The sequence below is a fragment of the Schistocerca cancellata genome, chromosome 5 (assembly GCF_023864275.1).
Source record: "Schistocerca cancellata isolate TAMUIC-IGC-003103 chromosome 5, iqSchCanc2.1, whole genome shotgun sequence".
Classification (NCBI taxonomy): Eukaryota; Metazoa; Arthropoda; class Insecta; order Orthoptera; family Acrididae; genus Schistocerca; species Schistocerca cancellata.
The window spans coordinates 268,804,986-268,949,164 of NC_064630.1; the positions used below are offsets into that span (position 1 = coordinate 268,804,986).

General features: G+C 43.1%; 1 protein-coding gene across 1 annotated transcript; it reads right to left on the reverse strand.

Annotated features, from left to right (window-relative positions):
- Positions 1–20,324: 20,324 nt before the first annotated feature.
- Positions 20,325–103,395, reverse strand: LOC126188488 (putative serine protease K12H4.7). Its single transcript, XM_049930091.1, has 8 exons — positions 103,156–103,395; positions 81,862–82,043; positions 61,975–62,210; positions 49,414–49,549; positions 37,117–37,394; positions 32,711–32,843; positions 29,311–29,480; positions 20,325–20,470 (listed from the first exon to the last, which is right to left on the reverse strand). The coding sequence occupies exons 1-8, from the start codon at positions 103,393–103,395 to the stop codon at positions 20,364–20,366; spliced, it is 1,482 nt and encodes a 493-aa protein (XP_049786048.1). The 3' UTR covers positions 20,325–20,363.
- Between the last annotated feature and the right edge of the window lie 40,784 nt (positions 103,396–144,179).

Below are 144,179 nucleotides of genomic sequence, written 5' to 3' on the forward strand. Positions count from 1 at the left end.
CAAAATAACTTCCACGTCTTACTCGCCTCCAAAATTAACTATACGTGTTTTCTTAATGCTGTCTTTTATTCTCTCCCATTGTTGTCCTCTGTGATGTGAGCTATAATTTCAACCTACAGTTTCTTCATATCAACACCAAGCCTTGCACCAGCTCTTGTTGCAGAAACTGCAGCGCTAGTATTAATTTTCTCATCAACTGCATGCTCAACCTTCCTTCTCTCAAGATTAAAAATACTCAGCAATATAGCAGTGGCGTAGCGTGGTTGTAAAGGTTGGGGAGACTCTACATTTATTATAGGGAGGCAAAATAGTATAATAAACAACAATTTAAAGAAATGAAACAAAATGCATCAAATAAAACAACAACAACTACTACTATTACTACCACCATTACCGCCGCCACTAGTAATAATAACTAACTTGTTCAAGAAACGATGACAAATTTGTAGAACTCCAGCAGCAAGAGAAGAAGCACTTATATCTTCTTGTACACAAGTGCAATGCGCCTGTCTTTTCTTTCCACGAATGAGTCTATAACTCGGTCTACAAAGATCTGATCACTGGATAGCTCTCCAAGTAGTGTATTTTCTATTGCTAACGTGCTCAAACACGACAGCCGGGTGTTGGACATTGAATTCCTTAAATAATTCTTCACTCGTTTAAGAGTACTCATGCTTCGTTCACTGCTTGCTGTAGTTGCGGGTAGGGTCAAAACCAAACGCAGGAACTTCGTTGTATCTTCATAAACAGAGTCTAGATCATTGTTGACATTAAGAGGATTCTTGGAGATAAGTGTTTTTTCACATCAGCGTATATGTTACACAGTGCATTTTCAAGTTGTTCTTGTTGGAAAAAAGGGTACTGTTCTAATAACTGAAGCAGTTTCAACTGTGGGAATTCTTTTTGATAGTTCGGGAAACACTTTTCGTTCAAAAGTTTACGAACTGAATTTGGAAAACTCTTGAAACGTTCTTTCCATCTGAACAATTTGCAAATCTAGTATCTCGTAAGTTAGTGCCCTGAGAGATGTCTTTTGATTGTCACGGAATGATAAATTGCCATTCAAACACAAACTGCATTTAATGCATTCATCAACGAATGTTTCTATTTTTAGTTGTCGTAAGTTTCTCAAAACAGTTCTTATTTCGTCGTGGCAAGCAGTTATACTGACAGATTTTGACTGAAGAACATTGAAGCCCGCATCTCGTGGTCGTGCGGTAGCGTTCTCGCTTCCCACGCCCGGGTTCCCGGGTTCGATTCCCGGCGGGGTCAGGAATTTTCTCTGCCTCGTGATGGCTGGGTGTTGTGTGATGTCCTTAGGTTAGTTAGGTTTAAGTAGTTCTAAGTTCTAGGGGACTGATGACCATAGATGTTAAGTCCCATAGTGCTCAGAGCCATTTGAACCATTTTGAAGAACATTGAAGAAATGAACAACATAAACAAAGCACCCTCTGTAGAAACAAAGCAAGTAGACAAACGTAGGATCATCCATCCGTCGTTTCATTCTCACAGCGCAGCTCAAAGATTCTGGCTCCCACTGACAGTCTGTATCATCAATTGTATAATTAAAAACACTATATAGCTCTGAGAAATGACTAGATATTGTTGAAACTGCCCTGAAGGGAAAGTTCCAGTGAGTGTCGCTTGCACGTGGCAGTTTATATCCTTTCTCAGTTAGCAATACAGTTCGTTTTGATGATTTGCTGTCAAACGAATGGAATGCAGTAAAATCACTTACAAATATGCATACTTGTCGTATGATTTTGGAGGCATGTAACAGTACCAAATTCAGTTGCTTTACGTAACAACGAATAAAAAGCGCATAGGGACAGAACTGCTTCACCAATTGTTGTTGTCCTCTTTCTCTGCCCACCATTACTGAAGCGCCATCATATGTTTGACTAACCACTTCCCACATTCCGTTCTTTCAATACTGCATGAATAATGTTTGACGAACCTTCAGCAGTTTCATCTCCAGAAACATCGTCAAATCCAACGAATCTTAGCTCAATTTTGTCTGCAATAGAGTATCTGAATATTATACTCATTTGGCTCTTGCATGACACATCTAATACTTCATCAGCTCGAATCGAAATGAAATTGGAGATCTGAATTTCAGATCTTATTTTCTCATTGACTGCCAGAGTTATCATTTCTATTACATCATTCTGTATATCTGGAGAAGTTCCTTTAAAGGTTGAAGATGATGACAGATGGTCTTGGATTAACTGCTCTTCTTGAGCTAGTAAATCCAACAATTCCAGATAGTTACCTTTGTCGCTGGAGGATTCATCTTCTCGATGGCCGCGAAAGGCTAGTTCTTGTTTACAAAGAAATGCAATTACCTGAATAATACAAGGCAATACTCTCCTGTTGGATGCAACTTGTTCGTTGTATTGTATTGCTGTCAGACAAGCGGCTTCAGAAAGGGCATGCTCAATTCTACTTTTGCCCAATAACTGAAATGATTCTTTGTTCTGCAGGTGACGGTTTGATATCTCATGCTCTGGTGCTTTCCTGTCAAATTGTACAAATGCCCTCATTGCACCATTCCTTTTCACCACCAAGCAGAAGACATGTGTAACAATATAATCTGTTATTAAGTGCTTTGGCAGTCAGCCAAGTATACCTTTCGTACCAGGCTGTCTGAAAAGTGAGTTTTTGTTTGGCTTCACTTAAAACTACACTGAGTATAGGAGTAGGTCGTTTGTCATTCAATTCGCACATTTTTTCGTACGGTACGTTAATGTTGAAAAAGGCGTTTTTAATAACAATTCTATAAGGTGTTCAGTTGCTCGCCCACTCATGTTGGCGACGCAACGAAAAAATGCACTAAAATCATACAAGAATGACTATGAACACAAACCGCCTGACTGTTCACTTCCGTGTTAAAAGCCAGCATAGAAGCGGCAGAGACTAGTCTCGATACCTGCTAGCAAGTGTAGCGCACCGGCCTTCGTGGAAGAGGGGAAGTGGAAGGGGCGCAGGCGCACACGGCCAGGTAAGGGAAGGGGGCAGACACTGAGAGCAGTCGAGTCTCAAGCTGGCAGATTCACCAACACTCAGGGTGCGGCTGCGCGAGCTACAAGACTGTCTTCGCACATTTAGAGCTCTTAGCAGAAAGTTATTTATATTTTTGTTATGAATTACTATTGCATCTTTTTTAAGCACGAATACAAGGGAGACTAAGTCTCAAAGTCTCCCCTCACGCTACGTCACTGCAATATAGATATACAAATAGGGTGTTCCCCTTAAGAGCGGTTTGTATTCCATACATTATAGCTTTCTTTTTGATTGAACATTTTTTTCCCTTGATCAGGCCGCCTTCTTTTAGGTTACTAAGCTTCAGTATACCCCATTAAAAATGTGACTCACAGCATCTGTAGTGTTTCAATATCTGTTATTTTCACGTATCATATCATCTTATGATATGCATAATGCTTGACAAAAGTTATCATTATATTTGCACGTGATTTCAGGTTTTGCACTTGCATTATGATTTTAGTAACACTCCGCTTCAGCGTATTTAAAGGTCTTCCACCTTTCCTCGTCTTTTCTATAATATAGGGCACATCGACATATTCATCAGACATATCACAGTTCATTTTAAATGATAGCCATAAAGAAACACGATAGAAAACACAAGAACATGACATGAAATACGAGGGTGGTTCCAAAGTTCTCGGAATCACCATGCCTGGCCTTCTGAACGAAAACGAATTATAAGTAGCTAAAACATAATGAAAATCACCGAAAGTTTCGATTGATCATATGATACCATTTACTAGAAACATATTTGTGATGGTGTTTCGAGGTATAAACAAATTCAGGTTGAATGATTTCATTAAATCACTCAGAACAAAAGTGCGAACATCTAACGAAGAGGTCGCACGCATAATGAATATAGCTCAAAATGCAATTTTCAGAACAAATACCAACCGTTAAAGGATACTTCAGAAACATGCCTCTGTCTTCAAAATTTGGGTGTTTTGACAGACATAGTACATGTACAGTACGATTCTAGCAATCAAATGAAATTACATCAGACCTGTCTAAGTACGTTGAATATTCTGGACGTTACTCTTTGAAAATCAGAGGATAGAAATTATAGAAGGGAAGGCAAAATGTTATCGCTCACCAACAGACGATGTAGGAAGGGATGTAGGAAGGGATGTAGGAATGGAGGAACGCAGTACCTGAGGTTACAGTCAGACAAATATTCCTGGTAACATAGTGTACACAGTTAATACTTTGGAGTCATAACTGTCTGCACACTTCCATGCAGTAACAGAACTGGCAGCAACATTCTCCTGTTGTTGCGGCATAACGTAAGGCCTGTACGGTGTTTCAGAGCACCTTCCTTATCTTCTTGGCGATCCACAGTCAACTTACTTATAGTCGAATGATCGATTCTAGTAGCAGTAGAGACAATTTCGTAACAACATGTTTTCTCATTTTGATTGCGAAATTGCCAGCGTATCCACATTCATCCGCCAAAGAAACGTTATCTCTTTCACTTGATAGTATCTTTATGTTTCGAAATAAGTACTTTACTTTCAGCTGGAGGCCGTCGGTATCAGTGGTTTGAGGGTAAGGTTCAATAACTCTTATTTTCCTTGAAATTTCATTCAGTGCCCTATCACGTACCATCAATAAAATACTAGCTATCACCAGAGCCCATTTATCTTTAGTTTTGGATAGTCAAGGTCTTACACTTAAAACCTAGTAGATCCGAAATAAGAAAGATGTTCTCAGAATAAATATGTATTTCCTTACAGCACCTTCACTGTATCATTACTACCTGTGCCCTCAGTATCTTCTCTTTTTTTGCAATAATAATAGCGGTTTTGTATTACAAATACGTACCAAATTGTGATTCAAACCTATAAATCTCTCACCAGGAAATTCCCATCCAGTTAGGCCCTCCTAGGTAAGTCTCAGGGATACCCTTTGTCTTTAGCCACCGCTGACGTCCTCCCTTCGAAACTCCTCAGTGGCTCCCAAGATGACAGGAGGTGGAATCCTAGGATGGAAGATATTTTACACAGCCACAGGGATGTTAATGAAGTGAAGCTCTTACCTTTGCAAAGTGTTCTCTCACTGGAATATCTTCAATATCGGTCTGCTGGCCGTGCTGCTGAAAACGATAAAAATATTGGAACTTCATATACTTTTTACTGGACGTGGATCGTGTCCATACTATCCATTCAGGATAAGTGAGTCATCTGAGGTCGCAATGTGCAAGAAGGGAATGAACTGTTGAAACACTGTGTTGTGAAGTGCAGTAAACCAAAATTTAGAGTCAATTAATAATACACCAGATCTTTCTATTTCTTAAGTAACACAGAAAAAAGAAAAAGGTTGTGATTTCAGTGAGCGAGGAAAACTGATGTGAGAAGGTGCGGGATCAACCAGTGACGTAATGAACAGAGAGCAACATTGGTGCAGTCGCAGGGACTTCGGATGCGACAGTAATAACAACTTTAGGATGTAAGTACAGTCTGCGCCTTCGCACCAGTGAGTGGTTGAGCGGTTGATACGTGAAGCTCCTGGAGGCTTCAGTGGAGCTGTGTGGGACCCTGTAACTTTTACAGAGTTATTCAGTGTAAGGTTCTGTCGTGAATTTTATTTACTGCGGTAAAATAGCAAAACAGTATTGAGGAATCATAAAAACGCAATAAATGTATACATGGGCCTAAGTTCAGGTTTCAACAATCTATTGTATATGTATCACAGAGCAAAATTCAGTTACTGAGTGTGTCAGTTGGGAAATTAAAGTCCTGTATAAAGTATTGCCCAGCTAACATATCAACAATATCTAAGCGTGAAATTAATTTGCCATCAAGGAAGTAACTCGAGCACCACAGAGTGACCAAATACATTCTGCGTTGTTGCAAAGTCTCAGTTATACTAGCAGCAACGAGAATACCTTTCCGCAGGCAATGTGTTTCTCGAGCAGGCGGAGAAGTGAAGAGTGTTGCTTACATCTCAAAGATGCCAGAGCCGAAATATGAACAGCCTAACCTAATGAATTTTTTTCGCATTTCTGCATTTGGGTTTAGGCGCTGTGGCGTAATTAATAATAAATATTTGCAGTCAGAGGCACCACCTGCAAGCTAAATATCTTAAATCATAACTGTCACAATGTTTTTTGTTCTTCTCTGTTAAGCATATTGCAAACCGAAAAATTCATTTACCAAACGTGATTCACTTTTTTGGAGCGTCATTAGTGATTATACTGAAAACATCATGCGTAAGTAATATTTTTGATCGTTCTAGGCTTTAAAGTTTTGAGTCCAGGAAGGTCGTTCTGCACATAAATTGCAGCTAGTATCGTATACACACCAAAAAAGTTTTGCAAGACCTCGGTTCCGAGAGTTCCGAAACGTGTACAGAAAACTGGAATAAAGATCGAAATAAACACCATTTCCGCCCTTTTTATTGCTCATTAAAACCACACATTGCATGTTGTACCACCATACAGCAAGACCTTCAGAGGTGGTGGTCCAGAGTGCTGTACACACCGGTACCTCTAATACTCAGTAGCACGTCCTCTTGCATTGATGCATGCCTGTATTCGTCGTGGCGTACTATCCACAAGTTCATCAAGGCACTGTTGGTCCAGATTGTCCCACTCCTCAACAGCGATCCGGCGTAGATCCCTCAGAGTGATTGGTGGGTCACGTCGTCCATAAACAGCCCTTTTCAATCTATCCCAGGCACGTTCGATAGGGTTCATGTCTGGAGAAAATGCTGGACGGTCTAGTCAAGCGATGTCGTTATCCTGAAGGAAGTCATTCACAAGATGTGCACGATGGGGACGCGTATTGTCGTCTGTGAAGACGAATGCCTCATTAATCTGCAGCCGATATGGTTGCACTATCGGTCGGAGTATGGCATTCACGTATCGTACAGCCGCTACGGAGCCTTCCAGGACCACCAGCGGCGTACGTCGGCCCCACATAATGCCACCCGAAAACAGCAACACCTTGCTGCACTCGCTGGATAGTGTGTCTAAGGCGTTTAGCCTGACCGGGTTGCCTCCAAACACGTCTCCACCGATTGTCTGGTTGAAGGTATACGCGACACTCATCGGTGAAGAGTACGAGATGCCAATCCAGAGCGGTCCATTCTGCACGTTGTTGGGCACAACTGTACCGCGCTCCATAGTGTCGTGATTGCAAAGATGGACCTCGCCATGGACGTCAGGAGTGATGTTGCGCATATGCGGCCTATTGCTCACAGAGTCGTAACACGACATCTTGTGGCTGCACGAAAAGCATTATTCCACGGTGGCGTTGCTGTCAAGCTTTCTCAGAGCCATAATAGCGGTCATCCACAGAAGTAGTAGCCCTTTGGTGACCTGAGCGTGGAATGCCATTGACAGTTCCTGTCTCTCTGTATCTTCTCCATGTTCGAACAACATTGCTTTGGTTCACTCCGAGACGCCTGGACACTTTCCTTGTTGAGAAACCTTCCTGGCATGACTGGAACTGATGGGCTGTCGGTACCCCCTCCGCTGCTCATGTGTGCTTGTTGACACCTTTGATGGGGGGGGGGGGGGAGGGGTTTAGTGACATCTCTGAACAGTATACAGTCAAAGGGACTGTGTCTGTGATACAATATCAACAGTCAAGGTCTATCTTCAGGAGTTCTGGGAACTGGCGTGATGCAAAACTTTTCTTAATATGTGTATTTTAAGTTGCCAGTTACGTTTCTTAGGCAGCACTGTGCAGTGAGGGAGCTGTAAGGTGAAGGCTGTATTATCTCTCGGTTCCGATCTCGGTAGAGACCAGCCTTTCACCTCTTCTATGACAGAGTTAGAAGCAACCAGATCGAAAATCTGTAAAGAAAATCTTAAAAAACTTCTCTATCGTAATTCTTCTAACTACTTTTATCACTCAGTAATCTAAGGCTAAAAAACTTACGATATGGTATCCTTGACAACACCTGTTTTTTTCTGTTACTGCCAAGGGATTTTTAGATTTTGTGAAGACACAACTATGGAAAGGTAATTTGTTAACTGGATTTCCTTATGCGTCTGCTCCAACTGTCCTATTTCCACACTGCTTGAGTATGACACGGGACGATTGTGAAATGCTCACGTTGTAGATGCCCTGTGTTTTATTAAAATTGACTTCTGTCCTAAAGTTATCATTGTAAGTTCTAATTCTTTTTATTCACAACATACATGTTTTTTCATTGTTTTTCTATTGGTTTATTGCGTATATCGATAAGTATAAGAGATAAATTAATTTTTATGTTAGCTTACAATATTTAAAACACTGACAATTTTCAGAGATTTTTACCGATTCTATACCTGTAGAATCCTACTGTTTCAGAGTTAATGATTTTGCCAATCAGGGTTCTAAACGTATTTCCGTGTAAACATTTGAGGGCGCAAGGTTAAAAGATTAAGTGCATGGAGGGATGACCTTGTAAACAAGACCCTGTATAGCTTCATTTGTGAAATCAGCAGAGTGCAGATGATCATTACTATGCTTTTTTCTTGGTCATTTATCTTACACTGCAACGGAGAACGATCTCAGTTGTTGGTAATAAATGTTAGCTGTGATGAACACACCCCTGGAGATAATTTCGTTGAACACACCAGATGCAGAATATTATCAACTACTTTAGCGCCGGATGCTTCGCTTGTGTCGACTGTATGGTATGGGCAGATTTTTATTTTTCTTTAATCGAATTTGCATGTTGTTACGCCCATTGCTCACACGAAAATCTACAAAATCTATAAAAGAGTTAGTGACCCTTGACATCGCTGTCAGTCTTTGCGTATTTGAAAACATATATTAGGCCTACTGATAAATTAGTGTATTAAATAGACGTTTCTTTTTCTATAGAATTCTCGCAAAGCCATTTTGTTGTGGTGACTGCTAAATACCTTTCTTTGATTTAGTTCACAAATTGCAACATCTTAAAAACTGAACGCAAATTAAGGCCGTAAAAGCTTGATCTTTTCCAAATATACTTCTGACGAAAAAGCGATTCTGCTTTCATAATGAGATAGTTTCATAAAACTTTTCATCCCCTATTTCAATCCCTTACGTGTGGGATTTCCAAAAATACCATTTTTTATGAATGAAGCATTAAAAACGCTTTAGTGGTTTATCAAAAAAACTTTCATGCTCTATATGACCCCTCAAACATACATTTTTTATTTCTGACCAAAAACCCAAACACCAATTTCCGTAGTTCTAGCATCAAAGTTGCCTGAATAGCGACATATTTTCATAAAATATTTCATCCCCTATTCCACCCTCTTAGGAGTGGAGATCCTAAAATTGCCTTTTAAACGATGCCTACAGTATAAACCCAGCACTTTCTCCAAATTTTAAGTTTCTATCCTTTGTGGTTTGGGTTGGGCGATGATGAGTCAGTGAATCAGCAAAAGACATTTTCTTTCATATGTAAAGATTCACCATGTCCTCTTGTTGATAAATGCTTTTGTTAGGGCTTTGCCGTTACCGTTTTTCGAAGTTAACACAGAACCATTAAGCTTATCACCAGAACCAATACTGCACGGGAAGGCTCGATCGAACTGAGAAAGTTCGAACAAATATGCTGATATGATCACCCTTCGATATTTGTTGGTTCCAATTAGAACAAGCAGTATGCCGGACTTCTGCAGCTTCACCAATGAATGAAAATGTCGCATGCAGGTTAAAAGTTCAAATGTTCGCTGTTCAACACGTTCATCAATTTTGCGACATCTTAATGCCGAAAATCATTATTACAAGAACGATGTTTTTGAATAAAGATAACCATTTCCTGGCGTGCTTTCTCCGATAGCACTCGCACAACACAAGGCACACCTAATTCGAGCTGTCTCTGCTGCCTTCACCCATTCATTATCCTGAATCGAACAATACTTCACTAACGTTACAGATTTCTTGAACCTGAAACTCTCTTTCATAACGCTTAAACGACATTCTTGGTATTCAAGTATGCATAATCCAAACTGCAAGTACTAGAGCTTCAACTAAAGACTGAAAATTGTAAACACGCTCATAGGAACCAAAGCCCCAACAAGCCAAACGTAAACGTTACGAACTTATGCACAATCCAGTTTCATTTCAAATAACTTTTAAGTGTGATAGTAGTTTACACACTTCAATGTTCCTTACGTCGAATGCTACGTGAGTAATAGCCGCACACTTCTGTTAAAGCCTGCTGTTCACTCAGTTTGCCGAAATTATCTCGCGTGGAGAATCATATTTAAATAATAAACGGTTTAATGCTTGCCAACGTGAGTTCAGCAACGTGCCCAACGTGTACTGCATGGAGATTAGTTGGACAGCTCCGGCCGGCACCAGACATGGTGGGTTTCTGGTGTTCTGTGGCTGGTAGTCGGTGACCGCTGAACGGTGATGACACTTCTGATCTTGTTGCAGCCGCGAGTTCTTTCGCGGAAAAATATCGGGGAGTTTTTGCTATTACTGATGGATTAGAAAATGGAGCAAATTATCGTCGAGGTTCCACTAGACTAATACTTTTAGCAGACAAGATAAAATGCGGGCTAAAATATAAAGGAGCGGACACGAGGTCCTGACTTTGCGCCTACAGTGCGCGACGTTCATCACTAGAACACGAGCAAATACAACACTACAAGAGCTCTAACCGAAGAAAAACTTCCTCCGGAAACTTCCACATCCTGCAGTGTTGCCCGATCGTAAAGATAGGCGGATCTATAATTCTGAGAGGCAACTAGTTTTATCGGTGTCGTGAGTGAATGAATGAGCCATTCTTTCTGCAGTGGCTGGCGGTGGCCAGAGTGTGTGTCAAATACTGTACTATGAGTTAAGAAATAGGCTTTTTTGCAACAAGACGCGGACAGTGTGACTACGTCCGGAGCACTAGGAACTGTCAACGTGGTCATCATTTTTTGATTTCCCTTGACATAAGAGCAGTGAGAGGCGCACCGTCCGTGGTGTGCGCAACGACGGTGGTCACAGTAGTGACATACTATCGATTATTCAGACGAGTCCTGATTATACGCACAATATCACGATGAACATATCCGTGTGTGGAGTCTCCGAGGAGAACGAATATTTTCACCCTGCATTCATCTTCAGACGACCGCAGCACGTAGCGCGGTGTTGCAGGGTGACACTCCGTTCACAAGAAGATCATCTCCAGTTCGCATAGCAAATAATTTTCACGCGTGCCGTTACATTTCTGACGTCTCATAGCCAGTGGATTACTCCATCTTCGTGGTGTTATCTTTCAACACATGATCCCACGCTGGCCTGATCTACCTCTATCTACAGGGTGTTCGACTGGTGGTTTTGCCAGCAAGTTCTGGAGTTCTCTCACCCATTGAAAACATCTGTTCTTGGGTTGCGTGGGGGCACACTGATGCGTTACCAGTCCCTAGCCTCTACGATTGATGAACTATGACACAAAGCTGACGCAGCAGGAATGACGTAGCCACATCTTAATTACCTGCCACCAAATTTCAATTCGAATCGATGGCCAGCAGGGTCAGAGCAGAACGCATTGCTTGTGTTAAAGAAGAGGTACATGTCAGCAGCTAAGTAATGCGCTCTTGCGAGAGAGTTTCCTCCAAACATTCAGCTGGACCGGCTACTGAGCCTGTTTGTCTTCTCAGGAGATCCAGTGCAAAGTAAGGAGGCAGGACGGAAGACGGTGTATTACTGGACTGAAGATATCTGCCGCTGCTGCAACAATGCTGTGAATCTCGTAATGCTGCGACGATGCTCTGCAAGCCATGACATGATTTAAATGACTGCTCCAAACTTAAGCTACAACCTGAAAGTCACAGAGAAGATTAACACAAGATTAAATTAAAATTCAGAACTGCGTTAGAGTTTTAGACTTGTGATTTTCGTCCGAGATCCAGATTCCCCTCGCTCCGAGCCGATAGTCACTAATTAAACAGGTCCAAGAGTAGGTTGGTTGGTTAATTTTGGGGAGGGTACCAAACAGCGAGATCATCGGTCCCATCGGATTTGGGAAGGGTGGGAGAAACTTTGGCAGTGAAATTTCAAAGGAACCATCGCGGTATTTGAATGAAGCGATTTAGGGAAATCACGGAAAAGCTGAATCAAGGTGCACGAGATCAGGTGTCTAAATTTTGAGACGTAGTGCTCTGACACCACTTTCAATGGCATCAGGTGTATTAACATGCAGAATGGTCACTTCCGCTCCAAAAAATGGCGTGTGCGAGCTCTATGGGAAGGACTCTGTCTATACTACAGCGATTGCCTTCTTAGCTGAGTGGTAACGTGCTTGTCTAACATGCAGTGAGCCTGGGTTCATTTCTTGACCGGCTTGGAGATGTTCTCCAGCTCTGGACTGCGTGTTGTGTTGTCCTCACCATCATCGACACACATGTCACCCCTTGTGGCATCATGCGAAATAAGATTTGCACCTGGCGGCCTCTCGGCCAACAGTGCCACTCGATTACTTCATTTCATTTTTTACAGTGAGTGCAGGCTCAAGAACGCTTACCCAACTACAACATTCTTTATTAATCGTTGCTTCCATGCAGGAGATCGGCAACTGTACTCAGAGATACACGCTGAGAGACTGGAGTGCTACCGCAGCGTAACAGCGGCTGGCGGTGTGCGCGGTTCGTTTCAGATGGCTCCAAGCACAATGGGACTTAACATCTGAGGTCATCAGTCCCCTAGACTTAGAACTACTTAAACCTAATTAACCAAGGACATCACACACAACCATGCCCGAGGCTAAATTTGAACCTGAAACCGTAGCAGCCGCGTGGTTCCGGACTAAAGCGCTCGGCCACAGCGGCCGGCCTCCACAGACCCGGATCCAAGAGAAATACAGGCACCACAACGGTCTTGTGATGTCACACCAGTCGCCTTGTCCGCCATGCTTCGTGAACTGCCGACTACGTGTAGGATACACGGGAAATCAGTGTGTCTGTCAAAACTTACCCACTAACGGTCTTAAATCTGTCGTGTTCTATCGAGAGCTTGCTTGCAGTTGAAATGTACTTATGAATTATTGAACTCGTCTGAAATAGTTACTCGCTCCTCGCCAAAGATGACTGCTGGCACTCACAAGACCTGCAGCGTCACGCACTCCGGCCTGTCTGTCTCGTGGGCCTGGGCGTGGCGCTGCTGACGCAAGACAGTTTTCCACTTTGCAGTAGGTGTGGTGAGACTGCTGAGCGGTGAACTCTCCAAGTGACCCAAGGTGGCCGGCAGGGGCACGCAGACCCCCAGTGTTGAACTCAGGCCTCTAGGAGACTGGCTGGAGTGTCATGCGATGGAACCCAATCGGTGGCCTCACCTTGGCGGTTACCAGTTCTTAGCCCAGAACCATCAATGATAGTTGAAGGGCTGTAGAACAGCGGATTCATCTAGTTGATGACCTAGTTGATGATGCTGCTCGATGAAACTGCAGCTGTTCGGCCACACATTTGACCGATGCCTGACATGGAAATTGGAAGTCGGGGATGCTGCTACCGTTATTTACACCTTTTCTTGCCAGGTGCATTATGACACGAGTCAATAACATACACAATACCTTTGGTACAAAATATTGAAAATGTTGAAAAGAACAGTGCAGTTTTCTGGAAACGAGGATCAACGAAGCTGGCAACAGGAATCTTACATTATGTAGTTCACACGAAAGCCCCACAGTCACTCGCAGATTTACACTTCATTTACACACGCATTCAGTCACATAAATTACACTGAAGCGCCAAAGAAATTGGTATAGGCATGCATATTCAAACACAGAGATACGTAAACAGGCAGCTGCGCTGCGGTTGACAACGCCTATATAAGACAAGTGTCCGAGGTAGTTGTTATATCGGTTACTCCTGCTACAATGGCAGGTTATCAAGATTTAAGTGAGTTTTAACGTGGTGTTACAGCCGGTGCACGAGCGATGGGACACAGCATCACTGAGGTAGCGATGAAGTGGGGATTTTACCGTACGACCATTTCACGAGTATCCGTGAATATCAGGAATCCGGAAAACATCAAACCTCCGATATCGCTGCTGCTGGAAAAAGATCCCGCAAGAAAGGGCCCAACGACGACTGAAGAGAATCGTTCAACGTGACAGAAGTGCAACCCTTCCGCAAATTGCAGCATATTTCAATGCTGAGCCATCAACAAGTGTCAGCGTGCGAACGATTCAACGAAACATCTCGATATGGGCTTTTAGAGCCGAAGACCCACTCGTGTACCGTTGATGGCTGCATGACACAAAGCTTTACACCACGCCTGGGCCCGTCGACACCGACATTGGACTGTTGAAGATTGAAAAAAAAATGTTGCCTGGTCAGACGAGTCTCGTTTCAAATTGTATCGAGCAGATGGACGTGTACGGTTATGGAGACAACCTCGTGAATCCATGGACCCTATAAGTCAGCAGAGATCTGTTCAAGCTGGTGGAGGCTCTGTAATGGTGTGGAGCGTGTGCAGTTAGTGATATGGAACCCCTGATACGTCTAGATACGACTCTGATGGGAGGCACGTACGTAATCATCCTGTATGATCACCTACATCCATTCATGTCCATCGTGCATTCCGACGGACTTCGGCAATTCCAGCAGGACAATGCGACACCCCACAAGTCCAGAATTGCTACAGAGTGGCTCTAGAAACACTCTTCTGAGTTTGAACACTTCCACTGGTCACCAATTTCCCCAGACATGAATACTATTGAGCGTATATTGGATGTCTTGCAGCGTGCTGTTCAGAAGAGATCTCCATCCCCCCTCCCCCCCTCCTACTCTTGCGAATTTATGGACAGCCCTGCTGGATTCATGGAGTCAATTCCTTCCAGCACTACTTCAGGCATTAGTCGAGCCCTTTCCACGTCGTGATGCAGCAATTCTTCGTGCTCGTGGGGGCCCTACACGATATTAGACAGGTGTGCCAGTTTCTTTGGTTCTTCAGCGTATCATTACAACACGACAATTTTTGAACCATGCATCCAATATGTAGCTGCAAAGTATCATCTACACGTGTGGTTGAGTTATAATTAAGCATTCACACATGTTAACAAGTCAAAGCAAGTCTGTTCCCACATGCACCAAGCATTTCTTCTTCGTAAAAATAACGTGGAATTGCACTGTCCAATCGATTCATTTTAGGGTGAATTACTCTTAGGCACCGAGCGAGGTGGCGCAGTGGTTAGCACGCTGGAGTCGAATTCGGGAGGATGACGGTTCAAAGCCGCAAGATTAATGAAATACAAATTCTTGTACTGCAGATTTGTTTACGATACGCCGATCGCCATACTGAGACGCTGAAGCAATTTATCACTAACTTTGCGAAGCCAAACTTGACGTAGTGTTTTCAATAATTTTCGTGCAAGTGGACGTACTAAAAAGGATCAGTGCCTTGCAACATGATCGTATTTTTACCAGAATTTGAGCATATTTCTTTCCTGTCTTTAAAGGAGTACATAATGTACATTTCTTTCACGTATAAAATCCATTGCACTAATGCCTAATGATGGTAAAAGAGATGGAAAGGTGTACATGTAGGCCACTGAAGTCTTGAAGTAAAAAAATATATTATTACGTAACACGTTATTAAGGAAACATGAGAGTAATTTTTTTTTTTTTTTAAGTTTCAACAGCGAGCATTACTCAGTCAGCAGGAAGTATCAATAACCGCCAACCTGGAAGCAGCTTAACGGCGTCAGTCGATCAGGAAGACAGCAACCTCTACACCCTTGTGCGCGACTACGAGCGAGCTCAGAAGGATGATGATGATGTTTCGTTTGTGCGTTGCTCAACGTCATCAGCGCCTGTACAAAGTCCCAGTTGTTACACAGTCCATTTTCTTTTCATAATCCAATCTAGTCACTCTCACAAATGATGACGATGATGATGAAATGATGAGGACAACACACACACACGGTCCTCGGGCAGGGAAAAGCCCAAACCCGGCCGGGAATCGAACACGGAACCCCGTGATCCAGAGACACCAACGCTAGCCCCTACGCCATGAGCTGCGGACAGAAGGAAATGATTCGAAGAGCACAATTCGAACTGCCTTAGTTACGCTCGTAACGTAATGTAAGAGACACTAGGTAGAACGCAACTTCGTCTCGCAAGAGTTTGACTAAACACTAGAGACACTGTAACAAATTCGTTCAGCAAATGTAGCGGAACTGCAGACTGCTGACGACTCGAAAAGAGCGGAACCGATTAGGTCATTACTAATGATGTCGTAGAGTGGAGTTCTCCTCAACCACATACGTCCTCCCCCCTCCCCCCCCCCCTTCCCTAGCCCCAGCCCCACCCCCTACTTGCGTTGAGCACTCGATTACTACTATCGATGGCTTTCATACCATTCGAACTCGATTCTCTGCTTACGGTGTGGTAACATCTTGTGTGTAAGATTGATCTAAAGTTGGTCTTTCACTTGCTGCCTCACAAGAATATCAGCGATAACGGATCACGGATAACGAAGTCCAGCGCCCAGTACTGAAGTCAGCACAGCAGCCAGCACTGATGGGTAGTCCAGGGGTTTACCAACACGGCTGTGGTTCAGGGCAAAAGGTGCCTAAAACGCTAGCCTCACACGAGTCGGAAGATCTACTGTACAAGCGAACCGGATTCAGCATTCAGCATGAAATCATAACATCTGACTTCGCGGTCCACCCGAAGATACAACACGGGCAGTGATCCGTGAGGCATGGAGTACTGCCCGAGATGGTGTCTTTCAAACACACACACTTCGCACTCACAGGGTTGCCGGTGGGGCGCACCAGGACCATCGCACCAGGACGTCATCGACTTCCGCTCCGAGCTGACGCAGTGCTCTTGCCAGCCGTGAGTCCACTGTTCGATTCAGCGAGTTCCGCTTCCGCTAACGTAGAAACCAGAAGTCACAGAAGACACGGCAGCGGCTTGTATCCTGGGTAATAAATCGAATGGTCTTGAATACTCTTTTATTGCGTCTAACGGCGTCACACGGGACCTCAGTCTGCACCCCGGCAAAACAGCAGAGGCTTCCAGCCCGGCAGTGGGCGAACCCTAGCATATGAAACAGCACATTCGCCACTTTCTAAAATAGATTTACATCGTAGTTGATCCAGTAACCCGAAAATAACAAACGTACCAATTGTAGCTTGCGTACCGTGACGGCACTGGTGACGCCTTTTTTCTATCTTCAGCTTGCTGTAAGGTTGGAGTTCGTGCTCTGCACTGCCCGATGGCCTGACAAGGCCGCGTTGCGCCGCCTTGCACTAAAGGGCGGGGTGGCGGGTGGAGCGTGGGGTGACAGCCGGGACAGTTACGAGGTGGACAGCGAACTTAATGTGGATAGCGCAGCGTGCAAGTACTGCTGGTCTCCGGAGTCACGTGCCCAAGCTTGTTGTTTCTTGTTAATGTCAGTTAATGATTAATTTTCTGCTGCTTGTGTGTTTTTCAACTATTTGTGCGTTACTGAGAAAGCTGATGACTGATAACGTTGACGGATCCTTTGGATCTGCTATATCAATGGTTATGTGTTTACATGTTTCTGTATCGGCTCCGATATTCATTCTGATGTATCACTCTGTTCGAGTCCAGTCTGTGTTTCCAAAATGTTGTATTTTATTGCTGTTTTCTTAAAACTGTCTCTATTTGGTACATCTCAATAAATGTATTTCAAAATTGCATCTCAATCCACGTTCATTCAATCGTTCTGCTCCTTTACATTCACCTTTCTGTTACGCTTGCGAAGAGTCTCAAGCCTGGAGGCGGCCTGTATTCGTCAGCGGAATGCAAATTGTGGCTGTTCCTGCTGATAGTGATGATAACCTAGTGTCCATTCCGTTATGGGACTGTACTCACCTTATGAAAAATGCAATGGAAACTATACTAATAGTGCTAAAGATTCCGATAAGTATAAAGTTTTACACGTAAAACTTCATTCTTCTAGTGCGACGTTACAGACAGAAATCCTAGTACTGACCGGTGATCTAATATCAAACCATTGGATCCGTAATCTTTCACCATGTGCTGTAAAATGGAGTTTACAGTAACGATACTAAATTGCAGATAATACATTTAAAATTACCAATGCTTTTATTAATTCCCATTTTACTATCAAAATTTGTTTTGTTAGACGGATATGTCAATAACTGTTTTGCTTGGACCATTTCTGCTTGTTGCTGGATTGCTTTGTTTCAAGACAAAACCTACGTTGCATCGTATGCTGCGCTGTCTCGATCTATGTAGAGAATATTTAAAACAATACTGTTACACAAGATATCAGTATTGTACAGGGTAGATACAGAACTTTGATCTGGACTGTAGTGGCTGATGGTTAAGAAATCTAACTTGGTATTTAAACCACTTGAGAGACACACACTTTTGGCAGTAAATAGTTCCAGGGAAAAATGCACTATGTGATCAAAAGTATCCGGACACCCGTAAAAACATACGTTTTTCATATTAGGTGCATTGTGCTGCCGCCTACTGCCAGGTACTCCATATCAGCGACCTCATTAGACATCGTGAGCGAGCAGAATGGGGCGCTTCGCGGAACTCACAGACTTCGAACGTGGTCACGTGATTGGATGTCACTTGCGTCATATGTCTGTACGCGAGATTTCCACACTCCTAAACATCCTTAGGACCAGTGTTTCCGATGTGATAGTGAAGTGGAAACATAAAGGAACACGTACAGTACAAAAAGCGTATAGGACGACCTCGTCTATTGACTGACAGAGATGCTGACAGTTGAAGAGGTTCGTATTGTGTAAGAGGCAGGCTTCTATCCAGACCATCACACAGGAATTCCAAACTACATCAGGATCCACTGCAGGTACCATGGCAGTTAGGCGTGAGGTGAGAAAACTTGAATTTCATGGTCGAGCGGCTGCTTATAAGCCACACATCACGCCAGTAAATGCCGAACGACGCCTCGCTTTGTGTAAGGAGCGAAAAACATTGGACGATTGAACAGTGGGAAAACGCTGTGGGGAGTGACGAATCACGGAACACAATGTGGCGATCCGATGGAGGGTGTGGGTATGGCGAATGCCCGGTGAACGTCATCTGCCAGCGTCTGTAGTGCCAACAGTAAAATTCGGAGGCGGTGGTGTTATGGTGTGGTCGTGTTTTTCATGGAGAGGGCTTGCACCCCTAGTTGTTTTGCGTGGCACTATCACAGAACAGGCCTACGTTGATGTTTTAAGCACCTTCTTGCTTCCCACTGTTGAAGAGCAACTCCGGGATGGCGATTGCATCTTTCAATCGAGCACTTGTTCATAATGCACGGTCTGTGGCGGAGTGGTTACACGACAGTAACATCGCTTTAGTGGACTGGCCTGCACAGAGTTCTGGCCTGTATCCTATGCTACACCTTTAGGATGTTTTGGAACGCCGACTTCGTGCCAGGCGTCACCGACCTATATCGATACCTCTCCACAGTGCAGCACTCCGTGAAGAATGGGCTGCCATTCCCCAAGAAACCTTCCAACACCTGAATGATCGTATGCCTGCGAGAGTGGAAGCTGTCATCAAGGCTAAGGGCTGGCAAACGCCATATTGAATTCCAGCATTACCGATGCAGGGCGCCACTTACTTGTAAGTCATTTTCAGCCATGAGTCCAGATACTTTTGATCTCATAGTGTATGTGAACAGCGAACTGGATAATCGCAATAAGAATAATTAATGCCATATGTCCGGATATTCTGCCAACTTTGTGTTTTAGTTTCCGCACAATGTTTCGATAACCGTCCCAGTCGTCTTCTTTAGGTGCTGTTATTACGTGTTCGCTGCTTGGACTCCAATCATGGCCAAAAACTACGAAATCACAACTCAAGTAAAGCCCATTAGTACTGCTTTCGAAACTAGGTTTTGTTTCCTGATTGGCATCACGTTAACAGATTATGTCACTATACATCTGCATTGGAAGTAACTGAAACAAGAAACATTGTGCAGCGGGGGTAGCATTCTGTAGACGTAAATCCATTATTCGTATGGGTACATGAAAAGTTCTTTTTTAATAATATCTTGTTTTTAATAATATCCTTTTTTTAATAGCATCCTTTCTTTAACAATTTCTCGATGAGTAATAAAAATAATCCTACATTTACAAAGTACTTTTATTTTCTGGAGAATCATTCACTGACCTTGCATTCAACGACGAATTCGCTGTTTTGTATATCATTTTCATTAATGTAATTACGAAAACTAATATAACCTAGAAAGTCTTCAGGCGCAACTACGAACGATGCGTGTATGCATAACATTTTCCTGGAGGCACCTCTTCTCAGCGCTGCGTTTGACTAGGCCTAGGTGTATAAGGAGTTTTGGAAAGTAATTAAGACTACAGTCTTTTTGTTTCTGGCTTTATTGGTATTAACACTTTTTTCCCCTACTGCTTGGGCCCTAACTGATCCACTGGGCGACCAGCTGCTCGATCCTGTTGTGGGCTGCCGTCAGCTGTGGGATGTCCAGAAGTGACGGGGCGTACAGGTCCGAGCAGTGCGACTCGTCTGTAAACAGGAAACACACCAGGACACCTATACAGTTGCAGCAAAAACACAGGAGTTCTTTGTCGACCGGCAGCATAATTCTTATGGAACACTGGGCCTTCATCGACAATCGCCACTACACTTTGTTGTCTGCTACACTTTTTATCTTCCCAGCTCTCGTTCAAATTTGTCACTTCCTGGTATGCATATATTTCCCATATAACCTGAGATCCACCGCGTTTCTTTTGTCGTAGTCCAAGTAAGGACCACCTTTACTGGTGGTACTGTGCCATGTCTGAGAGTGTCCGATGTATTACATGACATTTTTTGTACCACTATATAGCTAAATGTGCCTGAAAGCGCATGTTTTGTAGCCTAAGAATAAATCTGAAACGTTAATAATTTTGTTTCGAGCTTACTCCACTTGTGTTTGTCAACGAATTACAAGAATTATGTCAAAGCCAACCTGAGCCTTCATGTAATGCTAGTTCTGAAAATACGTAGATCCTTATATAAAAGAAGATAAATAATTATTAATCCAATTGAGGTGTTATTGTATTTAGAGGAGTTGACGTAGCGACTGGATAAACAGTAAGATAAATAAATAAAATGGTAACAATAGGTTGGAATACTTTGGATAAATCAAATAATTTCAAAGTCAAGCTTCCTGTCTGCATCAAACTGAAAGTCCACATTCAGTGTGTAGTATCAGTTCTGACCAGTGGTGGTGATATATGAACTTTCAGCATGAAAAGCACTAAAAATCTTCAATAAGGAAAGGAGAAATGCATATCTGGCTTTACTAGCACAAGCTAAAAAATATAAGAATAAATGAGGAAACAAACTATAGTGGCAGACAAAATTATAGTTTCATTGAAGGAAATGAACGTTGGAAAGGAAGTTGACTAAGATAATGGTTGTTAGATGGAACAAGGAGGTTCATCACTGGATTCTAAGACACAAGGGGAAAAAACCGGAAAAATCAACTTTATGGAAGCGGTAAGATGGTATCAGAAAGCAACCACGGGCAACATCGATGGCTATAGATTAATACCGTAAAGCATACCTTTAAGAAGAGGCCTTTACCCAGCAGTAGATGTCAAATATAGATGGTGATGGTGCTGACGATAAACAATTCACATTTTGTTCTGTAAAGTGGCTCTAACGATTTTACTGTGATTTGAAAGTAATTACACTCATATCAATTTGAGGTTAATGGAAATACTTCTATACACAGCACAGTATTACGGCAGGAAGAGCAAAATAGACGTTCCAGTTACCGATGCACTGTACCTAGACACAGGCCCGTTTCTCGAGTCCTTATACTCCCAATGTCAACGGTCTACAGCGATAGTGTTAATTTGGATATAGCTAAAAGTAGTTCAGTGGAATTTCTTCAATCACGATATGAGACAGTGAATAAAACCAAATTGCCCCAAGGTATAAATTAATTCTTTGTTTCAATCCCAAACAACTGTATACATTCCAAAAGCGCCAGAACTCGGTAATGAGCGAGCATTTATAGCATGAGACTCCCATTGTATCTAGCTCATGACTCGACGCTGTAGGCAGGAGAATGCGGCCGGAGACCTGAGCAGACACACCATTGATGATGCACGCTGAATACATCTTTACTTTATTCACCGTGGTGTCACAGTTTAGCGTCTAGCCAGAAACTATATGTTAACAACTTCGGAGAGTATGAAATTTGGAACATTTTTACATCTGTAGGTGGTGTATCGCAATATTAAAGTAGTAAGCCCAAAGCGTGACGGTACGTTTACTGGTCTCCTTGGTTCTACAGGGAGTGGGCTTTGTTTCAGTACCATACCAAGAGATTTCTACTCCATTTATATCCATTATTCATATCCATTCACAATTTATAAGAAGTCTGTTGTTGTCTTTGTGGTGGTGGTGGTGGTGGTGGTGATGGTGGCGGTGGTGGTCATCTTCGGTCCGAAGACTGGTTTGAAGCAGCTCTACACGCTAGTTTATCCTGTGCAAGCTTCTTCATCTGCGAATAACTACAACAACTTATACCCTTTTGAACCTGCTTACGGTGTTCGCGTCTAGGTGTCCTTCTACAATTTTTATCCCCCCCCCCCTCCTTCCCGATCACCTCCGTCTATTATCAAATGATGCCTCATGATGTGTTCTATTAACAAAACCCTTCTGTTGATCAATTTGTGCGACAAATTTCTTTTTCCACAGTTTGATTCACTGCCTCCGCAGTAGTTGTGCCATCTATCCATTTAATCTTCAGAATTCTTCCGTAGCACCACACTTCAAACATTTCTATTTCCTTCTTTTCTGAACCTCTTATCGTCGATGTTTCACTTCCTTACAAGGATGTACTCCAGCAAAAACCTTCCAAAGAGACTTCCCAACACTTAAATTTCTATTAGCTCTTAACAAATATCTCTTTTTCAGAAACGTTTCTCTTGCCATTGCCAGTGTCAGATGGCATTTTATATCCTCTCCAGTTTGACCATAATAAGTTATTTTGCTGACAAAACAGCAAAACCCACAACCTTTAGTGTCTTGTTTCCCAAACTAACTCTCTCAGAATCGTCTCACTTAATTCAACTACATCCCATTACATCTACATCTACTTCTAAACCGACATGATTATTCTGCAATTCACAACTGTGTGTCTGTCAGAGGATTCATCGAACCACCTCCAAGATATTTCTCTGCCTCACGAACAGCACGTGGACATTTGAATCTCCTTGTGTAGGTGGGTGTCAATGAATATTTGCACGCTCTAAGGAGAGAGTTGGTGACTTAAATGTCATGAGAAGATCCTGTCGCAACGAAAAACCCCTTTGTTTTAATGATTGCCACCCCAATTCGCGTATCATAACCGTAGCACTCTCTCCCCTATGATGCGATAATACAAAACGAGCCGCCCTTCTTTGAACTTTTTCCAGTGTCCTCCGTCAGTCTCATCTGAAGCGTTTCCCACACCATACACTAGTACTCTAGAAGAGGGCGGACATTCGGAATGTGAGCAGTCTCTTCAGTAGACCTGCTGAATTTTCTCGATTCTGAAAGAGTAGTGTAGACAGTCTGTTTAATAGATCTGTTGCATCTTCTAAGTATTCTGACAGTAAATTGCAGTCAGGTTTGCTTTCCTCGCAACCTTATCTGTGTGAACGTTTCAGTTTGAGTTATTGTAATCCCTAAGCGTTTGGTTGTATGAAAAGCCTTTAGATATGTGCGTTTTATCGGAAGATTTCTTTCGCTGCTTGAGTTGATAACTTCACACTTTTCATTATTTAGACTAATTTTCCAGTTTTCGCACCATGCAATGTTTGTCTAAATCGTCTTGCAGGTTGTTTTGATCATCGGAAAACATTGGAAGAAAGTAAATGACAACATTATCTGCAAAGAGCCTCGGGTATTTAGGGGTAATAATAGAAAGAAAAAATCTAGGTAGTGAACCTGAAGTCTATCGCAGACCTTTAGAGGCTGCGCAGGGAAGCCTTCCAAGCATCCCGGCATAGGGAACCCACGGTCATACGCAGCCCGTCACTGAGCCACTGCATTACGTTTCGCGTCTTGCCCCAGTTAGCTCTGCGTCTGTACTGCACCGAAAATAGTGCACAGCGGGGCAAATCCAGACGGTATGCACTGTGCCTATTGTTTCCGTTCGCTCACGGTACCTGCTGTTGCAATAGTAATGCCCTGTTTAACTCGTTGCCTCAAGTTTACCTTTTTCTGACGCTTGTTGATATTCATCGAGAGCTAGCTCACAAATTTTTAAATGGATCACTGATAGCACTGGTATCAACATAATTTTGTTTTTGTGTGTTCATGCTAGATAATAAGGTGATTCAAGCAGCATTCTCATCTGGGAAATAATTTTGTTCATATTCTAAAAGTGATCATGTTGATAGCACCAGTAACGTGCTATTTTCTAATTCTTTCTTTTGGGTGTTTATTTCAAACGAACGTTAATGAAAGATTGTTGAAAATTAAATGTTTAGAAATTGGTAACTATATTCAAACCTAATCGTAATTAGTACAACTCTCTTGAAGATTATCCGTACGACGTACGTACCAAGCCGCAACTATAGATGAAAACAGAGAGAATTTGAACAAAAGGAAACTGGGTTTATGACAATGTTACACTACGAACATGACAAAAAAAAGTTCACACAGAAAATGTTACACTACGAAGATGACAAAAAATAAGTTAACACAGATTTTTGATTATAGGAGGCTGTTGTTTCTTGAATGCTGACCACAAGAAAATGAGGAAACTACACTACTGGCCATTAAAATTGCTACACCAAGAAGAAATGCAGATGATAAACGAGTATTCATTGGACAAATATATTATACTAGAACTGACATGTGATTACATTTTCACGCAATTTGTGTGCATAGATCCTGAGAAATCAGTACCCAGAACAACCACCTCTGGCCGTAATTACGGCCTTGATACGCCTGGGCATTGAGTCAAGCACAGCTTGGATGGCGTGTACAGGTACAGCTGCCCATGCAGCTTCAACACGATACTACAGCTCATCAAGAGTAGTGACTGGCGTATTGCGACGAGCCAGTTGCTCGGCCACCATTGACCAGACGTTTTCAGTTGGTGAGAGATCTGGAGAATGTGCTGGCCAGGGCAGCATTCGAACATTTTCTGTATCCAGAAAGACCCGTACAGGTCCTGCAACATGCGGTCGTGCATTATCCTGCTGAAATGTAGGGTTTCGCAGGGATCGAATAAAGGGTAGAGCCACGGGTCGTAACACATCTTAAATGTAACGTCCACTGTTCAAAGTGCCGTCAATGCGTACAAGAGGTGACAGAGACGTGTAACCAATGGCACCCCATACCATCACCCCGGGTGATACGCCAGTATGGCGATGACGAATACAGGCTTCAAACGTGCGTTCATCACGATGTCGCCAAACATGGATGCGACCATCATGATGCTGTAAACAGAACCTGGATTCATCCGAAAAAATGACTTTTTGCCATTCGTGCACCCAGATTCGTCGTTGAGTACACCATCGCAGGCGCTCCTGTCTGTGATGCAGCGTCAAGGGTAACCACAGCCATGGTCTCCGAGCTGATTGTCCATGCTGTTGCAAACGTCGTCGAACTGTTCGTGCAGATGGTTGTTGTCTTGCAAACGTCCCCATCTGTTGACTCAGGGATCGAGATGTGGCTGCACGATCCGTTACAACCACGCGGATGACATGCCTGTCATCTCGACTGCTAGTGATACGAGGCCGTTGGGATCCAGCACGGCGTTCCGCATTACACTCCTCAACCCACCGATTCCATATTCTGCTAACAGTCATTGGATCTCGCGATACGATAAACTGCAATCGCGATAGGCTACAATCCCACTTTTATCAAAGACGGAATCGTGATGGTACGCATTTCTTCTCCTTACACGAGGCGTCACAACAACATTTCACCAGGCAACGCCGGTCAACTGCTATTTGTGTATGAGAAATCGGTTGGAAACTTTCCTCAAGTCAGCACAGGCGCCAACCTTGTGTGAATGCTCTGAAAAGCTAATCATTGCATATAACAGCATCTTCTTCGTGCCGGTTAAATTTCGCGTCTGTAGGCCGTCATCTTCGTGGTGTAGCAATTTTAGTGGCCAGTATTCCTCTGCAATATTACGGAGCCCACTTTCGAAGTTGCTGTGCATTCAAGGTGTTACCATACGGCATAAATCCTTTACCTCAGTAGAAAATATACGTAACCAGCCCTTAATTCCTTATCACAAAATATTTCTGTTCAATCTGTAGATTTTTCACCTAAAGGTAGTTCGTTACTTATTTGCTTCATCGATAATTCATAATTGTGACCCCTCTGAATGATGTGGAATAGGTCACATCTACTTTCTCAGGGAAAAATTTGGTAACTTATAGACCATTTACGAGATCTCGTAAACTATAATTTTAGATGCATATAGTGATTTATCCGTAACTAAGTTCAGTTCTTTCAGGAAGACTAACGGCCAGATACGTATATTCTCTATTGACCGTACATAATATATTAAACCCATAGCAGCTTTTTTTCCTTTATTGTATTTCAATGCCCCATCTGGGGCAGGCAGGCAGCAGCATATGCGATGCTCTTCTGCTGAAAGACATTAATTACACAATAGAAAACATTTAAAATTACAAAGGAGAAAATATGGCGTACATAAATATGGAAAGGGGGAACATAATGGAAGAGAACAGACAAAAAGGGGGCGACTGTAAAATGGGGATAAAAATTTTAAAAAAGTATTGTGCACAGAAAAGCCTCACATTGGGGCAATTAACAGAAGAACACAAGGCGAAGATTGCGTCGAGCATAAAAGTAGCGATGGACGGCGTAGCATATAACGATCCCTGCAGTAACACTATGTATAAGTCCAGCACAGAATTAAAATCACAGCTCTGGACGCACAGGAGAACAGCACCAAACACAGCATTGACGTAGCACACTGATTACGATGAGCAAACACAGGATCTGCCAGGGGCATGGAGATGAGGGAGAAGGGAAGAAGGGAAGGAGGGGTGGAGAGAGGGGGAGATGAGCAGGGGCGCATCGAGGAAGGCTGGTGAGGTAAGGACGTGGGTGGGATACAGTTGAGGAGGGGGTTCAGGGACTCAAGGTTGGGAAAGGATGAAAATCCTCTCTGGGAGAAGGAGGGGAGAGGTAAAGGGGGGCCCTGGGGAGGGGAGGGAACAAGGCCTGGTTACAGTTGGAAGGAAGGGTAGATGTCACAGTGAAGTTTAACATCTGGAAGGGGAAGGTACTGGAAATTGCCCTGATGAAGGAGGGTGTGGGGGTGGTGGAGAGAGGGAGGGATACAGCGATAGAGGTGCAGCAACAGGCGGGGGGTGGAGAGGAAGGAGGATACCAGGGGTGTGGGGGATCAAGCCAGTGGGCAGTGTAAAGGATGTGGAGATGTTGGAGGGAAAGGAGGAGGTGGGGGAAAGGGATGAGGTCTTGTGGGGGAAGGAAGGTGAATATGGAAGGCAAGGCAGAGCACATGGCGTTCGAGGATTTGGAGGGCCTTGGAAAAGCGGGGGGGGGGGGGGGGCAGAGATCCAGGCAAGGCTGGCATAACGGAAGATAGCATGATGGATGAGGGATCTGTAGGTGTGGAGGATGGGGGAAAGATGCAGTCCCCATGTCGGGCCAGACAGGAGTTTCAGCAGGCAGAGGTGGGAATGGGCTTTCTGCTGGAGGGTCAGGAGGTAAGGGGTCCAGGTGAGGTGACGGTCAAGGGTCGAGGCCAAGGTATCTCAGGGTGGGGGTGAGCTGGACGGGATGACCGTAAATGGTGAGGTAAAAACCGTGGAGACGGGAGGAGCGGGTGGTGCGCCCTACGATGATTCCCTCGGTTTTTGAGGTGTTGAGATGAAGGAACCATTGGTTACAACAAGTGGTGAACTGGTCGAGGTGGGTTTGGAGGGTGTGTTGGGACTGTTGAATGGTTGGATAGAGAGCCAGGAAGACGGTGCAATCACCATATTGTAGAAGGTGGTACATTACAACCAGAAACTTACTTTTTAACATTTTACTAAGGTTGTGGTACACGGTCTCACATGTTACATAGTAATAATAAAGTTTGTGTAACAAGGCTAAAATACGACCCATAAAGTTTGGGCGCTGATAACCACGCAGTTGAGCGCCCCACAAACCAAACATCATCATCACGACACATAAAGTCTCACCAAGAACCCACAGTTGAATCAATTAAAATGTGAAAGAAATGTTTACGTACATACTAGAAGATTGAACTATGATATCTCTCCGTTCTTCAGCGAAAGTAAAGTGTGTGTGTGTCGTCCAGATGGCGCTGAGAACCGAGAATGAAGAGTAGTGTTGTGGTGACGAGGGCAAGATGAGCAATTCTCTGCTAAGCTGAGTCAAATTGTGTTCTAGAGTAAAAACGTCACTCACATGTAGACGAAAGACTTCGCCTAACGTTTCAGTTCCTGAGATGCAATCAACAATTGACATAATCTGTTTACTGTACACTACAATGTTTTGCTAACCTGTAAATATGGCAGTACATTACCCACACCTACATCTACATACACATATAGACTCCGCAAGTCAGAGTAGAGTGCAAGAATGAGCGTATATCGCATCAATATTACAGGTTGTCTGTCGTACCTCTTCCATTCGTCAAAGGCAGAAGGTGATAAATCTAGTGAATATTGTGGCTGCTCCAACGATTCCTGTTCAATATTCCACCGTATTTCCACAGCCAAAGATTGTTTATGGGAAGACGAACAAATCTGGTAATACTATTTTTTTCTTTTGCAGACAGTGAACCTTATACATGTTTGACAATCAGTACAAAGAAGCTGCTTTATATCCTAGAAAACACTGCACTAGTCTACTTGACAGATAAAATCGACTTTTTGTGAACTTTAAATTCCCTTATATAATAGCAGCTTCACATTTCGCCCATAGTACATAATTAAGGCACCCAACCAGTAGCATTTGTTTTAAAACACTCCAAACATTGCATTCATGCCACGCAGAATTACTGTTGAGCACGGTTCCAAGATGCGTGATCGGCGTGTGGAGCAAAACGCAAATCCATTACTGGTGTTTGCTGCGGCAATCCCCCTGACAAGTTTTTTTTTTGGTGTGTAGTGTTCAGCAAGTGGTCATACTATTTTGGCACATGAGTATGTGTTTAACACGGCCACACATAATGTGTTCACATGTCGCACGACCCTCGCTTTAAGATGACATGTACGTCTAAATTGGCGGATAGCACTTTGCTGCAAATATTTGACATCCAGAAGCGGAATGCTCGGATTGAAGGTAAGTTATGGGATGCATATAATGGTATTGTATTGGTGTGAGATACTAACACTCAATGACGATGGCTGGGGATGATTCGTTGATGTCCTCGAGGACTCCGAGCGCGTGCCACGGGTCGAGGCCGCCGTTCACGAAAGCAACGTTGGTGACGTTGGGGCTGCGACCCCCGTACAGCAGGTTGGCGTTACTCACGCCTTCCTCCACTCTCTCCGCCGTGTACCTGAAACAGCGAAACCACGGAAACGCTGCGACAATTTTGCTCCAATGGTACCTACACTGCTTGCCCTGGTCCGCCCAAATTTCGAAAATTCTATAACAATATTATGATATATTTACTTTTTTTATGAATTACAGTGAGCGTATTTTGAGACAGTTGGGTCTTAACTTTTAATGTAAATATGAAATAATAAAATGGTACCGGCAGCTATAGAACTGTGCACATATGGAACGTAAACTCTGATAAAATCCATTGAAACTAAGTTTCGTAAGCGCCGAGTATGAAACAAATGTATGACTAAACAGAAATTGTAATGTGATCCTCAAAACTGGGCACGTATTAATTAAAAAGCATATGGCCAAAACGACTATTTTCTCATATTCCATTCAGTGCCTTGTGGAAGATACTGGGCTCGACGTGTAAAGCAAAATGCAAATTCAGCACTGGTGTTTTCTGCACCGTCCTAAGGTAAGTTTTTCTAGTGTGCAGGATCCTCTACATTCAGCGACTGGTTTTCTTTCTAATATGCGAGCCACTTCCCCCGGACACTGCGATTACATGGACGAGCTTCTTAGGCAAACACAAGACCATGATTCCATGGTTTGTTAAGGTTATTAATTACTTCAAATGGCTCTGAGCACTATGGGACTTATCTTCTGATGTCATCAGTCCCCTAGAACTTAGAACTACATAAACCTAACTAACCTAAGGACATCACACACATCCATGCCCGAGACAAGATTCGAACCTGCGACCGTAGCGGTCGCGCAGTTCCAGACTGTAGCGCCTAGAACCGCTCGGCCACACCGGCCGGCTTAATTACTTCAAAATGTAAATAATTATTAGTACTAGTGGTCTTAGGATAAATCAAATGTCCCAAAGCTATCATACTTTCAGTCTGACTACAACATCCAACAGTGACAAAAATACAGCTTTTTTCGTTTTTCTGGTGAGCTGGGTATCGTTATGAAAGGAGTTAAGACGATGAAATTTGTATTCAACGTGGGGCCAGACTGTGGAAGTGAGTATTAAGGAACGATTGGTTAACCCTTCACAGCCCACGTATCAACATAGGGGAAAAAATATAGCAATTTCTTTCAAACTCTAGTCAGTGGAACAGCTCTTTGTTTTCGTTATATAAAAATTGACATTGTATGTGTTACACACTGACGTTGTGCGACGTAGTTCTTAGCATCACTACAGTGTGCACATCTACTAGGTGCACTGTCAAAGTACGGTTAGGATTTGATGAAGATGCTCCAACTAGACCAACAGCTACTAAGAGTCTGAACTGCTTCAATGATATTTGTTAGTGATTGCACTGTCCTTTATAAATGATGAAGGCATTTACAACAGTGACAACGACAAAGGTGGCAGACAACCCTGTGCCACCACTTCTTGCTTTTCTATGAATCTCATAGATTTATCTTAGCAGAATGTTTTTGTCTAGAAGCTGCATATAGTCCTTATAATCCCTTACAAAATTTCCCCACCGGAACCTTCTTTACATTTCCGAGATACTCTGCTTACGTTTTCAATATTGTGCAATTTAAAAAAAAAACTGTAACTGTTGTGGGTTGGCAGGAGAGCCAACACCGTGTTACTAGAGGAAGCCGAAAACGCACGCGTTTTAGCTCACGCAGGATGGCGTGAGGTCTGGAACAGGACAAGGAAATTAGAATTTAGAAAAAACGGACATAGCTGGTGGAATACTTAACTTTAATCCATTAATGGTGAACGTCGCTCCTTACGGTACATGATTCAGTATCAATAGTGTCTGGTAATGGCGCCTTGCTAGGTCGTAGCAAATGACGTAGCTGAAGACTATGCTAATTATCGTCTCGGCAAATGAGAGCGTATTTTGTCAGTGAACCATAGCTAGCAAAGTCGGTTGTACCACTGCGGCGAGTGCTAGGAAGTCTCTCTACACCTGCCGCGTGGCGGCGTTCGGTCTGCAAACACTGATAGTGGCGACACGCGGGTCCGACGTATAGTAACGGACCGCGGCCGATTTAAAGGCTACCACCTAGCAAGTGTGGTGCCTGGCGGTGACACCACAGTAACGGTTTGCGGTCTATCCACGTATTGGTGCGATTTCTTAGCTGCTAGCCTGCTACATCGAAACTCAAATTTCACCGGGGCTAAATGTAGGTTTATTGTCACAAAAATCAGTAACAGGATCTAAGAATAATAAAATCTTAAATTCATAATAAAACATTTTGGGTGGCTTCAAGGTGAAACGACTCGCACTTTACGACGATTTTAATGGCTGAATAGGTCATTACGTTCCAGTGGTTTCAGAAAGAAACAACCCATAGTTTTGTAAGAAACGAAACTGGTTATCATAATTATTAATGAAAATATCTTCCTAAGTGAAGTATAACAACAAAGGGTTATCTGAAATTCCAAAGGTCTGATACAGAGATGTTACAAATTAAGTGTATAACTAAGTCTGGGTTGCACGTCCCGGTACTCAGTGCCACATTGCGCTGAAAGTGCGGCTAACCTTCAACAGTCACTTTGCTGCTGCAAATAGTTGTCGGTGCTGACGCTAGGTGACACCAGCAACCAGTGTGCGTTGCTGGCCTCAAGATAGGACCAGCGAGCCGGATAAGGAAGCGAAGTAAAAATATGGTATCAGACTGAAACCACTGCGCCGGAAAGGTTAGGATTGCTGGTTCTCTCCCCAAATCCGCTTTATAAATGTTGGCCAGCAACGGATGAAAGAAGGTTTCCCATGCTGATCTAGTTAGTCTTTCGCATACTTTCGTAGTTAAACACCATACACATGGAGGAAAGAGCTTTCCGGAACAAAGCAGCTATGTCCGTCTGAAATTCTGAGAATAAAATGTCCGTGCAAAAACGCTCGAATACACAACATACATCAGAAAATGTTCTTTACTCGACATAAATGATGATCGAAAGAAATCAACGTGTACACATGGAACTATTATTGAAATACTATCTACAAGAAAGATCAATAAGCAGCCTAGGCGCTCTCCAGCCGTACTTACTTGGCTCAAATGGTTCAAATGGCTCTGAGCACTATGGGACTCAACATATTAGGTCATGAGTCCCCTAGAACTTAGAACTACTTAAACCTAACTAACCTAAGGACATCACACACACCCATGCCCGAGGCAGGATTCGAACCTGCGACCGTAGCAGTCCCGCGGTTCCGGACTGCAGCGCCAGAACCGCACGGCCACCGCGGCCGGCATTCCCGTACTTACTCTGAGCCGAAGATGAAGGAGCACATGTCAGTGTAGTAGGGCAGAGTCCTCCAATGGCCGAATGGCTGGTTGTCCGAGTCCGTGGTCTGGTAGTAGCCGAACTCTGTACAGGTCTGCCACAGCCATTGGCGCACTGCAAAACAGTGGGTGTCGCACTGCTTTGAAGGAAACGCCTTGCATAAACGAAGGAATCAACGCAAACCTTAATATAATATTTGAGAGAAACACAGAAGTTAGTTAGGTGCACATGATGTACATTTTACTAGCTGAGTGAGAAAGTGCGACTGCAGGGACTTATCTCTGGCACGCTCACCGTGAGATTCACATTTCCAACTTACTGTCCACACACGACATTTGTAGTGCCCCTGCCCATTATACTCATTACTCGCGTCAGTCGATATACCGATCCCCGTAAGAGTTTGAGTAATGTGAGTGCATCCGCAATGAGGAAGATCATTGGCCGGTAAGCCTTATATATATGAAGATGAACAGATACCATCTTCATATAAATCCTATGAAAGTATCTTAATTTTTCTTAGGTTTTCTTCCATTGTGTTACACCTCAGGATAGTATCCCCGGCAGACACTAAAATTTCGTCCAAATTCTACCTTGGCAACTCACCGAAGCCGAACCGCCCGTGTCAATAACCAGCAGACTGCAACTTGTAGGGAACGCGGCAAACGCGGAAACTGTCTCAGAAAGGGGGCAACGACTGAGCTCCCAGCATAATGATGTCATGGAAGCCGAGAATACCGCCATATCAGTAACTACACTGGGTACAACGCAACTTGGTACCTCACAACCGCACCCCGCCCGGCGACTGTAGGAGTCTGGGACAGGACCCCTATAACTGTTAAGTACGACGTCAGAAATCGCTCTGTCTGCCCTTGCTTCCCCTTGAGCCAAACTAATCGTCCCAAAGAAACAGTTAAAGCTGCAGTATGGGACTGTGATTGGCCACTGGCGAATCTCATATGACTGCCATCAGATGCAGACTTCCCACCTCGTCTACTGTCCGTCCGACCACCTGGCGGTCAGAATGAATTTTTCACTCTGCAGCGGAGTGTGCGCTGATTATGAAACTTCCTGGCAGATTAAAACTGTGTGCCGGACCGAGACTCGAACTCGGGACCTTTGCCTTTCTCGGGCAAGTGCTCTACCAACTGACCTACCACCAGGTGCACTTGCCCGCGAAAGTCAAAGGTCCCGAGTTCGAGTCTCGGTCCGGCACACAGTTTTAATCTGCCAGGAAGTTTCATAATCAGCGCACACTCCGCTGCAGAGTGAAAATTTCATTCTGGAAACATCCCCCAGGCTATGGGACTCAACTGCTGAGGTCATAAGTCCCCTAGAACTTAGAACTACATAAACCTAACTAACCTAAGGACATCACACACATCCATGCCCGAGGCAGGATTCGAACCTGCGACCGTAGCGGTCGCGCGGTTCCAGACTGTAGCGCCTAGAACCGCTCGGCCACTCCGGCCGGCTGGTTCCGATATCCTTAGGACTTTCACCTTTTATTTACTTGTTCTAATGAAAATCGGTTTCCCCACAGTTGATTTTTTAAAATTTTATATTTATCTCATGCACAATACTACCTCATTTTAAATTACTGCTAGACTTGCTTAACGAATCTAAAGGTTTAAGTACTGTAACTGTTGTTTCATCAAGGGAGGTGTCTAGATGAGATAATACTGTCTCGAAAACGATTTTACAACGTGAGATAAAAAAAAAAATTAGCATAGAAGTCCAGCTGCAAGGGAATTGGGTTACATTTAAATAAATCTGTTAGATAAGTCTTATCTACATTGACCTTGCAATTCTTACATAAATTTTAAGGAGATGCACCCTTTCCCAGTTACTTGACACACTCCGTTGATTCAATGATCTATTGTTAACTGACATTAAATGAGGGGCCACTGCCTCTCATATTCTGTATAAAATCTTAAGGGAACGGTACCTTTCCAGTACCGAGTGGCTTAAACTTTTTTTTTAAGTTGCAAAAAAGGCACTCGTGACGATTGGTGTACACCAGGTAGATAAACATTTTCCACATTGTTTTTTTTTTGCTTCTGTACAAAAAAGTATTCGAGGTGGTGATCGTAAATGGAACACTCTGCTTATAGGATGCATCTTCTAAAAGCCGTCAGGCGTATTTTATCTGGTTTTATGGCAGATATTTTAAATTTCGTTCTTGTAATGTGTAGATGGCGTCAGCCCAAACAAATACTGGTCATCATTTGTTTCAAGCGACTCCTAAGGCCAATAGAAAGCGAAGTTTTTTTATCATTACAAACAAAAGATTTTTAAAACGGAATTTTATGTTGCCATTCGATAGGACAGTCCCAAATTAATCTAGGCGATATTCGCTTTATCCATATGCATTATCAGCGACAGTAAAACAGGAGAACACCAGCCTTCCAGCTGAACCAAGCCCCGCACTATATGCTACCGCCATGCAACAGCGCTACTCAGTTGGTGTTGGAGTATTGGTTGTTCTTCCGGTTTTACTCTTTATGTATATACATATCGATGAAATGAATATCGCATCACACTAATTTGAGAAAACTACATCGAATACTTGAAGGTCTCTTGGGCATGCAGCCGGGTTGACTGGTCGTTGCAGAACGAATTTTCGACGGCGTAACGTGCCATCACCATCAGGTTACTACTGTTGACTGACGTCCTAGGCTGGCGGGTGGTGTGGTATATATACCTGTCGCCTCTCCCCTCCACTGACTCCGCGTCTGGACCGAGGGATGTGCAGGCCGCGGTGGTGGGGGTAGTTCGCGTTGACGAGATGACTGATGGGCGTCAGTACGCATGCCGCCTTCGGCGGGTGTGGTGCCCCGTTTCCGCTGCTCCTGCAGAACTTTTATTGCTGGATTCCACGCTTGGTTGAGTTGAAATCCGTTGTCCTTGTTAATAAGGTTCTCGTGCAGCCGGATTTCAATTGCTTTCTTGTATACATGTACACACAGTCCAAAAGCGGGATATGTTGTGCAGGACTTCTGTGTTCTCGTATTTCATACAATGATTTGTGTCGAGGCTATGTTCTGCGACTGCAGATTTTGTAGGCTGTCGGAGATCGGAGTCTTCCGGAAGACAACCCACACGGATCTGTACCTTCACGCCTCCAGCTGTCATCACCCGTCACAAAGGGAAGGAGTACTAAATACATTGGTTCACAGAGCTCGTGTGATCTCCGACGAAGAAAGCTTAAAACCGGAACTAGACCATCTCAAGGATGTGTTCCAGAAGAACGGCTATAGTGACCGCCAAATTCGACGCGCCTTCAAGCAGAAGACCACACCACAGTCGACAACTGATGATGATCCACCGAAAGCGACAGCCTACATACCATACGCGGGCAACGTATCTGGAAAAACAGGCAGGATTCTTGGACGTCATAACATCAAATGCGTCCACCGCCCGCCGCCAAAGATCAAGTTCCTTGTAGGGACAGTGAAGGACGATTTAGGACTCCGGAAATCTGGAGTTTATTTCATACAGTGCGAATGTGGGAAAGCATATGTGGGGCAAACCATTCGCACGATTGAGGAAAGGTGTACTGAACACAAACGGCATACCGATCTCCAACAGCCTACAAAATCTGCAGTCGCAGAACATTGCCTCGCGACAAATTATTGTATGAAATACGAGAACACAGAAGTCCTGCACAACATATCCCGCTTTTGGGACTGTGTATACAAGGAAGCAATTGAAATCCGGCTGCACATCCCTCGGTCCAGACGTTGAGTCAGTGGAGGGGAGAGGCGACAGGTATATATACCACACCACCCGCTGGCCTAGGACGTCAATCAACAGGAGTACCCTGATGATGATGGCACGTTACGCCGTCGAAAATTCGTTCTACAACAGCCAGTCAACCCGGCTGCATGCCCGAGAGACCTTCAAGCATCTCATTCGCCGGGAAAATCTACGAACACACACTACATGGAATGAATATGTAAAATTGATCTTTAAAAATAATTTTCTTTCTGATGAGATATACTGTTGCTTTCTGTGGACAGCAGACGTGGAGTGAATGATGTGATGAGCTGCGTCTGCTCGGGCTCACTCCAGTTACACATTACAAAAACTAAATTGGAAGTATCTGCAAAAACAACAATGAAAGTGCGCCTGACGATCTTCAGGAGGGACACCCAGTAAAACTCATTTTTGCTCCAGCCTTACTGTCGACAAGACTGTTTCGACTTTGTTCTGCATTAGTTTGGTTGTAATTTTTTGTCTTCGTCTGAAACTGCCTTTCAGCTCGCTCTTCCTTCGTTGCAGCTTTTGAAGCATTGACGGCTTAAGCGTTATTGAGAATAAGTTTTGTAGATCACACGACTCCCTAAACATTCTTTCGGAATGTTCAGTAGGAAATACGAATACTCACTGCCATCACCATCCCATCCAGTAGACAAGTATTCCTCGTTCGACGCTTCGTAGTCGGGGTCGAAGCAGGATGTGTCATCGTCAGCCAAGAAGTTGGTGAGCTGCTGGAGGGGCGAGTCGCCACTGGCACTCCGCAGAGCGACGCAGTACTCATGCACGGTGCTGTTTATGCCGACCATGACGTCATTGTACTGTACCGCGCGGGAGAACCTACTGATGACGAGGCTGGTCAGACCCGCCACGTCGTACTCCCGCGACACGTTCAGCGGCGAACAGAGCCTGTGCAGCAGGAGTAAATTTCTATAAACACTGATAACATAAAGTCGTCCTTAACACCATAAAAAGTGCATATTGCTACAGATAATTAGTGAAATTACATGGGGTAGGGGGAGGAGACGTGCATGATGAAATACCTTGTTATATTCCACTAATGCCAAGAAGGTTTCAAAAATGGTCCAAATGGCTCTGAGCACTATGAGACTTAACATCTGTGGTCATCTGTCCCCTAGAACTTAGAACTACTTAAACCTAACTAACCTAAGGACATCACACACAGCCATGCTCGAGGCAGGATTCGAACCTGCGACCGTAGCGGTCACGCGGTTCCAGACTGAAGCGCCTAGAACCGCACGGCCACACCGGCCGGCCAAGAAGGTTTGCATGCTTTGAGAGAGTGCATCGACACATTGAAACACCCCCGTTTAAATTCCTTTATTGGGTTTTGAGCGATTTACCGAAGCCGCCAAACAGTTAATTATTATGATTGTATGACCGTGTGCTTAATGGATGAAGGCTATCGTTTTCCTGCTGTGGTTTCGGGGGTATTTCAACCGAGTGCGACTGTTCTGAGGCGGAATAGTTAACGATTGAGAGTTTGTCTATTAAGGACCACAAAGGTTGCGATGCACAAACTGATATATATTTTCTACTAACACACAGACTCTGAGGCAGTTGCTACCTTCGCCTTAGACGGCTAATTACGGTTATATCTTTCATGGGTTGCTGATTTTAGGTACTTCGTCACACGCAATGACGATGGTTAACATTCACAACAATCCTCACTGCACTCCATGGTTGTTGCTGGCCGGCGCGGTTGACGCGAAACATGTAATTCAGCACTGGTCACTTTGGTTTCATATCACTCGCAAATCGGTATCCATGGGGGTCCACCCCACGACGATCAGGGGAACGCGCTCATTCATCATAGTCCGGTGAATTTGCCGTTTACAACTCACTCGACGCCATTCTTGCCCGTCTCTCCAGTATGGCTGCTCACTCGACACTCTCCAGTACTACTACTCATTCGACACTAGCTTCACTGCCTTCTGCACCGCTCGACAATCGACTCCTGTCTACTATCGAGCTGGGTGTCAAATACTAATATCTATTTTCGTTGGATCGTGGATCCCCTACAACATCAATTGGGGTCATGTAAGTAGAGCTACCTGGGTGATACTGCAGTTTAGTGTAAGGTGAACGATACACTCCCTGCAAATTGTTAGCACTCTCTCCACAGTTCTGGTCTCATTTGTATGGAGGATGCAGATCATGTAGGAGTCACAATTGGTTCTTAACATATCAGATAAGATCGCAGATTTCTATAAGGCGTACTAACCTGATGTCTGCACACCAAGTTGTTTGTCGCATTTCTGTTAGTGGAGAAGTGTTGGTTCTTGTTGTCCAAAATTGCTACCATACGTGGCTTGTATTTTTCAGATTTAGGCAGGCTTTTAAGTGAAGTAGTCCAAATTTTCCAAATTTTCTTTTATTTACGACGTTCAAATTGGATGAAACAACAAAATATCATCAGGAATTCGTGTGATCGTGAAAATCAGTGATCTACAGTCTATACACAACATAACTAATATGTTACCGGAATACTTTCATACACAGAGAGCAATAAATAACTTTCCTAATAATCAGATTCGGGAGGACGATGGTTCAATCCCGCGTCCGGCCATCCTGATTTAGGTTTTCCGTGATTTCCCTAAATCGCTCCAGGCAAATGCCGGGATGGTTTCTGTGAAAGGGCACGGCCGACTTCCTTCGCCGTCCTTCCTTAATCCGATGAGACCGATGACCTCGCTGTCTGGTCTCCTTCCCCAAACAACCAACCAACCAACCTAATAATCAGTCTGCATTGCTCGCAGACTTGCGCCAACACGCAACCACATTGCTGCCGGAAAGGTGCACACCCACGTCTAATTAGCCATCGCAGATCACTGCATTATGATGGCGCGACACAGTTAATGTCCCGACCCGCTTGGCAGAGGGCGTGTGGAGTAGCAAAGCAGCCGAACACAGCTTAACCCTTTGAGTTCCAACGATGTAAAAAAAAATTAATTTTAGTATTTTTCACAAAACTTACCATTATTATCGTAGTAACCACCGAAGTAGTAGTTATCAAAACGTAAATAAATATTGTGAACAGGTGATTTCACTCTAGAAAACAATTTTAAAATTTTTCGCGTAATCTTTATTATCATAGCCAGGCAACGAATAAAATAATAAATTGACAACAAATACAGAGTCAATGTTTTTAAAGTTGTGGTTTCACTTTGGTACCACTGGGACGTACAGTTTTCTACTACCCGTCAATTCATCGGATATACGAGGGGTGTTCAAAAAGTAATGTAACACATTTGTTTTCCGTCTATTTTCGGTCGAAAAAATGCGAATTTTGTTGTCAGACATTAGGAAATGTTCCTGTTTCAGGCCCTGTAGTTTCGTGAAAATTCAATGGGTGACGGCACTAAATGTAGCCTTCAAAATGATGTCTGCAACTGAGGTGCCTTCCAGTCAGAGACCTGTCATTGACTTTCTCTTGGCGGAAAACCAGGGCTCCGCAAATATTCATAGGCCCTGGAAGAATATCTACGGAGACCCGGCAGTGAACAAAAGCCTACCGGCCGCACACAATTGTGACTCCTGCAATGTTGGAACGTGCGGACAGTCTCTTTCGAGGTGATCGACGGATCACAAACACATCGCTGCTCAACTGGACGTCCCAGGTGGTAGTGCTGACTCACTGGTCCAAGAGTTGGGGTACTCAGAGGTGTGTGCCCGCTGCGTTCCTCGCCGCCTAACAGAAGACCAGAAAGGACAATGAAGGACCATCTGTGTGGAATTGCTTGCGCGTTACGAGTCTGATCGTAACAGTTTTTTGTCGAACATCGCCACAGGCGATGAAACTTGGATTCATCACGTTGAACCGGGAGCAAAATGGCAGTCCATAGAGTACCACCATGCCACCCCCCCCCCCCCTCCGAAGAAAAAGTTCAAAGGCAGCACCCTCAGCCAATAAAGTCATTGTGACGAACTTCTGGGAGTCTGATACGGTTATTCTGCTTGATGCTGTACCTCATGGTGCAAAGATCAACTCTGAAATGCGTTGTGCTACACTCAGGAAATGGAAGAAACTACACTGGTGTCCAAACTTACAGCAACAAGCCACTGTTTCCCGGGCCAGTGTCTAATTCACGATATAATCATTCAAACTGTCAAGCAGATGCCCGTACAATCGTGTTCTGCACGGAAGATGGTATTCCGGTCAACGAACAACCACACCTACGATGACGTCAGGGCACCCATGAAACGAGGTAGTGTTTGTTGGGTAGCCAAACATTCACAATCGCTGTGTACACAGTCACAGGCGGCACAGTATGGGACAGAGAAGATACCTAACAGACTCTTTGCAGAGAAGGGCCATAGAAAGAAAGGAAGCACCACAGTCGCAAACTAATGTGGCCTGATGGCTTAATGTGAATCGTTCTGGTATTCCTCGCATGTGGCGACAATTTATAGAGACCGAAGCTGTGTGTCTAAGACTACAGCAAGGCCGACCTCGTGTGATTTGGCTGAAAGGGTACCACAGTACCGCCTCAGTACTGTCCTGCAACTGCCGTGTGAGCTCGCAGCATCTACTGGACGTGTTGTATGAGGCTGAGGGCTTCGAAAGCGTGGCCTTTATTGTTGGAGACCTACTGTATGTATTCACAGAAAGAAACGTCTAGAGCTGAGTCACCAACATGCCTCCTGGAAGGTCGAACAGTGGGCCAATATTCTTCTCACAGATCAGTCCCGATTTAGTCTGCAGAGTGATTCTCGATGGATTCGCATCTGGAGGGACCCAAACATTGTGGAAAGTGACTGATATCGAGGAAGATCCCAAACAGTGTGGGATCCAAATAGTGTGGCCAGGGCACTGTTTACCAGTCAAGTAAGGTCACGTTGAAAAACAGCTTTTTGTAAAGGAAAAAAGAGGGGGAATAATATGGTACATAGGAATCCTGAATAAAACCAATCTGCTTTCAGAAAAGATGCCTTAAATTAAGTACTGAACGTCTCTCGTATTTGAAATAAATGTCGCTTTTTTGCTCGACAAAATTCCACATGTCAAAACATCAGTGAAGTCATAATGCCTAAAACAAATTTTTGTCCTAAATAACAAGTAAAAAGTGGGCTAAAATTTAATAAATTTGTATAAAAAGTACATTTTGCTACAGTGGTTTCATTTTGAAACCACTCATAACAGCTGTAGCACAAACTCAAATTTCATTACAATAACTTTCGATATACTTATTGTCACCGTCAATGATTTTTTCAATATGATCACTATAAAAGAGCCATGTGTCACAGTAACCTACAATCACATCGAATAATCTGCGCTAAGTGTTACTTTTAACGCAGTAAGTGACTGCTACAATGTACCACGTTCATGAAAGTACCACAGTGTACCACTCAATGTCTCTGCCTTATAATAGTATCGGTGGTGCGAAAGGCATCGGTACTTCCCAAATAATTAATAAAATAGTGGTTTCAGGCAGAAACAGCTGGTACTCGGAGGGTTAAGCCAGAGATCTGCGGTCGGCAGCGGATTGTCAAGATATGGTGTGGAGTGCCAGATGCACTAACAGTGTGTCGATTCTTGAGATTGTATCCCCAGTCGTCAGCGAGCACCGGAGTTGCAGTTGGCTGTTCGCAACTTGAGGTAACGGCTCCGTACATGAGGCGGATGGATAGAGCGGCCTTGGCAACCAGGAAGAGTCTTTTGGGGAGCGATGGTGCAGCCTAGTCTGAAAAAGCACGCGTTGGGAGCTGGGTGGTGTTTGGCGGCTGTCGACACGGAGAGAATGGTGCCAAACACAGGAAGAGAGGATTGGATCCCGAGAGGATTGTACGTGGAGACCACGGACGTGGCAGTGATTAGTGCCATGCGCCCCATGCACATTGTTGCTCAAGGAGGTTTTCAAAGCATTGGAGTCTGAAATTACCAAGCTTTGGTGTTTGTTATGAACTTCTTGGTTTATCACGTTAGAGAGGTTTAGTTGTTTGCTTGTTGTATTTTGAAACCGTGCAGTTGATTTGTATTACAGGGGGCTGCAGACATATTATCGTTAGAACAGCGATCTTGCCTATCTTAAGATGCTGCAGTGCCTGTATTATTACTAATTACAATGCAAAGTTCCTTTGGTCAGACATGCATATGTCCAAAGGAACAGGCACTGCGGCGACTACAGCCGTTATGAAATGCATTGAATATATTCGCAGTTGCGAATATATACAATCTTCAGCTGTCTCGAATCCGGATTTCCAGCTTATCGTCAGCGGTCGCCTTACCATTTTTTAAAGTAGGAAACGGGTTAAGTAAACAAAACATCTTTATTTGTAGAAGCATAAATACAACAGAAAGGCCGTCCATCAGGCGGAAACAACATAAGACGTTACAATCGAACAATATGTGCAAAGTGATCCCGTCGGAGGTTCGAGTCCTCCCTCGGGCATGGGTGTGTGTGTGTTTGTCCTTAGGATAATTTAGCTTAAGTAGTGTGTAAGCTTAGAGACTGATGACCTTAGCAGTTAAGTCCCATAAGATTTCACACACTTTCAACATTTTCAATACGTGCAAAAGTGTTTATTAACAAGGTAGGGAGAGAAATAATAACAATAATACTGACATTAAAGCAAAAGGTGTGAGGCGTAGATAAAGAGGGAAGAAGGTTTGGCGATATGATAAGACTTGCAGGCACCCCCTGCTTGGCAGAAGGGGTGTGAAACAGAGTGGGCAGGGGTCAACATGCGAGGCTTGGCCACGTTGTCTGCGGCACCACTAGCAGGAAGGAGCACCCGAAAGGAGGGCAGAAGACAAGGAGGAGGGCACAATAGAATTGGACGAATGATCAGCGTCCTCTGGTACAGTGCATAAAAGGTCCATGCGCCTATTCCACCGTGGGTTACGATATAGAAATGTAGCGCGAGGTGTCTCAGTGTCAGCAGGGGGGGGGGGGGGGGGGGGAGTGTCGTACCAGTGTGGCACCATCCAGCTAAGCGGGGCTGATGTAAAGATCGCGCGAAAGCCATTGGCGAAGAAGGCGCGGTAGCGCGGTCGGTGCTCGACGTCATTGTGGGCGCTTTTGTAAATACTGCCGGAAGTCAAGTCGTGATTTATCACATACAGGTAAGTGATCGGCCACCCCTTGACCCATACACTCGCACAATTTTTGGTGGAGGGTAAATAAGTATCCTCAGGATGGATAAAAGTCCACGGGTCAATAGAGTCGGGCGGAATCGTTGAGATAGCAAGCAACGAACTGTCGAACCAGTTTCCAGACGTCACTGGTGGCAGCACAAGTCAGATGGCGGACATCGTAGTTCACGAGGTGGCAGATTGAACAAAGCGGGGTGTCCGTTAATCCGTTGGCTTGAAGACGTTTATTTGTGGTGTACTTTCACATGCGCCCTCGTTCCCTGTTGTCCGGACGTTGGAGGGAAGGAAACGCTGATGGACATGACGCCAAACCGTGGGCCACCGCATCGATGGACGTTTGAGTTCGATGTTGTTGCTAGATATGTAACGAAGCAATGGGGTGTAGAAATCTTTGGTTCGAGGAAGGTGCGTGCTCGACAAGTGAGTGTGAGCTGTGAGCATAACGATGAAATCAGGTGTGTGATGTGACCTTCTGGTACTGGCGGCGATATGGTCGCGTCCCTAAGAATGCCCAGGAGGTCAAGGTTGTGCAGTATTTAGGTAAGCGACGTTCACGGGTGGCCCCTGTCTCGGTAACGCGTTGAAGACATTCGGAACTGTGGAGGTGGGAGGTGTTTAGCTTCGACGGTGGATGACTGTTCCAGACCACTTGTTGCGGGAGGAGAATATTGCAGATGTAGACACAGTGGTCCGAAAAGGCCAAAGGCGAGAGACGCAAATCCTGTCAAGGCGGTTCGCGGAGTCAGTCGTATGGTAAGTATGTCCAGGTGCACTGCCGTGCCAAACTTCCAAGGTGTCGCGGATCACGGATCACGGAGGACAAGGCGCAGTTATTGGCAGGTGTTGTAGTGGAGCATTTGATCCTTAAGCCGCAGGACACAATTAAAATCACCCCCAAGCAAGCAAAGCACCAAAGAAATAAAGGGGATTTCTTCTGAATAGAAGTGTGCTCTGTGGCACCTGCGGGTGGAACCTGACGGAGCGTAAATGTTGACGAGTCCCCATGATAGTGACTGCCACGCCTCTAGCGGACGGAAGGTGGGTAATATCAGCCACCCGAATACCCACTCGGGCGTAGATGGCTACGCCACGTCGCAGGTGGTCACCAGGAGAAGCGTAAGTGTTATATCCCGCGACGTCCGGAAGTGTGGCCAAGTGGACTTCCTGCAGTAGCGCGATGTCTGTGTCCTATGCCCATATCATTTCTCGTAGCAGTTGAATTTCCACGCGGTAGCTGTTGTTAGTATTGATCGTTATTATTCGGTACGTTTGGAGTCGTGCCTCGCCGTGGAGGGGAACTAAATCAGCTGATGGTGAAGAGGGCCGAGGCAACGGTGAGCCGTGCCGTACGCCACCTAACGGCGTTATCGTCGTCCTAACCAGGTCTTCGTCTACGAGAACTCCGTCCCCAGCGTGTGGTTACGCCGGCGTCTACGTCGTCACTCAGCACTGTCGACGGCGCTGTCGTTGTGGCGTTCTTATGTTCCACCTCGTCCGTAGCAGCGGGGGACCGTCTCGGCAGCAGTCGTAACGGTGGAGTTCATTGGTTCGAGTGCAGCTGGGCGAGCCGGCAGTGTCGGTACCGGCACAACCAGAGCCGGCGGGCGTCTCGTCATTCATATCGTCGTCGTGCAGGTTCTCCGAGGCCTCGTCGGACCGGACGGCCTCTGCAGTCTCACGGGTGGGCTGTCTCGAGACCGCCTCTTGCCCCTTTTAAGTGAACGTTGTTCGCGTGTCCGTCCCTCTGTGCTGGGAGACGGGAGGGAATCGCGGCGTTCTGGGTGGAAGGACGTCGTGGGGGCGATAAGTGAAAGGTACGTCCATGCCATCGGCCGAGAGGGAATCGGAAATCGTCCCTGTCGTTAGTGGTGCCGGAGTAGCGTCAGATTGTGAGAGTGACACGTCGACCCCGGCGGTATCCGTAGCAGCTCGAAGGATCACCGGTACATGGTCCGACGGACGGCGGTTGGCGGAAGGAGAAGAAGCGCCGATGCGTAGGTGATCGATAAAAGAGTCGTCGGGGACGTCACGGTAGCGGCCGGCAATTGGGTGATGCGTCGCTTAAGACACTCAGAGCTGAGGTGGCCTTCTTTGCCGCACCTGGAACAGGGATTGGCCGCCGTATACGACGACCGCGCGGCACCTGCTGATTTGCAGGTAAGATGGCACGTGGCAGCGGAGATCGATGATGATCTGTCGTACACCGTTGAGGACGGGGTATGTTTGGAATTGCGCCCAGTGTTCGGCAGTGTGGCAGTGTACAGTGCCATGAGTGCGGAAAGCTGCGATAACGTCTTCGGCCGGGAGCTCGAAAACTCGTATTGTGCGCGTGCCGAAGCCTGCTTGGTCGACAGTGCCATCGGCGTGGCAAAAGCGTAGTCCATGTTTGGTGTCACGTTCTTTCGTATGCCGCGTCATTGTCGACTTTGACGTACACGGTACTGCTTAAGATGGACAAATAGATGCCCAAAATGTCGAAAACTGGGATCTTAGCTCCGTCGCTTAGGAAGCGTTCCATTTACAAGGCATTTGGTCGGGTGTAATCACAGCAGAAGGTGAATCGTAGTGCTGATTTTCGAAAACGGTTGACCATTATTCTGCAAAACGTAAGCGACACGTAAGTGACGGTCGCTGAAAGTAAACAACAGCGAGCGCTCGCGCTCCGCAGGCGGAAACAACAGCACGTCCGCACTGCACGGCTCGAAAGCCGGACTGTACCATTTGGCTACCTGTGCGCAATTGACGGCCAGGCCGAAACTTTCATATGTCGTTAACCGCCGCGCAGAGTGGCCTTGCGGTTTGAGGCGCCATGTCACGGATTGCGCAGCCCCTCCCGCCGGAGGTTCGAGTCCTCCCTCCTCGGGCATGGGTGTGAGTGTTCTTCTTAGCGTAAATTAGTTTAAGTAGTGTGCAAGTCTAGGGACCGACGATCTCAGTAGTTTGGTCCCTTAGGATTTCACACACACTTGAACATTTTTATTCGTTAATCATACGAGAACTTTCATAGTTTAGTGATTAGGTTTCTAGTAGTATTGTTAATAAATGGTACCGGTGATAATAAACGGTAGCCTTCACAAACTGCAGCCGCCTCCACTCCATGTTCGTGCTGTTGCCAACTGCTCCACTCCATCACTTTCTGGGGCATCGCTCATAATAACTAAATAACTCATGAAGTTATTCGCATTGTTTACATCTTTTCTTATTTTACAAAATGCTATTGTCAGATTATTTTAATAAGCACGCCCCACGCGCTCCATGAAGACTTTTAGTCTTTTTCTCAATTTGTATATGACGTTTTGTTTATTTGATAAACAGTATAATGTAGTTATAGGTTTTAGTATGCAAGCCGTGCCCTTGTAGCCAATCACAGCATAACATGCTCCGCTGGTTACACATCAGCTAAACACAGTAGGTCAACGAACTTAAGTACTGTATGTAAACCTACTACTGGCAACTTTTCTTGGTCGCAAATAACGAAATAATCATGGCTGTAAGACCCAGAAATGTTGCAGTATAGTTGGTGATGTCTGTCGTATTGTGCATGGTAGACTTTCCAATTAAGAGTGTCATAAAATATTAAACTTCCATTTCGTTGACATGGTGGTACCTTTATGTATTTGCATTTAATTTCGTGAAAATAAATCCTTATTAAATTGCTCAGTATTATTTAATCACTCTTTATTTATACTGTAAACTCATATAACATTCTGGTACATATTTGTTCAGAGATTGGGTATGCTTTGTGGAAGTAGTTAAAGGATTTTAGGTGGTAGCAGATGAAGAAGAAAGAAAATTACTAAACAAAAGTAGAAGTGAAAAAGTAGTAATCCTGATGTACAGTTACATAATCATTTGACGGGGAATATTTATATCTCCTGGAATTTGAATACTTTCACAGAGAAAGATCCAGAGCACATACACTGAAGTCATGGGATACCTCCTAATATCGTGTCTGACCTCCTCTTGCACGGTGTGTTGCTGCAATCAACGTGCATGGACTCAGAAAGTCATTGGAAGTCCCCTGTAGAAATCAGCCATGCCGCCTCTATAGCCGTCCATAATAAAGAGCGTTGCCGGAACAGGAGCTTCCTCACGAACTGATCTCTCGATAATGTTCCATCACTGATCGATAGGATTCATGTCCGGTGATCTGGGTGGCCAAATAATTCGTTCGAATTGTCCAGAATGTCCTTCAAATCTATCGTGAACAATTGTGGCCCGGTGACATGGCGCATTATCATCCATAAAATTTTCCTAGTTGTTTGGTAACATGAAGTTCACGAATGGCTACAAGTGACCTCCAAGTAGCCAAACGTAATCATTTACAGTCACTGATCGGTGCAGTTGGACCAGAGGATCCAGTCCATTCCATGTGAACACAGTCCACACCATTATGGATCCACAACCAGCTTGCACAGTGCCTTGTTGACCACTTGGGTCCATGGCTTCGTGGAGTCTGTGTCACAATCAAACTCTACCCTCAGCTCTTACCAAATGAAATCGGGACTCATCTGTCCAGGCCACGGTTTTCCAGTAGTCTAGGGTGCAACCGATATGGTCACAAGCCAAGGAGAGGTGCTGCTGGCGATGTCGTCCTGTTAGTAAAGGCATCCGCGTCGGTTATGTACTGCCGTAGTGTCGTACTTTCCACACTGATTTCTGTGGTTACTTCATGCAGTGTTTGTTTTCTGTCAGCAGCGACAACTCTACGCGAACGCCGCTGCTCTCGGTCGTTAAGTGAAGGCCGTCGGCCACTGCGTTGTCAGTGGTGGGAGGTAATTCCTGAAATGTGGTATTGTCGACACAGTCTTGACACTGTGGACCTCGTAATACTGAGTTCCCTACCGATTTCCGAAATCGAATGTCCCATGCGCTTAGCTCGAACTATCATGCTGCGATCAAAGTCTGTTAATTCCCGTCGTGCGGCTACAGCCACGTCGGAAAGCTTTCCACATGAATCAGCGGAGAACAAATGACTGTTACGCAAATGCACTGCCCTTTTATAAGTTATTCTTTCATGCCTATAAATTTTGTCATGAGATGGTATGCGACTCATCCTGCAATGGAAGAAACGAATTGTCACCACTCAGGACCACATATTTGTCCAACTTGACTATACAGGTAACTGATTCAGTTTGATAGTCCGAAGTGGCCAGGTAGGAAGGCAATAGTTGGGGGATTTTACTTTGTGATATTCAAAGTAGCGAATTCTCGGTTACGATGTCTTCACATTCATAAAAAAGAGAAATTGTACGTGTTGTCTCAAGGACAATGGTTTTTATAAATGTAAGTGTGCTGGAAAATAAAGAAGAATGTATATTTCTGTAGCTTTTCTTTCATCTGTAGCACAGGTTCTACTGATAAAATGGCTCTGAGCACTATGGGACTTAACATCTATGGTCATCAGTCCCCTAGAACTTAGAACTACTTAAACCTAACTAACCTAAGGACAGCACACAACACCCAGCCATCACGAGGCAGAGAAAATCCCTGACCCCGCCGGGAATCGAACCCGGGCGTGAGAAGCGAGAACGCTACCGCACGACCACGAGATGCGGGTCTACTGATAAAACTAAAAGCTTCTTGGTCTACCGGAAGTAATCGAGACGTGTGTTTTCCATCAGTATCCCAGAATGCAACTGTGTAAACAAATGGAATGGCTGAGACGTAATGGAATACCAAAATGTCACCAGACATTAGTTGTGAATAATATTAAATGAAACAGAGAAATGGCACAACTGACAGAACTGGATAGTGGAGACTGCTGGCTTCGCAAACCTGCAGCACCAGCTCGCAGTGTGACCAACTCACCTGAACAGCTCGTTGATGGTGGAGACGCCGGCGTCGCTCTGCAGCAGCTCCTCGAACTCTTTCATGGCTGCATCCACCACTGGTACGCAGTTAGGATCAAACGTCTGCATGCTCCCAGCCACCACTTCCAGGTACTCTGCAGCCAACGACACTCCATTTCAGTAAAATCACACAGACGTTTGAATGCATTGGTTCTATGGTTTTTGGTCTCACAATTGGCATTTCGCCCTAGCATGAAAAATATTTCCCTTTAATTCCGGAAAGGGTCTCCACATAAGTAATACTTGCAGTTTTGCCAGAAACTGACATTTTGAGCCCGTGGCTGTGCACAAAATATAGGTTGAGTCTTACATATATAAGTAGCATTTATTTTCATCCTGATTGACTATATAGCAAGGTTTTATTTTTTGTGATGGATAGGAATGAGGAAATGACTACTGTCTTTGATTTCCAACATAAACCATTATTTAGTATAAATGGAGTTTTCATTGTTTCAAATAAGTAGATGGGAAATTTCAAACTGAGGGATTCCAGATCCATTCAGTGTCAGTCACAAACTGTGCTCCATGTTTTTTTCAGCAAATATTTCAGTCTCACGCACCTATAATCCGGTAGAGCTGATCAAGCTTATTCATAAATGGTTTTCTGAACCTACTATAGTCAGAGATGTACAAATATATGATTTGAGCGTGTTTTTAATAAATTGTAGGGATTCTGTTTCTGGCTCACCTGGGAGAGTATTCATTTACGAACGTACTCTTCGACCAAATCCTTATCAACACTTATATATCAAAACTGTACGCTGTCTCTATTGCTAAGAGACCTGAGGGAGAGGCAGAACACCAGAAAATGGAAAGCTCACTGTTTATACACGTTTGTAGAACGGCCTGTAACAATTGTTTTGTGGCAGTGGAAAAAGAAGGTGAGCAGGAAAGATTGGTGCTTGACTACAAGCATTTAAATGAGGTCTTAGATAGAACCTTCGGAAAATGTGAATAAACTGCAGTAAACGGCACTCAAACGAAAACGAGACGAATGTAAAAAATTAAGTAAACTGTTTATTATTTCAGAAGTAATCAACATAACCGTTAATACGTTTTTTTAACAGTTAAGCCGGTTCCTGTAAAGTTATGATGACATTTTTCTTTTAGTACAAGGACCCAATGCTCATTGACTTTCTGGAACATGGTGCCACAACTAAACCACTGTCGTACATGGACACTTCGGAAAAATTGAAACACGCCATCAAGTCCAAACGCTCAGGAATGTTGGCGATCGGCATCATTCTGTTGAGGTATAATACCAAGATTGTTTCGACTATTCTGATGGAATTTCGCTGGAAGCTCTTACAGATCCTGCACAAAGTGCCAGTCTGTCTCCAAACGATTTTCGTATTTTTGGAGCCTTGGAGAAAGACAATCAAGGGCGTTCATTTGCTTTGAACAAGGAGGTGCACGCTTGGATAAAATCACGGTTCTGCAGGCAACTGCAAATATCTTTCCGTGAAAGTAATGACCATCCTGTCTCACTGTGAGATAAATGTATTAACGGTTATGATGATTACTGTTGAAATGATAAACAGTTTACTTACTGCCGGCCGAAGTGGCCGTGCGGTTAAAGGCGCTGCAGTCTGGAACCGCAAGACCGCTACGGTCGCAGGTTCGAATCCTGCCTCGGGCATGGATGTTTGTGATGTCCTTAGGTTAGTTAGGTTTAACTAGTTCTAAGTTCTAGGGGACTAGTGACCTCAGAAGTTGAGTCCCATAGTGCTCAGAGCCATTTTTTAGTTTACTTACTTTCTTCCACCTGTCTCGTTTTCATTTGGCTATCCCTGATACATAAAATGCAAAATACTTAACTGATGACCGGCTTGGACTTGACATCGGGTTTCCAGCAGATAGCCATAGCTACCAAGACTAGTAAGTACACTGTATAATGGTATATGTTAACAATATAATGTTCTGCGCCATTTGTCCTGAATGGCTATGTAATACAGTTCATGTTCCCTAGGTCTTTTGAGCGCAGATCTTGTATCCAAACTAACAATGTTATGATGATATTTTGTATCTCTTCGTGACTGGATAGCTCTCTATGAATTACTGCAAAGTATATTTGAAGCATTGCAAAGGGGAGGCGCCTGATTTGGAATCTGCTAAAAATATGATAATCTTCGTGAAGGGTATAATAAAGAAATGTGAGATCACGTTGGTTAGTGAGAGACATAGACCTATTACTTGTCACCCGCATCCAAATATAAGAAATAATTCAGATCATTTTATGTTTTATGTGGATACTATAGGAAACTTGTGATAGAATAATGTTTATATTCGCCTTGCACAAGTGAATAAGTCAAGAAAAATGGAATGAAGATCTGAGGGAGGTACTGACAGAAAGTATTTGATCCTGTGAAAGAGGTCCCGTGCTATAGCAATATTTTATGTTGACCTATTTCGTCATTACTTATTCATTTATCCACCAATAGTGGTAATCTTGGTCATGGAGCAGAGGAGTTTCGAGAATGTTGAGTAAATGGTGAACATAGACGTGAAACTGCTTTAACAAACAGGATACTCCTGAAACAGGAAACTGGAACACACTGACAAAACATAATTGCTAGAAGTACCTCAGGCAATAACCAAATTTAAATATCACCCGTTGGTCGCATTATAGTAGTATGTTCGCTCCATAAAGCATTCTGCTACCTAAAAGAGTGTCATATGGAACGTAGCCTATTGGGAAGATGGGCACTCCTTAGGCAATAGTTTCATTATCAAATACAGATAATCTGGTGACTGATGTCCTCTCTAGATTACCACTGTTAAATTTGTTGTTCCTCCTTCTGCTTTACGCTTGTGTACTGTTTCTTTTGAGATGGACCAATGAACTGTTGTTTTATCCCTGCTTTATTTAAAAGTGGTTTATGTATGCGTAGTTGAATCAGTGTTAACTTAACAACTTGTCACCACATGTCGAGTGCCCGACGACTACCTAAGAGTATAATATACCGTCTGTGGGCTTGCACCCTGATATCATACTGGGCTGCGACCTCAAAATTTATTGATTGTGATCTAAGGAACCTATTTGAGTAAATTGTTTTGCCCGAAATCTCTAAAGCATGAAATATATATATGCAACTAACTGAAGCCAGTTTGTTTATTGGCATACACCTTTCGCTTCATTTATTTGGGAAGCATCATCAGTCGCCTGTAATACATATTTCCTTTTATACATACAATAAACGTATTATTTGGTAGATGTAATATGCTGTTAGATTACATTTTGTCGTATTTCTCTCTTGTTTTCTGGGTTGAAATCACCTTCTGAGGACAAAATTTTTAATCTCAACTTATCGTTCGGTGTTACCTACGATTTCCAGCGCTGTTGACTCATGGGTGTGGTTCTGGAGATGTATTTGTTAGTTTCCATACACCATCTGGCCGATTTCAGACGTCCTTTCACCCACATCTGTCACATCGCATATATAACTTACACTTTCCATTTTGTGATCAACATATGTGTGTTTTCGGTGTGTAATGTTGCCAACTGTTGTTGTGTCTTTGTCCGTCTTTTGTACGTGTTGGCCGGCCGAAGTGGCCGCGCGGTTCTGGCGCTGCAGTCTGGAACCGCGAGACCGCTACGGTCGCAGGTTCGAATCCTGCCTCGGGCATGGATGTGTGTGATGTCCTTAGGTTAGTTAGGTTTAACTAGTTCTAAGTTCTAGGGGACTAATGACCTCAGCAGTTGAGTCCCATAGTGCTCAGAGCCATTGTACGTGTTGTGTTGTGGTTTGATATTTTTCATTTGTGGTGTGTGTGAATTTGTGTGTAATTGTGTAATACTTTCTTGTGAGGGTGAATTTTTTTATTTTTAATATGGTTATTTGTGTGTGTGTGTGTGTGTGTGTGTGTGTGTGTATTTTGCTGTGCGTAAATATGTGTTTTTTTATATAAAGGAGATTCATTAATTATTTATCTTGGTTACATTTCGGTTTGTTATTGTTTTGGTGGCTAGCACAGCAGTATCGATGCAGTTGTTCAGCATACTGTGGCAGCCATTCTTTTGGCAGCCAACCAAGCCATTCCATTTTTCATGGGATCTCCCCCTCAGAAGACAATATTCTGCATCAAAGGTATTGGCAAAGATCAGACGACGCTACAGCTTCCAGTACTCTGCAGGTGTACCAACTATTTCTTTAGGTGGTGCTATTTATACTGACCCAGACTCTGTCACCGAACATTTTCCTTAGCTTTGTGGTCACACATCTACATCTGAGAACTACCATCCCGTATATCGGCTCATAAAATAGTGGGTGGACCGAATATGCTTGCCTTTTACTACCTGCCACCTAGAGCCATGCAATGCTCCATTCAGTGTATGGGAATTCTCCAGTGCCCTATCCCATTGCCCTGATGCAGACCAAGGGTCAGACAACATCCACAACCTAATGCTGAAATATCTCTCAGTGGACTGTCAGCAATACATCCTTGCCCTCTTTAATCGGATCTGAAATGAGGGTGAGTTCCCATCTGAGTGGAGAGAAAGCGCGATTGATCCAGTATTGAAACTGAGTAAGAACCCCTCGAAATTGACAGTTAGCACGCAATCACCGTTACTGGCAGTCTCTGTAAGTTGCCCAAACACATGGTGAGTGAGCGACAGGGTTGGCTTCTTGAATCCTGAGGCCTTTTGACTCCATCTCAGGGAGGCTTTTGGAAAGGCCGCTCCACGGCCGACAATTTGGTTCACCGTGAGTCCACCATTTGGACGGTCTTTGCTCGTCGTCAGCATCTCATGACTGCCTTTTTCGACCAACAAAAGGATTAAGGCGTGACATGGCGTCACTACGTCCTAACTACGTTACATGAGTGGGGTCTCCAGTGGGTCCCGATATTTGGCAAGAATTTCCTGTAACACCATCCATTCCAAGTTCAGGTGGGGTCCCACAGGGCTCTGTAATGAGCGTCCATATCTTTCTGGTGGCCATCAATAGTCTAGTGGCGGCTGCAGGGTCTCCGGTTTCACGCTTCTCATATGCCAACGGTTTTTGCTTTTATTATTACCTCTCTAGTATGGTTGTGGCTGAGTGTTGCCTGCAGGGAGCCAAAAAAAGGGGCAGTCATGGGCTGTCAACCATGGCTTTCGGTTTTCAGACTCATGCCATATACTTCCGTAGCCACTGTAGTGCGCATTCACACCTAGAGCTTTACCTAGACGATCAGTTACCTATTTCTGCCACAAACCAACAACATCTGCTGAATTATGCCATATACATCTACATCTACATCCACACTCCGCAAGCCACCTGACGGTGTGTGGCGGAGGGTACCCTGAGTACCTCTATCGGTTCTCCCTTTTATTCCAGTCTCGTACTGTTCGTGGAAAGAAGGATTGTCGGTATGCTTCTGTGTGGGCTCTAATCTCTCTGATTTTATCCTCATGGTCTCTTCGCGAGATATACGTAGGAGGGAGCAATATACTGCTTGACTCTTCGGTGAAGGTATGTTCTCGAAACTTTAACAAAAGCACATACCGAGCTACTGAGCGTCTCTCCTGCAGAGTCTTCCGTTGGAGTCTATCATCTCCGTAACGCTTTCGCGATTACTAAATGATCCTCTAACGAAGCGCGCTGCTCTCCGTTGGATCTTCTCTATGTCTTGTATCAACCCTATCTGGTACGGATCCCACACTGCTGAGCAGTATTCAAGCAGTGGGCGAACAAGCGTACTGTAACCTACTTCCTTTGTTTTCGGATTGCATTTCCTTAGGATTCTTCCAATGAATCTCAGTCTGGCATCTGCTTTACCGACGATCAACTTTATATGATCATTCCATTTTAAATCACCCCTAATGCATACTCCCAGATAATTTATGGAATTAACTGCTTCCAGTTGCTGACCTGCTATTTTGTAGCTAAATGATAAGGGATCTATCTTTCTATGTATTCGCAGCACATTACACTTGTCTACATTGAGATTCAATTGCCATTCCCTGCACCATGCGTCAATTCGCTGCAGATCCTCCTGCATTTCAGTACAATTTTCCATTGTTACAACCTCTCGATACACCACAGCATCATCTGCAAAAAGCCTCAGTGAACTTACGATGTCGTTAGTAGCTTCTCTGAACATCCGAACTACCATGACCTTTTCCCTGGAACAGAGCTCCACCTCCCACAGCAGCGACCCATAACTACGATTACAATTGCTGCACGCCTCCAATGTCCCTGTTCGGAACTGCAGCTTCCTCTGCTGTCGCCTCTGGTCAGGGAGACATTGCATCTGCCCCCATGGTTTGTGCCCCCACAACGGATTTGCCTCGAAAGTCTCCTTTGGTCCAAAAGATTCCGTTGACACTACTATTTTTCAATGCATGTTCTTGGTCGTTCTTGAGAAGTATTCAGGTTCGGAAGTGATATTCACCAATGGCTCAAGAGTCGAAAGATGAACAGGCTTTGCATACACACATGCACAGTGCAGTGAACACCACTCTCTGCCTAATGGCTGCAGTGTCTTCACTGCTGAATTGATGCCCTTACCCATGTTCGTTCTTGCACTGGCAAAAGTAGTCCAGTCTTTAGTAACTCACTTAGCAGCCTTAAGGCTATGGATCAGTGCTTCTCTCCTCAACCACTTGTTCCAGCTTCCAGGATTTTGTCTCTGGCCTCCATTAAGCTGGGTGGCCATTTGTTTTCGTTTGGACCCCCACTCATGTTGTGATTTCGGGAAATGAACGAACTCACCAGATGGCCAAGCTGACAATCAGGTTGCCAATTCTGGAAATGGGGATCCCAGAACTACATTTTCAGTCGTTTATGCCCCACCGATTTCTGGAAGTCTGGAACTCGGATTGGCCTGCCCTAATCTCCTCAAACATACTGAGGACAATAAAGGAGACCACGACCATGTGGCAGTCTACCAAGCAAGGTTTCACAGGGAATCCACCATCCTCAGTAGATTCCACATTGGCCACACTCGGCTGGCACATGGTCGCATTCTCAGGCATGCGGCTCTCCCTCACTGCCAATGAGAAGCCCTCCTGATGGTGACCCACTTACTCATAGACTGCCCTAATTTGCCTACTTTAGGGTGGCATCTTATTCTTCCTGACATGCAGCCTCTGATGCTAGGAGACGACGCCGATTCAGCTGACGTTGTGTTACATTTTGCCTGTGAATGTTGTTTCTGTTCGTTGCTTTAAGGAATAGACAGCCTGAGGGGTTTGTGTGGCACGTCTCTCCAGCTGACCCCTCCCCCCCTCTCCCCAGGCGTCTCTTGGTGACCCTCGCTGGGTGGCCCAGCCTGACTTCTATTGTTTCCACCTATTTACTCTCTTTATTCTTTTTCATTTCTTGGTTTTAACGCCTTTTCTTGACTGACTTTTAACACTTAGCCTATGCTTTTTCTGGGATTTTATCTGTTTTTTATTGTGTTAGTTACACTTCAGCTTTCCAGGTTTTCTCTTTCACCTCTTTCCTTTGATGACAACTCTTGGTTTGCCACTTAACGGGCAAAGGGGTTGATGAACTTATGTCCCTTTCACCCCATACCAACCAACTGATCAATGGTCATGTAGACAAAATCAGAAAAAATTTTGAAGCCACACAACAATTCTTCCCACACACACACCACTCGTGGCCGTATCACGAGCTGACGTGGCAGTGCTGCACATAATACCCTCTGCTACAAATGTTAATATGGGTTCTGGAATATGGATGTATATATTTAAGGGTCAGTCAAATGAAAACAAGTCATTTAGGAGAAAAGCAAGTAAATTGTTTGTTATTACAAAAGTAATCGATAGCTGTTACTACATGTATGCCAGCGTAAGGATCCAAAAATATGGAAATCATAGAGATGTGAGCGGGCCCACGTCTTGGCAGGGTTGTTCCGAGTACGCTGCAGAAGCGTCGCAAGGAAGCCCTTACACATCCGTCGCACAGTCCCGATCTCTTTCCATGCGATTTCCATACTTTGGAGTCATGAAGAAAGACATTCCTGGTCATCGATATGGTTCGGACGCAGAGATGCACAATTTGATACATTCATAGTTCCGTAGGCAGCTGCAAACATTTTTCCATGAGGGCACTGCCCTCTTTTCTCACATTCGGATAAATGTATTAGAAGTTAAGACGATTACTTTTGAAATAATGAACTATTTACTTACTTTGCCTATCTGTGTCGCTTTCATTTGACTTTCCCTTTTAGATATAGGGATTACAAGATGAGAAACCTGATAAAAGAGACACAAACACCAAGTCTAGAGTACGATTGCAGGGAGAAGTATCAGAACCTTTTGAAATCAGGACGGGAATTAGATCTGGTGCCGGATCTGCTATTGAAAAAACATGGATCACACGAGGCCAATCTGAACACAGACTGCTTCGCCTTCGCTGTGAAAAAGGAGATCAGTATAATATGGCAAGACCACCACAACATGGGTGAAAGAAGTTACTAAAGACGTCTGGCTACAGAAGATATAATGGATGGTAACACGTTCAAAATAGTAATGGACATACACAAAGAGTTCAGAATACCAGAGGAAAAAACAGAGATCCCTAGCGAACTGACAGAGAGAAGCTTGGAGTCAGAACACGAGGTGTTCGGAGTAGAAAACACAGGAACGTGAATACCATAAACCAAACGCAGTTCATAGAAGTCCGACAGGAAAAAAAAGAAAAATTCTTTTACACGGGTTGGAGTAAAATTGTCACGAAATTTTAACCCTGGAGAGCTGATGCCAGTAGGAATCAAAATTACTAATGTTGTGTAGGTCGACAACGCACAATTTCTAAACTACGGAAACTTGGCGCCACCCGATCCGATTTGCAGCGGGATTGCCCTGTTGCCGGATGCTCTGGACAACGCAAACCGCGAATGCTTTGGCTGCCGGAGATCGCGATGTATCCAAGGCGGCCCGCACGCTCAGTAGTAGAGCGCCAACTCTGGGGGTCTGTGGTCCCGACACATCCATTGTAGTTGCATGATAAGACGTACCGGAAACAAACCCGTCAACAGCTATTATCTCGCGTACAGAAAGTTTTACAAATTGTGTCAGCCCTGATAAGGACCTCTTTTGTAGCTAGGACATTGTTCAGTTAAAGCAGGTGTTTGAACTGGTGACCCACTGATGCGACACAAGCTTGGTAACGTTGAACGGTATTTCGCCGAACTCTTTCAAAGATTCTTGGAATTGCCCTGATGTGATTGGCGGCATGTTGAATGCGATCCATTAATTCCTCTTTGTTTGTAGCTGGTTCACGTCCGGCTGGGTGAACTGGAACCTTGAAGAATCCCCACAGGAAAAAGTTCAGTGGCGTTAGGTCTGGTGGTCGCGGGGGCCATGTCCTACGACCACCTCTGCCTATTGCCCGGCCGTCGAAGAGTTCATTTAAATATCTGCGCACAGCACGAATGTCATGTGCGGGCGCCCCATCATGCTGCAACCACATGCGTAGCCGTATGACCATGGGAACATCTCCCAGTAGGCCAGGTAGAGTTTCTTGCAAAAAGTGAAGGTAATTTGCCCCGGTAAGTCTAGGAGGTAGACGGACGGGCCCAGTCAGATTGTTACCCACAATGCCTGCCCAAATGTTGAGCGAAAATCGTTCCTAGTGTCCGTGGACGTAGGTGACGTGAGGATTTCCCCTTGCCCAGTAATGAACGTTTCGAGTGTTGTATAGGCCATCCCGATGGAAGGTGCACTCATCAGTAAACAACACAATGGGGGGAAGTCGGGATCTCGTGCAACACGTCACAGAAACCACCGGCAAAACCATAGCCTGTGTTCATAGTCCGCCACACAATTTAGGTCTTGGACAGGGTGGAAACTAAATAGATGCTGGCCTTCATCGCACAAAACCTCCCAGACTAACCGATGATGACCACCATGGTACCCAACTGCTCGAGTACTTGTCGTAGGTCTTCATCGAAGCGCTCGAGAACAGTCTCTGAAAGTGCAGCATCACTATGATATCCCGCTAACGAGCCTGTTTCGCCAAGTCGCCGGTGAATTGCTTTAGACATATGCGAGTGCGGGAGGCGTCTTGCTGGGTACCGTTCCTCATACAACCTTCGACCTTCATGCCCATTACTGTCGGCTAATCCATAAACAAAAACCATATCTCGTTGTTGTTCAAACGAATACTGTGTCGCCATGTTTGCAGTATGACTAAATCTCCGATGACGTGTGTGTGCTCTGAAGCGAAGCGTATGTGTGAATTCCTCTGACGTGAGGTGGAGACAAACAGCAAGACCTATTCGAAACGTGTGCGTATCACGTTGGGGCAGTGACGGGGCGAGGGATGTTGGTATGTGTGAAACGACAACCATAGCGCTGCCCGTCAACCGACGAACGGCAAAAGAACAATCCCACGAACAATCGGAGCGCGAGGCACCAGGTTCCCGTAGTTTAAAAATGGTGAGTTGTCGACCTACACAACATTAGTAATTTTCGTTCCTACTAGCATCAGCTATCCAGCATTAAAATTTCGTGACACGGTTTCCCTCCACCCTGTGTACGTCCTCCTCGTCATCCACTTCTCTGCGTATCAGGTTTTGCCTGTCATGCCCACGTATACTGATTGGTCCAAGACGTTCCAATTTGTTTTGAGTGTCCCTAAGCTTCTCCGTCTTGTTCGTTTACATTTGTACAATATTTTTGATGTTTTCTTTGCTTCTATTTTTATTTTATTTGTGGGTATTAATCGTAAATCTGCTCTTAACTCTCATTTTCCTTTTCGCTGTTGTCTTGTATATGCTACTAGATCCCTGAGAAATCTCATTTCTGCAGGCTGAAGTATTACGAGGGTAATCCGAATAGTAAGGTCTCCTATTTTCTTATAAGTACATATACCTGTTTATTTCTACAATAGTTTACATCAGTCTACAACTTGAGCATTTAGCTATTTTTCGACACAATCTCCATATCTGTCGATGCATTTTTGTAGGTGCTATGGCAGTTTTTGTATGCCCATGTCATACCAGCTCACCGCCATGCTGTTTAGAAAGTTATGAACCTCTTCTTTCACCTCGTCGTCGGAACTGAATCGCTGGGACCACAATTAACGCTGACAGGTACTGTGAGACACTGAAAAAACTCAAACGGGCAATTCAGAACCGGAGAGGAGGAATGTTGAGCAAGGGCGTACACATTCTCCATGACAACGCTCGCCCACAGATCGCTCGGCAAACCGTTGCTCTCCTGCAACAGTTTCAGTGGAACATAATCACCCACCTACCCACCCTATAGTCCTGGTTTGGCGCCCAGTGACTATCACCTGTTCCCTAGGTTAAAAGAACATTTGCCCAGAAAGCGATTCAGCTCCGACGACGATGTGAAAGAAGAACTTCGTAACTTTTTGAACAGCATGGAAGCGAGCTGGTGTGATATGGGCACAGAAAAACTACCACAGCGTCTACAAAAATGCATCGACAGAAATGGTAATTATGTCGAAAAATAGCTAAATGTTCAAGCTGTAAACTGATGTAAACCATTGTAGAAATAAACAGGTCTATGTACTTATAAAAAATAGGAGACCTTACTTTTGGAATTACCCTCGTAATATAGCCTTTTTCGTTGTTATCAAGGTTTCACTTCGATAAGTTACAAATACAAGTGACAGCGTTTTTTAAAATTCTAGAAGTGTCTCTTTCCTTACCTTCCTTAAGGTTCATTTAGTATTACCATTCATTAATTTAAATTTCTCTGTCTTATGTTGAAAGTCAATTTCGTCTTCTTGTGATATACCTGGTGATCAAAAAGTCAGTATAAATTTGAAAACTTAATAAACCACGGAATAATGTAGATAGAGAGATAAAAATTGACACACATGCTTGGAATGACATGGGGCTTTATTAGAACAAAACAAAAAAAAACAAAGTTCACAAAATGCCCGACAGATGGGCGTCGTTTGCTGATGATCGTGTGCTCAGCCGCCACTTTCGTCATGCTTGGCCTCCCAGGTCCCTAGACCTCAGTCTGTGCGATTATTGGCTTTGGGGTTACCTGAAGACGCAAGTGTATCGTGATCGACCGACATTTCTAGGGATGCTGAAAGACAACATTCGACGCCAGTGCCTCACCATAACTCCGGACATGCTTTACAGTGCTATTCACAACATTATTCCTCGACAATAGCTACTGTTGAGGAATGATGGTGGACATATTGAGCATTTCCTGTAAAGAACATCATCTTTGCTTTGTCTTGCTTTGTTATTCTAATTATTGCTATTCTGATCAGATGAAGCGCCATCTGTCGGACATTTTTTGAACTTTCGTATTTTTTTTTTCCTAATAAAACCCCATGTCATTCCAAGCATGTGTGTCAATTTGTACCTCTCTATCTACATTATTCCGTGATTTATTCAGTTTTCAAATTTATACTGACTTTTTTATCACCCGGTACTGCATCCAACGTGTTTAAAACTTTCTAATTACTCAAAATTGGAAAACAAATGTCAATGGACATTTTTTTGTCATACATTAAAGCACATGTAGAGTTGGAAATACGGAATGAATAATCACAGCGACGCAGTCAGCTGTTGCTAGCGTCCAGAAGGTTACCTGGGAAGTTGGCCTGTGCGAGGACGGGTGCGCTGGAGGCGACGGCTCCGTCGATGATGTCCGGGTAGCGGAGGCGCGCCCAGGCGGCCAGGTTGCCGGCGTACGAGCCGCCGAAGACTACCCACTTGGCGGCGTACAGCTCAGGGTTTTGCAGGCGCTGCTGCTGAATGAAGTAGGCCAGGTCCTCCAGCGCCTGCGTCGAGTTCAGGTAGCGCAGGTTCGCCGTGCTGATGTCCCTGCGGAAGCAAGTGGTTGGGCTCACCGAATATGCTTACGCTGATCGTTTTCAAAAAGTGTTGCATTGTAGGAGGAAGTAAATCTGGGGTTTCAGTAAAATACAGGGTTGTTCGTAAGCATTTCCGGAGTTTCAGAGGACGACTGCGCCAATGACTAGAAAATGTACAGAAGATTCGTGATAGACGTTGTGCCGTAGTTGCGCTAGAGATCAGGTGTGTCATACATAACAAGTAAACAAATCATCCACTCTGTATTGTCACATCGAATTAGTTCACGGCTGCAGATAAGCAACTCAACGAAAAATTACTAAGGCTGGCTCCTGTTGCGCCTTCCCAGTCAATTCGCGTCGACAACTTCAGTAAATTTCACGCACGTATTGACGTTTGCCAGGTCACGAATGGTGCCCAGATTGAGCAACCGTTATGTGACTTTAAAACTTTGAGAGACGCTCTATACGCTGTATGTTTTCTGTACGTCTTGCATTTTTCGTGCAGTCATCTTCAGCAACACAAGACATATTTAAGCATAACCTTCTACTTTTCAATTTACGACCAAGTAATTCTGCATATCGCCACTCCTGAAGATGGCCTTCATTCCAGGGACGACATATACTGTGGATCTGTGGTAGGATAGCTCTCTGAAGAGTGTTTCGATTTGTTTGACATACTTTAGTAAAATAATGTACGCTTTGTGAGCTGTCTTAGAAAATTATAATTTAACTGATTTCTTTTTGAACCATGAACTGCTTTCTTCTTACGTACCAAAGTTGTCCTCTTCAAGATCCCTTTCACAGCTGCCAGAGGAGTTGTTTCCTGTCTCCATAGCAGTACTGAGACATTTCTGCTGGAATATCTTTCAGCTCGTCTATTACGTTTTTGTGGATGTTGTAAACAGTATCAAAATCACCTCTTTTCGCAAAAGATCATTGCTGGAAAATGTTGTGACACAGCGCAAATTGTCATGGTGCAGCATCCAGGTGTTGTACATGTCCCTTTCTTACCCTGAGTGCCGGCTACCGTGGCCGAGCGGTTCTAGGCGCTTCAGTCCGGAACCGCGCTGCTGCTACGGTCGCACGTTCGAATACTGCCTCGGGCATGGATGAGTGTGATGTCCTTAGGTTAGTTAGGTTTAAGTAGTTCTAAGTTCTAGGGGACTGATGACCTCAGATGTTAAGTCCCATAGTGCTCAGAGCCATTTGAACCATTTCTGCCCTGCGTCTTTCAAGAACTTCCCAATGAAGTTCACTCACAGTTTGTCTTGAAGGCACGACTTCTTTGTCAATGATACTGTGGCTTTAGAGAAACCAATGAGTTTTCCATTCTGGATAGACTCATTCGTGCTGCCTCCGGATAGGGAAACTTTTGCCGGAATTGTTTCCACTATTCAGCATATGTGATACCAAGAATGAAGAATATGGCTACATTTGAAGGCGGTCCAGATAGTAAATACACGCACTGTTCTAACTGATCCTCTGCTTTGTGTCAGGCTCACTAAACCATTTTTGCATGCCTTATGATAGAATTTGATTGACACTATACACGTTCAAATTTAGCTCTCTGCTAATCATTGACATTGTCAATCGACTATCTGACATCACTTGACACGTGACTGTTTTCACACCTCATCTGTTCTACAGTTATAAAATTTTACCTCTACCCACTAAAAAAGCTAGTAACTTGTGAACCGTCACGCCCTCGACAGCAACTGTACTCTGTAACACATCTACGACCTGTCATTATTCACTACGGTGGTTTCGCCAAGTTACATACAAAATTTTTTGATGCTGTAATGCTCATACTTTTGCTGGTCTACATTCGTAACACACGTGAGAAACAAAACTCTCTTTATACACATTCAACACTCGTGCAGTAACTGCGAAACATTGAAATTGGTAAAGGTCACAATGCAAAGTAACTGTCGTGTGAATAGAGAGGCAACAGAATTGTCGGTTTATGCGCAACATTATTAGTCTCATTACTTTTGTAGCACACCTCGTATTTACTACGAATGGCCTCACATTGGCAGCATTATTGCAGCCACATCATCTCCTCAAGCAGTGTAATATAGGGTTCTGCATTACACTGTACCTTAAAAATGTTTATTTGCAGTGAGAAATTGACCAGAAACGCAAATAGAACATTTTCACAGACTACAAACTTTATTTTTGTTGTTGTGATCTTGGGTCGAAAGCGGCTCTTCGTGTTACACTATCCTCTGCAAACATCTTCGTCTTCGAATAACTACTGTAACCTACATCCTTTTGAATCTGCTTACTGTATTCATTTCTTGGTCTTCCTCTACGAGTCTATTCCCTCTCCTCTCCCCCCCCCCCACCCCCATACACACCACACATACTTACCTCCAACACTTAACTGATGATCACTTGATATTTCAGAATTTGTCCTAGCAAGCGATTCTTTCTTTCAATCAAGTAGTGCTACAACTTTTTTTTTCCTCCATAATTCTCTTAAGTACCTCCTCAATTAGTTATGCAATCTACCTATCTATTATTGAACATTCTTCTGTAGTGCAACATTTCACAAGAATCTATTCTCTTTTATCTGAACTGTTTCTTACCCACATTTGACTTCAATGCAAGACTGCACTTCAGAAAGGACTTCCTAATTCTTACCTCTATATTCGATGTTAACAAATTTCTTTTCTTAGGAATCCTTTCTCTTGCCACTGCGAGTCTACTTTTATATCCTCTCTACTTCAGCTAACATCGTTTATTTTACTGCCCAAATGGCAGAACCCATAAACTACCTTAAGCGTTTTGTTTCCTAATCTAGTTCCTTCACAACCACATGATTTCATGTGTATATGCAGATTGTGGAGTGCACATGTGGGTTTTTTAGGTTAGAGAATTCCCTTCCTAGGCCCGACAAGACGCCTCTTGAGACGCGGCAAGGTAGGAATAGGCAAAATGCAACAGGGAATAACAATATTAATGTGCTAATAGTAAACTGCAGGAGCGTCTATAGAAAGGTCCCAGAACTCCTCTCATTAATAAACGGTCACAACGCCCATATAGTACTAGGGACAGAAAGTTGTCTGAAACCAGACGTAAACAGTAATGAAATCCTAAACTCAGATTGGAATGTATACCGTAGAGACAGGCTGGACAGTGAAGGGGGAGGCGTGTTTATAGCGATAAGAATTGCAATAGTATCGAAGGAAATTGACGGAGATCCGAAATGTGAAACAATTTGGGTGAAGCTCACGGTTAAAGCAGGCTCAGACATGGTAATCGGATGTCTCTATAGGCCCCCTGGCTCAGCAGCTGTTGTGGCTGAGCACCTGAAGGATAATTTGGAAAATATTTCGAGTAGATTTCCCCACCATGTTATAGTTCTGGGTGGAGATTTTAATTTGCCGGATATAGACTGGGAGACTCAAACGTTCATAACGGGTGGCAGGGACAAAGAATCCAGTGAAATTTTTTTAAGTGCTTTATCTGAAAACTACCTTGAGCAGTTAAACAGAGAACCGACTCGTGGCGATAACATATTAGACCTTCTGGTGACAAATAGACCCGAACTATTTTAAACAGTTAACGCAGACAGGGAATCAGCGATCATAAAGCGGTTACTGCATCGATGATTTCAGTCGTAAATAGAAATATTAACAAGGGAGGAAGATTTTTCTGTTTAGCAAAAGTGACAAAAAGCAGATTACAGAGTACCTGACGGCTCAACACAAAAGTTTTATCTCAAGTACAAATAGTGTTGAGGATCAGTGGACAAAGTTCAAAACCATCGTACAATATGCATCAGCTGAGTATGTGCCAAGCAAGAATCGTAAGAGATGGAAAAGAGCCGCCGTGGTACAACAACCGAGTTAGAAAACTGCTGCGGAAGCAAAGGGAACTTCACAGCAAACATAAACATAGCCAAAGCCTTGCAGACAAACAAAAATTACGCGAAGCGAAATGTAGTGTGAGGAGGGCTATGCGAGAGGCGTTCAATGAATTCGAAAGTAAAGTACTATGTACTGACTTGGCAGAAAATCCTAAGAAATTTTAGTCTTATGTCAAAGCGGTAGGTGGATCAAAACATAATGTCCAGACACTCTGTGACCAAAATGGTACTGAAACAGAGGATGACAGACTTAAGGCCGAAATACTAAATGTCTTTTTCCAAAGCTGTTTCACAGAGTAAGACTGCACTGTAGTTCCTTCTCTAGATTGTCGCACAGATGGCAAAATGGTAGATATCGAAATAGACGACAGAGGTATAGAGAAACAATTAAAATCGCTCAAAAGAGGAAAGGCCGCTGGACCTGATAGGATACCAGTTCGATTTTACACAGAGTACGCGAAGGAACTTGCCTCCCTTCTTGCAGCGGTGTACCGTAGGTCTTTAGAAGAGCGTAGCGTTCCAAAGGATTGGAAGGGGGCACAGGTCATCTCCGCTTTCAAGAAGGGACGTCGAACGGATGTGCCGAACTATAGACCTATATCTCTAACGTCGATCAGTTGTAGAATTTTGGAACACGTATTATGTTCGAGTATAATGACTTTTCTGTAGACTAGAAATCTACTCTGTAGGAATCAGCATGGATTTCGAAAAAGACGGTCGTGTGAAACCCAGCTCGCGCTATTCGTCCACGAGACTCAGAGGGCCATAGACACGGGTTCACAGGTAGATGCCGTGTTTCTTGACTTCCGCAAGGCGTTCGATACAGTTCCCCACAGTCGTTTAATGAACAAAGTAAGAGCATATCGACTATCAGACCAATTGTGTGATTGGATTGAAGAGTTCCAGGACAACAGAACGCAGCATGTCATTCTCAATGGAGAGAGGTCTTCCGAAGTAAGAGTGCTTTCAGTTGTGCCGCAAGGGAGTGTCATAGGACCGTTGCTATTCACACTGTACATAAATGATCTTGTGGACGACATCGGAAGTTCACTGCGGCTTTTTTCAGATGATGCTGTGGTGTATCGAGAGGTTGTATCAATGGAAAATTGTACTGAAATGCAGGAGGATCTGCAGCGAATTGACGCATGGTGTAGGGAATGGCAATTGAATCTCAATGTAGACAAGAGTAACGTGCTGCGAATACATAGAAAGATAGATCCCTTATCATTTAGCTACAAAATAGCAGGTCAGCAACTGGAAGCAGTTAATTCCATAAATTATCTGGGAGTACGCATTAGGAGTGATTTAAAATGGAATGATCATATAAAGTTGGTCGTCGGTAAAGCAGATGCCAGACTGAGATTCATTGGAAGAATCCTAAGGAAATGCAATCCGAAAACAAAGGAAGTAGGTTACAGTACACTTGTTCGCCCACTGCTTGAATACTGCTCAGCAGTGTGGGATCCTACCAGATAGAACTGATAGAAGAGATGGAGAAGATCCAACGGAGAGCAGCGGGCTTCGTTACAGGATCATTTAGTAATCGCGAAAGCGTTACGGAGATGGTAGATAAACTCCAGTGGAAGACTCTGCAGGAGAGACGCTCAGTAGCTCGGTACGGGCTTTTGTTAAAGTTTCGAGAACATACCTTCACCGAGGAGTCAAGCAGTATATTGCTCCCTCCTACTTATATCTCGCGAAGAGACCATAAGGATAAAATCAGAGAGATTAGAGCCCACACAGAAGCATACCGACAATCCTTCTTTCCGCGAACAATACGAGACTGGAATAGAAGGGAGGACCGATAGAGGTACTCAGGGTGCCCTCCGCCACACACTTGCGGAGTATGGATGTAGATGTAGATGTAGAAGCGATGAATGGAACTTGAAAAGCTTTCTGGAACTAAGTAGCTTCATTTGATTACCTGGTTTAATTTGACTTCATTCCATTACCTTTTTTTTTGCTGTTGTTGATGCTCATCTTAAATTCTCCTTTCAAGAAGACGTCCATTCCGTTCAACTGCTTTTCCACGCCTGTTATTGTCTCTGATAAAATTATAATGTCATCGTCAAACCTCAAAGTTTTTGTTTATTCTCTCTGTACTTTAATTACTTATGCAATTTTTTCTTTTGTTTTCTTCAGTGCTTGCTCAATGTACAGGTTGAATAACGTCGGGAACAGACTTCAACCACGTCTCACTCCGTTCTCAACCACCGCTTCCCTTTCATGCCCCTCAACTCTTATAACTGCCGTCTGGCTTCTACACAAGTTTTAAAAGGCCCTTCGCTCCCTCTATTTTACCTTTGGTACAGTCATAATTTCAAAGAGTTTATTCCAGTCAACACTGTCAAAAATGTTCTTTAAGTCTACAATTTCTACGAACGTACTTTTGTCTTTTCTTAACCTATCTTCTAACAAAAGTGGTGGGGTCAATATTGCTTCGCGTGTTTCTGCATTTCTCCGGAATACAAACTAATCTTTTCTGTTGTCGGTTTTTACCAATTCTTCCATTCTTGCATAAATAATTTGTGTCGGTATATTGCAACCGTGACTTATCAAAGTGATAGTTCGATAATATTCACGCCTGACAGCATCTGATTTCCTTGGAATTGGAATTATTAAATTTTTCTTGATGTCTGAGGGTGTCTCGCCTGTCTCATACATCTTGAACATCAGTTGTATTAGTTTTGCCACAGCTGACTGTTTCAAGGATGTCACTATATCTGGTGCAATGTCGTCTACTCCAGGGGCCTTGTTTCGACTTAGGTCTCTCAATGTCTTCTTATAGGAAGAATATCCAAAAGACAGTTTGTCCCAAGATATTCTGATCGTGATACGGCGTCTGCGTTTCCTAACTGGCTTATCTTGTAACCCCTACTTGAATATGGATGATGACGGCACCTCCTCTCGCACCTGTGCTAGTGGAGGTTTTTGAGCCTTTATCTTTTCTTAATCTTTGTTTTATTGAGGGCTTTGTTTTCCTAACAGCCGGCCGCGGTGGTCTAGCGGTTCAGGCGCTCAGTCCGGAACCGCGCGACTGCTACGGTCGCAGGTTCGAATCCTGCCTCGGGCATGGATGTGTGTGATGTCCTTAGTTTAGTTAGGTTTAAGTAGTTCTAAGTTCTAGGGGACTGATGACCACAGATGTTAAGTCCCATAGTGCTCAGAGCCATTTGAACCATTTTTTTTTCCTAACATACTGCGAATGTTTGATACGAACTTGATATTTTACCGTCGAGCGTTCTCCTACAAAGGACACCCAATATTTGGAGGTGAAAATTGATTGTATTTTATAATACCTAGACGAAGTCAAAATCGATAAAGTTCTTAAATAGGAATATAAATATGTATTAACACTCATTAATGAGAATTACTTCAGTAGCGGAACAGTCAGGTCCGCTGAAGGAGATACAATTTTTGTCGTTATTGGCACTTACAAACAGACTAAATGCGAACGATATATTGAAAGACGATATATGAAGTCTTTTGAATACTTGTTTTTGTATTGCAGTGTAGACGTTTTCTTGAGCAAATTAATGTGGATGTTTTGAAATACTTGCGTGACTTTTTCCGTATGGTTTTAGAGCCTAACAGTGTGTATAATTCACCATATTTATTTATTTAACCTGATCTGACTAGGGCCTTCAGGGCCTCCCTTACATCGAACAAAGATTTGATACATACAAAATTTGTTACATTATAGGTATCAAAGAAATAAGAGTTTTAAGAAGATAACTAGTATTAAAATGATTGGTGCGTCTGAAGTGATAGTGCGAGTAAATTATACTGAATATCAACTAAGAAAATTAATACAGGCATTACATGCACTATTATTGCTGCTGATACTAATAGTGATAGTAGTAATAATAACAATAATAATAACCATAATTGTGATACTATTAACAATAATGACAGTGACAAATATAAGAAGAATTTATAGTCGACAAAGTAGATATTTTCCGATATAGCGAGTACTAGCAAAAGGAAATGTAACGAGAATACGTCGGCTAAGAATACTGGGAAATGAGCAAGATCTGGTTGGAAAGAGGGATGTACAAGGGTGGCGAGTGCGTACAGGGACAGCGGTAATCTTATTGTTGCTTTAACAGGTATGTACTTACCTGCCAGCTGAAACTGGAGGGTAGATAATATAAGGTAGGAGGTTGTTCCTGAGTTGGGTTCCTGCCGCAGAGAAGGACTTCGAGAAGATAGCTGAACGATGAAGTGGGACAGAAGGGACTTAGTTTTGATGGGAACGTTTCTTTCTGCCTTGTTGTTCAGACAAGAGCCTTAAGGTTAGGAGAGATATGAGAGACAATATTCTTTGATAAGTCAGTAGAGAGAACGGACGGTATGGAACTGTCTGTGCTTTTCTTCACATACCCGGGATATTTATGTAAATGATGGTAAAATGTGGTCAAAGAGTCGAACATTACATCTACAACGAACACAGGCATTCATAATCAGTTTCATGGGCGGTGAGCTTTCCTGAGAACAGTTTTTTTGGATAACATCTCTGAAATCAATAATTGGAAGTATAAGTGATTGTATAAGTTTCTTATTCAGATCAAGAGGGAAGAGTATATTTGTAGGTCATGGAGATATGATCATGCCTTCTTGCACATTGCAGTTACTTGCTCAGTCAAAATTAGACTTTCATTGATAATTACTCCTAGATTTTTTGATGAAGGAGAGAAGTTGATATTTATCCCATTTAGGGTTAAAGATGGTGGAATGACCAACCAGTCATTGGAGTTGTAACCCCACATCTTGCGCCCATTTTGAAAGTGCACACAGGTCGGTATTGAGTTCTGATAACTGTCTTCAGGTCTGTAGCAATTACACTTAAATACAGCCAAAGGTCATCAACGCATATGTATTTTCAGTAGGACAAGACTGATGACACATCATTTACGTACAGCACCTAATACCGAACTCAGGAGGACGCATGATCCTACTTGCCTTGCACTGCGACTTCATGGTGCCGGACATGACGAATTTCCTGTGAGACGTCAGGTATGAGCGAAACCATTAGACTGCACTTGACCAGAATGTTAGGCTGCTAAGTTTGGCAAGTAAAATGTCACAGTCAGCGGTGCCAAAGGCTTTTCTAAAATCTAAAAAAACACATGACAGTTGCTTCTTGTATATCCATAACAAGCTTCAGGTCATCATCTTTCTTATGGAAGATGTTGTGTTGTGATGTCTGGCCTTTTCCAATAACGTTATAAATCTTATTTAGCTTTGCCATTAGCAACCTCTATACTGTTGATGGTACTAGAATTATAATATTATATTCCAACGTTTTGTAAGACAAACTGGTTCTTATAACCTCATTCAACCATTCAGTCCTGCACTGGACGTGAGATTATGTTGATGTTTTTCCTTGATGGACGGCAGTCAGTGAGGAAACACTGCCGCAAAGTTCCGATCTGCGTTGTAACAAGTATCTCCCAACATTAAACAGGCACAAGGTCAAGTCAGAACTTCACGTTCTCGATGCAACCATTGGTGCCAGACAACATGGCTGTTGCAGGTATCACAAATGCTATACTTTTATGCTATAGCTAAAATTTTAGTAGCTGAGTGTCTGAAAAATAGATGCCATTAAAAGGGTATATTATCGAAATTTCGATCATCATCAGCTTACAATGAAATTTTTTAATAGATGTGGTTTTAAAATTACATCATTTATAATTAGTTTCATTTAGGTACATAATATTCTAATTGACATACGAGAAATTGTTAGGGATTAGACTGGATATTTTCACATAATAACATATTGTTCAATCCGCCAAGGTACTATTAAGGCTGGGGATGAATACACTCTACCTTTACATGTGGGGATTGTAAATACACCAGGAGAGAGGGAGCTGGGATTGTTTTCAGTGTATGCATTTTCACGTAACCAATCACAAAGACTGTATATATAAATAACTGTTAATGTTTCGTATCACGATGGAGAAAGACTGCGCCTCTTATGTGAGAAATAATTTATCGATTTTTGTTTACTCTGAGTTGGCGGATCGAGTATATTGATAAGCTGTATGAGGTGTGGTATAAAAATTAGAGTTAACATCAAGTCGATGAAGAGGTCATTAGAAGTAGAGTACAACTTCGGACTGGGAAAGAATTAAGAAAGAATTTAGCCAAACTAGTTTAATAGGAACTATTCCAGGACCGATAAAGAAAATCTACGGAAAACCTAAATATATATTACAGACCTATGATGTCAATAAGCATCCCCGTGAATGCGAGATGACTGTATCACTTCGCTCATGATTTTCTTTGTGAATTCAGGAATATCACCTAAAGCTGATGCACCTGTATTGGAGAGTTATGCGGTAGTACGAGTGCCATTCAATAAGTAATGCAACACTTTCTGCCTCGGCAAATTTCGGTTGAAGAAATGCAGAATTTTTTGTGGGGCATCGTGGAATATTTCCGATTCAGTTCCGGTAGGTGGCGGGGCTATACGTATCCTTAAACATGGCGTCTATAAGAGCAGTGTATTCCAATGAGAGAGCGGTCATTGGGTTTCTTTTGGTGGAAAACCAGAACATCGCAGATATTCATAGGCGCTTGCAGAGTGTCTACTGAGACCTTCCAGGAAACTAAATCACGGTGAGTCGTTGAACGAGGTGTCTGTCATCATCGCAACAAGGTCGCGCAAACCTATGCGATACCTCGCGTGCCAGCCGTACAGAGCTGTGGCTCCTGTAGTGCTGGAACGTGCGAACCGTTTCATTCGCGGTGATCGACGGATCACAGTTTTATAAATCGCTGCACAGCTGGACGTCTCTGTTGGTAGTGCTGACACACTTGTCAAGTAGGTGGGGTACTCCAAGGAGTGTGCCCGCTGGGCTCCTTCCCCGCCTAACAGAAGACCATTCTTTATTTTTGAGTCAACATCCTAATCTTAGAGTAGGACTTGCAACCTACGTCCTCCTCTGTTTGGTGGATGTATTCCACTATCTGTCTTCCTTTACAGCTTTTGTCCTCTACAACCCTCTCTAGTTTAATGAAAGTCATTTCCTGATGTCTTGACAGATGTCCTATCATCCTGTCCCTTCTGCTTGTCGGTGTTTTCCACATATTCCTTTCCTCTCCGATTCTGCGCAGAACCTACCCATTCCTTACCCTACCAGTTGTACTGTTTCTCCTGGCTGGACTTGGGTTTTAAAAAAATGTAAACAAAATATTACGATAAATTTTATAAATAATCGACGAGTACGCCAAAGAAGAAGAGAGAGAACTACAATGATCATGTTATTCCATGGACTCTTGCCTTTCTATGCATGAACTACCTTTCCTTTGTCTTTCACTTATCTTATCTGCTTGGATTCGGACCTAAGAGGACGTTCTTGTGTAAAGCTCATCTTGCTGTACCAGCTGATAACGTAAGTTGTAGTTAAAAACCGAAAAATATAATGGTTACTTTGTCAAAAGAATTTGTGTATGTGGTCAATCTATTGTCAGTCTGATACCGGTTTTGCCTTAACAAAGAATTTGCAGGCGCCATCTTAGAAAAATCTTTAACATTTTTCTTTTAGCTCATCTACGAAGTGTGCCGTCGGTTAGGGCAATTAACTTCATTCCAGATCCCACGAGACCGGAGGCAGCTACCAATAATTTAACAATTTTATTTACGGATTTTCTTTATATAAGGAGATAACATCCCAGGCAGAAAAGGTCTGGTCACAGGACTCCAGTTCCATTATAGGATTTTATTTGTAGATGCTACTCTTGTTATCTTATATTGGGGAATCGAGACGAAACCACGATAAGTTATTTATTACAGTAGTGAAGAGCAACAAGACTTCGCATATACTCTCTTGTGCAATAAGCACACGACTTCTCACGAGTCTGGAATAATATCTGTAGTGTTGGATGAATAAGAAAAGGCCAATTAATTATCGACGATTACGTAACTTTCCTGAGAACTGAGCTAGTTTACCGAGTGCTTATAGACGTCGGGCTAAATTTAACAACGTATTACACTGTTAATAATATTCTTACATTAGTTATTTCTCTTTTATGCTGAGTCATTGCATTAAAGTGTGTTTCTTTTTTTGTATTAGTCACGGCTCATATTCAATCTATTACATTACACTGATAGCAAAGAAAAAGAGCTATAAATAATAAATTTTATTTTATTACATTACACAGTGTATGTCATTTTCAACATTCGTCTGTAGCACCACATCTCAAATGTTGCTATTCTCTTCTGTTCCGGTTTTCGCACATTCCATGTTTCACTACCATGCAATTCTGTACTCCAAACGTACATCGCAGAAATTTCTTCCTCAAATTAAGGCCTGTGTTTGATACTAGCAGAATTCTCTTGACCATGAATCCCCTTTTTGCCAGTGCTAGTCTGCTGTTGATGTCCTCCTTTCTCTGTAGGTCATTGATGGATGGCTCTGAGCACTACGGGACTTAACGTCTGAGTCATCAGTCCCCTAGAACTTAGAACTACTGAAACTTAACTAACCTAAGGACAGCACACACATCCATGCCCGATACATGGCCGCGCGGTTCCAGACTGTAGCGCCTAGAACCGCTCGGCCACCCCGGCCGCCTTGTAGGTCATTCATAACTTTGCTGCTCATGTAGCAGAATTCCTTAACTCCATCTACTTCGTGACCATCAATCTTGATGTTAAGTTTATCGCTATTCTCATTTCTGCTACTTCTCATTACTTTCGTCTTTCTTCGAATTACTCTCAGGCCATATTCTACACTCATTAGCCTGTACATTCCATTCAGCAAATCATGTAATTCTTCTTGACTTTCATTCAGGATAGCAATATCATCAGCGAATCGTATTATTGTTATCCTTTCACCTTGAATTTTAATTCCACTCCTGAACCTTTCTTTTATTTCCATCATTGCTCCCTCGAAGTACAAATTGAACAGAAGGAGGGAAAGACTACATCCTTGTCTTATACCCTTCGTTCTTGGTCGTCCACTCTTATTATTCCTCCTTGGCTCTTGTACATATTGTATATTACCCTCTCTCCCTACAGCTTAGTCCTATTTGTTTCAGGCTTTCGAATATCTTTCACCATTTTACATTGTGGAACGCTGTTTCCAGGTCGACAAATCCTATGAACGTGTCTTGATTTTTCTTTAGTCTTCCTTCAACTGTCAACTGCAACGTCATAAATGCTTCTCTAGTGCCTTTACCTTTCCTAAAACCCAACTGATCGTCATCTAACACGTCCTCAATTTTCTTTTCCATTCGGCTGCATATTATTCTTGTTAGCAACTCGGGTGCATGAGCTTTTAAGCTGATTGTGGGATAATTCTCGCACCTGTCAGCTCTAGCAGTCTTCGGAATTTTGTGGATGATATTTTTCTGAAAGTCAGATGGTATGTCGCCAGACTGAAACATTCCAATACCTTATTCTGCATATCCGTCTTGATCACACATACTTTTACACACCAACGTGAAATAATCGTTTTGTTGCCTCTTCCCTCAATGACCTCAGACATTCTGATGGAATGTTATCAATCTCTTCTGGCTTATTTGTTCTTGACTCCTCCAAAGCTCTCTTAAACTCTGCTTCTAATAATGGATCCCTTATCTCCTCTATACTGACTCCTGATTCTGCGTCTATCACATCAGACAAATGTTCCCCCTCATAAAGGCATTCAATCTACTTTCTCCACCTATCCGCTTTCTCCTCTGCATTTAACAATGGAATTCCCGTTGCACTCTTAATGCTACCGCCCTTGTTTTTAATTTGTTTTCACTTTCCTGTATGCTGAGTCAATCCTTCCGACAGTAATTTCTTTTTCGATTTTTTCACATTTTTCTTAGCTTGTCTGAAATTCCTATTTATTCCATTGCTCAGCGACTTCTTTTGTTACCCATGGTTTCTTCACAGCTACATTCTTTGTACTTATGTTTTTCTTTCCAACTTCAGTGCTTGTCCTTTTTAGAGATGTCCAATACTGTTCAACTGCCTACTGAGCTATTCGTTATTGCTGTAGCTGCAACTTGCGGAGTACCTCATCATACCTTAGTACTTCCGTATCCCACTTCCTTGCATATTGATTCTTCCTGACAAATCTGAGTCTATATCTGCTCCTGCGTACGCTTTACAATCCAGTGTCTGATTGTGGAGTCTCTGACCACGATGTAATCCAACTGAAATCTTCGCGCATCACCGGGACTTTTCCAAGTATACCTCCTCCTCTTGTGGTTTTCGAACCGAGTATTCGTTATTATTATTACAGAACTCAATTAGTCTTTCTCCTCTCTCATTCCCTGTCCCAAGCCCATAATGTCCAGAAACCATTTATTCTGCTCCTTCTCCTACAACTGCGTTTCATACCCCCAGGACTATTAGGTTTTCATCTCTCTTTACGTACTGTACCTTTTCCGAATCTTCATATACTTTCTCCATCTCTCCATCTTCAGCCTGCAACGTCGGCTTGTATACCTGAACTGTCGTTGTCGATGTTGGTTTGTTGTCCATTCTAATAAGAACAACCCTATCACAGAACTGTTCACGGTAACACACTCTCTGCCCATCCTTCCTATTCGTAACGAGTCCTACTCTCGTTATACTATTTTCTGCTGCTGTTCATATTACCCTGTACTCATCTGACCAGAAATCCTTGTCTTCTTTCCATTTTACCTCACTGACCCCTACTATATCTAGATTGAACCTTTGCATTTCCCTTTTTAGATTTTCTAGCTTCCCTACCACGTTAAAGCTTGACATTCCACGCCACGACTCGTAGAACATAATCCTTCCGTTGGTTATTCAATATTTTTCTCATAGTCACCTCCCCCTTGACAGTCCCCTCCGGGAGATCTGATTGGGGGACTATTCCGGAATCTTTTGCCAACGGAGAAACCACCATGACAAGGCCGTTGGTAGAATGAGGGTGACTTCATATGCTGGAGACCTTCGGTCGCCAATGCTGACTATTAATCAAAATGTAGGTGGTAGCGGATTTCAAACGGGAGACCGAGAACGTTTTGATTAATAATCAAAAACGCTACCCTCGGACCACGGCAGAAGACCATAAAGAACAATGAGGAGCCATCTGTGCGCAGTTGTCCAATGAAGGATAGACTCCGCGGGAAGCAGTACATGTATGATGGGGAGATTATTGATGCAGCAGCACGTTGGCTCCGAGGTCGGCCAGTAGTGTGAGACCATGCGGGCATACAGGCTACATCTACATCTACATCTACATTCATACTCCGCAAGCCACCTGACGGTGTGTGGCGGAGGGTACCTTGAGTACCTCTATCGGTTCTCCCTTCTATTCCAGTCTCTTATTGTTCGTTGAAAGAAGGATTGTCCGTATGCCTCTGTATGGGCTCTAATCTCTCTGATTTTATCCTCATGGTCTCTTCGCGAGATATACGTAAGAAGGAGCAATATACTGCTTGACTCCTCGGTGAAGGTATGTTCTCGAAACTTCAACAAAAGCCCGTACCTAGCTACTGAGCGTCTCTCCCGCAGAGTCTTCCACTGGAGTTTATCTATTATCTCCGTAACGCTTTCGCGATTACTAAATGATCCTGTAACGAAGCGCGCTGCTCTCCGTTGGATCTTGTCTACCTTCCATAAGGTGGGGTAAGGTGAATGCATTGAACGGAGGCTATGTGGACGAATAGGGTTTTGTAGCCAAAAGAGTGGGGAATACTATGATGTATTGGAATGATGAATAAAACCAACCTGCTTTCAGGAAAACCGCATGTTTGCATTACTCGTTGAACGGCCCTCGTACTAGGATTTAGCGTAAAGTACGGAAAAGAATAATTACTTTAGCATAAAGTATTTAAGGGCAGTTCTTTTACCTGAGAAAATTTTGTAGCAACCTTCGTTTTATAAAATGGAAACAATGTTCAACAGATCTTGGTAACAAACATACATTCGCGTGACAGATAACCATATAGTAGGATGCCCCCTTATCAATGGCAGGGGGTATCTGTAGAGAGGTTAGACTTACATATGGTTCGTAAAGAAGCTACAGGAGAAACAATCTGGATGATTGACTGATCTAGCCTTGTAACGTTAGCCAATTTGTCATTTCAAACGCAGCTGCTGCGAACAGCTAAAAGGAAGGGGAAGCTGAAGCTGTTAGATTTCCCTAGTACATGCAGTTGTACTGTAAGATTTAATTCGGAGGTAAAATAGTCATTTATTCGCATATACTGGCGATGATTGCTTAGGAGGATATAAAATGTTTGCAAATAGCATTAGGCAACTATTGACATAAATAGGGGAAAGGAATACAGTACAAAACACATGGTTAGCTTTGAGAGACGAAACAGTAGAGGCAACAGGGAACCAAATAAGCAAAAAGACAAGGTCTAGTAGAAATAGTTGGCTAACACAAGATACTGAAGTCAACTAATGAAAGAGAAAAATATAAAAATGCAGAAAATATATTTTGCAAATGATAATGGAGACGTCTAAATATTTCTATTAGTAGGAAACGAAAAATGGCAAAGCAGGAAGGTCTAGACGAGAAACACTGAATTGAAGAATAGTGTATAACTATATAAATCACAAATGCCACTTACAGGATGACTAAACAGACCTTCCGAGAAACAGCTGTAAGAGAATCAAGAACTCAAATGACATGACAGAACTATACAAACATACGCGCAAAAAAGCCGAAAGATGGATAAATATACAAAGGAAAAAATCTTCTAAACAGTTTAATGGAAAGGGGAGAGGAAGTAGATGAAAATGTGTTGGGAGATGTAATGTTGCGAAAGGAATTTGTGGAGCCACTGAAATACCAAAGCCAAAACAAAGTACCTGGGGAAGACAACATTCCCTGAGAATATTTGAGAACTTTTGGAGAACCCTAACAGTGCTATTGATTGTGGTAAGCAAGATATGTGAGACAGCCAAAACATCTTCACACTTCAAGAAGAATGTAATAATTTCAATACCAAACAAGTAGGGTGCTAAGTAAGTGAATATTGCCCACCCGGCTAGCTGCACGATCTAACACGCTGCTTCCCGAGCGGGAAGGCGTGCCGGTCCCCGGCACGAATACGCCGGGTGGATTAGTGTCAAAGTCCGGTGTGCCGGCCAGCCTGTGGATGATTTTTAAGGCGGTTTTCCATCAGCCTCGGCGAATGCAGGGTGGTTCTCCTTACTCCACCTCAGTTAGACTATGTCGGCGATTGCTGCGCAAACACTGTCTCCACATACACGTAAATCATCATTACCACACAAACATTTGGGGTTACAATTGTCTGGTATGAGACGTTCCCAGGGGCTGGTGGTAGGGGGGGGGGGGGAGGGTCCACTGGGGGCCGAACCGCACAATAACCCTGGGTTCGGTGTGGGGCAGCGGTGGGGTGAGTGGACTGCTGTAGCCTGTTGTGGGGTTGTGAACCAGCCCCTCCGTCGTTTCTAGGTCCCCGGTTCAATACACAAGTAAATATTACAAAACCATCAGTTTAATAAGTCAGTGTCGCAAAACACTTATAAGAATTATTTACGGAAGAATGAATAAATTGGAGAAAGGAGGGGATTCCGGTGAAATGTAGGAACACGGAGGCAATAATGACACTACGACTGTAGTAGATCGACGAAAACATGAAAACACCACAAACGCAACACATTACCATGCCTTACACGTTGGTATTCAACATCGTCAGTCCTCTCGTAAAGGATAAACAGAGATATTGTATACTTCTCAAGGAAATCTTTTATACCATTCTTCGTATGAAATAGTGGCAAGCACAGGTAACGATGATGGAGGTGAGTAGGGATCCTGCCCACTTCTCTCCAAAGCAGGCCACAAGGCCTCAACAGTACTGAGATCTGGTGATTGTGGTGGACAGGGGAGATGTGACAATTCATTCTCGTGCTCAGAAAATCAGTACTAATGACAGTCCCTTACTTCATAATACTGTCACACACTTGAGGGTGGCGCCTCTGTTACAGTCCAAGAAATGCACCGTGCGGGGTGAGGCCAATACACATTCAGGGTGAAGATAATGCAGTAAAGATTATTAGTCAAAGACAACTTGGAAACTTTTCTCATATGTATAGAAGTTTAGATCCAGTACACGTAGTATTGAATCGAGTGAGTGATGATCTAGAAAATATTGCCCGCATCAGGGCATTACGTGACAAAATGAGTTGTACTATACAGGTGTTTTTCACTAAGGGCCTAACTCTGTCTTTCTAACTGGGAATGCCCCAACATTTCTACTGCATTTAGAGGAGCTGGTAAACTTTTTTGCTGAAAATGAAACTTGCCTTAGTTTCATAAGTGATGAGCACTGGTATTATCATCAGCATGATACGCATAATGTAACCTATGGCATTAGAACTCAGAGTTCCAAGATTTTAGTGAGATTTAACATAGGGCTCGTCTTAATGAGACACTGGCTTCATGACAACCTGCGGGCTACGTGTCATTTATCACGGGCTCCATATGTGGTAGGTTATGGAATTATGTACGCCTGTGTTCCTGTAAGATTTATGTCTAATTAGCAATATGATGAAATCAGTCAAATCTGAAACATGTATCGGGTTACTGGGAAACAGTCATTCCAGCCATATGATGCAATGAATGGAAACTGTCTTATTATGCGATATGGAATAAACTCAATTGAGCGACACACATTGCGCCGCGATTATGCACTAGGTGCCTGGTCGATCACGAGGAACAACTGAAGGGCTTATTTCAATAGTGGTACAAGTACATTTTTGTTCATTTTGGGATACAGAGTCCTAAAGTTAAATGAGCGCTGAAAAATCTGCAGTTGAGATACCAGAAATATTCAAGCATTTGGCTTCTTGCTAGAGATGAACCTTTCTTTCTGTTTGTTTGGATCATTAATTACTGAAGTATTATAGGCAGAAATTGGAGATAATGGACTTCCACCACTATTGAAATAAGCCCTTCAACTGAAAAATACATTTCTCTTCTCCCACCACCTTATAAAGAAGTGTTGCTTCTTCTGGCCTCTGACTGCCTGGGGCTCGAACAGAGACTCCAGACTGGAGTGACGCGAGAGGTTAATACACGACAGCGGTTGCGTGCAGTGAAAGAGGTGCATTGCATGGGCACGTAGTTTCAGTAAAGTCACTTAATCGTTAAATATCCTGGTGGTGAATGTGAGTAAAGAAAGACGTGCATAGCTCAGGTTTGCGTTACAAATAGTACCGATTTCGATATTGTACGATTGTAATGAGTGAGATAATTCGAAAGTGACTGTGTACACCACTGGTGCGTATTCCACAAGGTTTGTTCTCGTTATCAATAAAAATATGTTGGCATCAGGAAAATGTTTGAAAAGTCATATCCAACAGTCAAGTTGCCTACTGATTTTTGTAGCGTTCCTAGGTGTTCTCGAGGTGAGCGCTATCGATTGTGCGTAATGGACACATGTACAGAAGACTCCAGGTTGGTAGAAAGAAAATTCGCGATGTGTGTCCAAATTTTAGGTGTCCGTTGGCAACGCTCACATATTTCTGTAAGTTACTACCAGCACATCTCATAACGTTTTAAGTTGTACCATCGAGAGGATTTGCTGCTTCCCGGTTTGTGACGTCTGTCAAACATCGCCGCGATCAGTCTCATGTGCATAACTTTGGTTTGTCAAACCTACGTCAGTAACAAGCTGTTCATTCAGAGTGACGACCGGCAGCCTTCCAATAGAAGTTTGTCTCATTCTCAGGTGTTGATAATATTTTGTCTACCTCCTGCAGCTCAGGCGAATAGGTTACGTGTAGTTTTGACTCCAGTCTACGAACTGTTAAGGAACGTTAATACGGTGTGCTCACCTAGTGGGCCTACTGGAACCATAGAATCGATGCTCCAGCTCCAGCATGAGGGCGCCATAACTCCTGGCCAGCGTGAACATGAACCCTCCACTCAACCATGAAGAGCTGGCTTCGGATTCCCCACCGATGAACAAGAAGACAGGATTTCCAGATTTGTAGTATCTGTCGTTGCGGTAGTAGAGCTGTAGAATAGGCCACAAATTATTGCAGTTGAGACAACTGGTGAGTGCAAAGACGTGTTTCACTCCAGTGTTTCATAGCCTATGTATTACAACACAGAGACCAATTGTAATGAGAAGAGCATCTACCTGCAGAACTATGAAACTGAACTAAAAAGTTGCTTTCGTTATTATTAAAGCAGTGGCTCAGAAAGAGTTTTTAACGTAGATCCAAAAATACACTGCGTAACACAATTAAAGAATCACTTTTTGGAAACCCCTTGATTGTCCCCCATTCCAACGTAGAAGTCTGACGTTTGGTTTGCTTTGTAAAGGTGCAAAAGCGTGACGCCTTGGGTTCGGTGACACTTCAAACAGCAAGATGCCGACACATGCCAAGAAAAGGTTAGAGCTCAGAAGTTCACGTCAGGCGAAACGTGGATTAATGATGACGTATGTGTGGGAGTCAACGCCCCGATGAAAGGGGCCTGGCCGGCCGATGTGGCCAAGCGGTTAAAGGCGCTACAGTCTGGAACCGCGTGACGCTCGAATCCTGCCTCGAGCATGGATCTGTGCGATCTCCTTAGGTTAGTTAGGTTTAAGTAGTTGTAAGTTCTAGGGGACTGATGACCTTAGAAGTTAAGTCCCATAGTGCTCAGAGCCATTTGAACCATTTTTAGAAAGGGGCCTGTTCGTGTGGATTCTGAGCGGCAGTGTGCCTGAAATACTTTTCTCGGCCACCCATAAGTAAACTGCTTGTTTATAACGCCGGCGCCCTCTTTCTGATCTCCATTGCGGAGGCATCAAAAGAAGGGGTGAAATGTGTGTAAGAGGCTGTGTGAAGAACTTCCCAACATGTCTCACTGTACCGTTGGACAAAATTTTGGTGAAATTTGGTGCAATGTGACACCACTGAACCACTTGACACCTCACATGATCTTCACTCTGGACCTTTTTTCGTATGTGTTGACGCCTTGTTGTTTTAAGCGTTGCTGAGCTCGTTGGTGACGTCGCTGGATGTCACACTTTTGCATGATTACACACAGAGTTTGCTGACACCGCTCAGCCAAATTTCAAACTTCTACGTTGCAATGGGAAATAATTATGGGGTTTCGAAAAATTAATCCCTTAATTGTGTTGCACAGTCTATCCCTGATCATTTCCCAACACCATGAAATCCGTGACAGTCAGCAAAGCAAACTTGGAACAATTTGATGAAAATTACTTTTGTTCTGTAGACGAATGTTCAGCCAAACACTTGGAACATGCGTGGTATGGCATACAAAGTTTTCTATTTCTTTTTTACATTTTGTTTCCACTCATAACATGTGATGTAACAAGGTCTACTTTTTTCTAAATTTAATTCACTGGTCTACTAACTAATCTGCAAACAACGACATGGAATCACAAAACCACAAAAGTAAACACGTGTAACTATTCTATAAACTGACTGTTTCCCATGTCGTTTCAATAAAATTGTGGGAATTAACTATGGAAAACATTTTTATCTAACTTACTGCAGCAGCAACAGCAGTGTGTTTATACCATGTCATATTTTGGTAGCTAGCAGAGATGGGTGATCTGCTCCTGAACTGATTCACAGACCTAAATCCTTCTGCAGACTGAGTGATAGGTAACTCAGAAAAATGGAGCAGAGGCAAACTGTCTCTTGAGTGACGTCATTGAGTCGAAGATTCTAGGGTAGGATACTGCAACTGCGTCCCACAGAAACTGCTGAATTAGTCACTATGGCATAGAGTATTATAGTAAGAAATGTCTCCCTATATGCAAAAAATAAAATAAATTATGCTGTAGACTATACACATGTAAGTTTTTCTACACCTTAATGCTGCAAACAACTTGTGTCAAAAAGGAAAGGAAAAAGTCGAAGAGATTAGTTCCTTAGAATGTAGCATTAATGCAGATAATACTTTCCAATCATTTATTTTGGCTCTTGAAAAGACAAGTGGCAAGGAGATACCACGCTGGTACATTTGGTGCTTCTCTGAAGAGATGATGCTCTGAGAGTGGCAGTACTCACTCGGGAGCTACCGAGCTGCAAGGAAGTGACTCACAACAGCCGGTGAGCTAGGTCTCACTCACCACTCTGCTCTCACTCTTGACGCACAAGGAGTGATCACATGGCGACTCAGAGTGACACTGTCTCTTGTCTCGGATTTGGTCGCAGCATTATTGGCTCGTTCACTGAGTCAACTGCAGTTGGACTTAACTCCTTGATTCAGCACTCTCCATTCAAGTTCAGTTCAGCACAGAAACTGTTCATAGCAGTAATAACGGTATGTACAGTGTTATTACAAATGATTAAAGCGATTTCACAGCTCTACAATAACTTTATTATTTGAGATATTTTCACAATGCTTTGCACACACATACAAAAACTCAAAAAGTTTTTTTAGGCATTCACAAATGTTCGATATGTGCCCCTTTAGTGATTCGGCAGACATCAAGCCGATAATCAAGATCCTCCCACACTCGGCGCAGCATGTCCCCATCAATGAGTTCGAAAGCATCGTTGATGTGAGCTCGCAGTTCTGGCACGTTTCTTGGTAGAGGAGGTTTAAACACTGAATCTTTCACATAACCCCACAGAAAGAAATCTCATGGGGTTAAGTCGGGAGAGCGTGGAGGGCATGACATGAATTGCTGATCATGATCTCCACCATGACCGATCCATCGGTTTTCCAATCTCCTGTTTAAGAAATGCCCGAACATCATGATGGAAGTGCGGTGGAGCACCATCCTGTTGAAAGATGAAGTCGGCACTGTCGGTCTCCAGTTGTGGCATGAGCCAATTTTCCAGCATGTCCAGATACACGTGTCCTGTAACGTTTTTTTCGCAGAAGAAAAAGGGGCCGTAAACTTTAAACCGTGAGATTGCACAAAACACGTTAACTTTTGGTGAATTGCGAATTTGCTGCACGAATGCGTGAGGATTCTCTACCGCCCAGATTCGCACATTGTGTCTGTTCACTTCACCATTAAGAAAAAATGTTGCTTGATCACTACAACAAGTTTCGCACTGAACGCATCCTCTTCCATGAGCTGTTGCAACCGCGCCGAAAATTCAAAGCGTTTGACTTTGTCATCGGGTGTCAGGGCTTGTAGCAATTGTAAACGGTAAGGCTTCTGCTTTAGCCTTTTCCGTAAGATTTTCCAAACCGTCGGCTGTGGTACGTTTAGCTCCCTGCTTGCTTTATTCGTCGACTTCCGCGGGCTACGCGTGAAACTTGCCCGCACGCGTTCAACCGTTTCTTCGCTCACTGCAGGCCGACCCGTTGATTTCCCCTTTCAGAGGCATCCAGAAGCTTTAAACTGCGCATACCATCGCCGAATGGAGTTAGCAGTTGGTGGATCTTTGTTGAACTTCGTCCTGAAGTGTCGTTGCACTGTTATGACTGACTGATGTGAGTGCATTTCAAGCACGACATACACTTTCTCGGCTCCTGTCGCCATTTTGTCTCACTGCGCTCTCGAGCGCTCTGGCGGCAGTAACCTGAAGTGTGGCTTCAACCGTACAAAACTTTATGAGTTTTTCTACGTATCTGTAGTGTGTCGTGACCATGTCTCAATGAATGGAGCTACAGTGAATTTATGAAATCGCTTCAATCATTTGTAATAGCCCTGTATATAACATTATTCAATTTTCCATTTGCACGGGAGTCAGGAGGAAAGGTACATGATTTCATTGGTAAGAGTTGAGCCGTGCATGGCTCGTGTTCATCCCATTAATTGTTTGTCATCTTCTATTACGGTAGTGCCGCCTCGTTTTTTTATTCCATTTACTGGCGTCACTAACTTCCAGCCTTACTTGCCCGTGAGTGGCAGCGGGAGCGCTTATCGATAAGCGCACTGCCATACCATCTCTGGAGCGACCAGTAGTATTTCCGGGTCGTCGTGTGTCGGGTAGTCAGTGATTAGGAGACGCACCAGCAGTGCAGTCGCGACGGAGCAGCAGTCGCGGACGGACCAGCAGTCCAGTCGGTCGGTTGGCGTGGAGCAGCAAGCAAGCCCCAATCGCGCGGGGTCGGCTGCAGCCGCTGGCTGCGTGTACGCGTGGTTGGAGTGTGAGGTGCTGCTTACGAATGCTTCGAAGTTTGTCGCCCACCGATCTTGGACATGAATTAGTCCTCACTTAACTTACTATCTAGCCTCAACTGTTTACATTTCTTCAAAAAAAATGGTTCAAATGGCTCTGAGCACTATGGGACTCAACATCTTAGGTCATAAGTCCTCTAGAACTTAGAACTACTTAAACCTAACTAACCTAAGGACATCACACACACCCATGCCCGAGGCAGGATTCGAACCTGCGACCGTAGCAGTCCCGCGGTTCCGGACTGCAGCGCCAGAACCGAACGGCCACCGCGGCCGGCTTACATTTCTTCGTTTGATCCTGGTTGTCACTTATGGGACATTCTTGCGAGCAACAACGTGTGTGTATGTAAGTCGGCTAAGATTCCTTCCATCTTCCGGTGAAATTTAACTTAATTTATTCCCTGTGATGGAAGTTTACCAGCGGTATCTTCTGCCTTACGGCCGTTGACGTTCTGGTTACCTGCCCTGGTCATTGACGTAATTGTAGGCAGTGTATTTTCCTCGTCGTGTTGTTGCTGTCCAGCGCGGCGTGTAGTTCGACAGCTGAGGTGTCGTTGATGGTTGTGGGCGCCAATATTTTGTGTGTCGTGTATTGAAATCTTGTGGTCGTTTATCTGGTTGCGTGGAGCAGAACTGATTTGGTTGATTGGTCGGTCGGCTGTCTGTCTGCTGGGTTGCCTCCAGATTAAGAAGTCGCTGGACAGGCAGCCTGTCTCACATAAACGGGCATTACTGTTACAATCCCAGGCCGACCCTTGGAAACTTCTGAGCGCGGTTCCTTGTGTATTATGTAGTAATTTCCCTGTTTGGATTTTAGTTATTTGGTTGATGTGTGGCTTTCAGCCGAGTATCAATATCTCGTAAATTAATGTTCTTGTCTTGCCCTTAAGGCATGAGATTGTTACATTTTTATATGGGGCCTTCAGGCGAATTTTACTGGAGAGGTTTTAAAATAAGGTCTTCTGTCTTTTAGATTGAAACTCTTTCTAGGCCTTAAGCCATTAAACATATTTTGTTGGTACGTGGCCTCCTGCCGAGTATTAATATCTCTTAAATTAATGTCCTTGTCTTGCCCTTAAGGCATGAGATTGTTATTCTTTATTTTATATGAAATGTTTTAAGATACGGCCTTCTGCCCTTTAAAATTAAAACTCTTCTTCTAGGGCTTAAGCCGTTAAATTATTTGTTGGTGAATGGCCTTCAGCCGAGTGTTAATATCTCCTAAATTAATCTTCTTCTCTTGCCCTTAAGGCATAAGATTGTAATGCTTTTGAATGGGGCCTTCAGCCCAATTTGCGTGAAATGTTTTAAGATAAGACCTTCTGCATTTTGATTGAAACTCCTCTTATTGCTTAATGTGCGACCTCCAGCATAGTTCCATTAAAATTAAATTGCTAAGGCCTTCAGCCGATAAGATTGGAGATATAGAAAATACTTTTGGGTGAAACCTCCAGAAGAACTTTGTACTTCAATTTTGCTTAAGCCATGTGTCTTGGATTTTGAATGTGGCCTTCAGCCGATCTAAAGTTAATCAGAGGAGGTCGATTAAAGTTTTGAGTGTTTTGTATCCTTGTTGAAATATTGTGTGTTGATAAACAAAGTTTGTATGTTGAGTGCAGTTCACAGGAACTTATTTTGGCCCCTTTCCACAACCTAATCCGCTCTGCCCTGCTAGCCCAGGCATTTCAATATTATTAGTGATTCTGAACAGAAAACTTCAAAAAACGTTTCTTAAGATCATCCAGCATACAGCTGTTTGAAAATCGTGGACGTCAGTTGTATGTTCTTCTTCACCAGCACTCACATATAACGAAAGCGACATCAAGCTATGTAGTGTTGTTGTTACCGACTGTTTCAGCGATGCACAGTCTGTACTGTCAGTCATACAGTACCTTACTGAAACGCATCCTATGCATTCGATCGGTCACTTCATGGTCATTGAGGTCACCTGATCTTACTCGATTAGATTACTGTTTGTGGGTTGGCTTCAGAGCGAAGTCTACAAACACAGAGTGGACATAAAGGAGAAACTTTCCGCTCGTATTTTACATGTGTGGGCTCAGGTCAGCAACACAGCAACTGTCTGCAAGAAATGCAAAAAGCATTGCAGTTGACAGTGGACTTTTAGAACACGTTTTATGAGGAAATGTGCACAACTAAACAAAACATTAGATCAATATATTTCATTATCTATCACCTACCTTTGTCGTATTCCCTGTTGTTCCCAAGACTTTCCTCAGAAACTGTTGAGAACGGGACTTATGTTCACATGCCTTTTCTTGTTCAGAGTCACTAATACTATACCTCTCAAAGCATGTAGCTTTCCTCCTGACTCACCCTGTTATTAGTGTGTGTAAGATTATAGAAAACACTGCATGTGCATTTTTCCTCATTTCAAATTTTTAGTATTTTAAATGTGGATCTTCGTAGTAAGTGTTTTAATTTTTCCGTATACCATACTAGGTCTATAACTTTGCTTCCTCCCGTTTTTTTCTCGAAGTTCGGAGCTTTATTGTGAAAAACTTACAAAAAAATTACGATTCATAGTATTGCCCATCGCTGTCCACTACATTCTTCCATCTTCGGATAGCATACGAATCCCGTGGTGGAAGAACTGAGCATCTTTTGTGGGGATCCATGAACCGATTCAATTTTGCTCTTGTTCATATGATCGGAAGTCCTGATCAGCCAGCCTGTATGCCACTGATCGAAAAGGTGGTAGTCAGAGAGAGCAACGCATGGAGAATACGGCTGGAGGGTTAGGACTTCTCATTACAACGTTTCCATGTATATTTTGACATGGGGTCGAGCACTGAACTGCTGCAAAATTAGCTTTACGTGTCAATCGCTGTATTGTGGCCGTTTGTGTTTCAGTGCTGCGCTCGAACGCATCAGTTGCTTTCGATAATGATGTCCTGTGACTGTCTTCGTCTGTGTCAGTAGCTACGAAAATTTTCAGTCTTCCACAGCCATGCCGGTCTTCGACATCAAAATCACCGTTCTTAAGGCATTGAAGACATTCTTTGCACGCTCTTCCACTAGTAGTTCCCTCACCATTGGTCTTACCCAGCATTTTAAGAGCCACAGCCGCAGAATTCTTCATGTTGAAGCAGAAAATTAAAACTTCCCGCAAATGGCGAGAAATGGCTATGTAAGTTGACGTACTTTAACGAGAATTACCTTCTTATGCGATCACAAATCGACTAATATTTTTGTGGCATTATGTTCACAGATGCCTAAGCTTATTGTATTACACCTATGACCAGCCATCCGAACCCCACTTGCCGCTACTGCCGTCTATTGCAAAACGGCGGAAGCAAAGTTGTAGACCTAATATTTTCCGTGGTGCAGGACGTAAGTTAAGCCACGTTGCCTTCGCCTAGATGAGCTTCAAGCTTCATATATCATTTTACCAAACTGGACAAAAGAAAGTAAAGTTACTGTTAGCAGGGAACTTCCTATCCTTCTGGCTTCTACTCAAAGCTCAAGGGACGTGCAAGAATAGTGTTGGTCACAAAGGCTATCAAGATCGCAGTCAAACGACGATTCTCCTGCATAAATGTAAAATGGTTCAAATGGCTCTGAGCACTATGGGACCTAACTTCTGAGGTCATCAGTCCCCTAGATCTTAGAACTACTTAAACCTAACTAACCTAAGGACATCACTCACATCCATGCCCGAGGCAGGATTCGAACCTGCGGCAGTAGCGGTCTCGCGGTTCCAGACTGTACCGCCTAGAATCGCTCGGCCACGCCGGCCGGCGCATAAATGTAAAACATAGATTCTAGTGAATGGTTCTCACTGATGTCTGCTTGCTCCGCTTGCAGTTCACATTATCTTCTCCCTCCAGGAAGTCAAATTGTCTCTCAGTATGTAATCAGACTGTCACTTTCTTTTGGTTCCGGACCCAATTGTAAGATACTTCCTTTATAAGGCCTAACCACAACCAATATTCGCACGCAACAAACCACAAGTGAAAGTGTCAACGGTATCAAGACGATCATTTTACATAAATTTAGAGCATTAGATAGACAATATTTACAGGTAATTCATAAATAGTACAAATTATAATTCACGAACCCAAAAAAATATTATCAAACGTTTTACTGCCCGGTTATCTGATAACATTAAGAACTATTTGACTGCTTAAAAAGTAACGAGAATGGACAGGTACAAACAATCGCAGTTTCCATGCCGGATTTATAGATAGAAGACTTAGTCACACCTTCAAAAGTCCTTCCAGTGTAAAGAAAGATGCACTGAAAAAAGTATTATAAGCTACGGAAAGGCTGTCATAACAAAACGAGGTTTAATGTCAGTGCCTTGATAGCGGACAATGCTTCAAATACGGAATCAGCAGTATGACTGTCAGTTATCCGTATGCTCTGTAACCGTTCGTTATCACATTTTGACATGTTTTTGCATTTTCGGAAATACCTTTTTTGACTATGTTAGGATGATCTGAAAATGGGTCCCGGCCCGAAATTAGTCATCGAGCGAATAAAGAAAGTGAAACTTGCAACTTTGGAGTGGTTTTTCGTCGTACTTGTTAACAAAAGCTGTTGACCTACATCCATTTCAGCATGTTGGAAGTTCGTTGAACGTATGAGGCCAATGTAAGACTGTAAGTTTTAATCTGTCAGTGATGATGATGATCATCATCATAGACTGGAATTAAAGAAACAAATTCTATACTGCTTACTTGTATCTGTTACGTTTAAATACTTTCGTCACCGTGTCCCATGCCCGAAACACCACCTGTCAGTGTTCTACAACGGTGGACAGTGTTCATCTTATTTTGACTCACCAGTGTATCATAGACTTAATGGGACATCCGTTGGAGCTCTCGTTGAGTTACCGCGAGCCCCTGCAGCGCCCACGTCGAGCTTCCGTCGAGCTCATGCCGGACTCTCGGCGAATCCAAGCCGGTCGCTTTTCCCGTCTCTTCGATCTCCTCGGCTCCGCCAGCCGTTGCTCAGCCCTAGGACCCGTTCTACACAGCATCGTGGCATCGCTCCAGCAGCCACCAAGGATGGAATTAAGCCAATAAGAATTTTTCCTAACAATGACCTTCGCAACCAACGTCATGTATTTTACATTTATGCAGGAGAATCGTCGTTTGACTGCGATCTTGATAGCCTTTGTGACCAACACTATTCTTGCACGTCTTTTGAGCTTTGAGTAGAAGCCAGAAGGACAGGAAGTTTCCTGCTAACAGTAACTTTACTTTCTTTTGTCCAGTTTGGTAAAATGATATATGAAGCTTGAAGCTCAACGTCATGTATTTTACATTTATGCAGGAGAATCGTCGTTTGACTGCGATCTTGATAGCCTTTGTGACCAACACTATTCTTGCACGTCCCTTGAGCTTTGAGTAGAAGCCAGAAGGACAGGAAGTTTCCTGCTAACAGTAACTTTACTTTCTTTTGTCCAGTTTGGTAAAATGATATATGAAGCTTGAAGCTCATCTAGGCGAAGGCAACGTGGCTTAACTTACGTCCTGCAGCACTGAAAATATTAGGTCTACAACTTTGCTTCCGCCGTTTTGCAATAGACGGCAGTAGCGGCAAGTGGGGTTCGGATGGCTGGTCATAGGTATAATACAATAAGCTTAGGCATCTGTGAACATAATGCCACAAAAATATTAGTCGATTTGTGATCGCATAATAAGGTAATTCTCGTTAGAGTACGTCAACTTACATAGCCATTTCTCGCCATTTGCGGGAAGTTTTAATTTTCTGCTTCAACATGAAGAATTCTGCGGCTGTGGCTCTTAAAATGCTGGGTAAGACCAATGGTGAGGGAACTACTAGTGGAAGAGCGTGCAAAGAATGTCTTCAATGCCTTAAGAACGGTGATTTTGATGTCGAAGACCGGCATGGCTGTGGAAGACTGAAAATTTTCGTAGCTACTGACACAGACGAAGACAGTCACAGGACATCATTATCGAAAGCAACTGATGCGTTCGAGCGCAGCACTGAAACACAAACGGCCACAATACAGCGATTGACACGTAAAGCTAATTTTGCAGCAGGTCAGTGCTCGACCCCATGTCGGAAACCCGTCAAAATATACATGGAAACGTTGTAATGAGAAGTCCTAACCCTCCAGCCGTATTCTCCATGCGTTGCTCTCTCTGACTACCATCTTTTCGATCAGTGGCCCTTGTTGACAGACTGCCTGTTGGTTTCTGTCTCGGGTCCTTCGACCGACGTTTGTTTGATGACTTTTCTGACATTTCGCCAGCATGAGTGAGTGTCGTTGTGAAACCTTCACCTTCCATTGCTGGTGGTGAACTGGCGTCGAGTTCGCAGCCGCAGATTACATGCATCATTCGCGCCAACGTTCAAGTGCTTTTCAGTGTTCATTTCTGCTGCGGTTCTCCCCTGGCTACCTGCAACGGCCGTTCGGTGCAGCACGGGATTCCAGGGTCCGTTCACCTTGAGGCTTTCTTCTCTCTTATTGAAGCCGTTGCCATGTTTGTGTATTTACACAGCTTCTCTGAACAAGCGGGTGTGATAGCTCTTCATACAGCAAGAACTTCCGCGTCGGCGCATTTTACTGTCTAGTCGGTCTTGCACAGCACCAGCTCCGCCAGGAGCGACTTTTCCACCTGCCCCAACTTGCAATGCTACTTATGTTCGGTGATCCTGGTGTTGATTGATCGTCCAATCATTTCAATACAGTCTTTTCCGCATTTACGTCGTATGCGGCATATATGCGGGACTACGCAAGCACATCATCCTCGTAATCAGAAGACCTGGGTTCAAGTCTCAGGCGAGGCCATATCGCCGCACGGGGTAGCTGTGCAGTCTTGGACATCTTGTCACTCGCACTGCTTGCCCCGTCGGAGGTCAGAGTCCTCTGTCGGCTATGGGTGTGTGTGTTGTCCTTAGCGTAAGTTTGTCCAAGTAGTGTTTAAGTCTAGAGACCGATGACCTCCGCAGTTTGGTCCACCAGTCCTTACCACAAATTTACAAAATTTCCGATTACGCAAACACACTGTGAAACGACAAATCTGGAAAAGAAATGTCGGATACGACCTTTCTGCCATAAATTCGCGGAGAGACGGACAGAATCGGCCGTATATTTGACAAACACGGACAAAGACTTTTCATAAACCGACAAAGAAGATCTAACAGTGTCTCAGACAGGCAGAGGAGGAAAGAGACCCACCTGCAACGCCGGGAATATACCGCATGTCATGCACATGAGAAAAGTTTTTGTTGGAATGACTGGACGGTCAATCAACACCAGGCACACAGAATATAAGCGGCACTGCAGACTGGAGCAGTTGGAGGAATCGGCCGTAGTAGAGCACTCGCCGTGTGAGGCCGAACACATAGTGAAATTCGCCGACACGGAAATTTTTACTGTAGAGAAGGGCTACCAGACCCACTTGTTCAGAGAATCTATATAAATATACAAACATGACAATAGCTTCAACAAGAAAAAATAAAGTATCAAGATGAATGGGTCCTGGGTTCCCGTGCTGCAGCGAACGACCGTTGCAGATAGCAAGGAGATAACCGCAGCAGAAGTGACCACTGAAAGGCCCTTAGACGTTGGCATACCAGGTACATATAATCTGCGGCCACGAGCTCGACTCCAGTCCACCACCAGCAATGGAGTGTGAAGCTTTGACAATGCCAGCCACTTGTGCTCGCGAAACGGCAGAAAATCATGAAACAAACGTCGGCCTAAGAGCCCGAAACGATGCAGTTTGGCAATATTTGTTGTGCTGTGAGGAAAGCAGTGTCATTTGGGTACTCTATTGCTGGTTTTATCGACATGAATTCTGCGACTAAGAAAATTCTGGAGAGCATCAACGATTTTTCTGTAGGCTGGCAAACAGGTCTGAAAGTTTCGGCGGTATTTTGAAATGTTGAGTTGAGGATAAGCAGTACATGGATCAAAGACAGGAAGCTCATACCGTGCGTAAACTGATGAAACTTTCTGATGTCATTTGCATACACCACTTGCGACAGGTCACTGGAATGAGTCACACCCATCAAGTAATGACGAGCACCTGACCGGAACGATTTCCGGTGGAAAGACATCACTCTTGCCAGGAGGAAGGCAGGTTTATGAGATTTATCGGGAGAATCCTCAGGAAAGGTACCAGAAAGGAGATGCGCATCGTGGAACAGCTTAATCTCAAACGTACGAGAGCCTTCGTCTTTATATCAGCCAACAAATTTGTTACTTCATGCAGCTTACATCTCACGTAGAGACCATGAGGGTTAAATTGCAATAATTCGGGTGTATACAGTGGCATACCGCCAATTATCCTTCCTGTATACCAAATACGAGTGGTACAATGTATTAGCAATTCGTAGTACACAATACTGTCACTGTTTCATTATTATCTTTCGTGGATGCGCGCAGGTCCTTGTACGGGGAGTTGCTGCTTTGTTTGGAGTGAAGCATACCTTTTTTCGCTTATTTTAGCATAAAGATGCTATTTCTCATCAGCAGTAACGATACAAAATAGGAATGATTGTTGTTGTTCACGAGTAAATTGATAGCGATCAAGCAGTGATTTACATATGGCCACCTGCTACTTTTTTGACTGTGGCTTACAGGATGCATTACCAACACACCCGATTTTTGAACCGTCTCCAGTGCATGCAAATGTCTCACGATGGAGGAACGATCACAGTTCATCATATCTGCCAGTTCTAGAGTACACTGACCTGGATCGTTGTGGATTAATGCGTTTAAACGACCTTCATGAAACCCTGAAAGTCTTCCTGAACGTGGAAAATCACTAATGTCAAAACGATCGTCAAAACGAGAAAACCATTTTTTTGCGTTCTCTGTTCAGTGGGATTATATTCCCATACACGACTCAAATGTTTCCCGTTGCCTCCGCTGCTGTCATCCCTCTATTGAACTGAAAGAACCATTTTCTGCCGTCCACAGCTCCAGTCAGTATCTCCGAATGACGAAATCACAATATGTAAATTCATATATCAACACTGAACTACCAATAAAAAATGACAACCGATAAGTGAACCCATAGAAAGCGTAATACCAACAAGCAAAACAAAAACGCTACGAACTTACTCATCAGCCTAACATATTGTCAGCATCCAGTGCAAGACTAATAGATGTAGGAAGAGTGGGTTCGCTCACAAAGTGCTTCCTGTCTGAGATTACGTTCAAAAGTGGTGCTTGGTACCAGTGAGGGTAGGCGCATTACCCTCTTAGCAATTTCCTGTTCTCCTGTAGTCAGAAATGAGTTTTTCACATAGACTGAACGGGCTTTTAAAAGGTTTTCGGACAATAGAGGTTGCTATTTAATAACGACTATAAACACAGATAAAAAATGCCGAGTATTTTATCAGTATGATTCAGCTGTATACTGAATCCTACTTGTCCACTCTGACATTCTAAAACAGCGCTCGTCATAGAGGTGTACGGCCATTGCCGCAGTCAGTGTTGAAGCCTCTTTCATCCTCAAATGTGACGCCTTGTCTGCGCTCCACTGTCTGTGCGAGTACGCTCCAGTTCAGCAGGAGAGGTAGCTGGGTATTGTTGCAGTGTTCTTTGTGTAGAGGTACAATGGTCGAACAGCAGGGACGTTGTTGTGTGGCGTGTCAATGGCTATTGTCTCAGCTTTCGGCTACTGCGCGTGATGATACTTTCAGTAACAAGAGCAATATTTTGGAAATTTTAAGCCATATCTCATTCTCAACAGCTTCTCGTTGCTGTATTTCAGGAACATGTGCTTCTAGCTACTAGTTTCCATTCTCACTTGGTTACTCAAGTTCAAATATCTGTAGGATACACGACAAGAGCATTGAATCTCAGTCTCTGTCATGCTGATGACGTTATCTTTGATTTCACAGTCTAATATTGTCTGAGTGTAGGTCATTATGGAAATAGCAATAAAGGAAATTTTCTACAAAAAAAGAGCTATGCCGCGTCACATTCTATGTAGCTTCACAGTGTGGCTCCTAGACATTGAAACAATGTGACAGGCTCCACAAATCTACTGCTAATTTTGTATTCTGATTCTGTCTTTTCTCGACTGGCATTACACGGCATTCAACATTTAAAACAATCCTCAGTGACACAAGTCAAAATATTGTCTAAGTCGTTGTATATTGCCTTACGATCACCAAATGATGATACTTCCTAATAGATAACAGCATCGGCAGGAAAGAATCTAAGCGTGTTTCTGTTCCAATTTGATAACTGGATTATCTTCGATGTATTGAGAATATTAAGTGTTCTGTAACACATTGTGGTCACTACCAATGTTGCTTTCTCTTACTTGAGAACATTTTCCTGTCCCTATAAGTCAAATGTTCTTCGAAGCCGTCACATTTTTATGAATATACACCTTCTTGTCTTGGTTATCAGACAACTGACTAGTGGGAATACCTCAACTGACTAGTGTGAACACCTCCTTGAAATTTCAAATGACCATACCTGTCTCCACGGCGAACGTCTCTGTGCGTTTGTAAAAGAGTGAGTGGCTGCGTTTCATTAAAATATTTGCCTGAGATATGCAGATTTGTTCTGGTTAAAATCTTCAATTTCTTCAAACAATTTGTGTTGTAAGTGAGAGTAAAGTTTTACCTTTCTTGTTTTCGCACCCGCAAATGATTTCTTTAGTTCATCTGTGTTTCATATTTTTTTCAAAAATTCTGTAACATGTTGGGTCATGACACACCTGTAAATCCCTTCGCTACAGCCGGCCGTCGCTGTTCTTGCTATGCGATAATCTCTAGTATATGAGAGCCTCTCGCAGGAACACACTTCGAACTGTCACCACTGTAATGTAATATCAATAGACTTTGACAGCAATGGCAGCATCATGTTTCAAACCGAATGCTCTTTATACACATTTCTAACTTAAAGCATAACTCTGCGAATAAACCGACAACTATTATTTTGCATGAAAATTTCTAAAAAAAAAAGAATAAAAAAAGAACCGAAGCCTGAAGATTCATCGCACATGTGGATCCTTATTCATATTTCCTATAAAATATTAAAAATACACATTTGCTACACGAAAACATCCCACGCACACGCTACACTACGTTGTAATCAGAATAATGGAATAGGAAAAGGAACTGTAGAGCGAGATTGGACGGACGATAATGAAGTTTCCTGCAGTCGGTGAGCGCGTCGGAGGAAGGCACGACGGAGCAACAAACAACAACAATTGAATGCTCTTCAGTTTTCCTTATGCGACGTCACTACCGATAGTTTCCAATGATGAATCTAAGAGTGATTTGTAACCAAATGGTTCTTTACGTTTCTTTCCGTCAATGAACTGGCCAGTTTCCCCTAAATTCTCGAAGTATTTTCCTTCGGAGTTACCTGATGTTTTCTTCAGATTTCCAGTAACTGTTGCTGAGTATTCTCTGCACTGTCGTACCATCTCTGGAGCGACCGATAATATTTCCGGGTCGTCCTGTGTCTGGCAGACAGATGGAGACGGACCAGCAGTGCAGTCGGGACGCAGCAGCAGTGAAGTCGCGGACGGAGCGCCGGTGAGGCGCCGACAGCCAGTGCTCGCCGACCGCTGGCGACCCACATGAATTGTTCCACGGAGGGAGATTGGAGCGGGACGACCGTTGGTTGGTCGTCTTATCGGCCGACGTGAAAAGGCAGCACATCACCGTTTCCGGGCCTGTGAAATTGGCCAGTTGGCGTGGAGCAGAGAGGAAGAACCCGTGGCGTGTGTCTGGCCGGCGCCGCTGGCGGGGTCCACGCGCAGTTGGAGTGTGAGGGGCTGTTTCCATTGCTACGAGGTCCGTGGCTCACTGATCCCGGACACGAAAGTTGAGTCTTTACTCAAGCTACCAGCCAGCCCCAATTGTTCTCTTTGTGTCGTTTGAATTTCGTTGTGGGCTGTTGGAACATTCCCGCGAGCAATAATGTGTGTTTGCAAGTTGGCGAAATACTAGCCGCCCTCCTGTGGAGTTTAACTAACTTCATTATTTCTGAATTGAAGTGCACCAGCGGAATCTTCTGCCTTTTGGCCGTTAACGTTCCGGTAACCTGCCCTGGCCGTTGACGTAAATTCAGGCAGTGTATTTTCCTCGTCGTGTTGTGGCTGTGCAGCACGGCGTGATGTTTGACAGCTGAATGTGTAATTCGTTGTGCGCGCCGATACCTTCTGCGTCGTTCCATTGAACTCCCTGTTGTGTGCTGGTCGGGTGGAGCGGAAGTTATCCTGTCGCCTGGTCCGTTGACTGTCTGGCGGTTGGGTTGCCGTCGGACTGAGAATTGTTGGGCCGACTGCCTGTCTCACCTAAGCGAGCGCTAGTGTTTGAATTCCAGGCCGACCATTGGAAACTTCCGAGCGCCGTTTGATGTGCTGCCTTTTCTTATTTGTCCTTGTTAATTGTTTATGTATGGCTTCTAATCGATTTTAAATTAAAGTTGTTTTGCCCCTAAGGCGTAAGATTGAATGGCGTATTTAGCCGGGAATTAAGTTCTAAAATTAATGGTTGGCTTGCTCCGTTTTTAATATTTTCTTTACTTTTGCAATGTTTGTCAAATGAATAAAGTAGTTTGTTCGAGTGCAACTGGCAACCACTCATTTTGGCCGCTTTCCATAAACTAAACTATCTGTCCTGTTCTGCGGGTGTAGCAGAGGATCTCAGTAGCCTCTTTTGGCTTTGGGAATTTCATAGAGTGGGAGCTCAGTAAATGCCCTAGAATCCTACAACAGACGAACGTTAGAAAAATTAATCTGTAGTGATGTGCATTCGTTCCTTTAAACACTTCTTATAAAGAAGTGTGACCTAATATGTCGATTCAACAGTGAACACTTATTTGATTGTCTGAGCTACAATGGGTGTCTTTCGGATGTCTTTCAGGTCATAATTTTTTAGTATATCTTATACGTTGTAATACTATTTAGATAACCAAGAGACTATTCCTGTTGATTGCCTTTCTATCCTGTTGATTACCTTTCTATCCTGTTGATTACCTTTCTATCCTCTTTTGATCCCTTTTATTGAAACTTGAAACACTGTACACTATAAACTATTGGTAACATATCTTTTTCGTATGCAAACTGCAGTTTCCTAGAAGCCTAGAAATAATTCGAAATCTACCATTTTTCTTACCTCTAACTAAGTAAACTTATGTATTGTTTGTCTCAGGTATGTGATATGGCCGAACCGAGACGGCCCTGCCCAAGTGTGCAAAAAGTGTAACACATGTAAGTGCCTGTTCCAGGGGCACCAAACGCTGAGGGTACCATTCATCACTTTATTACCATTCATCGATTTATTAATTTGTACTCAAAGATACTGTATTTTACCTGGAAACATACGCAAAAGATTCGTTTTATACGACTCACATGTTTAACTGCACCCTCCTCGAGCATGAATTCAAATTACTGACATTGTCAAAGATTTTTCGAATACTAAAGATCAGAAAGTTTATTTTGATTTTCTGTAAATATTTGTCTCATTTTTAAAGCTGAATGACAGATTGCGTGCTTTAATGTAATTCGGATGGAAGGTGTCACAGCGATATAGATTAATAATATTTTCTCGAATTTCTTTCAACAGGTTAAATGTCTCCGAGCTTTCGAACGAGTGTTCCTTCGTCATTGTCAAGTGTTGACAGTCACCATTTGACAAAGACCGAGCAGCATTCGTCCGAAGGCTAATGGCTGTGTAGCCCATGGAAGCGGCTGGCAGCTCGACAGCTCGAAATAGTCACCACATGTCAGTGACAGAACAGGACTCGACCAAAACCTCATCGGTATTTATCCAAACCAAGGGCCAATAACCTTTATATAATTTTATTTGTTTTAGTCTTGCACGTGCCATAATAAATGAAGACTGTTCAAAATGTGTTTATGTGTAAATCCTAACACAATATTGATAACCCAATACATTTTTGAATATTTGGGATGGATAAGCTAGTTAGTTCGGGGCACTATTATAGTATCTACGTGATGACTGGGTGTTGTGTGATATCCATAGGTTAGTTAGGTTTAAGTAGTTCTAAGTTCTAGGTGACTGATGACCATAGATGTTAAGTCCCATAGTGCTCAGAGCCATTTGAACCAGCCATAGTATCTACACCCCGGAAAGAGACTGTCTCTGGGCTGACACATTAACTGTGTAGTTGCAGGAATCTACGTTATACACTCCTGGAAATTGAAATAAGAACACCGTGAATTCATTGTCCCAGGAAGGGGAAACTTTATTGACACATTCCTGGGGTCAGATGCATCACATGATCACACTGACAGAACCACAGGCACATAGACACAGGCAACAGAGCATGCACAATGTCGGCACTAGTACAGTGTATATCCACCTTTCGCAGCAATGCAGGCTGCTATTCTCCCATGGAGACGATCGTAGAGATGCTGGATGTAGTCCTGTGGAACGGCTTGCCATGCCATTTCCACCTGGCGCCTCAGTTGGACCAGCGTTCGTGCTGGACGTGCAGACCGCGTGAGATGACGCTTCATCCAGTCCCAAACATGCTCAATGGGGGACAGATCCGGAGATCTTGCTGGCCAGGGTAGTTGACTTACACCTTCTAGAGCACGTTGGGTGGCACGGGATACATGCGGACGTGCATTGTCCTGTTGGAACAGCAAGTTCCCTTGCCGGTCTAGGAATGGTAGAACGATGGGTTCGATGACGGTTTGGATGTACCGTGCACTATTCAGTGTCCCCTCGACGATCACCAGTGGTGTACGGCCAGTGTAGGAGATCGCTCCCCACACCATGATGCCGGGTGTTGGCCCTGTGTGCCTCGGTCGTATGCAGTCCTGATTGTGGCGCTCACCTGCACGGCGCCAAACACGCATACGACCATCATTGGCACCAAGGCAGAAGCGACTCTCATCGCTGAAGACGACACGTCTCCATTCGTCCCTCCATTCACGCCTGTCGCGACACCACTGGAGGCGGGCTGCACGATGTTGGGACGTGAGAGGAAGACGGCCTAACGGTGTTCGGGACCGTAGCCCAGCTTCATGGAGACGGTTGCGAATGGTCCTCGCCGATACCCCAGGAGCAACAGTGTCCCTAATTTGCTGGGAAGTGGCGGTGCGGTCCCCTACGGCACTGCGTAGGATCCTACGGTCTTGGCGTGCATCCGTGCGTCGCTGCGGTCCGGTCCCAGGTCGACGGGCACGTGCACCTTCCGCCGACCACTGGCGACAACATCGATGTACTGTGGAGACCTCACGCCCCACGTGTTGAGCAATTCGGCGGTACGTCCACCCGGCCTCCCACATGCCCACTATACGCCCTCGCTCAAAGTCCGTCAACTGCACATACGGTTCACGTCCACGCTGTCGCGGCATGCTACCAGTGTTAAAGACTGCGATGGAGCTCCGTATGCCACGGCAAACTGGCTGACACTGACGGCGGCGGTGCACAAATGCTGCGCAGCTAGCGCCATTCGACGGCCAACACCGCGGTTCCTGGTGTGTCCGCTGTGCCGTGCGTGTGATCATTGCTTGTACAGCCCTCTCGCAGTGTCCGGAGCAAGTATGGTGGGTCTGACACACCGGTGTCAATGTGTTCTTTTTTCCATTTCCAGGAGTGTATATTGACGGGAAAAAATTACAGTGCGAAGAAGGAGTTGTCCGACGTAAACGAAAGTTGGTAGACGTGTTTCTACATTATAAAGATGATGTCTATTCAAATTTCGCGTCTTCGCATAAAAGTGACTCTATTAGCGCTACTCTGAGAACGCAAATAAGGTTTTCTTCAAATACATGCAATACCGCTCGTGAGCGTTGGTTACCTTTGAGTTTGGACGAGGTAAGTTGATGTTAGTGAAGAATGTCTTTAAGACGACGTAGTTGGCATTATCAACACCTCATTCAGTTTGAACGAGGTCGTGTGATATTGCAAAAAGACGTGGTAGGAATGTAGTCACTGAATACGATTGCTGACAACGGTGGTCACGAGAATGTCCGGTGGTAAGTAGACTGGACACCAGACGGCTACGTGGAAATATCGAGAGGGAGAACCATGGTATTCGGCGTATGGCAGTGGCGCATCGTACTGCATCTGCAGGAGCAATCTGAGCAGCGGCTGGCACCACTGTGACACAACGACCTGTCACAAATTGGTAACTTCAAGGACAGCCCCGAGCCAGATGCCCTGTAGCACGCATTTCACTGACCCCAAACCACCACCATTTGCGACTTCAGTGGTGTCAAATATGAGCTCATTGTAGGTCAGTTTCGGGATCTTTTTTGTTTCCTGACAGCTGTTCCTGCCTCTGTGCCAATGGTGGCCATGTGTTCGTTACAAGGTGGGTCTGCAACCAGCCTGCCTGCATACTAGACGCACTGGACCTACACCTGGGGCTATACTCTGGGTTGCGATTTCATATGACAGTAGGACCACTGTTGTGGGTACCCCACGCACCCCGACTCCAAATTTTTACACCAATCTGGTGATTCGTCCTGTTGTATTGTCACTCATGAACAACATCACAGGGGGTGTTTTCCAACGGGGTAATGCTCACTCACTGACCGCTGTTGTAACCCAACATGCTCTACAGTGTCGACATGTTGCCTCGGCCTGCCCAATCACCAGATCTGTCTCCAATCGAGCACATAGGGAACATCATCGGATGAAAGCTTCACTGTCATCCACAAACGGTAATAACCGATCCTGTATTGACCGACCAAGTGCAATGGGCGTAGAAATCGATCCCACAAATTGCCATCCGACACCTACGCAACGAAATGCAAAGATATTTCCACACTTTCATTGAACAATATGACTGTTACACCGGTTATTAATGTACCAGCGTTTCACATTTGCGGGTCAGTATCTTACGCTTACATTAACCTGTGATTTTGCAATGTCAATCATTGAAATATGTTACCGAGACTTACATATTCCCTAAATTTCGTTACTCCACATAATAATTATTTTATGGCACTGCGATTTTTTCCGTCTGCATATACTGCGGGGTAAAAGTTTATATTGAGTGAGTGAGTAAGAGAGAGGTAGAGAGAGAGAGAGTATGTGCGTGAGTGTGTTAACACACCTGACTCCAGATGGCGTTGTTGGTAGAATCGAAGTGATCTAGTTTTTGCCTGAACCACAACTCCTCGACACCAGCCCTGGAGATGACGGGTGGTGGTCGGAGCTTCCTTTGCATCCAGTCATATGTGGGGCGGCGCCGTGGGCGGTTGTCCGTGGAAGCGGTGGTGCAGACCGCCAGCAGCATCCAGAGGGCGACCACAAGTAGCAGAGCTCTGACCGGCACCTGCAGGAAACGTGGCATTCTTAGCAGTGCTGCGCTACGGTGTGCATAACACGCTGTCACACGAAAGCGAACGGATAACTGTCGTGGCATGGTGATGAAATAACGTGGGAGCTCTATTATTGTACCAATGTACGTATGCGTAAAGTGCAAGTATGGGGGCAATATCTTTACTTATATTGCTACCGGGAGTCTGTTCATCTACATATACCACTTTCAGTGTATTTATCCACCATTCCACTCTCGGATACCGTGTCAGAAAAACGAATAATTAATTATTTCTGTGTGTGCTCTGATTGCTCTTACTTTATCACGATGGTCTTTACTCGGTAAGTAAGTGGTAGTTAACAAAATATTCGGAAGAGAAAGTTGGGAACTGAAATTTTGTGGAACAAACTCCCCACAACGTAAAAGTCTTTAATGATAGCCATCCCAACTCGCTTATCATAACCTTGAACCTCTGTCCCCTTCACCGATGTCTTCCTCCATCCTGACTGGTAAGGATCTTCTACAGCACAGTAATACTACAGGAGACAACAGGCAAGTGTAGTGTGCGATGTCTCTTTAATATATCTCTTGGATCTTGTGGGTGTTCTACCAACGAACCAGAGTCAGCCCACCCCACGACATGGCAGTACCCACTTCAGTTATTAAGTTGTTCAGTATTGTATTTCCCGGGCATGTAATACAATCAACTATAGGATGACAACTAACAGGACCACAAATGATCATTGACTTTTGGCTTTGCTATAGATGACTTTTGAGTTTCACCTCATGACATCATCATCCCATATCTTCTTCATCATAATCACATGACAAGCCAAGCCCTCTTTTCCCTCTTTCCCCATTCCCCTCCCTCGTCAAGCTAATCTCAGTGTAGCCAGTGACAGTGTAGTTCTTTAGCAGGTGTTAAAACGAAGCAGCCAATCACCTGAACTGCGTAAAAATGATACCGAGTTCAAAGATGTTTGCGTAAAATGGCGTAATGTACAATATTTTCGTGTTGAAAAGCGAATTAGTTTCACTTGAATCTGACTATGTTTAAACATAGTTGCCTTTGAATTGTGTAAATTGGTTCCATCACACACACACACACACACACACACACACACACACACACACACACTATATCATGTTCCACGTCTGTAAGTTCTGGACTGCTTCGTCAACAAATTTCACCTCACATGCGTGCATACAACTTCAAAGAATTACCTACAACATTCGTACATCCGTCCCATCATCATCTCTTCTATTTATATTTTTATGTTTATATTTATTTCCTATGGCCTTCTCTCTCTTTCCATGTCTGACCCATCATTTAATTTCGTCTCATATGTGTGTGCACACAACATCAGAAAAAAACATATGTATAGTATTTTCACATCTACTTCAACATCAGCATCACAATCAGCAAACGTCAGCCCCGAGTAATGCTAACGGTAATAAATGCAACAACATTAAAAAGTGTTACAAGGGAATGAAATTAAAAAAGCACCAAATAAAAGATACAGTAGATATAAATTTTATTATATATTTTTTTTCAATAAATCACAGTTAACTTTGACTTTATGCTATCAAACACAGTGGAAATACGCGAATTCAATCATTTTAAAATTTTTGTTACAGTTTGGATAAATATGTGAGGTAGTTCCTTTAGACAGCCAAGTTTTGACTGCTATATCTGCTTAATAAAATTGATATGGCAATGAATTGCATTTTGTGGGTAGACTGTAGACGGTGTAAATAATACATCTTTAATGTACCAATCAACCACTTTGTTTTAATGAGACACAAGTATTTCAGTGTCATAAATACATTCATACCGATCACACGCTTGGAAATCAACAAAGGGCTCAGAATCTGTAAAGAACTCACGCTTAAGCAAGTGCATTGTTTTCAAATATACTGCTGAAAAAGCATTTAGATCAGAATCAAAACCACTGACTTTGTATTCAAGAACTAAATGCTCTTGTAAATTACGTATGGAGCCACAACAATCTTCTTTTAGACATTGAATATTAATGTCTCTTATAGTTCCACTGCCTGAACTTTATTAATAGGAAATGACAGTTTTATATGCCCAGTTTATAGAGGGTGTAAAAAATGGTACGGCCAAATTTTCAGAAAACATTTTTCATATATAGAGGAAGAAAATGAGTTATAGGGTCATGAGTCCAGAAACGCTTTGTTTTCGTGTTAGAGCTCATTTATTACAACTTTCCAACACATTAATAATGGGGAACACACAGGAAAAGAATGTATCAACATAGGAGAAACACTTTACTAAATGAAATGTTCAAAATGCTGTCCGTTAGCGAGGATCCGTGCATCAATCCACCGTCCCACTGAATCTCAGATGTGTTGATGTGTTCCTGGACACTGCGTATTTTTTCCTCAATCTTTCACAATGTGGGCACAAAGACAATGTACTTGTTGTATCGTGGGTTCATACTAAAGAGCTTTCATACGCCCCACAGATATAAGTGTAGTGGGTTTAGGTCCAAAGAGAGTGAAGGCCATGGACCTGGTCCACCTCTGCCTATCCCTCTGTTGTGGAATCTGTTACTTAGAAGCTTAGCATTAACACTGAAATGAGGATGAACTCCATCATGCATGAAGTATATGTTTTGATGCTCTTGTAAAGATAGATGTTCTAGTAGAATAGGTGGAGTATTCTCTCAGAAAGCATGCTAAATTTCTCTGTTGAGCTTCGGTGGGAGAACATGAGGTCCTAACAAATAGCCACCAACAATGTCAACTCAAAAATTGACAGCAAATCTTTGTTTATGACACGAGTGTACCATTTCGTGAGGATTCTCGATAGCCCATATTAATGAACTCCCTTTCCACTAAAAATTTTTCTGTTTCCAATTTTTTTTGAGTTATTCAGCACTAAATTTTACATTCTGTTTGTTATGTATGAATAAAATTTTTTGTGCTTCCCATGATTGATGTGATTATAAAGAGAAGTAATAAATGAGCTCCAACACGAAAACAAAGCGTTTCCAGACCCATGCCCATAGAACACATGTTATTCCTCTAAAGAGGAACCTTTCCTGAAAGTTTGACAACGTGTTTACATTACGCCTTACAGCGGAGGTGAAATACAGGGAGTGAAAGCTTAACTGCAACTGGTACAGAAATGGGACTGTTGAATGGCGTATCCGGACAAAGTTTCCTATTCTCTCTTCATTCCTCGAGGCATTCTCTACACTACTCCCAAGTTCGTCGCAACGTTTCTGGGATACCCTGTATAATGCAGACTGGAAATAAGTTGAAGAGAGTTTCTTAAAAAGAGAAATTCGGTAACGTCAAATATAAATTTAAACGTTAAGAAATTTTTTCTGACGGTATTTGTCTGGATTGTAGCCGTGTACAGAAATAAAACATGGACGATTAACAGTTCAGACAGGAATGACACAGAAATATTTTAATTGTGCTGATACATGAAAATGTTGAAGATTACGTGGGTAGATCGAATAACTAGTGACGAGGTAGTGAATCGAATGGGAGAAAAAAGAAATTTACTGCACAACTTGACGACAAGAATGTATCGGTTGATAAGATACATCTAGAATACATGAAGAAATCATCATTTTGGTAATAGATGAAAGTGTCTAGGGTAAAGATTGTAGAGAGGCTTGACTAATTACCGAGAAGAGTCGCAGAAAACGAGTCTTTGGATTGAAGACGACAAAAAGGTAACATTTTTCGCAAGCCGGTTGCTACCAACAAACATTGATGTACTTCAGTAACTTAACGTGGGAAACATACGGGAAGATATGTAACCAAATTTGTCGGTAGACTATTAGCAAAGATCGTCTTACTTCGCTCTTTGTTGGTAGTCTGAGAAATATGTTGTAGAAGCGAACCTATCGTCACTAAATTTTCCTGCTCTCAAAGGACGTTCAGTCCAATTATTTTTGTTATTTTCTGAGTAGTGTATCTCCACTGGAAAACTAAAATGGAAAATGTTGATGAACTTCTACTTACCATTGTGATTTCTGTCAGTCGCGCTTTACGATTCTCGTCATCATATAGCATATATACAGAATGTTTATCAGCATATTGGAAAAAGAGTCAGTGATCATTCACACGCAGCACGTTATCATCTGGAGGACAGATCTTATCGCAACAGTCTCGCGCAATGTTTTCCGTCATTAAACAAGGTTGCGACATATGAGACACAGGCGCGTTTCCATCGACTGTGTGTCTGCGTCATAAACTAAAGAAAGCAATCCTGACATAATGCATTAGGCATTCTTTGATTAGCCGCTATAGGTCATAGATATTCTGTAGACGGTAACAGTCACTACCATTTTCATCAGCCGCATGTTTTTCAGACTGTGTCGTAGTTAGGTGTCACTTGAAACGTGCAGAAAACGTGAGTGGAGTGAAGATGGATATACTTACGTATTTGACACCAGGAGCTCATAGAAATGCAGAGATAAACGTATCATGAAATGCGGTAAGACATAAAGTACTATATTCACATATGGAAGGAAATACTGTAATCGCATGCAGAAAGCTAGCAGACGAATAACTTTCTACATGCCATTACGGTATTTCTTTCCTTACGTGAATATAATACTTCATGTCTTTTAAGTCGTAAGACTTCTTTGTCGCAGCATTGTACTCATACTGCATTATCTGATGATGGGCTAGACTCGGAAGGCGTTATGAAAATGGAGGAGCTCCATTAGCACCTGGTGACCACTGCTTGAGACTTACGAGCTTTTTTAGAATCATAATAAAAATCATTAGAAAGCCTCTCACACCTCACTCGCGACTTTCCCTCGTATGTACGAAGTGTGGTAACAACACTGAAGAGTCTCAGTACGAGTGTAATTCATTTTTTATATGAGAAGTACAGTCATTCACTTTCAAATAACAATACTGATAACAGAGAATTCCGAAGGTTTTTCGAAAATGTACGTGAGAGAATAAAAAGTGTACGTCATGTGCAGGTAATTCTCCTTTCTGGAATAGGTTTCTCGATCTACTTCACTATCTCTTTAAATTTAATATTTTTCCGGTTAAGGCAAATTTCATTAGTCAAACTATATGGGAGACAACTACAAATGGGAGCTCTTCTGAAAATCACGACTGACTGGAGTTAAATTTATTGAATAGAAGTTTTACCTTTCGTAATCGTAAGTTCACGTTACTACATCTAGCACCAAACTGTGCAAAATGTGGAACTACCGGACAGACTTATACTGCGTACCAGACTGGGACTAAGACGCAAACCATTGTGTTTCGAGTGAATGGTATGCGAAAGATACTCTGTGAAACTTGTGAAGTAAGAGAGATGCAACGGGAAAAAAGTCGAGAAAGCTGGTCCTGAGTCGTGTATGGAACGTTTAGCCGGTATGAGCGGTAAGAGGCGTGTTCGCACTCTGACACGGTCCGCAGTATTAATCCCCCAAGAGCTTTCACAATAACTCATTCAGTGCTGCAGAGTGGAAGACACAGCAAGGTTCTTCCACAACGTAGCAAGGCCGTGACAGATTATCCACATATAGAATGTCTTCACGTTTCGAGGTTTCCTCTAAAAAGGACACTACCGATTTTCTTCTCCTCAAAATCTGCTTGTGCTCCGTTCCGAACAACCTCATCGTCGACAAGCACTAAACCCTAGCTCCCACGAAGGTCGTTCGCATCTTTCGCTTTCTAATTATTTTTTCTTTTTAGCCTCATTAAGATGGCATCGTAGTAATCGCAAATGTGAGGCACTTATACAGCTCACCCTACTACGTTAACAAATAACAGCAATGGTCGACCTTGACATACATATAAAGCGGCAGAAGATGAAGCTACAAGCCGCAGTTCGTGAAAGACTGAAGGTGTATGTAGATGCTACGTTGCACATAAGCACAATTAGACAATGGGTTCTTTGCTGTAGAAAAGCTGAAGGCCGAAGGGCAAAAGCTGTAGGCTGATGCAACACTAAGCGGCCAGCCAACGACAGCAGTGACTTTACACATCCAATAATGAAATTACAATGAAATCCAGTCCATTAGCTGCTTACAGGCGTTGATAAAAATCAACGGGGGGACTGGAAAATATGTGCCCCGCCCGGGACTCGAACCCGGGATCTTTTGCTTGCATGGCACATGCTCTACCCGACTGAGCCATCGAGAATAGAGAATATGGCGACTGCAGGAACTTATCGGAACTTATCTCTGCAACACTCCCCTTGAGCCCCACATTTCCATCTTACTGATATGTTCGAAAGAACAGATACCATCTTCATATAGATAAGGCTTACCGGCCAATAATGTTCTTCAGTGCGGATGCAGTCACATTGCTCAAACTCTTACGGGAATCGGTAGATTGACTGCCGCGTTTAATGATTATAGTGGGCAGGGACACTACAAATTTAGTGCGTGGACAGAAAGTTGGAAGTGTGGCTCTCACGGGGAGCGTGCCAGAGACAAGTCCCTGCTGTCGCAATATCGTCTGTGCCCTCAATGGCGCAGTCGGGTAGAGCGTCTGTCATGTAACCAGGAGATCCCGCATTCAATTCCAGTCTGGGTAAACATTTTCAACTCTCCGCTGGAGTTCTTTGCAATTTCATTCTTCTAGAGCTGCAAGACCACCAAGTCCGAAAGAGCAGATACCATATTCATATATTACACATCCAATATGTCGACGAAATCATCCGTGAGACTGCCAGGTAACAACAAATGAATTAAGTTCGTAGTTTTCTATCGGTAAAGGCAGTGTGATAGCCAATACTGATAAACGGGGCTACTCAAAAATATATGCGCGCTGGATACCCAAACTGTTGGCTGACTAGACTGAAGTGGGAAGAAAAAAAAATTGCGTTCAAACTGCTGTACCTCCATGCTTCCATCTGTTCGGTCCACGCAGAGATGCACATCGGGGGCATGACTTTGAAGAAGAAGAAGTGTGTAAACAAGTGGGACCATGAGTTTTACCCAAGAGGTATATGTACTCTCGCTTCAAAAAAGAAAAACTGTGGATAAAGATGCGGTTATAGATGTTGGTGTAATTATATCGTGAAGGGACGAATTTATCGTGAGTGTTATAGCTGTTATTCTATTTATATGGCATTTACACTGAAGTGGTAATAGTCATGGGATACCTCACAAAATCGTGTCGGACCTCCTTTTTCCCGGTGTAGTGCATCAACTCGACGTCGCATAGACTTAGCATGTCCTTGGAAGTCCCCATGCTGGCACTACAGTCGTCCGTAATTGCGGGAAGCGTTACCGGCACAGGAGATTTTGCACCAACTGACAACTCAATTATGTACCATAAATGTCCTATGGGATTCATGTTGGGGTGTCTAGTGGTCAAATTATTCGCTCGAATTATCCAGAATGTTCTTGAAGCAACTCACGAGCAACTGTGGCCCGGTGACATGGCGCATTGTCACCCGTAAAAATTCCATCGTTGTTTCGAAACATGAAATCCATGAATGGCTGCAGATGGTCTCCAAGTAGCCAAACGTAACCTTTTCCAGTCAATTATCGGTTCAGTTGGACCAGAGGACCAATCCACTCCATGCAAACACAGACCACACCATTATGGAGCCACCACTGCGTTCATGGCTTCGTGGGATCTACGCCAAATTCGAAACCTACCATCAACTCTTACCAACTGAAATCAGACCACACAATGGTTTTCCCAGTTGCCTACAGTCAACCGATATGGCTGTGGAGGTGTTGCAGGCAATGTCGTGCTGTTAGCAAAGGTATTCGCGTCTGTCGTCCCCTGCCATAGCCCATTAACACCAGATTACGTCGCGCTGTCCTAAAGGATCCGTTTGCCGTACGTCCCACATTGATTTCTGCTGTTATTTCACCCGGTATTGCTCGTCTGTTAGCACTCTATGCAAACGCCGCTGCTCTCGGTCGTTAAGCGAAGGCCGGCGGCCACTGCGTTGTCCGTGGTGAGAAGTAACGCCTGAAACTTGGTATTCTGGACGCTGGGGATCGCGGAATATTGAATTCCCTAACAATTTCCGAAATGAATACCCCATGCTTCTAGCTCCTACTACCATTCCGCGCCGGCCGGAGTGGCCGCGCGGTTAAAGGCGCTACAGTTTGGAACCGCACGACCGCTACGGTCGCAGGTTCGAATCCTGCCTCGGGCATGGATGTGTGTGATGTCCTTAGGTTAGTTAGGTTTAAGTAGTTCTAAGTTCTAGGGGACTTATGACCACAGCAGTTGAGTCCCTTAGTGCTCAGAGCCATTTGAGCCTACCGTTCCGCGTTAAAAGTCTGTTAACTGCCGTCGAGCGGCCATAACCACGTCGTAATCCTTTTCACACGAATCATCTGAGTGCAAATAACAGCGCCGTAAGTGAACTGCCCTTTTATGTCTTGTATATGCGATACCCCTATAAATCGACTCCTGTTTCTTCTTATCTACATCTACATCTACATCCATACTCCGCAAGCCACCTGACGGTGTGTGGCGGAGGGTACCTTCAGTACCTCTATCGGTTCTCCCTTCTATTCCAGTCTCGTATTGTTCGTGGAAAGAAGGATTGTCGGTATGCCTCTGTGTGGGCTCTAATCTCTCTGATTTTATCCTCATGGTCTCTTCGCGAGATATACGTAGGAGGGAGCAATATACTGCTTGACTCTTCGGTGAAGGTATGTTCTCGAAACTTTGACAAAAGCCCGTACCGAGCTACTGAGCGTCTCTCCTGCAGAGTCTTCCACTGGAGTTTATCTATCATCTCCGTAACGCTTTCGCGATTACTAAATGATCCTGTAACGAAGCGCGCTGCTCTCCGTTGGATCTTCTCTATGTCTTGTATCAACCCTATCTGGTACGGATCCCACACTGCTTATGTCACATCACACAAATCTTCCTCCTCATAGAGGATACAGAATATGAATCAGAGTTTAAATATCTTTGGAAGACTGAAAATCAAATAAGGCAGAAGGAGTGGATAACATTCCGTCAGAATTTCTAAAATCGTTGGGGGAAGTGGCAACAGAACGACTTTACGTTGGCGTGTACAATGTATGAGTCTGGCGATATATCGCTTGTGTTTCGGGAAACTATCATCCACACAATTCGAGAGATTGCAAGAGCCTACAAGTGCGAGAATTATCGCACAATCAGCTTAAAAGCTCCTTCGAGGAAGTTGATGACAAGAGTAATATCAAGAAGAATGGGAAAGGAAACTGAGTATATGTTAGATGACGATCATTTTGAATTTAGGGAAGGCAAGGGCACCAGACAGACAAACCTGACGCTGCGATTGATAATGGAAATGAGACCAAAGACAAATCAAGACACGTTAATGGGATTTGGCGACCTGGAAAAACCATTCGACTATGTCAATGGTGCAAGATGTTCGCAATTTTGAGGATAACAGCGGTAACCTATAGGCAGAGGCGGGTAATATACAACGCGTACATGATGCAAAAAGGAATAATTTGAGTGGGAGACCAACAAGGAAGTGCTCTGATTAAAAAGGGTGTAAGACAGAGCTGTTATCTTTCGCCCATAGAGTTCAGTCTATACATCAATGAAGCAGTGGTGGAAATGAAAGAAATGTACAGGACTGGAATTAAAATTCAGGTTGAAAGGTTATCAATGATACGATTTTATGGTGACATTGCTATTCTCAGTTAAAGTGAAGAAGAATTACATGATATGCTGAATGGAAAGAACAGTTTAACAAGTACAGAGTATGGACTGAGAGTAAATCGAAGAAAGACAAAAGTAGCACAAATGAGAACAACGAAAAACTTAATATCAGGATTGATTGTCTCTAGCGAATTGAAGTTAAGGCATTGTACTACCTAGGCAGCAAATTAACCAATGATGGACGGAATAAGGAGGACATCACAATCAGGCTATCACTGGTGAAAAGGGCATTCCTGGCCAAGAGAAGTCTGCAAGTATCAAACATAGGCCTTCATTTGAGAAAGAAATTTCGAAGAATATACGTTTGGGCAGTGTTGTATGGTAGTGAAACATAGACTGTGGGAAAACCGGACCATAAGAGAATCGAAGTATTTAAGAAGTGGTGCTACAGACGAATGTTGAAAATTAAGTGGACTGATAAGTTAAGGAATGAGGAGGTTCTACGCAGAATCGGAGTTGAAAGGAATATATGGGAAATACTGACAAGGAGAAGGGACAGGATGATAGGACATCTGTTGAGATATCAGGGAATAACTTCCATGGTACTAGAGTGAGCTGTAGAGGGTAAAAAGAGTAGACGAAGATAGAGGTAGGAATACACCCAAAAAATAATTGAGGTTGCTAGTGCTACTCTGAGATGAGGTGGTTGGCACAGGAGAGGAATTCGTCGCGTCCGCATCAAACCAATAAGACGACCGATGGCTAATGTCTAAACGTGAACTAACGGAATACTACACAGAGTGGTCAGCAACCGTCTGTAAAGCTTGTAAGAGTGTTGCAAAATAGATCGTGGAGAGAAGTAATTGTTAAAGAAAAAATTGATACGTGGCGCCGTTTCCGATTAAATTATCATTGAAGTTAATCAATAAGTTCGTTGTGCGCCAAAATTCCAGCGGCCTGCACATACAATTAGTGTCAATTGTTCTGATAGCGCAGAGGATAGCACTCGAGACTGTCCAGCCGCTGACTCGTGTTCGATGCTTGCTGCCACCCATCGTCCAGCTTTTGTATCGCTCTGTTATTCGGTTTTAGGAAACCAAACGAACAACACCGTTTCTGACAAGCTGCTTGAATTTGCGCGCGCAATGACCTGATTGTATAAATCCAATGCTAGCTACGTCTGAAATGGTGCAATGTATCGAATTTTTCTGTTAACAGTTTCTCTCAGCGCGGTCTACCCTGCAAGATCCTTACAAGCCTTACAGACTGTTTCTGTAGGAGCACAAGTTGCCGAAGAAACAATATGTGTGACAGACAATTAAATTATTTTAGACAATACCAACTCTCCGTATTCATTCTGTTGTCTGTAACCAACTTTTCGCACCGATATAAGTTCTCTGTTAACGTATACGAGAGAGAAAATCACAAAACAGCTGAATATGGGTAGCCGAGTGGGAAATTGAACCGCCGTCCTTCCAAACGTGAATCCAGGATCTTACCACTGTGCCACACCGCCAAGTGATGAGGATGTCTGTACTGTTCTGCATTACGCAACGTAAGTAATTATAGGTAACAGGATACAACGTAATAAACAAATAAAAAGTAAATAAATATGCGAAATAAATATCTCCCCTTCTTATTGAAACCCACTGGAGATAAAGGGCGTCCCAAGGTATTGGGAGAAATGGACAGGTCGTCCCTGTGTTCAAAAAGTCATCGGACACGTGCACATAATAACGGACGTGTATCATCGACGTAAATCTGTTTTAAGATAGTGAAAGAGATGTTACGCTCGCATCTTATGACTGTTTCGGATGAACTCGTAGTCGGAGTTCAAATCTGTCTGTTCACATTTAGATATCCCGGTGTTTTCGTAATTCACTTGACACAAATTGCAGTGCTATTCTTTTATAGACTGAGGTGACAAAAGACACGGGATAGCCATCTGTACATACCAGGTGATCAAAAAGTCAGTATAAAATTGAAAACTGAATAAATCACGGAATAATGTAGATAGAGAGGTACAAATTGACACACATGCTTGGAATGACATGGAGTTTTATTAGAACAAAAAAAAAAATACAAACGTTCAAAAAATATCCGACAGATGGCGCTTCATCTGATCAGAATATCAATAATTAGCATAACAAAGTAAGACAAAGCAAAGATGATGTTCTTTACAAGAAATGCTCATATGTCCACCATCATTCCTCAACAATAGCTGCAGTCGAGGAATAATGTTGTGGACAGCACTGTAAAGCATGTCCGGAGTTATGGTGAGGCATTGGCGTCGGATGTTGTCTTTCAGCATCGCTAGAGATGTCGGTCGATCCAGATATACTAGCGACTTCAGATAACCCCAAAGCCATAATCACACGGACTGAGGCCTGGGGACCTGGGAGGCCAAGCATAACGAAAGTGGCGGCTGAGCACACGATCATCACCAAACGACGCGCGCAAGAAATCTTTCACGCGTCTATCAATATGGGGTGTTCTTTATTTTTGTTCTAATAAAACTCCATGTCATTCTAAGCATGTGTGTCAATTTTTACCTCTGTGTCTACATTATTCCGTGGTTTATTAAGTTTTCAAATTTATACTGACTTTTTGATCACCCGGTATAAAGAAGGCTGTAGTATTAGTAAACAAGGTACAAAAGGCAGTGCATTGGTGGAGCTGTCGTTAGTACTCAGCTGATGTGAAAATGTTTCCGACGTGATAATGGCCGCACGATGGGAATTAACTGACTTTAGAGAATTTTATCGCAGAATGGTAGTTGGAATCAGACGCATGGGACATTCAAATTAGGAAATCGTTAGGGATTTCAATATTCCGAGAACCACAGTGTCACGAGTGTGCAGGAAATATCAAGTTTCACGCATTACCTGTCACTATGGACAACGCAGAGTACGACGGCTTTCACTTAACGACCGAAAGCAGCGGAATTCGTATAGAGTTGTCAGTGCTAACAGACAAGCAACACTACATGAAATAACAGCAGAAATCAATGACTGACAGACAGCGAACGTATCCGTTAGGATAGTGCGGGAAATTTGGTGTTACTGGACTACTGCAGCAGACAAATGACGCGCGACCCTTTGGTAATAGCACGACATCGCCTGCAGCGCCTCTCCTGGGCACGTGACCATATCCGTTGCACCCTGGACGACTGGAAGGCGAGACATGGTCAGATGAGTCCCGATTTCGGTCGGTAAGAGCTGAGGGTAGGATTCGAGTGTGACGCAAACCCCACGAAGCCAAGGACTCAAGTTATCAACAAGCCACTGTGCTACATAATGGTGTGGGCATCGTTTGCATGGAATGGACTGGATCCTCTGGTCCAACTGAACCGATTATTGACTGTAAATGATTATGTTCGGATACTGGAAGACCAACTGCTGCCATTCATGGACTTCACGTTCCCACACAACGACAGAATTTTTGTGTATGGCAAAGCGCCATTTCACCGGGGCACAATCGTTTGCGATTTGAACATTCTGGAGAATCCGAGCGAATGACTGGGCCACCAGATCGCCCAAAATGAATCCCATCGAACATTATTGGCTCATAATCGAGAAGTTGATTCGTGGACAATCTCCTGCACCGGCAACACATTTCACTACAGGGGCAGCATGGCGCAATATTTCTGCAGGGGATTTTTGTTGAGTTCATGTCACGTCGAGCTGCTACACTACGCCGGACAAAATAGGGTTAAACGAGATACTAGGAGTTTCGTCATCTAAGTATAAAGCATGTGTTCGACTGTCTTCATGAGCCTTCCCCAATGCGGCGTTGTGCTCCGTGTCTAATGACCCCGACGTCCATGTAACCTTAAAACCCTATCTTATTCTTCCTCCGTTCACCTTTTAGGAGAACGAAACACTATATGTTTGAAGTCTACAGAAGCCCAAGTTACTGGTAAATCTATACTGCGTAGCAGACAGTAATGACAAGCAGATTAGAGTCATAAATGAGGTTTTATTTAATGCGAAGCAAGCATTTTGTCTGAAACAATATTTGGTATCGTTTTTTGTGCTTACTGAGTCATATTTCCAGAATTTGATGACATGTTATTGTAGTCTCTTCTCTTATCCTTCATCGAAGTGAAAAAGTGGGATTTCAAGAAAGTGATGAAAAGGACAAATAACTTAACAGTGTATACACAAGATCAACATCTAGAAGCATTACATGTGTTTCAGTGTATACGCAGTGCACTAGTGCAATACCAGAATAGTCTGTGATCACATTATCAAATGACGCAACCGAAGTATCAGCCTCGTAAGCGTATCTTTGTCTCGCATGTGTTAAGACAGCCCGTATTGCGGTACAGGAAGTTAATTGCAGATAAGAGTGAAGACAGATGGTGAAATATCAATCACGTGAAGTGTAAACTATCTGGTGTATATTGTTAGAAATGATGCTGATCGCAGATGATGCTGTTGTATGTAGAGCCCAGGAGCAGCAGTACTAGAAAATTGCGGAGAACACTTATTTGTGCAAGCGCTATAAGTACGCTTTCGTTAATTATTGTCCATGCTGTTGCAAGTTTTCGGTTCATTTACCGTAACGGTGGGAATCTGTCGCAATAAGATTTTTATAGCGTAGATAATTACAATTAGAAGAGGTATGTTAGAGATAAGATGGTATATTTGAGGGTAACTGTAACAGGTAACGGTTTGAGAACTATATGTGCAATAAACAACTTATATGCTGTCGAAGATATGCAGTAACGTTGAATAAAATACGAAGTGTTGTACACTACGCATTAGACGTCTGTACATTGAGTAATGTTATAAAGGACTTCCTCTGAGTGAAAAGCCCTATTACAGACTTGCTACGAATGGGAGATTAATCACAATCTTAAACGAAGTTAAAGTCTTATTCGTGGACAAAAGCCAGACGAAGCTAAATTAAACGTAACAATTTCCATGTATAGAGGGTTCAATGAATTTAAAAGTTACATTTTGATGACCCATCTCAAGAAAATACCAAAACAGTTTAAGCCATTTTGCTGACCAGTCTCAAGAAAATACCAAAATAGCAGATGAATAGATCGAAAGTACTGTTTCCTTCAGCACAACTTTTTGAAGAACTATTACCGTCTAGAAGTAAACAACTACGACGACCTGCTGAAGTAATGTCTCCGAATGTTTAGGCGAAAACTATTAAAGCTTTCTACGTAAAACAAATGTTTTCATGGAATGAAATTTTGACTCTGCAGTGGTGTGTGCGCTGGTATGAAACTTCCTGGCAGATTAAAACTGTGTGCCGGACCGAGACTCGAACTCGAAACCTTTGCCTTTCGTGGGCAAGTGCTCTACCAACTGAACTACCCAAGCACGACTCACGCCCCGTTTGGAAAGTAGGAGACGAGGTACTGGCGGAAGTAAAGCTGTGAGGACTGGGCGTCAGTCGTGCTTGGGTAGTTCAGTTGGTAGATCACGTGACCGCGAAAGGCAAAGGCCTCGAGTTCGAGTCTCGGTCCGGCACACAGTTTTAATCTCCCAGGAAGTTTCAAACGTTTTTCATGATTCTCTATATTTATTCATCATGTCTGCACATTTGGAGGCCTCTGCCACTAGAGGACTCAGAATGCTAGCGTGTAATATGACGGTGTATAACTTCACTAAGTCGGTACGTAAGAAACAGTGTGTTGTAATCGAGTTTCGAGCTGAAAAAGTTCGTCCACACGTGGAACAGCCTCTCCTTCTACACGATAATACCAGACCACACATGAACTCTGCGACATTTGCAACAATCCGACGCCTTGGGTTTTCTGTCATCGATCATCCTCTATACAATCCCGGTTAGGCACCATCCGATTTTCATCTGTTTCCAAAACTTAAAAAGTGTCCTGAAGGACTTAACTTTGATAGTGACGGACGGGTCAAGCTCAAGTGAGGTTGTGGCTCTGTCAACAAAGTCAGACATTCTACAGTGACAGTCTCTTGTTGGGAGAAATGTGTTCCTCGCCAGTGTTACTACATTGAGAAATAAATATGTAGACAAATGTAGAACCTTTGTTTTATTTAAAAAGCTGAAAGCGTTTTCACTTAAGAAATTCGGAGTCATTGCTTTCCAGCACGCCTTTGAAGTAAATAATATTTCTTCTTATTGTGTATATATTGTATAGTTAATAGTTAAATCTGTAGGTGATGTGATGGTACACATTTTACCAAAGTTGGTTCACAGAGCTGTCACCACCGGCAGTAAAAATAACTCTAACCTGGCTGGCCATCTACTCGAACTGAGCGTAGATGATAGATACACAATAGCTAATAATAATCTACTTCAGCTGTGCACCAGTGGCCAGCAGTTATAGTCGCATGCCAGTCTTTCGGAAGTTCATGGTAACCTGTGTTCAATTGATTGCAGAAAATTTATAGTCTGGGCAACCACAGTACGATAAATCATGCAGAGAAATAAAATCACTTCAGCTGTAAGATTCTTTTATTCTTAGGCACGACCGGTCTCACAGAACTTACAGCTGCATCTTCAGGTGCAAATCAGTATATAAGTGGAAAAGATCCAAGCTAACACGAAACCGTAATGCAAAATGTACTCATGAGAGTCAAGTCATGAAATACCTAACGCACACTGCAATGACAAAAGTCATGGGATTCCTACCAATATCGTGTCCGACTTCCTTTCCCAAGCGTAGTGCAGCAACTGGACGTGACATGGAATCAATACGTAATTGTAGGTCCTCTGTAGAAATATGGAGCAATGCTGTCTCTATGACCGGCCATAATTGTAGAAGTGTTGGCAATGAAGGAATTTGTGCTCTGACTGACTTCCCGATTACGTCCCATAAATGTTGGATGGGATGTATGTAAGGCGAGCTGGGTGGCCTAATCATGTGCTCGAATTGTTCAGAATGTTCTTCAAATCCACCGCAAACAATTATGGCCTTGTGACAGGGCGTATTACCATCCACAAAAATTCCATTCTTGTTTGGGAACACGGAGTCCATGAATGGCTACAAATGGTCTCCAAGTACCCCAAAATAACCATTTCCTGTCAGAGATCGGTTCACTTTGATGACAGAACTCAGTTAGTCCAATGTAGAAACAGTTCACACCAACCAGATTTCGCAGTCCATTATTGACAACCTGGATCAACGGATTCGTGGGTTCTGTGCCACACTCGAACCTTACCATCAGCTCCTACCAACTGAAAATTGGACTCATCTGACCAGGCCGCAGTTTTCCAGTCGTCTGGAGACCAAGCGACATGGTCACGAACCCAGGACAGACGCTTCTGGCGAAGTCGTGCTGTTAGCAGAGACATTCACGTCGATCGTCTGCTGCCGTAGCCCATTAACGCCAGATTTCACCGCATTGTCCTAACCCATTTCGTCGTACGTCCCATATTGATTACTGCGGTTATCTCAGGTAAGGTTGCTTGTCTGTTACCACTGCCAAGTATACGCAATCGCCGCTACGGCGGTCGTTAAGTGAAGTCTGTTAATTCCACTAGTGCTGTCATAATCACATCTGAATACAGAATAATGACAGCTCCACCAATGCACTGCCTTTCTGTACCATGTGTATGCGACACTACCGCCATTTGTACATCTGCACATCGCTGTCCCATGTCTTTCCTCAACTCCTTGTATATTCCACCCGGAAACTGATATTTTACATTCAGTTTTCAGTCAGCTATCTGTTCATATTTCTACAGGGGTATTACTACTACAGTCAGTAAGAGGGACTAATTATGAAGGTTTCCTGTGGACGCCTCTACAGTTAACAACTGCTTCACTTACTGATCTGTCTGGTCGTTCCCATCTGCGAGTTTGTCGCTTCGCATTTTATTCTTAAACCCGACAACTTTTTACGTGGAATAAGAATTAAAAATTTGTAGATCATATTTTGCCTCCGTACCTTGTCCTCAGGTACAGAATGTTGCTATTCATCGAGGACTGTATGGAATGTCACTTCTATGAAGGTGGTAAAGCTCAGTAGCTGATCTGGACAGCTGCACATGGAATCTTGCTTGACGGTTCACTTTTCATAACCATTATTTTTGCTCAGATCTTCCGATACTGAAGTTTCTAGCGTTCATCTTCAACTTTTGTAGTCCTGTCTTCCTTAGTTGCGGGTAATATTACGGTATATTGATAATTTTTACTTATGGACCGTCTGACAGCAACTGAATAAAACACAATTTCAGTGCCATACGCGTTTCGCCTTTATTTTCTGCAAGGCATCATCAGTGGCAGGTTGCGTGGACAATTTCTTACATATTACGCTCCTGTTGCATTTTTGGTGTTGTTATTCTTCTTATGATCGCCAATTTGCGGGTTTTTCGACATTCCACAGCACTATGCAGTGAACGCTTGTTTTAATACAAGCATGCATGCAACAGGAGCGTAATATGTAAGAAATTGTCCACGCAACCTGCCACTGATGATGCCTTGCAGAAAATTAAGGCGAAACGCGTATGGCACTAAAATTGTGTTTTATTCAGTTGCTGTCAGACGGTCCATAAGTAAAAATTATCAATATACCGTAATATTTCTAGCGTTCACTCAAGATTTTAACTGGTCAGTAACTTTTTGCCAAGACCTTGGGTTTTCCTGATTTATGGAGAGCTTAGTTTTCAACTTCTTAGATTCGTTAGATAGTAATCTATGTAGTACGTGGAAGGAGCAGCAAGCACTTCTTATGTGAGAGAGTTTATTAGCGAGAATTAATTTTGTATTACGTCAGTTCCTGTAGCTTTATTGGTGTGATGCATTTCAATTATCCGGTTGCTATCGGATGTGGAAATTATCCAAGTCATTTCTTGTTGCTGTGGGTCTAACTTTGTGTCTGATCTCTGTAATGTGATCTCCTAATAATGTGATCCAGTTTGTGGGTGATAGTGGGGTTTGGATGGAGGTTGTATAGCAGTGACTTTTAATCAACCTATGTTTTATTAAACAACAATTAACAGTGTTTCCAGAGATAAATTTTCACTCTGCAGTGGAGTGTGCGCTAGTATGAAACTTCCTGACAGATTAAATTTGTGTGCCGGACAGAAACTCCAACTCCGGACCTTTGCCTTTAGCTTGCAAGTTTCGCAGGAGAGCTTCTGTGAAGTTGAGAAAGTAGGAAACGAGGTATTGGCGGACGTAAATCTGCGAGGACGGGTCATCAGTCGGTAGAGAACTTGCCCTCGAAAGGCAAAGGTACCGCATTCGAGTCTCAGTCCGGCACACAGTTTTAATCTGCTACGAAATTTCAACAATTTACAATGCCTGAGGGCATACGAATACAGCAAACCCTCGTGCTCACGTACTTGCAACAAAAAACTTCAGATAACAAATAATAACAAGAAACAATTATTTGTCCAAAAACAATAAAATAAACTGATCTCCATAGTGAGTAACAACACTAAACAGTGAAGTATCCTAAGATATAGGCATAAATTGTATAATTAAAAAATATTGTTTCTGTCCAAAAATGACTTTACATTTAGTTTTGGCAAGCAAATGAGACCCCATGAATATACATTAGCAGATGCAAATTCACAACTTCCACAGATATGACCTATTTGATGTAATCGTTTTGTTCACCTGTGCAGGTCCACGATTTCTTTTGATAACTGATATTATTTTATTGTTACGTTGCCTGTTAATGACGAAAGAAACTTTATGTAACGTTTGATCATTTTTTTTTATTTCGATTTCAAATTAAAATATATGAAAGACACAAACAGAAACATTGGCCAATAATTTCGAGGTGGCTGACTTCAGATGTGACTTGGAAAATGCCGGGAGATACAGCAAGATTGCAGTCAGATTACATCGCGGCCATGTAGACGTACCGAAATCAGATACTGGATTATAAGGCCTACCAAGGAGCAGGTATAGACTCAGATCACAATTTGGTAATGACGGAAAGGAGGCTAAAGTTTTAGAGTCTATACAGGACGAATCAATGCACAAAGAAGTGTGATACAAAAGTACTAAGAAATGAAAATCCCTGAGGCTATAAATTCTGCAGTAATTAAATTGTTAAGTAGACAGCTCAACTGAAGAGAACTGGACATCTCTAAAAAGGGAAATCACAGAAACTGGAAAGAAAAACGTGGGTACAAAGAAGGTAGCTGATAAGAAGCAATGAGTAACAGAGAAATACTTAAACTGATCGACGAATGAAGGAAGTACAAACATTTTCTGGGAATTTCAGGAATACAGAAATAAATAGAAATTGCACGTAACCTAAGGCGAAATGGCTGCATGAAAAATGTGAAGAAATGGAAAAAGAAGTGATTGTTGTAACGAGGGACTCAGCATATACATAAGTCAAAAGAGGCTTTGGTGAAATTAAAGGCAAGGGCGGTAACATTAAGAGTGCCATGGAAATTCTACTGTTAAATGTAGAGGAGAGAACGGATAGATGGAAAGAGTACATTGAAGGTCTCTGTGAAGGGAAGACTTATCTCATGACGTGACAGAAGAAGTAGGAGTCGATATAGAAGAGACAGAGGTCCAGGGTTAGAATCAGAATTTAAAAGGGCTTTGGAAACTTAAGATCGAGAAAGGCATGAGAAATATATAAAATTCCATCGTAATTTCTAAGGTCATTGGTGTAACTCGATAGAATGTATGGGTCTGGCAATATACTATCTGACTTTCGGAAAAACATCATCCATACAATTCCGAAGATTGCAAGGGCCGACAAGTGCGGGTACAATCGCACAATCAATTTAACAGCTCACGCATCCTAGTTACTGACAAGAAAAATGTACAAAATAATGGAAAGGAAAATTGACGATGCGTTAGACGACAATCAGTTTGCCTTTAGGAAAGCCAAAGAAACCAGAGAGGCAGTTCTGACGTTGCGATCGATAACGGAAGCTGGAATGAAGAAACATCAAGACACGTTCATATGATTTGTCGACCTGGAATAAGCGTTCGACAATGTCAAATGGTGCAAGATGTTCGAAATTCTGAGAAAAACTGAGTAAGCTTTAGTGAAAGATGTGTGGTATACAATATATACAAGACCCAACACGGCAAGAGTGGAGGACCAAGAACGATGTGCTCGGATTAAGACGGATGTAAGACAGGGATGTAGTCTTTTGCCGACACTGTTCAATCTACACGTCGAAGAAGCAATGACGGAAATAAAAGAAAGGTTCAAGTGTGGGATTAAAATTCACGGTGAAAAGGATTAAGGTGATAAGATTCGCTGATGATATTTCTGTCCTCAGTGAAAATGAAGAACAATTACGGGATCTGTTGAGTTCAATGAATAATCTGGTGAGTACAGAATATGGAGTGACAGTAAACCGAAGAAAAACAAAAGTAATGAAAAGCAGCAGAAATAACACCAGTGGAAACGTAACATCAGTATTGGGGATCATGAAGCAGATGAAAGTCAAGGAATTCTGCTATCTACGCAGCAAAATAACCCATGAGGCACAGAGCAAGGAGTACATAAAAGCAACCTAGCACTGACAAAATGGGCATTCCTGGCCAAGGAAAGTCTGCTAGTGTCAGACATAGACCTGAATTTGTGGAACAAATTTATAAGAATGTACGTTTACAGGAACACATTCTACTTTACAAATTACATTTGTCTAATCTGAAAACCTAAAAGTTACCACTGTAATTTCGAAAATAACTTTTTATACGTTAACACTGTTCTGTTGAGGCACCGTTGCCCTCTATTTTGTTTTGCCCTCCTGACTGGTACTCCAGTCAAAGAAACTTTAAGACAACAGCCATAGGAAAAGCAGTCCAAAAAAGGCCCAAGAGAACAAAAGGTAGAAAATGTTTAAAAAAAGGTTACCTTAACCTAATGAACATAAGGAATCTTAAGCAAAAAGGTGTAATGCTATAAATGCAAGGACTGATAAGGGCAAGAAATTGCTAAAACCAATAACAAAGAAAAATGTGGATAGGTCTATTTCTGGTATCATTAGTGTTATACCCAAAGGAAGGTTTAGACACGGTAACTCTCCAAGATCTCCTGTCTTCCGCCATCCTCTTCAGTCCGCGCAATTTCCGCTTCCCTTTACGTCGTCTGTCATATTGTATCTTCACCTCCCTCCCACACTCCTCTAGAGTCCTACCAGAGCGTATGTTAGCAAACACTCCCGTCTCATCGAATATCTTCATCTACGTTTACATCTGCCTACATACTCCGCAAGCCACCGTACGGTGCGTGGCGGAGGGTACGCTGTACGACTACTAGTCGTTTCCTTTCCTGTTCCACTCGCAGATTGAGCGAGGGAAAATAGACTGCCTATATGCCTCCGTATGATTCCTAATTTCCGGTATCTTATCTTCGTGGTCGCCACGCGAAATGTTGGTGGCAGTAGGATCGTTCTGCAGTCAGCTTCAAATGCCATTTCTCTAAACTTCCTCAGTATCGTTCTTCGAAATAAATGTCTTCTTCCCCCCAGAGATTCCCACTTGAGTTTCCGAAGCATTTCCGTATGCTGACCGAACCCACCGTTAACAAATCTAGCAGCTCGCCTTTGAACTACTTCGACGTCTTCTTTAAATCCGACATGATGGCGGATCCCACACACTTGAGCTGTTCTCAAGAATAGGTCCCATTAGTGGCCTATATGCGGTCTCCTTTACATGTGAACCACACTTCCGTAAAAGTCTCCCAGTAAACCGAATCGACCATTGCCTTCCCTACCTCAGTTCTCACAAGCTCTTCCATTTCATATCGCTTCGCAGCGTTACGCCCAGATATTTAAACGATGTGACTGTTTCAAATTCTTCACACCAACTACAAATTTAGTGTAAGTCATCTTGTATCATCCTGCAGTCACTTATCTGCGAAACCTTCCTGTACACCATAGTATCATCAGCTAACAACCCAGATTGCTTCCCACCCTGTCCGCTAGATATAGAAAATAGCAACTGTCCTGTCAGACTTCCCTGGGGCACTCCTAATGTTATCCCTGTCTCCGATAAACACTCGCCGTTGCGGACAACGTACTGGGTTCTATTACTTAGGAAGTCTCCGAGCCAGTCACATATCTGGGAGCCTCTTCGTTAAAAGCCTGCAGTGGGGTGCTTTTCGGAAATCTAAAAGTATGGAATCTGCCTATTGTCCTTCATCCATAGTTTGCATGTATTATGTGAGAAATGAGCAAGCTGGGTGATTCATGAACATGAGCTTTTCAGTCTCTAGGAAATTTATTATATTCGAATTCAGAATATGCTCTAGAATTCTGTAGCAAACTAATGTTAAGGATATTGGTCTGTAACTTTACGGGTCCGCTCTCTTACCCTTCTTACATACGGGCGTCGCCTGTGCTTTTTTCCAGTTTCTTGATACTTTGAGCAGTTCGAGAGATTCGCGATAAATGCAAACTACGAAAGAGACTAATGACGTAGTATACTATTTGTAAAACCGAATTGGTATTCCACCCAGACCTGGCGACTTATTTATTTTCAATTCTTTCATTTGTTTCTCTACGCCAGGGATGCTTACTACAATGTTATCCATACGGGACTCTGTGCGCTGGTCAAATGACGATACATTTGTACGATAGCCTGCGTGAACGATTTCTTAAACGTGGAAATTAAAACGTAGGCCTTCCTCTTGCTGTATTCTGCTGTTAAACCACACTGTTCAACGAGTGACTGGATGGAAGTCTTAGACCCGCTTAGCCACTTTACACGCTACCACATTTTTTTCGGGTTCTCCGTCAAATCTTTAACCGAGGTATTACGGTGGCAGCTGTTGTATGCTTCGCGCATAGATCTTTTCACAGACGCACAAATCTCTACTAATTTTTGCCTGTCGTCATTTGCGGTCTGTAATGTCTCTTGCAGCAGTCTCTCCGCGATATTTTCAGAAATTTTATAAATTAATAACTCAGTACATATCTCGAAATATCTCTTCTTATGTTACCGATTCCTAAACTTTAATATACGATAATTATCAATGCAAAGTAGTTCCAAGCCCTATTATTCCTTGGAGCGTCCATTTACTCCATGGAATAGCTTCTCTGCTATCTATGTTTTCTCTTACGAAAAAGAATGATTCAGATCTTGCCGATGAGCCGTGAAAGAAGGAGGATGTATATGTATGTATTGTTGAGCTAGTCGCCATCTTGATGCGATCCTGTATGAGAAGGAATTTAATACATGAACTAAACTAAAGTAAGTGTGTTCGCGTATTATTTAACTGATTATTATTGACAGTGTCTGCTTACTACGCTGTGTTGTACGAAATCAGTGGGGGACGTCTGATTTACACTGGACGAACCTGCCGTTTTGTATGCTCAAGATATCCAGTTACTTCAAATAAATAGGCTAACACGGTCTTGCCAGCAGATCTCCGGTCTTCCCCAAGTGATCACGGAAAGTTAATAATTATTACAAATATTTCCAGGAGACTGACAATTTTCGTCGCACCGAGACTTCGAAATTGCTTCACTGCCTTATGGAATTTAAGTTAAGCTCAATTTCATCAGGATAGAACAGTATTGAACTGTGTGAATGTGATAAGCCTGCTTTGTGAATGAAAATTCCCTTAACATACGCATGTTTTTACTATACTGATCAGTGAAGCTAAATCAGTCCGGTGTGAGAGAGGTTTTTAAATTTTTTGAATACCACAAAAAAAATTAAAGGTCCTCTTTTGAACCGAGAGTGCAACCAACCGCCTTTGTTTCCTCAGAATTTTTCGAATTTCGTTATTGAACCACTGTGGGTTTTTTCCGTCCTTAATCCACTTACTAGACACATACTTGTCTAGAACACGATTTACGATCTAACCATAATTCCTCTATGTCCATCATTCTGGAGCTAAATGATTGCAGTTCATTGTCCAAGTAAATACTAACAACTGCTTATCTGCCCTTTCTAGCGAAAACATTCTCCTAGCCCTCTTGACTGGTTTATTAACTTCGTGACCGTAGTCGCTATGATTATCTATTTCGTGTCAGAAGCAATTTAAAACATTATTGAATACATTCCTGTATTACGTTACTACATACATTATGGTTTATAAATTAAACTAGTCATTGGATAGCTTAACTATACAATGGATGCTCAAAAATGAGCAACATCCAGTGCACTTCGTGTAGCATTTACAAGATCTTCCAAAGTGCCCACAGTTGGAGGTAATGTGCATTGTAGCATACGTGATGATGTATGCACGGCAGCTCCGCAGCCACACTTGAGAAAGTCCAACTGGAAGCCACACATCTGCAGGTTGCTCTTCGATCTTGTGACACAGGAACGCGGGCGATTAAGTGATTTCCATGTGGATCATTTCTCTGTGTGGCCTGGGGGAAGAGCTTCTTGTGGAATCAGCCACTCCTCCAGATGTTGGCATCTGGCCTGCCACCTTTTCTCCCAGTGTTGGTGTAGAGTGTCAACGAGTGCTTCTGTGCTGCGAAGAAAGCTCTTTCTCGACAGAAGTCTTTGCTGTGCCGGTTGATGAGCATGTAGTGGGTGGGCTTTCGATGTTAATGCCTTTTTCATTTCATTTTTGCTGCTGTATCCCGTCGGATGTCCGGAGGGGCTATGCTGGATAAGCAGTGCAGTTTTTCCACGGGTGTGGCTCTCAAACAGCCCGTGATGATTCTATATGTCTCATTCAGAGCAATGTCAACTTTATTGGTATGTGTGGATCTGGTGTGATGACATCACGATCACTAATCCTCGTCTCTGTACTGACGCCATGGGTAAGGTATGGACTGTTTGTAGCTACAAGGTTGTGCCGTGTACAGCACTACGGGTTTAGGTGCACTATGGGTTGGGTAGTCATGCTTCCTGTCGGGGGTTAGGCGACCTCTAGTGGCTTCGCGGGACATTAGCGGGGGAGACAGTCCTCGCGTGGCGCGAGAACTCTGCGGACCCAGCGAAGTGCGGGACTTGTGTTGTGGATGAGCAAGTGGCGTACCGTAATGTTGGGCATGAGTAGAACTCGCCAGCTGGAGGTGAAGATTGCTTCCGGATGATGCAGTGTCACTGCGGTCTGTATTCCACCAATGTTACCACCCGGCCTTTTTTCCGCTCATTCGTCTGTAGCGCGGCGCTTATGGATGACTGGTGTGTTCCTTGCGGGACTTGAAATACGTACCCCACGGCAGGTTGCTTTTGAGGGTGCTTAGTACGGAACAAGAATAAAGTTGTGTATGCATTGTTGCATGAGCAGGTCGAGTGTGGACATTGTTACTAACCAGTATTCACAAACTAGCTTCGTACTGTATCACTGTTTATGGAAGCGCCAGTGTTTATGCGTTGTGCGTCGCTGGAGTGTAATACTGCGCTGCTGCAGGCGTGACCTGGGATATTGTTATGTTGTCTCTTTTTTATTGAACTTCCTGATACGATCCGTATTCGAGGACTGGATGAAAGGGGGTCGTCGCAAGGGGTCCAAACCTACAAAAAGAAAAGGGAAGGAATCGTTACTCATTCATATATAATTTGTTACCTCTTCGTGTAATCCTTTACTAACTGTTTTGATATGTTGATTTACTGAGCCTGAAAGATATTTGTTCCATAACTGTTGTGTTGGTTCAGTTTAAAGTCAAAAATATGCCGATTATAGCTTTCATATATCATGTCTAATCTGTTATGATAAATCCCTGTACTGGGCAGGACGAAGCGTGGACGTTAATAGTTTTTTTTTAAATTTTATGTATGTTCTTAAGTCGTGTCGTCTGATATTCTTTCTTTGTATATTTTTCGGGGGATGGAGCTCCAAACAATATTTTGAGGAAACTGAAGCAAATGTTACTAAGATTAATAAGGGAATCCCTCCTCCTGATTTCATGTATGAGAAGAGTCAAATGTTTTCTTTGGTGGCTTGTGTACATGGTAGCTTATTTGTGTAATAAAATTGATTTTTACACGTGTCACTGAACTCAGTCGAATACTACATTCGCATTCCTGTCTGATGTTTCAATTAACGCGCTTCAAGGTCCAAGATATCTCTATTGCGTGTGGCTGCAGAACTGGCTGCTCAGGAGTTTTCGGAAAACGTATTCAAAAGTAATCCACAAGATTGTCTTTCTGCAACCCCTGCAATGAATCCATACACGTCTCATTCTACACTCGATAGGTCGAAGTCACCATCAACTAGTATTGCATGATCTAGGTGTTTATGCACAACTGACCTTAGACATTCTCTGAATGACTCGAGAACTGTCACAAGGGATTCGGATGGTCGGCAAAAACATCCAATAATTAACTTGGTTTCACCTAGATCTGTTATGCGCGACCAGTTAACTTCAATGTCACGTTCAATTTCAACCTCAACAGAGACAATAGTTTTGTAGAGTGCAATGACCACTCCCCCACTTACCGCGTCTAATCTGTCTTTCCGATAAACATTCCAAGATTCACGAAATATCTCAGAGCTTTCCACTTCGGGCTTTAGCCAGCTCTCAGTAACAAGACTAACTTGAGGTTGAGAATTTCCCGAGTACAGTAAATGTGGGAACTTTGTTACAAATACTTAGCCTATTTTATTGATAAAATTTTTACAGTCGAACTGTCTTTATTCTGAATGCAGTCTGATTTCCCTGTGTGCGTATCGACTGGCGAGTGTCCATGAGAGTACCTCAAACTACCGCCTAGCGTGAAAAGAAAAAAAAAAAAAAAATAACCATGTGCACTCCGCCGGCCGAAGTGGCCGTGCGGTTAAAGGCGCTGCAGTCTGGAACCGCAAGACCGCTACGGTCGCAGGTTCGAATCCTGCCTCGGGCATGGATGTTTGTGATGTCCTTAGGTTAGTTAGGTTTAACTAGTTCTAAGTTCTAGGGGACTGATGACCTCGGCAGTTGAGTCCCATAGTGCTCAGAGCCATTTGAACCATTTGAACCATGTGCACTCCACAAGCACTCTGCTACCCGAGTAGCTGTTTCCTTTGTGTAGTGCACCCGTGACCTATGATAGAGAGTCCTACAAATCCCTACCCTTTAACGCAGGTCCAGAAATCTGCAACCAAGACCATCACAGAGACGACGAAGCCTTTGTTTGAGACCCTCCATTTGGCTCCAAATCAAAGGACCATGATCGACTCTGGGAATGATGCTGAAAACTGAGAGATCTACCCTGCGAGCTATGCCTGCACCTCGCATGCAAGGCCAGCAGTCTTCACCTCCAGCCGCCTGTAAGAACTGAGGATGGCCTCAGACCCCATGCGATAGGCGTCTTTGGTGCCGGCGTGAGCCACAACTTGCAGGACTGCACCCTGCACACTCGATAGCCACAGGCAAGGCCGCCTCCACATCTCGGATGAGGCCCCTCCGGCAGACATATTGCACATTGGCTTTCTTTCCGGCGCTGAACGCTATCTTCCTAACACTGGAGCTCCCAGTAACTATCATACCCACGCCCACGTATTCCTGCTCTGACGTAGCTGAAGGAATGGCCACCTGTTTACTCACAGCGTCTTGAGCGACGTGAACGCATTACCACCCGCCTCGCACCATTCGAATCCACCACATCGGGTAACTAGAAGGTGCGTCGACTGTAAAGCCTTTTGGCGAAACAAGCGACATCTGACGTGGCCTCTGCGATGCTCCAGAATCTTCGCCACCCAAGACGGTTGCCTGAAGGAGACTGATCGCAGTCGAAACCACATTCAGCTGTTGACGAACTGCCCCCAGCTCCTCCTGCATCTTCACACAGCAGTCACACATCCTACCCATCCTAGCAAGTCTAACAGAAGAGTAAGCAATAAAATCTATCAGAAACTTAGATAAGAAACATGTTACCCTCCTGACGTGTAACCAAGTGAAGCTGATACCTCAGTGCACTATATAGCTGACTGCTCAGAAGAAATGAAAACTGAGGTACAGACTGCCAAAACACAAAACGTGAGACTGGACTGCTTAAATACCAAAACAAGCAAACAATGAAAGAAATATATACTACTAAAAAACACAGGAACAGCTAGATACGTAACTTAATGCCATGGAGATGTGTCACAGGCAACAGCTGGCACCGAACTGAGTGCTAAATACGCTGATTACGATGGTCACTGGTCTCAAAGGAGCTGAGTAGCAACTGCGCTATTGACTAACAGACTATACACTAACAAAACGCGAAATTAAACGCTGAGCCTCTGAGGCTGCAGGTGTACCGAATGTTTACTATCTGAAATGGTCGTGGAATCAAATAAATAAAGCGCCACGGGCGACTTCCGCGGCGGAAAACTGCACTAGCAGGTAAACTCACTCAAAGCCAAAAGATCAAAAAACACGCAAACTAGTACAACAAAAATATATAGCACTATTAAAAACAGATAAATAATCAGCTACTCTTCACTTCTGCTCAGAAGTAAGCAGAATACCACTAAACTAAGTGATTGAAACAATTTGTGTACAACCGGTAAGCAGCAGTCTGATGAAGAGGTGAAAATTGCCTTTGTGTTTACTGCTCGAAACGATACAACTAAGCATAAAGAAATAAAGGATATAAACACTGACTTTGCAAGCAGGGAACAAACAATAATAAATGGACATGCACCTACAAATGACAAGAACAGGAAAGACAAGAAAGTTGCTGATAGTTTCTGGGAAGAGCTAGATGTTACACTGAAAAACATACCATATAAACATGTAAAGATACTAGTAGGAGATTATAATGTACAGATTGGAAGAGAGAAGCAACATAAAGGAGTAGTGGGTGAGTACCCTGCACACCAGCGGACAAACAAAAATGGAGAAAGGCTAATTGAACTATGTCGAGAACACAAAATGAGATTGATGACAACACACTTCAGGGCCAAACCGTGTAAGAAAAAGACATGGGCAAACGCATGCACCCGCCTTGGGGAATTCCAAATTGACCACATAGCAATCAGCTGGACAAATGCTAAAGAGATCACAAACACAAAGGTCAGGAAGAGCACAAGAATAGAATTGCATAACTATCTTACAGAACTTATGTGCCTTTGGATTCCAAACAGGGACAGACTGCCACAGACGAACAGAAGAACAGAAAACATGAAGGTAGACAGAGACAAATTAAGACACAATCGATCCAGATATGAGGAAGGAATTGAATCATTCAATGAATGGGACGACATGAAGCGAAATATTGCGAAACAGGCTGAACTATGGGGAAAGGAAGAAAAGAAATAGAAGCACTGGTGGTGGAACAAGAAATGTGAGGAAGCGGTAGAGACTCGTAAGAAAGCTTGGAGAGACTGGAGCAGCAAGAAGGAACCGGAAAAACGGGAAGTGTACTTAGGAGCAATAAAGGAAGCAGCCCGAACAATAAGATGGACCAGAAGACAGAAGATGAAGCAGAAACTGAACGAGATTGAGACCAACTTCAGGAAAAACAACAGCAGACACTTTTTCGGGAAATTCAAATGAGTCTGATTGGATACAAGGGTAGAGAACTGTTTATAAGAGATAAGAAAGGGGAGCTGGCTGTCAGTGCGAAGGAGAACTGTCGGATTTTTGCAGAGCACTTTCACGACCTGCTGAACTGTGAACCACCTGAAGAAGAGCTGGAACTGGGGACTGACACAGAAGAGAGAGAGAGACACACACCCTCCAACCAGGGATGAAGTAGCACATGCCATAAGCGATCTGAAGAATAATAAGGCCACTGGAGAAGATGGTATAGCAGCCGAGATGGTAAAGTGGGGAGGCAACGCAGCAATAGACAACATGACCAACATAATTCACCAGATCTGGAGAACAAAGAAGTTGCCAGAAGGATGGAAGAATGCAATTGTAGTACCAATACACAAGAAGGGGGACAAGAGAGATGCAAACAGCTACAGAGGAATATCACTACTAGAGGTCGGATACAAGGTACTGTCAAAGCTATTGCTCAAGAGAGTAGAAGAACAGGTAGAAAGTACAGTTGGCGACTACCAAGCGGGATTCAGGAAGGGAAGAGGTTGTGTAGAACAGATATTTATCCTGAAGCAACTGATAGAACATAGGGCCTTAAAAAACAAAAAGACAGTAATAACCTTCGTGGACTTCACAAAGGCATATGACTCCATCGACAGACAGACTCTTGTTAGGATCCTGAAGAACAGTGGAGTTGATGGAACTACACAAGGACTCATAAAAGAAATTCTGACAGACACAAAAGCAAGAGTGAGATTCAGAGGAGCACTGTCAGAAGAATTTGAGATCAAGACTTGTGCTAAACAGGGAGATGGATTGTCACCATTGTTGTTCAGTATAGCACTGGAAGAAATGATCAGGCAGTGGAAAGCAATAAACAAGGAAATGAGAATACCAAAGACCCATGTGGGGGACAAAAAGGACAACAGGGCTCAAGTGGACTGCCAAGACTTTGCAGATAACATAGCAATAATAAGTGAGACGGAAGAAGACGCAAAGACACAATTCGACAACTTAAGTAAGGTAGCCAGAAAGGTGGGACTGAGGATCGCCTATAACAAGATAAAGACATTAAACACCACTGCAAACTGGGAAACACCGGAAGGCACTGTGCAAATGGTGAACAAATTTAAATACCTGGGAGAATTTATTTCAGGAAGGAAGGAACAGGAGCAAGGAGGGAATAACAGAGAGGATAAAGTAGATGAGGTCAGCCTTCTGCATGACGAGAGAGGTATACAATAAAAAGAATATATCCACAGAGGCAAAGATAAGCCACTACAAGGCAACAGTGAGGAATGCAGTATTATATGCTGCTGAGACGATGACACTAGGAAGAAATGGGGCAGAGAAACTAGAGAAAGAAGAGAGGAAAATACTGAGAAAAATACTAGGCCCCAAAAGAGGTGGAGAGAGGTGGATGCGAAGACCTAGGGAAGAATTGTACCGGAACATGAGAACAATATCCGGGGAAATCAGACTCAAAAGGGCAAGGTTTTACTGGGCATGTAGTTAGGATGAGTATGGACAGAATGACGAAGAGAGTGTGGGAAACAACAGGGAGGACAAGGGGAAAGACAGGAACCAAGTGGATTGTTGAACTTCGGAAGGACTGGTTGGAATTGGGGATCAAGGTCGAAGGAAAGGAAAATTGGAGGAACAAATATACACCGACAAATATGCCGGAGATCAATGACAGAGAAGAATACAGGAAAATATTATAATGTCACCAGTGGGGCCGCCAGGAGAAACGGGAACTGAATATCTCGGAAGGAGAGCTTGAGAGGAGAAGAGAAAGAATGAAGAGGTTCTGGGAGAAGAAGAGAAAAATGCAGTCCATGAAGGGGCTACCCGTGGTCCTACAGAGGCCGTAACGCAAGAAGAAGAAGAAGAAGAAGAAGAAGATAAAGAAATCAAGAATGGGTCCATGAGCTATCAACGATTGTGCCAAAGGAGATACATTGCTTTTGTCTGCATAAATTCCAGTTCGAACAATGATGATGAATAGGTCTTTGATTAACATTCGAACTTCTATATAAGCCATACTATGCTAACAAAAGTTATTTCCCAAAAAATTTTACTGCCAGTTAAAATTTTGCATTTTACCATTTCAAGTGGTGGGAGTAAGGCTGTAATGTAAGTTCGTGTACTGCCAATAAAATTTATTTTGGAAAGTTTAATAATATTGTTTACTCATTATTGCTTTCTATGGTATAAGTAAACGTGCCCTATTGGCGCGTAAACCCGCCCCATATCCGGTGCACGTTTACACACTCGACTTGAGCATATATAAAATTAATTTGCACCCTTAAATGATACGTTGATTTAGAAGACTGTATATTAAGTTATATTTTGATAACCTTGTTAAATGACTAAAAAATACCAAGCACAATGGATCTAACCAAAAGATTTTAAAAATTCCGAAATAAATCCGCGAAAATGTGCCCAGTTCTTCCCTACATTTCGGAGGAGCTTCGTCATCCGCAGTGCTGGATGCTATGAGCTGAAAGCAAACACAATTATTAGTTTCTCGACGAATGATTCATTTAATGTTGAACAGAAGCTATACAAAACACATTTTTGCTACGCTTCAATTATGTAAGCGTGTTTGAGACGATATTTATTCTGTTAAAACAGGAGGTCAGATTGCATTACCAAATTGTTTTCTGGGACATGAAGATTCATACTTTCCGCTTAGCTTAAAAGTTCAAGACTGTACTTGTGCCTTACAAGATGCAACACTGTAATTGTCCTATACAGAACAGATATCATGTATCAGAGAAATTTAACTTTCTTCTTTACTAATCTCTTTACTCCTTCAGCAGCCTGTCTGATTGTTAAACCAGTTACAGACATTTAAAAATTCAGCATTTCAGTATAATTTCTGTCTTTCTCTACTAACTACTCCTCTTAGTTCTTCACATAAAAAACACAAATTATTTCTCTTTCATCAGTTGCATCTTTCACCAAACTTCCTAAATTTTTTTATTATTAAAAACAGTCTTGATCACGATTTATTTATCAAGGTGACCGGTTTCGACCACTACTGTGGTCATCATCAGACCATTGAGTAGGAACTTCTTTCTGTTGCAGAATCACTACTAAAGTGATAAATAAATCGTGATCAAGACTGTTTTTAATAGAAAATATTAGTAGTGACTCTCCAACAGAAAGAGGTTCCTACTCAATGGTCTGAAGATGACCACATTAGTGGTCGAAACCGGTCACCTTGATAAATAAATCGTGATCAAGACTGTTTTTAATAGTAAATATTTGTAAGACATTGATCACTGCCTTTCCCGTAATGTATTCAAAAGTAATTCCTAAAATTCATTTCCATCGCCTTCTATCTTTTACCCTAATTCTAATCTCCTTTCATCGATGGTTTCATCTGTTTTATATTTTTAATTTTCTTCATTTTACATCATACCACCATCCTTTATTAATCCCACAGTATCACGTTCCTCAAACATTCACTGTTCCATAATATTTTCCCAGCCAACAACATTCCAATCAAAGTATTTAGATATAATTCCTTCTTCCAACTTTATGTCTTTTTATTTTTTTTTTTTTATCATCAGTCTACTGACTGGTTTGATGCTGCCCGCCACGAATTCCTTTCCTGTGCTAACCTCTTCATCTCAGAGTAGCACTTGCAACCTACGTCCTCAATTATTTGCTTGACATATTCCAATCTTTGTCTTCCTCTACAGTTTTTGCCCTCTACAGCTCCCTCTAGTACCATGCCCGTCATTCCCTCATGTCTTAGCAGATGTCCTATCATCCTGTCCCTTCTCCTTATCAGTGTTTTCCACATATTCCTTTCCTCTCCGATTCTGCGTAGAACCTCTTCATTCCTTACCTTATCAGTCCACCTAATTTTAAACATTCGTCTATAGCATCACATCTCAAATGCTTCGATTCTCTTCTGTTCCGGTTTTCCCACAGTCCATGTTTCACTACCATATAATGCTATACTGCAGACGTACCACCTCAGAAATTTCTTCCTCAAATTAAGGCCGGTATTCGATATCAGTAGACTTCTCTTGGCCAGAAATGCCTTTTTTGCCATAGCGAGTCTACTTTTGATGTCCTCCTTGCTCCGTCCGTCATTGGTTATTTTACTGCCTAGGTAGCAGAATTTCTTAACTTCATAGATTTCGTGACCATCAATCCTGATGTTAAGTTTCTCGCTGTTCTCATTTCTACTACTTCTCATTACCTTCATCTTTCTCCGATTTACTCTCAAACCATATTGTGTACTCATTAGACTGTTCATTCCGTTCAGCAGCTCATTTAATTCTTCTTCACTTTCACTCAGGATAGCAATGTCATCAGCGAATCGTATCATTGATATCCTTTCACCTTGTATTTTAATTCCACTCCTGAACCTTTCTTTTATTTCCATCATTGCTTCTTCCGTGTACAGATTGAAGAGTAGGGGCGAAAGGCTACAGCCTTGTCTTACACCCTTCTTAATACGAGCACTTCGTTCTTGATCGTCCACTCTTATTATTCCCTCTTGGTTGTTGTACATATTGTATATGACCCGACTCTCCCTATAGCTTACCCCTACTTTTTTCAGAATCTCGAACAGCTTGCACCATTTTACATTGTCGAACGCTTTTTCCAGGTCGACAAATCCTATGAAAGTGTCTTGATTTTTCTTTAGCCTTGCTTCCATTATTAGCCGTAACGTCAGAATTGCCTCTCTCGTCCCCTTACTTTTCCTAAAGCCAAACTGATCGTCACCTAGCGCATTCTCAATTTTCTTTTCCATTCTTCTGTATATTATTCTTGTAAGCAGCTTCGATGCATGAGCTGTTAAGCTGATTGTGCGATAATTCTCGCACTTGTCAGCTCTTGCCGTCTTCGGAATTGTGTGGATGATGCTTTTCCCAAAGTCAGATGGTATATCGCCAGACTCATATATTCTACACACCAACGTGAATAGTCGTTTTGTTGCCACTTCCCCCAATGATTTTAGAAATTCTGATGGAATGTTATCTATCCCTTCTGCCTTATTTGACCGTAAGTCCTCCAAAGCTCTTTTAAATTCCGATTCTAATACTGTATCCCCTATCTCTTCTAAATCGACTCCTGTTTCTTCTTCTATCACATCAGACAAATCTTCACACTCATAGAGGCTTTCAATGTATTCTTTCCACCTATCTGCTCTCTCCTCTGCATTTAACAGTGGAATTCCCGTTGCACTCTTAATGTTACCACCGTTGCTTTTAATGTCACCAAAGGTTGTTTTGACTTTCCTGTATGCTGAGTCTGTCCTTCCGACAATCATATCTTTTTCGATGTCTTCACATTTTTCCTGCAGCCATTTCGTCTTAGTTTCCCTGCACTTCCTATTTATTTCATTCCTCAGCGACTTGTATTTCTGTATTCCTGATTTTCCCGGAACATGTTTGTACTTCCTCCTTTCATCAATCAACTGAAGTATTTCTTCTGTTACCCATGGTTTCTTCGCAGCTACCTTCCCAACTTCTGTGATGGCCCTTTGTAGAGATGTCCATTCCTCTTCAACTGTACTGCCTACTGCGCTATTTCTTATTGCTGTATCTATAGCGTTAGAGAACTTCAAACGTATCTCGTCATTCCTTAGTACTTCCGTATCCCACTTCTTTGCGTATTGATTCTTCCTGACTAATGTCTTGAACTTCAGCCTACTCTTCATCACTACTATGTTGTGATCTGAGTCTATATCTGCTCCTGGGTACGCCTTACCATCCAGTATCTGATTTCGGAATCTCTGTCTGACCATGATGTAACCTAATTGAAGTCTATCCGTATCTCCCGGCCTTTTCCAAGTATACCTCCTCCTCTTGTGATTCTTGAACAGGGTATTCGATATTACTAGCTGAAACTTGTTACAGAACTCAATTAGTCTTTCTCCTCTTTCATTCTTTGTCCCAAGCCCATATTCTCCTGTAACCTTTTCTTCTACTCCTTCCCCTACAACTGCACTTCAGTCGCCCATGACTATTAGATTTTCGTCCTCCTTTACATACTGCATTACCCTTTCAATATCCTGATACACTTTCTCTATCTGTTCATCTTCAGCTTGCGACGTCGGCATGTATACCTGAACTATCGTTGTCGGTTTTGGTCTGCTGTCGATTCTGATTAGAACAACCCGGTCACTGAAGTGTTCACAGTAACACACCCTCTGCCCTACCTTCCTATTCATAACGAATCCTACACCTGTTATACCATTTTCTGCTGCTGTTGATATTACCCGATACTCATCTGACCAGAAATCCTTGTCTTCCTTTCACTTCACTTTATGTCGTAAACCTCATACTCTCCGTTAACAGAATATTCATGTAACATATATTTTCAGTCTGTCATGTCTCATACGCAAAATCGATATTTAGATCTAATCTGTATAATTCGCCAATATCATTGGCCTCTGATCACCATTATTCATTGCCCCATAAATATGCCCATCTTCAGAACATTACTACTTTCTTATATTACATGTACATTAGTCTACACCACCATTTTTTCCCGTTGCTAAATCATTCCCCTCCAAAATGTTCGCTAAATCGTCTGCTTCTAGAATTTCTTCTGAAACTTCTGTCTTAGCCTCCTCCACAAGGATAATTTCTGGAATTATCGTGCAGTCTGTGGAGAATTCTTGTTTTCTTTGTATGTCCATCTTTTTAGAGATGGTTGCGGGACGCGGCTTTTCGATAGAGGATATCAGCCGTCAATTTTTAACCTTATTTTATTTGGCAACGAGTTTCAGTGTTTTACTACTCCTTCTTCAGGTCCCCGACCGACGTGTAGGAAGAATCTACCTCGATTGTTATCAAACCAGAGGCCAGCAATAATGGTAGTAGTGATTAGTGATACTAATACCAGCATTGCTGGCCCCTGTTTTGATCACATCCGAGGTAGATTCTTCCTACACGTCTGTCGGGGCCTGAAGATGGAGTAGTAAAACGCCGAAACTCGTTGCAAAATAAAATAATATTAAAAATTGACGGCTGAAAGGTATTTAATTTGACATCCTCTATTTCTTCTTTTGGGGCCTGCTAATTGGTGACAGCTCCCTGAATTCTGAAGATGTCTGTGTCCAAAATCTAAAACGTCTACCAACTTCTCCTCTAGATAATCCAAATATTGCTCCACATAATGACTGGGTGCATGTACTAAGTCCCAGTACAAGCTTTCAGGCAAACACCTTCGCATGGTGACATTTCAGTCAACAGCCTTAGAGGCCTTTTCAGATGAAAGGGCTATTTTAACCGATTTCTACCAAAATAACCTAGCTCCTCCTTTCCAATACTGTGACCTTTTCAGAATTCTCCCTGGATTCTTACTTCGTTCACCCCAGATCACAAAATACCGAAAAAACTTCAGTTTACTCACGTCACATAAACCATCTTTTAAAGTCGTTTAACAAATTTAATTTTTGGGGCGTCTATTATGTATCATATTTCTGCTACTGTATCGTCTATTGGGTGGTATTTTCATAACCGATAAAATTGTTTCATTTGTATATTGTCCCGTATTACTGTAAAGTGAAATTAACTCCAAACACAAACTTTTTGCAGATACTTTAATTTAATATGAACATTTGACAGTCATCAGTTAAATCCGTATGTTATTTTGGTTGAATTACTCATTAAGGTAGACTGAGACTCAGTGTTTTGTATCACAGATTCATTCATGGTCTCAGCTTTATTCAGTGCAGTACTCATTTTGGTCTTGTACCTCCACTGACGTAATATAGGGCTCACTGAATTCGTTCCTAGTGCTGTGACTTCAGAATATATGAGAATCAACCATTAATATTTTTGGGCGCCGGTATCAGTTGCTTTCTGGGTCTCGTTTCACCCGTTCGTTGTTCTTGAAATCCATGTTCATTCCTACGGAGGATATTTCTGGTCTCAAGAAATGTCGTAATAGGCGAGTATAAATCTTGCTTCAGAATTATACAACAGACCAGTGCCAGAGACATAGGCGTGCGTCTGTTCGATGCCCTTTCCGAAATGGCCTGTGCTTTTCCCATACACTAAAAACGCTTCGCTCCTCCAGAGGCGGTTTTAAAAAATTTAAACTGAGCGACTGAATGCAGGAAATACAGATAAAACGTGAATGGTCAGCATGAAGAACAAGGAGCCAACCAGAGGACAAACAGCTTCCACGAGCAAAAGAGGCATCCTCTTTCATGAGCATGTGTGAAGGAGTAATAAGAGAGTGCTGATCCGAGTGTCGATACCGTCCCGATGGCGTGTGATATGAAGCTAAGACAGTAGACTCAATGAACGGTAAAATATATTTGAGAAATGTCTCCAAAAGATAAAAGGGCAGATGGGAAGTCTAATGGTGAAAGCCGGGAATAGTAAGAAAGGCGAGAAGAAGAGTAGTTGTTTTTCTTTTTTTTTTTCAGAGACGTTTCAGAGACATGGCTAAAGAGAAAATATCAAAAGAGGAAAGAAAAATTTTAGCATTGTTATCGGATTAATAGGTAGCAGATTTATATCTGTATTAGTCTACGAGAAATTCCAGGAAATTTTCCTTTGATTGCAGATTCTGCAGAGAACCACTTCATTCTTTGTCAGTACTCCTAGTTTTCAAAATCCCTCTACAGGTCCACAACTCAAACACTTCGATTCCCTTCTCTTCTGTACGACATTTATTGGGCTGAGAAGCTATGATTTTGAAGAAACGAACATTTACGTTTTTATTGGTATAGCTAAACATAGTAAAACTAAGTGCCAAGAATTTGAATATATATATAAAATGGTGCAAGGCGTTCGAAATCCTTAGAAGATATACACTACGGTGGAGGGCTGGTAATATATCTATAAAAAGTACAAGAATCAAGATGAAACAATAAGAATGGAAACCCGGAGAAAAGTTCTCGAATTAAAAAACGTGTTTAGTAGAGCCACATGTCGAAGAAGCGATGAAAAAAAAATAAAAGAATCAGGAGTAAGACCAAAATTAAGGGCAAAAGTAACCAACGATGTGAATTTCTGATGATATTTCTGTTTTCTTCGAATATGAGGAAAAATTGGAAGCCTTTTCTAATGGAATTATCAGTATATTAAGCACAGAATAAGGAAGAAAATGTTTAGGAGGAGCACAAATGAGATTACCAACAAACTTAATATCGAAGTTAGAGACAATGTTTAGACGGATGACATATACCCATTACTAAAGCAAAATTATGTCTGACGGACGACGCAAGGAGGATTTAAGAAACAGACTTGTGTAGATAATTTACAGAACACTGCTGAAAAATATGTGGACCTATGAGATATGAGAAGGTTCTCCGCAGAATAACGAGGTAAAGAATGCATGAAAAACACTAACTATGAAAGGCATAGCCTAACATCACAAGTTATAGTACACCATGAAAAAATTCATGATGCTATAGTGAACCCTAAACACAAAAACTGTTATACAGAAATCAGAATATATCGAATAAGTGATCTTATTCCACCAGGAATATATAAGAACAGCTAAAAGATTCAATAAAAGTATTCTTGAAAATAGGAATTGATTTTCATTCTACCATTACATGAATTTCATATTCGCAGTTAAGGTCGCCGGAATTTTGTCGCAAAAAATATGAAGAAATTACTGATAATAAAACTGTGAGTCTGTGTCCTCAGTAAAACTCTAACCCTGGCACATTATCACGTAGCTATTACTTGCATCTACGTCCTCCCATTCGTTTTCTGTGGCACTTAAAATACTAGCTGCACATGAAGGATCACATTCAATCATGTGCAATATACGAACTCTTGATGCACTACGTCTACGGGACAATTATTTAGCGTGGCTGACAAGTATGAAGGGAACCGACTCATCATGTCCCCGTTTGATCTATGACTACATGTAGATAGCAGTAATTCAGCGCACGGCGCACAGTTTATACGAAGCATATTCTTTTACCTCACATTCTTTCAAGTTATCGGACTTACACCAAAGGAATGAGACATCAAATATCTTATTTGAGCGGAAAAACAAGTCTAAGAAAAGAGGGTATAAAATGTAGACTGGCAATAGCAAGTAAAGCATTCCTGAAACAGAGAAATATGCAAAGGTCGAATAAAAGAAGTCTTTCTCAAGGTAGTTGTCTGGGTGTAACGTGGACGATAAACATTTCAGACAAGAAGATAATAAGAACTATTGAAACGTGGTGCTACAGGAGAATGTAGATGATTAGATACATAGATCGGACAACTAATGATAATGAACTGAAGCTAATTGGAGAAGAAGAATTTATGCTATATCTTCACTAAAAGAAGAAATCGGTTGATAGGAAACATCCTGAGGCATTACGGAACCGTTAATTTGTAACGGGTAAAACTGTCGTGGAGGAGCGGGCGGGCATTTTAGAGGGGGAACAAGACTTCAGCACTGTAAGCAGGGTCAGAAGCCAGAATGGCGCGGTTTGCAACTGTTACGCTAAGAATTAATTTTTCACAGGATAGACTAGGGTGAGGATCTACATCAAAAGTCTTCGGATTGAAGATCGCAACAACAGGCGTGCATAATGGGTGTCCTTCAATAGTAATTTATCATCTTTCTAAATTAGTGTGTTTTGTGAAAATGATCGTTTCAGCGGATTGTTCATATTTGAATCAACGCAGTGGGTGACGCCTGCGTCTAGGCTTCTCGGCCCGGATGTTACGTCGTGCAGTGTTGCGGCTAATCAGGCAGTTCTGGGCAAAAGCTGGTCTAGGGCGCTTAGCGTCGATTAGTTTATTTTCTCGTCATCGGAAAGAATAGAGCATGTGTTTTTCAAGAGCCCTCACGTTCAGAGGTTCTCGCTAATACCAGTGGTTATTTTTACTGCATAAATATCCACCCTCGAAGATGTTTTGAAATTGTAATTACCAGCTTTTGAAGACTGAATTTCTGATTACGAAAGTGTCATGCACAATCCTATC

What these genes read in the sequence shown, in the direction of transcription:
- LOC126188488 (XM_049930091.1), bottom strand. Translation starts at nt 103,395, where the DNA reads ATGCCACGTTTCCTGCAGGTGCCGGTCAGAGCTCTGCTACTTGTGGTC. An exon ending in ACAACGCCATCTGGAGTCAG is followed by an intron (nt 82,044 to 103,155) that starts GTGTGTTAACAC and finishes CCTATTCTACAG; the next exon opens with CTCTACTACCGCAACGACAG. An exon ending in TGGATGGGATGGTGATGGCA is followed by an intron (nt 32,844 to 37,116) that starts GTGAGTATTCGT and finishes ACTGTTTTGCAG; the next exon opens with TGCGCCAATGGCTGTGGCAG.